This window comes from Oncorhynchus mykiss, chromosome 24, assembly GCF_057628025.1.
Source record: "Oncorhynchus mykiss isolate SJ-2025 chromosome 24, ASM5762802v1, whole genome shotgun sequence".
Classification (NCBI taxonomy): domain Eukaryota; kingdom Metazoa; phylum Chordata; class Actinopteri; order Salmoniformes; family Salmonidae; genus Oncorhynchus; species Oncorhynchus mykiss.
The window spans coordinates 4568388-4712566 of NC_143045.1; the positions used below are offsets into that span (position 1 = coordinate 4568388).

Sequence of the window (144179 nt, forward strand, 5' to 3'; positions counted from 1 at the left end):
GATAAGATTGGTCAAAAGACCAATTGGTGAAAAAATATCAGAATTGGGCTGCCTTTGTAAACACAGCCATAGCCTTTAAAATGTGTTTGCAATGTATTCCACATATTTGGCACCCTCTGAAGTTGACAATGTCGTCAGAACAAATTATTACTATACAATTTATTATTTTAAGACTTTTCAAAAGCATTTTGATACAGCCTTTTAAAAAACCATTTCTTGACTCCTCCCTGGCACACATTACCATTTGTGCGCAACAGAAGCGATGGCTAAATAGTTCCCATTTCTGCCTAGTTATCCTCCCCTGTAATCCAGTCCTAGCCTCTCTCACTCTGCCCAATGTCCCAGACCACAGGCCCTAGGAGGAGTAGCTGCCAGACTCAAACAGTTGGATGACATGGAGCCCCAGTGTTTCCAGGGAGGTGGTGCCAAGGCGGTCGATCCCTGTGCTGGTCACAAACACCCCGGTATTGGGAAGGCTGGGAGCCCAGGCTGGGACCAGGGCTTGGGCCTCGGGCCCCAGGTTGAGTAGCACCCCAACGTGGAAACAGCCCAAGGAGCGCAGGAAGGCTAGCACAGGGGTCGACGAGGGGAGCAGGGTGGAGTTGGAGGAGTAGGGGGGGAGGGAGGTGGTGTTGAAGGGGAGGAAGGTGAAGCTTCCATAAATGAGAGATTCTTCTCTGAGGCGACAGCGACTGAGGGAGTTGAACAGAGCCAAGGCAGAGCGTTTGAGCATCCTCTGTTCCTGAAGGAAAGAAGGGAGGAACAGAGGAGGTTTCAAACGGAGGAACAGATCAAAGGGAAAATAGACCTGTCATTCTGAGAGACTTTCTGTGGTATAAACATAAACCACGTGCCAGAGGTCGTAGAACCACGGAGCTCAGATGTGGTAATACTGTAGGTATGTGAAGACCAACAAGCTTGATATTATTTTAGACTAAAATAGCCCATTTGGACTACAAACCCCAACTGAGTCGTTCAGTCCATTGGTCTTATCTGCCTCATGTTCCCAGCTCATTTCTGCAGACACATTCTTCACCACAGAAAGGAAGCGATTCACTGGTGTTGCATTGTACTAAAGTAGGAGCACATCAGACGCAGTTAGTCTGTATTGCATCCCTAGAACCCAGGTCTCTTACTGGTGAACGGGCTATTTCTTATCCGTACTTGACAACAGGTGATCCAGGTAGTGTCATCATCTGAACCAGGAGTATTCTGTGCAACACAGGTGATGCTTCACCGCCCACCTGGCATCACACACACACACACACACACACACACACACAGACACACACACACACACACACACACACACACACACCCTATTGATGTCATTTTGCCAATAAGGAGTTGGACACCATCCTCGCTAGCCTGTGAAAGAACAAACAGAAAGAATGTCGGGTCATTACCGTCCAACTGGGCCAAATTTTGCCGTGGGATGTTGACAGGTGTCGCTCCACAGCAATGGCCACTTCCTGTCAGGACAGGAGGTGATGCGCGTGCGGCAGCAGTGACATCATAACTAGCTCCACCAATGAGATGTTGGCTGATGGGCTAGAGGTATTCAGGGCAGGTAGAGACTGTTTCACCACTACAATCCTACACAGATGACACACACAGGTTACATTCCAACTTCAATCACAACTACTTTGCTATAAAACATTAACTACATATTCCTCAATCCTAACAGATTCCTTACATATATCAGGTTATATTAGTAACTAAAACAAAAATATAATTTTGCTTAACACAGGTATAACAGTACATGTGAGTTGTGTATCATTTGTTCTGTATGTTAAGTGTTAGCAGTGCCACAGCACCTCTCATCATCTGATGTGCTGGAGATCAAATCAAATCAAATATTATTGGTCACATACACATGGTTAGCAGATGTTAATGCGACCGCCACTCGGTCAGGGTCTAAAACGAACAGACAACACGAACAGACAACATAACGTTCAGTTAAAAATCTGTGCTTACATGAACTCGAAATAAATTGGTCTGGCTTTGATTGTTTGGCAACCAATTTTGAGCACTGTTCAACAGTCTGACCTTTTCTGAATATGCAGCGTCTGCCACAGATTCAAAATCCTGCCACACCCTGTTCCAACCAAAATCTGAGTGAATACTGAGGTAACATAAGTATTATTAAAACTCATTCAGTTTACATAACAATTGAAACCAAGATCTAACAATTATACTCATCAGTGGTGTAAAGTACTTAAGAAAGAATACTTTAAGTCGTTTTTTGGGGTATCTGTACTTTACTATTTATATTTGTGACTACTTTTACTTTACATCACTCCTTAAGAAAATATTGTTGTCACGACTTCCTCTGAAGTCGGTCCCTCTCCTTGTTCGGGCGACGGTCGACGTCACCGGTCTTCTAGCCATCGCCGATCCACCTTTAATTTTCCATTTGTTTTGTCTTGTCTTCCCACACACCTGGTTTCATTTCCATCAATTACATGTTGTGTGTTTAACCCACTGTTCCCCCCATGTCCTTGTCCGGTGTGTGCGTCGGATTTTGTACTCATTTATTGATTGTTCTGGTTTCCGGTGGGTTTTTATTATTAAACTGCGCCGTTGGAAACACAGTTTTTGCTCTCCTGCGTCTGACTTCTCTGCCGCCAGTACGCACCCCTTACAATTGTACTTTTTACTCCATACATTTTTCTTGACACCCAAAAGTACTCATTACATTTTGAATGCTTAGCAGGACAGGAAAATGGTCAAATTCACGCACTCATCAACTCTACTGCCTCTGATCTGGCGGACTCACTAAAGACATTTGTTACTCGTTTGTAAATTATGTCTGAATGTTGGAGTGTGCCCGTGGCTTACCGTAAATAAAAAAAAAAAAGAAAATGGTGCCATCTGGTTTGCTTAATATAAGGAATTTGAAATTATTTAATAATTTTACAATTGATACTGAAGTATATTTTAAACCAAATACTTTTATGCTTTTACTCAAGTAGAATTTTACTGGGTGACTTTTACTTTTACTTGAGTCATTTTCTATTAAGGTATCTTTACTTTGATAGTTGGGTACTTTTTCTACCACTGCTACTCATGCAAGACCCATCCTCCCTGAATTGAGCCAGAGAGGTCAGAGGGCACAGCAGAGTCGTTGCCTACTGAGTCTTGGGGTCCGAACAGGTCCAGCCCACAGAAATCAATAGAAGTTTGAATAGTGGATCAGAACATACGATGTTAAGTGCATCTTTCAAGGGCTCTGGAAATGTCCTTGTGAGAATACAGGCTAGCTGGCCTCAGCTTAGATCTGCCATTAGCTGTCTTGTCATAAGGGCAATGATGTTTTGGGTACACCCCTGCTTTGAGGCTCTCCATTAGCAGTTGTTGGATCTGAGGCACTGTACCCACTCGCTCATTGATCTCTTTAAGGTCCAGAGGGGACACGCCCCGATGAAACAGCCCCTCCAGAAAAAGAGCCCCCCACACCCAGGTAGCAGCTCACACATCACAAAACAACTCAGAAACTAGCTTTACAAACAGAGGTTCCCCACACACTAAAATGGAGTAATGTCAATTACTTGACTCAAGTCCATAAAACAGAGGTTGAGATAATTGCAACAGGACTGAGGCAGTGTGACTGGTTTAAACATACATGAAACAGGAGAATGAATGAAATAAGGGAAGGTATGCAAGAGTCTACAGAGTGGAAATATAATATTTGACTCAGTGACCAGTGGGAGACAGTAGTGGTCTACAGCTGACAGAAGTAGCGGTATTGAATAGTGTATCAAACAGGGAGTGTTCTCGATGTAGTTCTGAAAAAAAAACAGCAGAGGGCACCCTACTTTCCTTACATGGTTGAACTGCATGTCCATTTTGCAAATGTCAAAGCTATTTGGTGTTTTGACAGTGGTTAAAAGGAAGGACTTTAGTTATGATGGTTAGAAGAGTAGAGCAAGGAAGACCCATTTAATTATTATTGTGTTTTGCAACTAGTTAGTGTTAGTGAGTTCGCATCCTGAGACTGTCTTGTGTAGGCTTATCGGCCTTTAACCAGCGTTTTCTGTGGATTAGGCCTATGGTCATTTGTGATTAATAAGTAATTAGTGGGAGGGGTTATTAATCCTACACTGGGAAAGTGGTGCCAACACTTCCATACTTCCGTATCCTGCCGCATACCACGAGATTCCTTAAAAACATGACACTTCGATACAGCTACAACCAGTGACGTTTGGGACTTTATAGTAGCAGGTTAGGATAATTTACACAGCAGCATTGTCTCGGGATGTGTGGGTGCTGCAGCACTCCCTGAATTTTCACAACAGCAGTACACTGGGCCTTTACAAGTCCTGTATTAGCTGACAGATATAACCGGCTGTAGCACAGGAAAACAAGTTCAGCAACCCCACCCCATAACTACCTCCCGTGTCTATGTGCAGCAGGTTGGAAGAATTCATGTACAAGGTTAGGATAATTAGGTTAACATTAGGGCTCTGGCTGGACCACTTAAGGACATTGAGACTTGTCCCGAACCTTTGCCCCCGGTCTGAGGTCCTGAGCGTCCGGAGCAGGTTTTCATAAAGGATCACTCGGTACTTTGCTCCGTTCATCTTTCCCTCGATCCTGACTAGTCTCCCAGTCCCTGCCGCTGAAAATCATCCCCACAGCATGATGCTGCCACCACCATGCTTCAACGTAGGGATGGTGCCAGGTTTCCTCCAGATGTGACCCTTGGCATTCAGGCCAAATAGTTCAATCTTGGTTTCATCAGACCAGAGAATCTTGTTTCTCATGGTCTGAGAGTCCTTTAGGTTTTGACAGCGGGCTGTCATTTGCCTTTTACTGAGGAGTGGTTTCCGTATGGGACTCTACCATAAAAGCCTGATTGGTGGAAGGTGCAGAGATGGTTGTCCTTCTGGAAGGTTCTCCCATCTCCACAGAGAAATTCTGGAGCTCTGTCAGAGTGACCATTGGGTTCTTGGTCACCTTTCTGACCAATGCCCTTCTCCCCCGATTGCTCAGTTTGGCCGGGCGGCCACCTCTTGGAAGAGTCTTGGTGGCTCCAAACTTCTTCCATTTAAGAATGATGGAGGCCACTGTGTTCTTGGGGAACTTCAATGCTGCAGACATTTTTTGGTACCCTTCCCCAGATCTGAGCCTCAACACGATCCTGTCTCAGAGCTGTACAGACATTATCTTTCACCGTATGGCTTGTTTTTTTGCTCTGACATGCACTGTCAACTGTGGGACCTTATATAGACAGGTGTGTGCATTTCCAAACCATGTCCAATCAATTGCATTTACCACAGGTGGACTCCAATCATGTTGTAGAACCATCTAAAGGATGATCAATGGAAACAGGATGCACCTCAGTTCAATTTCAAGTCTCATTGCAAAGGGTCTGAATACTTATGTAAATAAGGTATTTCATTTTTTTATTGTGAACACATTCTGCAAAAATGGCAAAAACATGAGGGGAAAGATGAGGGTAAAAAGTAATTTAATACATGTTTTAATTAGGCTGTAACGTAACAAAATGTGGAAAAGATAACAGTCTGAAAACTTTCTAAATACACACTACATGATCAAAAGTATGTGGACAACTGCTCATCGAACATCTCATTCCAAAATCATGGGCATTAATATGGAGTTGGTCTCCCCTTTGCTGCAATAACAGCCTCCACTCTTCTGGGAAGGCTTTCAAAAAGTTGGAACATTGCTGCAGGGACTTGCTTCCATTCAGCCACAAGAGCGTTACTTAGGTCGGGCACTGATGTTGGGCGATTAGGCCTAATTGTTCCAATTCATCCCAAAGGTGTTCGATTGGGTTGAGGTCAGGGCTCTGTTCAGGCCAGTCAAGTTCTTCCACAACGATCTCAAACCATTTCTGTATGGACCTCGCTTTGTGCACGGGGGCATTGTCATGCTGAAACAGGAAAGGGCCTTCCCCAAACTGTTGCCACAAAGGTGGAAGCACAGAATCTTCTAGAATGTAATTGTATGCTGTAACGTTAAGATGTCCCTTCACTGGAACTAAGGGGCCTACCCTGAACCATGAAAAAACAGCCCCAGACCATCAACCCTCCTCCACCAAACTTTACAGTTTGCACTATGCACTGGGGCAGGTAGCGTTCTCCTGGCATCCGCCAAACCCAGATTCGTCTGTCGGTCAGCCAGATGGTGAACCATGATTAATCACTCCACTGCTCCAGAGTCCAATGGTGACGAGCTTCACACCACTCCAGCCGATGCTTGGCATTGCGCATGGTGATTTTACACAGTACCCAAATCGGCCACGTACGTGCGCCATCGTGCGCAAATTGATTTTGTCCCGCCACACCAAACGCGATCAGGTTGAAATATCAAAACAAACTCTGAACCAGTAATAGGTTGAACCAATTATAGGTCGAAAGCATTAAACATTTATGGCAATTTAGCTAGCTAGCTTCCAGTTGCTAGCTAATGTGTCCTGGGATATAAATGTTGAGGTATTTTACCTGAAATGCACAAGGTCTTCTAGTCCGACAATTAATCCACACAGAAAACGGTCAACCATATTGTTTCTAGTCATCTCTCCTCCTTCCAGGCTTTCTCTTCTTTGGACTTTATATGGCGATTGGCATCTAACTTTCATAGTTACCATGACGACCGACCAAACTCAGTTAATCTTTCAATCACCCACGCGAGCAGTGTGGGTGCAATAATTGAATAACATATGTTTACATTTATTTTGCAACCCGAGCGGTGTGGTCAGCAGGCTTGTGTGCGGCTGCTCGGCCATGGAAACACACTTCATGGAGCTCCCGACGAACAGTTCTTGTGCCGACGTTGCTTCAAGGCTGTACTCAGTACATCCTCGAAGCAACAGAGGAAAGACGATTTCTTATTTATTTTTGTATTATTTCTCCCCAATTTCGATCTTGTCTTGTCGCTGAAAATCCCCAACTGGCTCGGGAGGCGAAGGTCGAGTCATGTGTCCTCCGGAACATGACCCACCAAACCACGCTTCTTAACACCCGCCCGCTTAACACAGAAGCCAGCCGCACCAATGTATCGGAGGAAACACTGTTCAACTGATGACAAGATCAGCCTGCAGGCGCCCGGCCCGCCACAAGGAGTCGACAGAGCGCGATTTGCCAACTAAAGTCCCCCCCGACCAAAGCCTTCACTGACCCGGACGATGGTGGGCCTATTGTGCACTGCCCTATGGAACTCCCAATCACGGCCGGTTGTGATACAGCCCGAGATTGAACATGGGTCTGTAGTGACGCCTCTAGCACTGCGATGTAGTGCCTTAGACCTTTAGACCACTCGGGAGGCCCGGACAGACAATGTTTACACGCAATGCGCTTCAGCATTCAGTGGTCCCGCTCTGTGAGCTTGTGTGGCCTACCACTTCGCGGCCGAGCCGTTGTTGCACCTAGACGTTTCCACTTCACAATAACAGAACTTACAGTTGACTGAAGCAGCTCTAGCAGGGCAGAAATCTGACGAACTGACATGTTGGAAAGGTGGCATCCTATGACGGTGCCACGTTTAAGGTCACTGAGCTCTTCAGTAAGGCCATTCTACTGCCAATGTTTGTCTATGGAGATTGCAAGGCTGTGTGCTCGAATTTATAAACCTGTCAGCAATGGGTGTGGCTGAAATAGCCAAATACACTCATTTGAAGGGGTGTCCACATACTTTGTATATATAGTGTATATCTAAGTAGGCCTTATCATGGATTCATTTACTTAACTTAATTAAGTTTGCTTTGTCATTTTTCGTGCGTTTTGTGCTTAACGACAATAACAATAAATGACTTAATGAACGACTATGAACGTTAGGTGCCACTTTCCCTGCGCATGCACACTTTACATTGTAAAGACAGTCTATATAGTGCAGCTACTGTATGCTTGACTCCAATTTAACTCATCATCGATACCACCTGGCACCTCGTTCTGGGCGTCCATGAACAGTGAGTGCTGCAGGCGTTAGAACATCCCCCTCTGCCACCACAGTAGCCGCAGAGCGACCGGCCGGAGGCTCTGCACTTCGATGGCGATAGAGGCGCCCAGCAAGGCCAGCCAACCCAACCAGAAGACCAGCACTCAGCGGGAATGTATTTTCCTCCACACCAAGCCCGCCGCTTTGAGCTCCATCTACTCCTTAGACATGGACTGCCCTTTAGGCGTCTCTGGTTTGGGGTCCGTGATCAGCTGCGGGACCATCGCAGAGCAACCCAGACTGCCTGACATCTCAGGGCCCACTGCCACGCTGCCGTAGCCCTGGTCACCATCCATGTTCAATGGAATTCTGACTTAGGCTCCTGATGTTTCAATGATAAAAAGGATGACAAGATTCCATAATTGAATATTATTGACATAAAACGAAATGATCAATTAATTGTTGATAGGCCTACAACTAGGCTACAATTCATTACACTTTCAAACGTTTAACGACTTCAATGGAGGTGTTACCAACGTGCGCCATCTACAAACATATATATATCTTTTTTTTTAATATTTGGGTAAAATAGGCTACACACTTTTCAATGTTTGTGAATACTTTTTATAAAATATTGTTTTCATTTTACTTTACCGGACAGGTGAAAACTGTTACCACTAGGATACCGTGGGGACGGGAGGACTGGAATGCCCTGACCGTGACCAGTCGACACGTGAATGATACTCTTGCCTGTCAAAGTGCAACATTCATACCATGCGTTTTAAAATCGTCCAATTAGCCCATTTACCTTCTCAGTTTATTTGAATTCTAACTCCACCCGTTTGCTAGATTTACCCACGTTTAATTTAACCACTATTGATCAGATGAAACAAATGAAGAAGACCTAGGCTACTGTCAATATTAATTACTGGAAAAAGCAATATTCTGGCCTGACACCAGTGTTGATTTTAGCATGTAAATCTTGGTGGGGCAAAAAAAAAGAAGTGGACTGGAATGCATGTATTGCATGTCAGCAACGCAACAACACAATACTAAACAATACATTAATTGCACTATATCGGTGACAAACGGTGCCCACAAACTGTTAGGGCCTACAACGTATTCAACGAATATTCCCGCTTTCAAACCACTTGAACCACAGACTCCAAATAAGTGTCATGATGTTGGAAAGATTTTGCACAACATTGCAACTTATTTTCACGATTTGGACATTAATTCGCTTTCCAAAGCTAATAAACATGTGGAATGTGAACAGCGTTTTGTACTCTTAGTTGAATTAGTTAGGGAGTGTAAACAAAGTACAAACGTTTTTTACATTCGAATTTCAATAGCTCCTTGGTCATGTGACCTACTTGACTCAAACAAGGTTCAGAATGTCCACTGACTACCCTTATGCATTGCACACACTTTAGTTTGTCCATTGTCATCTCACATGATTTTACATGAATTTTTCAAACGTTCTAATTTCAATAGCTCCTTGGTCATGTGACCTACTGACTTCAAACAAAGTGCAGAATATCCACAGACTAACCTTATGTATTGCACATCCTTTAGTGTGTACATTTTCATCCCACTCAATTTTACATTAATTTTTCAGAATTTAAAACTTCAATAGCTCCTTGGTCATGTGACCTACTGGACTCAAACAAACTTCAGAAGGTCCATGGACTAGCATTATATATTGCACACTCTTGTTCGTGTACTGTAAAATCACGCGGTGTAACATACGTTTTTCATAGTTTTACATTTGAATAGCTCCTTGGTCATGTCGATTACACACCTAAGAAGCGTGCAGTGGATATACACCCATATTGCATAACCTCTAGTCATGTATCTTCTATATTGTTGTACATTAATATTAGTTTGACAATTAGGGGGTTCAGTCCAGTGTTGTGTTTACCCTTTTCTTTAATATTTATCTATAATAATTGGTAGTTCTAAGTACTTATTTTCCCTGTTTTTTATTTTGCCACAGTATTTAACAGCGGTACACAATAGGAGAGAGACAGATAATATCTCCTTTCATCGTTAATATCAACAATAAAGGAAAAGGTCAAAGTATAAGAGTCATGTTATTCATTGTCCAAAGCAGGGATGGAGAGTGAGCTGGTGAGCTAGGCTGTAGTGGGTTTGCTGGTCAATACATATACTGAACATGTAACCACAGTAACGGTGGCCAGAAAATCAATGAATAAAAATGGAATATTGACAAATTAAACAGAAATTGTAGACCTTTAATTTTTTCCAACATGTCAGACACTTTACTTAAAATAATACAAACATTTCACAGTGTTAACTTTCTCTTTATCCCTGGTTGATGTACATTTCAGAGCCTGTTTGGTGTGGATGGGGTATAGCATACATTTTCAACAACAAAGACAGCACTTCCAGTTTGTGTTCTTCACTCTGAACTCTCTTCATTCCTAGGTACAGCACATGGAACCACCATTGGCAAGCAAAACATGCAATCGGAAACAAAACGTAACATGTTATAAATAATATCAAATATCAATGCAGTATGACGAATTAGCCATCCATAAAAATTAAGAATTTACATTTACTTTGAATTAAATATCAGACATTTTTAGTACATCCTCAGCCATTTATTTTTGCAGTTGCTCCATGTGGTTTTGTGAAGGTTCTATATCAATTTGGGAAGGGATGTTGGGAAAGTTCTGTGCAACTTCCTTGGCCATCTACACCAAAAAATTAAATAGAATCTTTGACCTAATTGTCACATTACAGCTAACCATTCATTTATGAAATTATAGCTATCAAACCTGCATTACAAAGACCCCACAGCTGAAGGTGTCCTGCTGCATGGTGTGAGTTAATTCCCCTCCTTTCCACTTTATGTCATCTTTTCCAAGGCAGGATCTTCTCATTTTGAAGTATTCTCTTTTTTATGTAAACATAATGGAATTCTGATTAGTTATAGGCAAATTAATACACAGGCCAAAACTATCAGGTCACAAGGCGAGACCCAGATGCAGACACAGGAGGCAGATGGTTAGAGTCTTTGATATTTATTAACAATCCAAAAGTGGTAGGCAAGAGAATGGTTGTGGACAGGCAGAAGGTCAAAACCAGTTCAGAGTCCAGGAGGTACAGAGTGGCAGGCAGGCTCGAGGTCAGGGCAGGCAGAATGGTCAGGCAGGCGGGAATGGAGTCCAGAAAACAGGCAAGGGTCAAAACCGGGAGGACTAGCAAAAGAGAAATAGAAACCTTTAGGTACCCTAATACGTAAATAAACGTTATTGTCTTTACCGGAGATAAACAAAAAGAGCTCGCTCTCGTCCATGCGCATGGGAAACACTACAGCCAAAATGGGAGCCACTTAGAAAAACTACAACTTCTACCTCATTTTTGCAAAAACCAGCCTGAAACTCTTTCTAAAGACTGTTGACCTCTAGTGGAAGCCCTAGGAACTGCAATCGGGGAGGATTTCGCCTTATAATAAAAGTGACAGCCATTGAAAACAGTGGTAGGATGAATTTATTTTTGGGGGGGATGGTTTGTCCTCGGGGTTTCACCTGCCATTTCAGTTCTGTTATACTCACAGACATTATTTTAACAGTTTTAGAAACTTTAGAGTGTTTTCTATACAACTCTACCAACTATATGCATATCCATATCCTATGCATATCCTATCTGGGCCTGAGTAACAGGCAGTTTACTTTGGGCACGCTTTTCATCCAGACGTGAAAATGCTGCCCCCTAGCCCAAAGAGGATAATCTAGTAGAGGTAATTTCCATCATGCCCCATTCTACACACAGTCTAAATTATAGGCACTGAACCATTTACATGAGAATAATAAAAGTAGCAGATAGGATCCAACCCTATCACAGAGTGAATAAATGTAGAGTGTTTGTAGAGCGTTTGAAAGTGACAGAGCCAGCAGCCAAGATAGTTTTTCACAGTATGTCAGAAAAAATTATTACACGTATGAATGTATGTAAAATGCTAATATGTATTAGATATACTATAACTATAGTCCACTGACTATATAAGGGTAGTCAGCGGACATTCTGAACTTTGTTTGAAGTCAGTAGGTCACATGACCAAAGAGCTATTGAAATTCACAAATGTAAATAAATAATTTTAAAAGGTGTGAAATGTAAATCGACAAATAAAAGTGTGTGCAATGCCATCAGGTTAGCTACAACCAGTTTTGAAAGTTTTAGGAGTAATGGTTAAAGAGCTATTGACATTTGAAAAAATAGATTTGTCAATATGTTGACGGTCCCTAACTGCTGTTGGTGGACATAAGGAAAGCTACAGGCGAATATCTGTCGAATATTCACCTCGGTGGGCCTACAGCAGTCCCAACACCTTAACACTGCTACAGTTCATTCAGCCTCATTTCCTGCCTTTTAAAAAAAACATAGCTGATATGGCTGACTTGCTTCTGTAACCGATGTGAAATGGCTGGCTAGTTAGCGGTGGTGCGCGCTAATAGCGTTTCAATCGGTGACATCACTTGCTCTGAGACCTTGAAGTAGTGGTTCCCCTTGCTCTGCAAGGGCCGTGGCTTTTGTGGAGCGATGGGTCACGATGCTTCGTGGGTGTCAGTTGTTGAGGGGTGCAGAGGGTCCCTGATTCGAGCCCGGGTAGGGGCGGGGGGACGGACTAAAGTTATACTGTTACATTGATGCTGTTGACCCGGATCACTGGTTGCTGTCGAAAAGGAGGAGGGCGCTAATAGCATTTCAATTGGTGACATCACTTGCTCTGAGACCTTGAAGTAGAGGTTCCCCTTGCTCTGCAAGGGCCGCGGCTTTTGTGGAGCGATTGGTAACGATGCTTCAGAACGTTCTTACATACAAGCAGACAATGAAAGCTCTTACAATATTCAATGATTACATTTCTCTAAAACAGGTTATAAGCAAACAAGCACACACCTTCCATGAATGATGTGTTTACAATACTGTGTTGGTGAAAATAGACCAAATTATTAGGATGAGGCACATGGGCTAGCAACAGCTTACTTCACAACACACACTTAGTATTACTTTAGCTACAGTATACATCTCTCTGACATCCTATATAATTTATGAAGCAGCATAAGACATTGTTGGACTCACTTTGTGATGTGCTTGAACAGGAAAGTGGCACGGCGGTCCTTCGTGGGCAAATTTTATCATCAAAGAGAAAGATGCCGGATTTACTGTTACGTTTTGAACAGTCATTCAACTTGTATTTTCCCAGTCTTAGCTCGTTTTTACCCGAGTTCTCAGTTGTCTTAAACTTACAGTTAGCCACTGATTCCTTCCCAAACCACTCATTGTTGAATTGGCTATTTCGAACTTGTTGTGTAATGTTTATGTCCAATTGCCAATGAGCACCGAGACCTTTTATCTCTAATTTCTCTTCATATGACAACGATTGAAAAGGATTTGATTGTCGACTTTATTTTTAAAGTATGATGTTGACATGATCAGTCCAATCAAAGCTACTGTAGCTATAACGTGATTTGATGTCATTCTATCTGTGACCAATGATCTTGAGCCTTCTTGGATGGGCACCTCTAATATAAATATATGGCAGAACCCAAAGGGGCAACATTTTTTGAGCTCTAACCTTAGAATTGGGGATGACATTCTATCCCATGAGTGACAGAAAACTGAGCCAATCATGATAGAAAACTGAGCCAATCAGGCGCAACGCTCTGTATTTTCTGCTAGCTAGCCCCACCACCACAGAAAAAGCACTGAGCTAGGCTGAAACACGTATTAATACCAAAATGACCTGCCCTGAATGACGGGTCGCCACTGCCTAACCCACATAAATGCAATTTTCCTATATCAGTGAAACATAAACCACCGTCAACAGAACAGAACAATACATGAAATGGGTCGAACAAAACCTGGTAATCACCAGCATACCGTGCACAAGCACTACAATAAACAATTCCGGACAAGGATATGGGGTGGAACAGAGGGTTAAATACACAACATGTAATTGATGGAATTGGAACCAGGTGTGATGGAAGACAAGACAAAACCACTGGAAAAAATGAAAAGTGGATCGGCGATGGCTAGAAGGTCAGTGACGTCACCGGCGAACGCTGCCTGAACAAGGAGAGGGACCAACTTCGGAGGAAGTCGTGACAACCCTTCCTAGCCTCTCTCACATTTGTCACACCCACACATACATGTGCAAACAATTTACTAAAAGTCATATGTTAATCTCACGGCATAAAATGCTGAATTTTGATTGTCATAGAAAAAGCTTGACCATTATTTAAGACTAACCTACATTGCTTAATTTCTTGTTACCAAAAGGAATTAAACTACTACCAAACATTGTAACAACCAACACCATACTGGGTGACATCCAACCCTGCGCGTGTGTTAGATGGCTAATAACTCCATGTTGCAATAAGATGATCAAATGGTCCCAAATTCAACCCAATACCTTGATCTTTCTATTACTGTTGAAAAGAGTATTGTAAGATATACTGGTGCTAGGAAATACACACCAGCTCCCTGCTTGTTGGTTTAGATCACGTGTCAAAATCGTTCCATAGAGGCCCGAGTGTCAGTGGGTTTTTGTTCCTCCCTTGTATCTGATCGATGAATTAAGGCCACTGATCAGTAAGGAAATCCCCTCACCTGGTTGTCTAGGTCTTAATTGAAAGGAAAAAACAAAAAACAGCATACACTAGGCTCTCCATGGAATGAGTTTGACACCCCTGGTTTCGATGCATACAACTGGCAAAAGACAGTTGTGGAACATTATCAATGGTTGGTTATGGAACTGTGTTGTCTTCTTCACCCTTGGTCCTTAGTCTAACCCTGTAGTGCTGTATCTATCCGTCTGAAGGCTGTAATTGGATGGTAATTAAACATTTCAGGAGTAAGAGCTCACTCCGCTCCATCAAAAACAACAGGACAAAATTGTTCACAGAATGTCATTCTATTTCATAAATTTATTGCCCCAATTGACATACAATTGTGAAAGATCTCATAGTAACCTGTTGTGCTGTCGAATGGTCTTGGATCCTATTTCCTCCTGATTTCATAGAATTCAAACAGACATGCTGCAGCGGTGTTTGATCTATAGTCTAGCTCATTTTGACCTCTGTCATGGAATACAGTTACTATGTTCATCCGTTTGGTATGATCCAAAGGAGGAATCAATTAACCGTACAACTACAGAGAGCTTTGCAAAGCAGCACAATGACATGTATTGAAACGAAAACATGCAAACAGCAAAGCGATTTACCTACAGCTGTACTACTTTACGCATCACACTGGTCTAAATCATGTCTAGCTGTGAGCATCTGTGCTTTAAACTGCAAAAAGGTTACATTTTATGGGGTACAGTATGTGTGCCAATAATCCCACACCCTATGTTATCCTCTGCTGGTTCTCTCTCACACACACACACACACACACACACACACACACACACACACACACACACACACACACACACACACACACACACACACACACACATCTATTCATGTCACCTATGTTCCCTCACAGGATTCTGCAGATTATTTAGTGTAGGCCATGCCATCACAGGACACATCAAAATCGGAGCCTTCGCAGGTCGGCGATGGTTGAAGGGGTGTTTGGTCAACTTGATTTACAGCTGTAGTATGGAGTTGCGCACCGCTTAAACATATCAATTAGCTTTTAAATGACATAACATGATCAGCCTTATTCACAAGCTTCTAGTCTTCAAGAAAAGTAACCAGATCTACTCAGGCACTGTAAAGGGTTGTTAGAAAGTTAGAAAATATTATATCTAATTGTCATGCATTTTAAAGAATAGTTTTGGAATATGTAATTCTTCCCTTCCTGGAAAATGCCAACTATTTGATATTTTCTAAAGATACAGTAGACTTGTTGATAGACAGTGTACATTTTGAACAGAGAAGAGATGATTGGCTAAGGGCAGGCCCAGGTCAAACCCCCTCCCACCATATTTCTTTATTTAGCCATTGGCTGATTCCTAAGCTGAAAAGAGTCCCCAGTTGGAATTGGTCACCATGGATACGTGAGGCTAAAGAATACATTTACATGGAAACGACTAGTTGGCCTCTTCAGATCCTCCGATGTCCTGGAATGTGACAAGTCAATGATGTGTCAGTGAAAAACAGTAACTTAGTTACTTTGTAGTCCAGTTTGCACTGCTGTGTTTAGCGAGACATGGTGCAAGAGTGTGTGACCTATGTTTGGTCGTCTCCTACCATTGGTTCCAGAGATCTGGAGGGCGTTACAAACTTCTGATACGCAGAGATGACACAGTCTCTTCTGCAAAGGAAAAAGAGAACGAGTTATGCCAAATTATGAACATTTAATATTACAAATTACTCCAATTCATTCACACACATGTAGGCCCCTGTGTCGCTTTTTGAACTCTGAATGATGAGTTGCGAGTGAGTGACTTACTTGCTGGTGACTCCTCCCCCAGGTGGTAGGCCAGGTATGTCCTCAGAGACCAGAAACTTCATCACATACAGCAGGTCAGGGTCCTTGTCCTGCGACCTTAGCAAATTTACTATCTCTACACACACAGATAGAGAGAAAGGGAGTGAGTTATGTAATGATCGGTCACTATCCTCAGAGGAGAGAATTAAGCTGCCATTGTCTCAGTGTTTTTGTTATTGTTATCAATTTTTATTTTGATGTGATGTCATATTAATATGAAAGCCTATTGTGAGTGAGATAAAGCCAAGATCTGGTTTACAGGTGCATAGTAAGCTTAATCGCAAATCAAAAGCCCATCGAAATACCTACCTTCCACTTTGGCCTCGAGGAGTGTCTCTAGCTCGGCCTCTTGTTGTAGGGCCTCTTGTGAAACCTGGGGAGCGCCAGGGAAGGTCACGATGATGATGCTCATGTTGTCCAAACTACCCTGTAGGAGGCGACAAAGAGGGAGTGCAGGAATGATGCATTTGCTTGAATGAGGCACAATTCTATGAGCTCTTATAACAGAAGTGTCAGTCAATATTTTATATGAATAGGAAACAATGTTTTTTGGCATATGATTCATTTCAACAATGTCCTTTGTTACCCCAAACATTCAGAAGCTAAATGAAATGCCATGAAAGAAAGCTAACATAAAGCTGCCATTATTGATATAGAAGTTTACTTGAGGAATAACGTGGTGAGGAGGAATATTCTTTGCTTGCTTAATGATAATGAAAACAGCGAAGAAAAAAAAGTGTCATTATGACATCACAATGGAGAGCAGGACTATGAAGTCTCAGAGTGTCTTCTGGGAAGATTTTCACATGACACTACAGGTGGAAGGATATTATGATGTCATAACTGTGTACTGACAGAAAGCAGAAATGTGAATTTTGGAAACAGGTCACAGTGGAACAATGGGAAGTAGAATTAGGAATTAGTATACCAGAATGGACATGGATCTTCATATGAAGCTTCTCCTGTAAGTCACTAGGCTTACTAAACGGCTAAAAATGTAATGATGGTCTGAAAATTCAGCCATGGTTTGCCAGTGCTGTGATAAGATATTGTGTAAAACAATGAATGTGAATAATTTATCTGCACTGTATTTGTGTTAGCTAGCTAGCCAGCCAGTTTTACAGGAGTGATTCCGTTAATTAATATGCCAAACTTCCATTCAAACAATGCAGTCAATCCACAGCCACTGGCTCAGTTACTCATCAGTTGATGAGTAAATGCAACAAGTACTGATATGGTATCATATAATAGCACTTACAGATTTCCCCAAAACCTACATCTGGGACATTTGTCTGTTTACATGTATTTTAGAGGCTATTAATAAACCTGTACAAACTGTATTCATTATTATATGACAATATTTTAGGTTGACTATAATTCTATGACACAATTTCTGTTACATCACATACCTTACTTGTATATTCCTGCATAAGTAAAAGCAGGAAATGCATCACCTTTGCCTCTACTGCCATTCATTCCAATTAGACTGGTTCTGGATTTCTCCCTGACCAAGATGGCTGCCATTTTCGCCCCATTCTGAAACTTGGAGGGATCATGACATAGGCCTCCTAGTAACTTAATAAGATCTCTATGGGGACTAATTGGTTATTGTGATCTCATGTCACATAGCTGAGAAGTTAGGTTCACTCTGTGCTACAACATAACCCATCTAATTTAAGTACCGATTCAATGGAGGTAAGCCTGTTCTGTTGCCATTTGGTAAAGTGACGCTCTTCTTGGACCAGGTTAAATAGGCCTAGCTATCAGCTGGTGTGACCCTAAGACCCTGACAGTCTAACACACACACACTCACCCATAATCCTTCACTGTGTTGCCCTCACCTCTGTCCTTCTCTCCCTCTCTATATAGATCCCTCTCATAATCCTGCTATTTAGAGGACAGGTACAGGTCGTGCCAGTGTTAAGACGTACCATTGTAAGTCCTAACCAGCATAAGCGGACCTGAAAAGATAACTGCTTACATGATGCTTGGTACATTAGGTATGTAATTATGTAGGCCCTTCAACACACACCCTGTCCAGTGCTGACTGCCATCATGTACAACCCCCTTCACGGGGTGGCAGGGTAGCCTAGTGGTTAAAGTGTTGGACTAGTAATCGAAAGGTTGCAAGTTCAAATCTCCAAACTGACACGGTACAAATCTGGTGTTCTGCTCCTGAACAGGCAGTTTAACCCACTGTTCCTAGGCTGTCGTTGAAAATAAAGATTTGTTCTTAACTGACTTGCCTAGTTAAATATAGGTACAATAAATAAACAAAGGTGGTGACTTAAATAATTCTGGCCCTATTTCTAAACTTTCTTGCCTAGCTAACACATTGGAATCCTTGATTCATTCTCTGCTATGCTCTTTCTTATCTTTGAAATATATTCTATTATGTGCATTAGTTGGCTTTTAGACCAGGTCATAGCACTATCTCCGCTGCATTTCTAGTTATAAATGATGTGGTTAACTGTATGGATAAAAGGCAACATTGTGCTGCCCTCTTCATTGACCTGTCAAAGGTTTTTGATACTGTTGATCACTCACTGCTAACTCTGAGGTTTTCCTCAATTGGCCTAGACCAGGCTGCACGTAACTGGTTTAAAAATTACTTGACAGATGGAACTTGACAGATGGTGTTAAATCGAAAGGTGTCCCGCAGGGGTAGGTTCTGGGTCCTGTACTTTTGACTGTGTACGTTAACAATATCGACTTGTCTGTAACAAAAGTTTAACACGTACTGTATTCCGTCCCCATAGGAGAACCCTTTGAAAACCCCTTTTGGTTCCTGGCCTTAGTTCATTTTTTATGTCTCTATTTTGGTTTGGTCAGGGCGTGAGTTGGGGTGGGCATTCTATGTTTTGTTCTATGTTTTGTATTTCTGTGTTGGCCTGGTATGGTTCCCAATCAGAGGCAGCTGTCTATCGTTGTCTCTGATTGAGAACCATACTTAGGTAGCCTGTTCCCACCTGTGTTTGTGGGTAGTTGTTTCCTGTTTTGTGTTGTGTCACCTGATAGGACTGTTTCGATTTTCGTTGTTTCACTTTTGATATTTTATATTCAGTGTTCAGTTGTAATAAATTTAACATGGACATGTACCACGCTGCAGTTTGGTCCGATCTTTCATATTCCTGTTCCTCAGATGAAGAAGATAGTTACAACTTTTGAGTTCTATGTAGAACCTTTTACACAGAGGGTTCTACATGAAACCCAAAAGAGTTCTACCTAGGGCTGTGGCGGTCACAAAATGTTGTCAAGTGGTGATTGCCAAGCAAATAACTTTCGGTGTCACGGTAATTGACCGTTAATGAACATAAACACATTTAGCATCTCCTGGCTTCCACAAGCCACTAATGCAGACCTTTGGAACATCTACATTTTAAAAAGTCTAATAAATCCATTTAACATAGTCTACGCCTTCACAATAAATCCATTATTTATTTTAGACAGGTCTAAAGAAACATGATATAAAGGAAATGTAGTCTATTTCAGAAGAACAGAATAGCATACTCTGAGTTGTCCTTATGTTAGGGTCCTGATCTGACTATGCCAAACGGCTGTGGGCTACACTAGTTCATTCAGCAGACAAGATTTTCTTAGAATTCCGTGGCATTATTTTATATTATTTTATAGTATGAAGAATACAATTGAACAAAGCTGTATTAAATAGACAGTATATTTTCTCCAAACAATTTGAGGGAGTGAGCATATTCTGCGGTTAACCTAATAAATAGGCACTCCTACAGTACCGGTCAAAAGGTTTAGAACACCTACTCATTCAAGGGTTTTTCTTTAGTTTTACTATTTTTTACATTGTAGAATAATAGTGAAGACATCAAGACTACGAAATAAAACATATGGAATCATGTAGTAACCAAAAAAGTGTTAAACAAATCAAAATATATTTTATATTTGCGATTCTTCAAATAGCCACCCTTTGCCTTGATGATAGCTTTGCACACTCTAGCTAAGCAATGAACCATAATCACAAGTCATTATGTTACTAACCAACCAGGTTCAATGTTAGCTAGCTAACATAAGGCAAAAACTAGACAAGCAAATGTCTCTGAGATACAAATGATAAGGTCATACACGTAACATTAGCTAGCGAGCAAGCCAGCTAACATTAACTAGCTAACAGTACACTTTAACTTGAAATTAAATCACTTTCTGTCAAAATTAGAAACGTGTAATATCTGGAAATGTAGCTAGCTAGACTAGCTTACCCGTATATATCATGGATGGACGAGTCTCATATTACCGTTGCCATGGTTTCTCTTCATTTGAAGATGTAATTAGCTTAGCGATCATACTCAAATTCCACTGATTTCAAAACTCGGTCCTCCAGAAAGTGGAGAGCAACACTTATGCCGTTTTACTACGCAAAACTCTTTTTTTTTTAAAGCTGCGTTACCTACACATACTGACCAGCTCAAATAGACAGAAGAGTGCTATATGGCAGAACAATCCAAACTCATCTCTCGGCATGTCCAGCCCACTCATTATCTCAGCCCATCATGGTTATCGGGATGGTTGCTATCCTTTTCTGTGGCTAAAACAACTAGGCTCATAATTTAATCATTTTGTTCCTATTTACAGATGGCATACAAGTCTGTTATTAAGGCACATGAAAGTTCACATGTTCCATGTTCCATTTCTGCCAAAAAAAAACACATTTTGATAAAAAAAATGTTTATGTTCAAAGGGCTCTCCTGTGAAGTAGTGACATACGCCTAGTTTTCTGATAAAGATCACAAATTAATATAACCACTAGCATCCCAAAATATTTTGGTCGTGACCCTGCTTATAAATATTTGGGCATCTGGATAGATGAAAGGCTGTCATTTAAAAAGAATATTGATGAGTTGAACCTGTTAAGTCTACCCCCTCCTTTTTCGAACATTCTGTTAAAAATCACGCAACATTTCAGCGTCCTGCTACTCATGCCAGGAATATAGTATATGCATATGATTAGTATGTGTGGATAGAAAACACTCTGAAGTTTCTAAAACTGGTTAAATCATGGCTGTGACTATAACAGAGCGTGTGTTTCATCGAAAAGCGCAAGAAAAACTGGTCACTGAAAGCTGAAAATAATATCCATGCTCCCCTTGCATGTATTGTTTAAAGGACACCAAATTAAATATTCCTACAGATTCCACACGATGTCGCCATTGTCGTCATTTTCCTGAGAGTTATTTCTTAGTCAAACAAAGGAAAGACATTCCATTTCTTCCGGTCTCCGACAGGATGTTTTGGAGTCGAGATTTTCGACCATGATTTGAAGACGTGGAGCTATTGAATACACATCGCCCCGTGATCATTTTGATAGATTATAAACGTTTACTAATACCTAAAGTTGGATTACAAAAGTATTTCGAAGTGTTTTGTGAAAGTTTATCGTCGACTTTTTTAATTTGAAAAAATGACGCAGCGTTTTGAAACGATGTTTTTTCTGAATTACACAGTTTCCATAGATGGCTATTTTGGGTATATATGGACCGATTTAATCGAAAAAAAGACCCAATAGTGATGTTTATGGGGCATATAGGAGTGCCAAGAAAGAAGCTCGTCAAAAGTAATGAATGTTTTATATTTTATTTCTGCTTCTTTGTGTAGCGCCGGCTACGCTAATTCTTTTGTTTACGTCGCCTTCAGGCATTTTGGGGTGTTGCATGCTATCAGATAATAGCTTCTCATGCTTTCGCCAAAAAGCATTTTAAAAATCTGACTTGTTGGCTAGATTCACAACAAGTGTAGCTTTAATTCAATACCCTGTATGTGTGTTTTAATGAACGTTTGAGTTTTAACGAGTACATTTAGCATTTAGCGTAGCGCATTTGCATTTCCAGGTGCCTACTTGAGACGTCTGCGTCTCAAGTAGGATCAACAGGTTAAGAAGCTGAGAATGAAAATGGGCCTCTTCTCTCTCGCTAAATAGTAGAAGGTAGATTATTCAGTCGACGTTCCTATCGGTCCTAGACTATGGCGACATCATCTATGAATGCAGCTGCCACTTCGTTAGAGCTGTTAGATGCAGTTTCCCATAGTGCACTGCACTTTATTACGGGCAACAATTTTAGTACTCATCACTGCATTCTCTACCAGAAAGTTGGTTGGACCTCTTTGATGTCACGTTGGTTGATACATTGCTATGTTTTCATTTATAAAGCCTTTTTTATAAAAAAGTCCCACTGTACCGAACATCTTTACTAAACTTTAGACATACAAGTTATTATCACACCTGGTCTCAGGGATGGCTAACTGGAAATTATTTTGGTCTCTACAGAGTTAGGTAAATCAGCTTTTAGTTTTCTTGCACCTTGTTTGTGGAAGAATCTTCCTAAAATTCCTTAAATTAGAATTTTGGGAGCCTCGGGGCAAATTCATAAAGCTGATTTAGTGTCTTATTACTGATGAATGTGTTTGTTTTTTATGACCGTGTTTCTCTTTCTTCATGCATTTTGCATTTATATTTGGATGTGTGTATTTTCGGTAATGTATGTAATTCAGGGCTCATCTGTAAAATAGACCTTGGTCTCAGTGTGACTCCCTGATAAAAAATGTATTTAGAAAATGGCCATTGGCTATGGAGCAGACACCTTGCAGTGCAGTGTAAGTCACCTGGCTGTTCCGACCTGGCTGTGTCCTGCTGTTAAATCCTCTGACTCATCCGAACATTGAGTATTAGTCTCCAAGACTCCAGGCGGGGAGAGGGCAGACAAGACCTTGAGATGATGTCATTGCCTGAAGATACTGTCAAAGTCCTCTAAACCCTCTCAGCCCCGGCACCTTCTGACTTTCCATACAATGTCCAGTTATCATTGCAATTTACTCACATTGGCAATTAGTGAGTGTGATTGTACCCCTTTTCAAGTTTATACTCTGGTCCTGCATATGTACCCATAGAGAGGAGGCAGAGGTTTAGGATCATTGTGATTCTGCATGTAGTGTGATCTGATCATTTACACACTGACCTTATAGAGGCAGAGGTCAATGACCTGGTTGCAGATCTCCCTCAGGTCATTGCACACCTGCAGGCGGCTGCGGACGAATGCACACAGATCCTCGTTGCCGATGGCGTCCCACACGCCGTCACAAGCCACTATGAGAAACTCGTCTTGCGGGGACCTCTCCAGCTCATACACTTCTGGCTCCGGGGAAACCAGCTGCTCAGTCTGGGACCTCCACTCCACCTCCTTAAAGTCAAAGTCTCCCAGGGACCTGGACATGGCCAGGGAGCCGTTCACCCTATGCTGGGTCACCGAGCCGCCTGCGTTCTGTATTCGCTCCTTCTCCCTGGGGTTGACGGGCTTGTGGTCCTCCGTGTAGAAGATGACGTGGCCGTCACGGCAGAGGAGTGTCCGCGAGTCGCCGCAGTTGACAAAGTAGACGTACTTCGGGGAGAGCATGACGACGGCCGCCGTGGAGCCGCTGCGCTCCCAGCATTCCTGGCGCGTCAGCGTGTGCATGTGGCTGTCAATGGCCAGGAAGCCCTCGATGATCCCCTCCTTCACGTCATCAGGATTCTCCTCTGCCTTTACGCGCCCTGGAGGCAGGAGAGATCAATACGGGTTAACGACATGGTCTATAGCTGACAAATACACATCATTTGGTTCTAATTCATATCAGGTCGCTCTGCCTAAAATCGACACACAGAAGTTAACTACAGTGGGGCCAACTACAGGATAACTACAAATAGTTACAATACAATTCTTTGACCCCCAGCCTTGCTAGCTTGGTTCCAAGGGACAAATGCCCACTGTCGGTGCCATGCCAGAGCACAAATCTCAGAGCTCAGGTCACGTTGTTGTATTCCTCTGAGGTCACTGTCTGTCTGTCTTGCTTGTGGTATTAATTGATTAATTAATGCATTGTAGGTTAGGATTAAAGTTTGTCTTGAGTTAAGTAGCTGACACTGTAAGCACAAGTGTCAGATTTAGTATCTCATACTTCGGGCCAAGAACAAGGATCAAGAGGTTTTCAACAACAACAGCTGTCAGCCATGTTGTGCTACCATGTTAATGTTTAGGAATGATACATAAAACCAAGGGTGATATTGTCTTTGGTGTTCAAGTTACAACTTTAGATCAAGAACACCATACACAAAAGCCTACTGCACAACGGCACCTTGTCATTGCTCCAATGGAAGACACCCATGCCCAAGACAAAGAAGTTCTTCATTGATCTATCAAACAACATCTGTCTGTAGCTATGTCTGTGGAAACACACACCGGAAACAGGTGTTGTAAAATGCTTCCTTACTGGCCCACGTATTCCCTCCAAGTGAAAATAAACTAGACCGCCTACAGTGATTATAAATCAGTTAGTCAAAGTGTGCGGCCCAATTTGGTACCTGTAGCGAGGATGTGTTGCAGCAGATTGCGGGAGCAGTACCGTGCCACCGTGTTGCCAGCGTGTCCATCAAACACTGCATAGTAGCCCCACTCCGCCAGCTCCCCTCCCATCTCCGGCATGCAGGCGTGGGCGTCCTCCATCTGCGCCCTCCAGCCCTGCATGCTGGCCGTTGCATAGTTCAACCCCCACTGAGACCCTCCCTCGGTCGTGTGTTTCTCCAGGATGGGCCGGTCCAGGTAGACACTTGGCCCGTTATCCTCATCACTGGAGTCCTCTTCGCTCCCCTCCTGGCCATCTCTCTGTCCCCCCTTAAAGAAGAAGGTGACCATCTTCTCTGTCTCCTTGGCCAGCTGGCGGAGGAAGGAGGGCACCTCCACGGTGCTGGCCCGCCTGGCCGTCCTCATGGCTCCTCGGAGGCGCCGCTCAAGTCTCTTTCCTGACCTGCCGCTGGTCTTCCTCTTCCCCTCTCTCCTCCTTCTCCCAGTCTGTGTCCCACGCAGCAGGTCTAGGGGAGTGGGTTTAGCTGGACACGCTGAGCAGGTGGAAAATGTGTCGACTCCGGTCTGTAGAGTTGTGTTTAGGTGGGCTTTAGAGGTTAGGTGGGCTTCACTAGATACGGGCAGAAATCGCTGCGGCCATCCTTGTCTTTGTAAACCTGGCTCGTTGGCGTTGTTTCTGGATTCCTAGCATTTGTCTCAATGTCTTTATGTGGAGTGTATGTGGTTGTATGGTGCCCACTCTATCTCCTTCTCTGTCTTTCTCCCCCTCTTTCTCTCCTGTCCCTGGGCAGTGTTTGCATTGTGATGCTATTGGCCTGTATCTATTTCTGTTGACTTATCCCTCAGCATGATCATCTCTCTCTCTCTCTCTCTCTCTCTCTCTCTCTCTCTCTCTCTCTCTCTCTCTCTCTCTCTCTCTCTCTCTCTCTCTCTCTCTCTCTCTCTCTCTCTCGCTCTCTCTCTCTCTATGCTACTAGTTCATCTCCAACCTGCGAGGGATCTTAGATTAGTACTGAATGAGCGAGTGTACCATATGGATTATGAGCCTGTCAGCGTTTCATAGCAGCACGGTGGACAGACGGAATGAGCTCTCCAACTCTGTGTAACTGGACCTCTGTAGTTTATCTTCAGAACACTTTAAGACCTGTTAGCAATGATTCACTGAATGTAGCCCACCTTTGCGCGCCCACTCTCTTTCCCTTTTTCTCTCGTTCTCCTTTTCTCTTTAGCACAGTGCCACACACATTCTCACACACAACACACGCACACATTAGTACGTATTAGCCAATCTGTGTCACATCTAACTGATACGGCGCACCCAGGTTGTTATACATGCGTGTCATGGTTGAACCAGTTAAACAGTTCAACCAGTTTAACACGTGTGAGACGGTGTACCTCATTACTGATATAACGGAAGCATAAGAGGGAAATCCTGGCTCAACCACGTGGGATCCTCATCATCAGAGGTCCCCTAGCTACAGTATAGGCCTAGGTGTTCCTTTTCCGTCTCTACTGTTTCTCTTAAGCAAATTACCTGGTGTGTATTTGCAGCCCTTGGCCTATTTTAGATTCAGTCATTCTGGGGTGGTCTAGTAGATTGCTGGACTTAAAATGGTGTATACATGAGGTTGGGAGCTGATCCAGATATCTATAGAGCCTGTTATAGGTTGAGTTATGGGTTTAGGTTGGGGATGGGACCCACTATATGGTGGTCAGATAAGGAAGTGATAAGTAACCTACACATACACTCCTCTCTGTATTTATTTGGACAGTGAAGCTAAAATGTGTGCATTTGGATTTGAGATCAAATGTTTCAGATGAGGTGACAGTACATAATGTCACCTTTATTTGAGGGTATTTTCATAAATATATTAAATTAGAAATGAAAGCACCTTATGTATGCCTACTCTTGCTTCGGCTCTAGACGTTACAGGTTGACTAACCACCAGACCCATCATTACATGCACCTGGCAACCCTCATTACTGTCACACCCTGATCTGTTTCCCCTGTCCTTGTTATTGTCTCCACCGCCCTCCAGGTGTCGCCCATGTTCCCCGGTATCCCCTGTGTATTTATACCTGTGTTCTCTGTCTGTCTGTTGCCAGTTCTTCTTGTTTGTTCGAGTCAACCAGCTTTTTGTTTCTCGGCTCCTGCTTTTTCTAGTCTCTCTTTTCTTGGCCTCCCGGTATTGACCCTTGCCTGTCCTGACTCTGAGCCAGCCTGCCTGACCACTCTGCCTGCCCTTGAGCCTGCCTGCCGACCTGTAACTCTGCCCTGCCTGCCTTGACCTGTCTACTGCTTGCGTATGTTGGAACATTAAAGCATTATTTATTCAACGTGGTCTGGGTCTTCCCTTCATTCCTGATAATTACACACATCTGTGCGCCATCATGAGGCACACCTGGACTTCATCACTATCCTGATTACTCCCCCTTTATCTAGCACTCCCTAGCATCACTCTTCAGGCATTATTAGTTCTGTGGTCATGTCCAGACGTTGCTCTTGTTTTGTATCGCACTGTTTTTATTATTAAACTCACCACCCGCTTCCTGACTCCCAGTGTCATCTTTACAGAATACTGCCTCAATATGGAAGCAGCAGACGAGAAAGACATCTTCCAGGCGATCGACGAACAGAGACACCTACTCAGCCAACACCACAATCAGTTGGAGTGCGACTATGGATGAGGTCCTCCGTGTCCTCCACCGCCTCGACACTACCCGAGAGGATTCACCTTCAAATAGCGGAGGACCTTCTACCACGAGTTGTCCCAGCGAGACAGTCCCCCATCCTACCCAGCAGTCCGCCCAGGTCAGCGATGCCTAACTATGCCCAAGTATGACGGGACTCCTTCCAAATGCCGTGGCTTCCTACTCCAGTGCTCCCCCTATTTCACCCCACCACCGAGAGGTCGAAGGTTGCCATGGTCATTTCCCTGCTGACCTGGGCAGGCGTTGGAGTGGATCACAGCCGTCTGGAAAAGAGGAGAGGAAGAGCTGGGTTCCAAAGAGGGGTTCATGGCTCTATTCATGGGCCGTCTTCGACCATTCAACGCAGGGCAGTGCGGGAGGTGAGCAACTACTCCAACTCTGGCAGGGGGCCCAGACTGCTTTGGAGTACACCCTCGCCTTCCAGACTGTGGCAGGCTCCAGTGGATGGAATGATCCGGTGCTCCTGCATGCTCCAGAAGGGAAACTCCTTCCCCTGCCTCAGCGGCCTTGGTTGCATCTGTCCATAGATTTTGTGACTGATCTCCCTCCGTCTGATGGTTTCACCACTATTATGGTTGTAGTGGACAGATTCTCAAAATCCTGCCGTTTTATCCCTCTCTCTGGTCTCCCTACCGCTCTCCAGGATGATGAGGCACTGTTCCAGCAGGTCTTCCGACACTATGGCCTTACGGAGGACATCGTCTCCAACCGTGGCCCCCAATTTATGTCACAGGTATGAAAAGCTTTCATGGAGAAGCTGGGGGTCACGGTCAGCTTCACTTCCAGGTACCGGCCTTAGTCTAACAGGCAGGTGGAGAGGATGAACCAGGAGCTGGGGAGGTTCCTGAGGAGTCACTGTCAGGACCGGCAGGGGGAGTGGCCAGATTCCTTCCATGGGCAGAGTACACCCAGAATATATTTTGTTACTCTTCCACCGGGCTGACTCCCTTCCAATGTGTTCTAAGTTATCAATCAGCCCTGGCTCTGTGGACCCCGAGCCAGACCTAAGCTCCTGTGGTGGATGATTCGTTCAGGTGTGCAGAAGAGGTTTGGAACTATGCCCACGTGAGGCTCCAGTGTGCCATCCGCCGGCAGAAGGAGCAGGCGGATCGCCACTGCACCTGGTAACCCTCATTACGCACACTTGCGTACCATCATGAGGCACACCTGAACTTCATCACTATCCTGATTACTCCCCCTTTATCTAGCACTCCCTAGCCTCACTCTTCATGCAGTATTAGTTCTGTGTTCATGTCCAGATGTTTCTCTTGTTTAGTATTGCTCTATGTTCTTTATATAGTATATAGTCCCGTCATTTGAATCCATTTTTTTTATTTTATAAAGTATTTGGACAAATTCACTTTGGGCTGAGATCCCGCTAACGGGATCGATATGACAACAGCCAGTGAAAGTGCAGGATGCCAAATTCAAAACAACAGAAATCCCATAATTAAAATTCCTCAAACATACAAGTATTTTACACCATTTTCAATTTCAAAAAGGCTTTACGACGAAAGCAAACCAAACGATTATGTTAGGTGAGTGCCTAGTCACAGAAAACACAGCCATTTTTTCCAGCCAAAGAGAGGAGTCACAAAAAGCAGAAATAGAGATAAATTAATCACTAACCTTTGATGATCTTCATCAGATGACACTCATAGGACTTCATGTTACACAATACATGTATGTTTTGTTCGATAAAGTTCACATTTATATAAAAAAATCTCAGTATACATTGGCACGTTATGTTCAGTAGTTCCAAAACATCCAGTGATTTTGCAGAGCCACATCAATTTACAGAAATACTCATAACAAACATTGATAAAAGATACAACTATTATGCAAGGAATTATAGATACACTTCTCCTTAATGCAACCGCTGTGTGTCACGCCCTGACCTTAGAGCTTTTTATGCCTCTGTTTTGGTTTGGTCAGGGTGTGATTTGGGTGGGCATTCTATGTTCCTTTTTCTATGTTTTTGTATTTCTTTGTTTTGGACGGGTATGGATGGGTAGGGTTCTTTTGTGTTTCTGCACCTGACAGGACTGTTCCGGTTTTCGTTCATTCTCTTTGTTATTGAGTGTTCAGTTGAAATAAGAGTATGAACACTTACCACGCTGCGCTTTGGTCCACACCTTCTTCAACAGACGATCGTTACAGAACTACCCACCACAAGCGGACCGAGCAGAGACTTCAGACTCCTGGACATGGGAGGAGATATTGGACGGACAGGGACCCTGGAGACAGGCTGGGGAATATCGCCGCCCGCAAGAAGAACTGGAGGCAGCTAAAGCTGAGAGGCGGCGATATGAGGCAAGGCAGCACAGCAGGCACGAGAGGCAGCCCCCCCAAAAAATTGGGAGGGGGCACACGGAGACATTGGCAGAGTCAGGCAATAGACCTGAGCCAACTCCCCGTGCTTAACGGAAGCAGCGTGGTACTGGTCAGGCACCGTGTTATGCGGTGGGTTATCCCACAGGGTTTTTGTGGGAAGTTATTTTCTGTTTTGTGTTTCTGCACCTGACAGGACTGTTCCGGTTTTCGTTCATTCTCTTTGTTACTTTTGTTATTTAGTGTTCAATTGAAAGAAAATATGAACACTTACCATGCGGTGCTTTGGTCCCCACCTTCTTCAACAGACGATCTTTACACTGTGTCAGATTTCAAAAAAGCTTTACCGAAAAAGCACTCAGAGACCAAAACAACCCAAACAGATATCCGCCATGTTCTGTAGTCAACAGAAGTCAGAAATAGCATTATAAATATTCACTTACCTTTGATGATCTTCATTAGAATGCACTCTCAGGAATCCCAGTTCCACAATAAATGTTTGTTTTGTTCAATAATGTCCATAATTTGTCCAAATACCTCCTTTTTGTTCACGTGTTTAGCCCAGTAACATGTCAAACGATGTATAGAATCAATCTTTAGGATGTTTTTAACATAAATCTTTTGCAATGTTCCAACCGGAGAATTCCTTTGTCTGTAGAATTGCAATGGAACTCAAGTTAACTATCATGTGAACGCGCGTGGTCAGCTCATGCCTCTCTGGCAGACCTCTGACTCATTCCCCTCTCATTCGCCCCCACTTCACAGGAGAAGCATCAAACAAGGTTCTAAAGACTGTTGACATCTAGTGGAAGCCTCGGGAAGTGTAATTTGACCCCATAGACACTGTGCGTTCGATAGGGAAGGAGTTGAAAAACTACAAACCTCAGATTTCCCACTTCCTGGTTGGATTTTTTTCTCAGGTTTTTGCCTGCCATATGAGTTCTGTTATACTCACAGACATCGTTCAAACAGTTTTAGAAACTTCAGAGTGGTTCCCATCCAAATATACTAATAATATGCATATATTCGCAACTGGGCCTGAGTAGCAGACAGTTTACTCTGGGCACCTTATTCATCCAAGCTACTCAATACTGCCCCCAGCCATAACAAGTTATTAATGTAGTCAAAGCTTTAGTATTTGGTCCCATATTCATAGCACACAATGACCACGTCAAGCTTGTGACTCTACAAACTTGTTGGATGCATTTGGAGTTTCGGTTGTTTCGGTTGTCAAGATCAGCGTGTCTGCATGTGTTGGTATCACACCCGCAGAGCTTTTGTAATGCCGCTCCACTAGATGAGTGATCCCCCAGCTTTTAATTAACAGGATACACAGGTAAGGCGAGTGGCGAAAACTACAGTAGCCTCTTATTGTAATCCCAATGTGTCCATTGCAACTTCCCTTTATGAGCAGTTCTTGGAAATCCGTTGAATATTTAGCAATTGAACTGAGAAAATTGTGAGAATTGTTTTGGCCAAATGTGTGAGTAAATTTATCCATGAGGAATCCAATGCATTCTGTTTTTAATATCCCATTTATATGAGCATGCTATAATTGCAGTAGTTGGCCAGATGTCATTTTACATTGCTGAATGTATTTCCGAAAACCTCTTTGAACCTCTTTCCGAAAACCTCCCTTCAATATTTCATATAATTCCCCCTTATATATTGTCGAAGTCTGAACTGTGAGTCAGTGCAGTCAGTGACGTACATGAGCAGGATGATTTAGCTGACACATTATGTGATCACATTATGAGAGGAAGGCCCAGAAACTTGTCCAGGACTCCAGTCACCCAAGTCATAGACTGTTCTCTCAGCTACTGCACAGTAAGCGGTACCGGAGCGCAAAGTCTAGGTCCAAAAGGCTCCTTAACAGCTTCTACCCCGAAGCCATAAGACAGTCTATAACCCCCCCCCCCCCCCCCCCGTTGTTTTTACACTGCTGCTACTCTCTGTTTATTAGCCAAGCATAGTCACTTTACCCCTACCTACATGTACAAATTACCTCGACTAACCTGTACCTCCGCACATTGACTCGGTACCAGTACCATCTGTTCATAGCCTCGTTATTGCTATTTGATTTTAATATATATATATATATATATTTACTTTAGTTTATTTATGCCTGGTTAAATAAAATACATTTAGTAAATATTTTCTTAACTATGCATTGTTGGGCTTGTAAGTAAGCATTTCACGGTAAGGTTATATTCACGGTCCTGTTATATTCGGCTCATGTGACAAATAAAATGGGATTTGATTTGATTGGCAGAAGTAGCTTCAGGCAGCACACCAGAGCTACAACGGGCTGGACTACAGTCTGTGCTGCTGCTGCTACTCCTGCTTACCGCCGCCAGACAATCTACAAATGCACCCTTCTGCTGTGTCTAGCAGTCTCACACGTGGGTTAAACGAAACACCTAGTACGTCTGTCTGTGTGTGGGAGGGTGCAAAAGGACATGCATTTTTAATGAGCTCGATTATTTCCCTTTGTTATGTGCATGCAACAAGGCAAAGCCCCGTAAGGTGCTTATGTGAATTTACAAAAGCAGAGATATGCTCCGCTCGGCTGGATGCACACACTAATGATTAGACATGAATGGAAAGAGGGAAACACACACGCACACACACACACACACTCTTTCTCTGGCTCTGCCTGTGCTGCCCCCCTGCTGTCATGGTGACGTGAGAGCAAGAGAGGGAGGGAGGGAGGGGAAAAGAGCGAGCAGGAGAGGGAGGTAGGGAGGGGCCCGTGAGCGAGAGGAGGAAGCAGACGGTAAATAGAGGGAGAGCCAGAGACAACAGCAGTGCTGCATCGGTGGAACAAGAAAGAGAGGGAGGGAGGTGGAAGAGGGATAAAGCACGAGGGAGCAGAGAGAGAGAGAGAGAGAGAGAGAGAGAGAGAGAGAGAGAGAGAGAGAGAGAGAGAGAGAGAGAGAGAGAGAGAGAGAGAGAGAGAGAGAGAGAGAGAGAGAGAGAGAGAGAGAGAGAGAGATCCAGGGGAAGAGAGGGGGGCTTCCAGACTGGATGGGCCCAGCGGTGCCTTGATGGAGCATGGGCCAGGTTCTAGGATTCTCCCGCTGCAGTGAGTGTGTCGGTTTTTGTCTGTCTGTCTGTCTGTCTGTCTGTCTTTCGCATCCCAATCTATCTGTATAGCATCTGTACTAGCCATGTGCATGGCCATCACTCTCCCCTCTCTTTCTCTCCCTCCCTCTCTTTCTCTAGCTTCCTCCCTTGATAAACACATGGTTGAAAGGATGGATGGATGTATGGATGCAGTGCAGTGGCAGACACACCTCTTTCTTCTCTTTTGTAGAGACCCTTGCAGTTCTGTATGTGTGTTCTCAGGATGTGTCGGCTATGTGTGTGTGTTCTCATTAGCTGAGCACTGGTTATGTGTGTGTGTTTGTGTCTGGTATTATGTGTGTTTGTGTGTGTTTGAGATAGATGAGGATGAAAAAAAGCTGTGTGTTGTTTTGCTGTCTTCATTATAGCCAGGGCTGCCTGATCTATTGGGTGATCTGAGGCAGGAGGCTTGCTATTGTAGTGAAGGCCTCTCCCCTGCCTGCTCTGCCAGAGCTGATCTGTGCTGTCGGAGGGGGAACATACTGCAGTTAGCTTTTAGCATTATATATGCAAACACTAATGACATTTCTTTTAAATACTGGGTATTGGAAAAAGGCTACTCAAATGCCTGGATTTGAGCCATGGATTCTCCTAAAAAAAACATAGAAATGAAAACCTGTCATTTGCTCTCTCAGTCTCATCTCAATGTATCGAGACACTATTGAAATATAGCAGGTCATCTGAGAATAGGCTACGTGTGGTATAATGCTTTTCTGCGCAATGTACTGCTTTTGAACGGGATACAATGCTTTAGTAGGTGATATTGAATGCTTTAGTAGGTGATATTGAATGCTTTAGTAGGTGATATTGAATGCTTTAGTAGGTGATGTTGAGAGGAAAACTGTTATCTTGATAGGGTCCTCTCTCTAGGCTTACATGCAAATAGGCCTTGGCTAAAAGTTGCAGACATCGAAATAGAAGGAAGAGAGGAGTTGTAGACATAGACGGTATAGAACAGTCTCTAGTTTGGCCAAGCGGCCATTCTTAATCAGTTGTAAATCAGTAGTTATTTAAGATAAAAATGGTCTGTTTGATACTGTACATTTCATGACTGTGGTTACGATAGTTCCCCAGCCAATGGTAATAAACACGTCTCTGATGAATCTGGTTCTTTTTCTTCCAGAGGAATATGGTTCTGTCTCCTCCACACCTGATTCAACATCTCCCTGCACTGAAGGTAACATCACACAAGGCTTACACACTGTACACGTTTAGAAATGGACTGTGTGAATGATTGAACTTCAATATGTGAGAATCATAATATGGGAGAAAAGAAAATCATACTATGACATGTCCACAAAGTCTATAGGTGTAGCCTGAGATTGATTGTGTCGATTTGTTCGTTTGAATCTGGAAACATGACTCCCCATCAAATGTGTTTTGCATCTTCGGATGTTGCCCTTTCATTCAGACAAAGCATGTTGCGCTTCACCGGGCTGTCCCAACTCAGCGCTCAAAAACATCAGAGGACATGTCGATGAGTAAGCAACGTCAAGCGGCTGCTCCATAGACATTAACGTCACAGAACATGGGATATGGTTTTGGAATAATATTGCGTGCTTGCATGGCTTTACCTCCGAGGATGAAAGTTTCCAATGTAATGGTTGAAGTTTAAAGCTAAGTTTATAGCTTTAAAAATTTTTTTTTAAACGTATACAATTTCAATGTATAACATGGATACAGGACAGAATAACAAATATAGAAAATACAAAAATAATTAAAGCAATATAGGTTTTGCTTTTTGGCTTTTCCTGTGCCTGTTCTCTCCAGGTGGGAATGAGGAGTCTGAGCTGTACGACCTGCAGACGGCCAGGGAGTGGTCTGACGAAGAAGACGGGGGTCCGGAGGATGATGACGGTGGAGCTTCATCCCCCTCCATTTGGGGGACCCCGAGACAGAACTCCTTCGAGCCCACCTTCTCCTACATCGCCATCGCTGAGGCCGAGGCAGGCGGATCCTCACGACATCATCGTGACTCATCGTCAGGGAGCCGGCGGAGGAGCGGGGCCAGGGGAGGCCGCACCTCCCTGAGCCGCACGGACACCGTGGAAATGCTCCTCCCCCTGGACTCCCCCGACGTGGAGTGGGACCCCCACGCCTTCCTCGCCCGAGAGGAGGAGGAGGAGAGGGAGCAGGAGGAAAGGGAGAGGGAGGTCCACAGACAGACTGAGACAGTCCATGCATCTCTCCTAGATACTGAGATTGAACCTCAGGAGAGGGACACAGAGACCCAGAGAGGGGAGACAGAGCCCCTGGAGCCCCGGCACTACAGTCCCTCAGAGAGCCCCCAGGGTGAGCTCACTATGGGGCAGTGGGGATGGGATGGGATGGGGCAATCTAGATGGAGGGTAGATGGGATCAGGGTAGATAGACCTGCATGGAGCTACATGGAGCTACAGATAAAAGCAGAAGCCACTGCATCTTTTCAGGCTTTCTAGCAGTGGGCGAGGATACTGCTCGAGGGTAAATGGGTGTAAACCCTATGTTTGAAAATGGGTGGCGTGTCCCATTTGATGGTAACATGGCATACACACAACACAACCTTGTGGAGCTAACTACTGTGTGTGTGTGTGTGTGTGTGTGTGTGTGTGTGTGTGTGTGTGTGTGTGTGTGTGTGTGTGTGTGTGTGTGTGTGTGTGTGTGTGTGTGTGTGTGTGTGTGTGTGTGTCTCTGTCTGTCTGTCTGTCTGTCTGTCTTTCTGTCTGTCATACCATGACCACAGACGAAGTCAGATACCACTGTGCTTTAGACTCCCTAAACATCATGCTCTCTCCTGTTCTGTAGGGTCAAAATGAACGCGTTTGGTTATAAGATTTCTAAATCACTATTCATTGTAAAGTAGGTGAGGCTAAATAATGACATTGTTTGATAAATTACACTTCTAGTTAATCTAATGCAACCTGGTTGTAGAATAACGTGATGCTTAGTGATGACATCATCACAATGACCTTGTGTTCTGTTTCTCAGCGGCATCACCGCCCCCTGAATCTGAGTCCCTCGTAACCATGGAAACCACCGTCACAACGCTCACGGCCGCGCGACCAAGAGGCGGCCTCACCGATGACGTGCCATCCGCTTCCTCCACCTCCATTGGTCGAAACACTCAGGAAGAGCTGGTCAGCGAACAGTGGTTTTCAGCGTTCAGCCTATCAGGCCCCGCGATATGCATCCACGTAGCAGGTAACGTTTGTAGCACATCTTGTCTATTTCTATGTGACTTTCCTATCTTGGATCTACCTTTTACATTTTGAACATCTACCATCCCCTTGCCTTTGCCCAAATCAATCTATTTTGGCTTCTACTACATTATCTACGTCACATAGCAAGTCTGGCAACGCGGTTGTGTTAGAATGACGCCATCTGTCAGAAGACAATGACCCCTACCCTGATACCTCACTCCCAACCCCTTCCTCGATACGTTGCTGAGAGCACAAAGCCTTCCTCAATCAATCCTTTTCAAACCATACTGGAAATAAAGATAACCCTCTCACTGCTTGAGCAACACGGACCCTGGAATGTAATTCCGCTGTGAGCCCTGAGTGTTCCATTGTGTCTCCATGGCAACATTCCCTTGGGATTCCCGAGAGCTAATGGGCTACTTGCGCAACAAACAAACAAAAAATCTGTCTGTTTTCCTGGTTTGTCTGTTTGTATGTCTGCTCGTACATGCACGCTGACACCCCAATCTTTCCTCATCCCTTGGATCACTGTACACATGATAAAGCGAATGTGAGACAGGTCAGTGAAGGAGAGAGAGAGAGAGAGAAAATGTCTATTCTTTTGGAACTTTGATGAGTCATGTTTACTGTTCATTTTTTATTGTTTATTTCAATTTGGTTTAGTATTTATTTCACGTGCTTTGGCAATGTAAACATATGTTTCCCATGCCAATAAGGCCCCTTAAATTGAAATTGAGAGAGAGTGAGAGAGAGAGAGAGAGAGAGAGCAGGGGTGAGACAGATGAAACCTGTCTTCTCCGGACTCCATGGTCGATATGGATCACTCTTCAAGGGGGGGCGCCACTCAATATGGACCTCTGGCATGTCTTCCTATCTTATTATAGTGGGTGTACTGGGGGGTGGCTGGCCCGGGGGCTGGGTGGACTGGGGGCTGGGTGTACTGTACTGTCCACTCCCCCTCACACTGACCCTGGGTGATTAATGGCGGGTCAAGCTGTTGACAGGCTTGAAGGGTTTGTAGATATCATGTAAAGCAAACCATCTGGTTTCTGTATCAGAATGGGGCTGAATGTGTCAGAACGTGTTTTACTCCCCATGTCTATTGTGAGGTTGGACTAGCCGGTTACAGGTTAGATTACCCCTATGTGCATCTGAAAAATGTGAGGCTATTTGAGCTATTGTCTGCACTCTTACAAAAAAAGGTGCTATCTAGAACCTGAAAGGGTTCTTTGGCTGTCCAAAGAGAACCCTTTGAACAACCCTTTTTTGTTCAAGGTAGAACCCTTTCCATAGAGGGTTCTACTTGGAGCCAAAAAGGGTTCTCCCATGCGGACAGTCATAGAACCCTTTCTAAGAGCGTGTACTTACGGGTAGCACGGTACCGTATGTATGTCACAATAATGTGCATTTACTTCCATGCCTGCTCCTTTGTTAGCTGTTGCCTGTTCGGTCTCTGCTTACGTAAGTGTTTTGTGTCATTCTCTGTCTGTGTCTATGTCCATTTCCATGTGAGTGTTTCTCTCTGAATGTCTGTGGTTATGTCTCTTTGGGTCTCTAGTGGTTTTGTATGTCCTCTATGTTATCCAGCTGTGGCTATCTATGTGTATACCAACACGTTTCTCTGTCTCAAGGTTTGTCTCTGTCTGTGCATGTACTAAATGTGTGAATAAGTGAGTGTACTGGGTATCTATCTTACAGTATCTCTATATCTATCTGTCTATCTACATTGGAGTCTCCATGAGTCTTAAGGGGGCGGGCCCTGTTGGGCAGATTATTTTTGGCTGAAAGGTCTCTGTACTGCTGACGGGGCAGGGGAGGCCAAAAACAGCTCAGAGTGGCAGAGAGAGAGCAGGGGGACTGCGTGAGAGTCAAAGCGAGAGAAGGGGGATCGCCTGAGCAGCAACCAAAATGGCCAACATTAATGGTAAGACCCTGGCCTCAGAGAGACAAGATGGAGACAATATGAGACGGTGGCAGTTGGCACACTTAGATCTATCAGTGAGTTGACTAGGCGGGGAGGCATGGGACCTATTGAATGGGCAAAGCAGTGTCTCTTTTCAGACATCGGCAAGATCAGGGCACAGTTAGAGTTTCAGTGCCTGTCGTCCTCAGCCGTCGGGGCGTTTCCACATGTAGGGACTGACTGTCTGTCCACTGCAGAGCCATGCATTTAGTGACCGTGAGTTTGGAGAGGAGTCTGAACGTCAGGAGACCAGCTACAGCCATGGGTCTTTGTTGGGATTTTGACCACTCACTGACCAGGAGTGTTTGAGACCGTACCAACTGTGCAGAGTTGTGTGGGTCTGCCTGCTTAGCAATGGGACCAGTATCGCAATGTTTTTTTCCCCATGGCATAAACAACACTTTTTGGTCCATTAAAAATCTGCTCATCCCATCCCTAGAGGTGACCATCCGGAGTTGTGTTATAGCTTTGTTACAGCATGTAGGGGCCATCTGTGTGGTTGTTTCTGTATGTAAGAGGCTAGTAGCGTGATCAGCTGATCTGTGCCCCCATTTGACAGGGTTACCTCTTTGGGCAGCAGGGTTGGCAGAGCCAAGGTGTTTCACAGGGTCACTCTGGGACTTCCCGCACGCACCATAGTGTTACAATGGCTGGGTGGTGGTTATAGTTGTGGTGGTAAGTAATGCCAGGTCAGGCTGCCAATTGGTTGACTGTTAATGTCTCATGTTGATGTAACGATTGAGTCATTCACGGTCAGGCAGTCAGTGCTCAGCTCTGTGTTGGTTAGTTCAGTCAGAGGAGTGCTGCGTTGGCACAGATAGAGAGGTTTCACTAAGATTATGGCAAATGCAGCTTTCATTTTGATCTGTGTGTGTGTGCGTGTGTGCGTGCGTGTGTGCGTGTGCGTGTGTGCGTGTGTGTATTCCCCCCTCCCCCTTCCCCGCTTCATGTTGTCTGTACTCTTCTCAGAGAGTTCATTATATCACTATATTAACATCAACCAATATAGTCATGGCTTAGTGTAGAGTCAACCTATTGGACCGTCACACGAGGGGTTTGTTTTGCCCCGGCGTTAGTCTAACTTGCTGTGGTATGTCTTCCTTTTCTTAGTGCACTTAGTCTGTGCATTGAATGGTCTTACCACGTGCTGGTCAATGTCGCAAAGTGCCAACACATCAAATAAGGCTGTTTGCTACAGTTCCACCTGTTGGGACAATGGACAAGTGTGTGTGTGCTGGAGGCTTTGTGGGTATTAAAAGTCTGTGGTAATGTTTATAAATAGTCCTCCTGCTGGTCAGATATATCAGTGCACTCTATTCTAATTCCCAGGCTCACTCATACACTAATAGCCATGGAGTAATGACCACATGCCTTTGTCACTGCAGTTTACCACGTCCGAGGGTTAGCGAGCTGCTGGTGTTCAGCTTTATTACACTGTGCTATCAGTGTTTTGGTTGTAATGTTTGTTTTGTTTGTAGCTACTTTGAACTATTCCATGGAGGGGTTAGGCCAGGGGAGCCTCCATTTTGACACTGAGAGGGCCCAGTCGCAGCGGCTCCAGTTGCTGGGTGACTGATCGAGGGAGACGGACAGGGTGCAGAGAGGGGGTGGTAGCGGGCTTGAAGACTGTCAGCAGGTGCTCTCCGAGTCAACATTTAAATTCAGGGTTCCTGCAAAGTCCCTCTCTCCTCTCCTCTTTTCTTTACTCTTCTCTCGCCTTTCCTCTATACCAGGGGTGGGCAACTCCAGTCCTCTGGAGCCTGATTGGTGTCACAGTTTTGCCCCAGCTAACACACCTGACTCCAACAATCAACTAATCATGATCTTCAGTTTAGAACGCAATTTGATTAATCAGGTGTGTTTGCTAGGGATGGAGAAAAAGTGTGACACCACTCAGGCCCTGGAGGACTGGAGTTGCCCACCCCTGCTCTATACAGAGTGCAGGCTATATTAAGCCCAGGTTAGGCTTAACGTCTCCCCCTGCCCCTGTGTGTGTTTTCTCTCTGCCTGGTGACCACTGTCCCTCTGCTCTGCCTACGCACGGCTGAAAGGCCTTCTGGCCCACCGAACACTGGAGAGTCAGAGCCAAACAGGGACTGACTGGCTGGTGATGCTGTGGGGTTTTTGTTAAAAGCACATAGGCAGGAACAGTGAGGAGGAGAGACTTGCAGCTGTGACTGTCCTTGCTGCCTTTCGCAAACCAACTAAAATAGAGGACGTGTCAAATGCATGGGCTTGTCCCCTCCCCCACCCTGCTTCAATGAAGACTCCTGAGTCCATGTTAGCTTCCACTCTGTTCCTCATTGGTTTATATGTGAAGAGAACATGTAGACTATGAAGCTTTCTTATTTCTCCCTTTTTCCCTCTCTTGTCAATTCCCGTCCCCATCCCTCTGTTACCATCTATTCTCCTCTGTTCTCCCGTCCTCTCCCCTCCTCCTCTCCTTAGTGATGGATCTGATCTACTGGAAGGACACAGAGCGTACAGGCATGGTATTCACAGGGCTGGTGGTTGGCCTGCTGTCCTTGTTCCAGCTCAGCATCATCACAGTCATCTCCACCATCTCCCTGGGCGTCCTGTGCTTCACCGTCTCAGTCAGCCTCTACTATAAAATCCTGCAAGTGCTCAACATGGGAGACGGAGTGCACCCTTTCAAGTGAGTGACTCGCCAGTCCTCTCCTCTTTTCTCTCATCCCCCACTCCCTTCCACTCTTGTTTATTTCCTCTCTTCTCTAATGATGCAGTGGGAGTGGAATTCAGGAATAGTTTCTTAATTGGCTGGATTCCCCTCACCTCCCAACATAAATCCTGCCAGAGCTCACAGTCCAGTGGGCTTGCCTTTAAAAAAAAACGACAGTGTGTTTTAGGATTTGTTTAGGCTAACCACTGCTGTTTGATGAAAAACAGGCGATAGACTTCATCCATCAGGATCTGAAAGGAACGTTTTACTTTAGTATCTGTGCTGCTGGAAATAACCGAGGCATGAGACAACAAACTGTGCATGCATCCGGGTGTGTTGGTGGCGACGACCACTCGTTTTCTAATCAACACCCTCTTCCCTGCTTCCTCAACCCTGCACTCTATCTCCATCACTCCACCTCTACACTGAGCCCTCCTTTTCTACCCCCCTCTCTTTCTCTCCTCAGAGCGTATCTGGACCTGGACTCTATCTCCATCACTCCACCTCTACACTGAGCCCTCCTTTTCTAACCCCCTCTCTTTCTCTCCTCAGAGCGTATCTGGACCTGGACTCTATCTCCATCACTCCACCTCTACACTGAGCCCTCCTTTTCTAACCCCCTCTCTTTCTCTCCTCAGAGCGTATCTGGACCTGGACATCAGTTTCAGTGGGGAGCTGGCGGACCAATACACGCAGAAGACCATCGTCACAGTCGTCTCTGCTGCTAACTCACTCAAGAATCTCTTCCTGGTTGGAAACCTCTTTGACTCTCTCAAGGTGAGACTGCCTGGGTGTTGGATCTCATCGATCTTCATCTGGAATTGGCCAGAATATGACCGTGTAACTTTTTTATATGCTCCCCTTTCGACGGCTCCTCTCGATCTCTAGTTCGTTCACTTAAGGTTCAAGTAACTTTTTACACAAGGAAGTCCTTCAGAATGGCATAGACCTTTAGTCCCTAAAAATATGCCCTGTCTCTCTCTCTCTCTTTCTCTCTCTCTCTGTCTTGCTCTCTCTCTCTCTTTCTCCCTCTCTTTGTCTGTCTTTTAATCTCCTTCCCTTCTCCTTGTCTTTTGAACCCTGTCCACTATCGTGTTTACAGGAGGCCATCTTGTCATTGCGGATTTACTACACCATTACTACATCTAGCTGTCTGACCTCTGCTCTCTTTCATTCGAGCAGGCTTCCCTCCCTCCCCTCTCTATCCATCTTTTTCTCTTTCTCTGTTCTGTTCTGTACTGGCATCAGCCTGCCTCACCGTTCACTGGAGATTACGACGTTGTTATGCCTTCCGTCGCCAAATGGCGACTGTGTTTCCGAACAGCGCCGCTATCAGAGACAGCTGCTGTCATACCCACAACTCACTGTGACTCATATGATTGTGATAATCATGTACATACAGTCCCGCAGCATGAAATGTGTCCTTGTTTTTGGTCGCATCAGAGTGGCATCCATTTGATGATTTGATTTGATTTGATTTGATTTATTTAGTACAGCCTTTTCTTACCCAAAGTCACTACAGGTAAACTTTTATTGGGTTTGCAATGCAGTAGCGGGCCTGGAGAGCCATCACACTGCTGAAGTGTTATGAAGGAACTGATAACTGGAGTGCCTGTACAGATACACTACTGCCCTACATGTTTACATTAAGAATCACAGAAAACATCCTATCAAAAAAGGATTTTGCTTTTGCCAGCAAACTGGCAGCAAAAGCACAATTGTGAGTTTGTAGAACTTCGGGTTTGTATTAAATTTTACATTGCGAACGATACACAACAAAAAAAACAGGTCGTATTGTAAGGGTAACAATAAGAAACATCTTCCCTTTACAAGTGTCAGTGAGTGCTCTCCAAGCATTGCAGTGGTGTCATTTTTTTATGAAGGCTAAAACAACATAGAGTGCTCATGCGAAGGTTACTTTTAACAGTTTGCCGAGGCCATACAAAGGCTCTTGTCCTTTCCTTCTCCCCATCCTATGTATGCGTTTCATACAGAACATGAAAAAAAAAGGTGCTATCTAGAACCTGAAAGGGTTCTTCGGCTGTCCCCATAGGATAACCCTTTGAAGAACCCTTTTTGGTTGCAGGTAGAACCTTTTCTACAGAGGGTCAGTCCTGACATATCGGTGAAGCATGTTCCCTTGTCACAGTAAGGCAAAACATACAGCAGATGTTGTATGCTTACAATCTTCCGGCTAATGACAAAATCTAAAGCTCAATTCGTTGTCAAATGATAAAGTGTTTCTGCTAGAAACCTTCCTTTTAGACTTCATTCATTTTGTCTCCGGTTTACCAGGAAAGTAGAACTAAAACATTTGGCACGTTGAATCAACAACAGTCATTTTGGTAGCACCATAATGCTTCAAGGGTTGAATGTAAATTAGCAGCAGGAGTACTTAGTGTGACTTATCTCGGTTTAGTGAGAGCCAGTGTGACTGTGCCACGTAGCCTTGAGCCTGAGCCCCAGAAGCCCCTAAGTCCCTCGGTCTCAACCCTGACCTGGCCGGTATGTGACATGGGACACAGGTGGCTGTTCACCCAGTTACAGGGTACGAGAGGAGTTTTGTCCTCTCCGAGGGGGGGGGGGGGGGGTCACATTTCAGGATGGGGGTACGGGCCCTAAGTGACAACCCACTGAGCACTGAGCTGTATTACACCAACTCCAGCAGGGTTGTGGCGGATGATCTGGGAAACATGTACTCATTCATTTGTCAGGGACCATGTGCAATTTTAACATATGATGCATGCATTCATTTACATATTACATTTGAGTCATTTGGCAGACGCGCTTATCCAGAGCGACTTACAGTTCAGTGCTTTCATCTTAAGATAGCTAGGTGGAACAACCACCCACACTTAAAATGTACGCACGCATGACTAAGTTGCAATGGCTAAAGTCGTCCGCTAAATATGTTTACATTTTGATGGAATTTGCCATGCTTCATGCAAAGAGTACATTCAATTGTGTATGTGGAGCTCACTGTGTGTTTCCTCCCGTTCTTCCCAGCTCCTGGCTCTGATGTACCTGGTGACTTTCCTGGGAGTCCTGTGTAACGGCCTTACAGTGCTCATCATTGGTGAGAATCACAGACACCGTTAGAATCAGCATTTGAATAACTTTATTGTATTGCCATTCAATAATCACGATGTCCCGTTTGTCCTGTAGAGACGGACACCATTGGTTGACGAATGCTGACGTTGTCGCAGATTGTACTTCTAGTATTTCAGTTGAAGACGGCGCTCACTGTATATTGTTTGATTTTAATAAAAGGGCGCGGGCCACGTTGTTAGCCTGAAGGAGCTGTGTACTCAATCAGAAGGCTCGACACATGCTCACTCCTCCCTTTCTGTCTTCTTCTCCAGCTGTGATCACTCTCTTCTCTCTACCACTGTTCTACAGGCAGCACCAGGTAAAATCTCACTCACGCTGCGGACAACTGCTCTCCTGATTAATTCAGCAAAAGGAGGTACTTCTGTCAATCAAATGACGTGTGTTTCTCACCAATACCTCTTTTGATGTTCCAGGCAAAAGTGGACGGCTTCTTTGCAGGAATTCAGGCAAAGATTGACAACGTCAAGGACATGTGAGTATGGCGCCATCTTGTGGCACGACAGTGGAATGAAACATTCCTCTTTCCTTCCTGTAGTTTTCCATTGCAGCTCTGCAGACCCTGAACTGAATTCTGAATCACTGTGACATGTACTCAATTTGTAATAGCTGGCAGTATTGGAGAAATGGTATGGAAAAAGCATATGACCTTTGTCAATGACCAATGTAAATGAGATCATGTGACATTGACCCCTCTCTTTAATAATACAGTCTCCACAGAATTGCCCAAGGTGGTGGCCCCACCCCTGACCCAACCCCTGGCGGTGCGAAACCCAAAACACAATGAAGAGTAACGGCGGACAGGAGAGAAGGATGAGGAGCAGAGAAGAGGAGGAGTTACAGGCTGTCACTCAGATGTCTTACTCGGCAGTCTGCTCAGAGCTCCAGAAGGCCGGAGCTTCTGAGATTGGGCAGGTTGTGTGGGGAGTCAAAGCATGGGGTTGGGACATGGGGTTGGGACAAGGATGAGGGAACGGAAGTGATATCTGGACGAGAGTTGTTGCTGTTTCAAAGGGAGATTTAAGGCATGGCCTACATGGGGGATTGTGGCTTGAATGGTACAGACAGCTGCAGTCCAGTAAAATAATAAGACTGATTGGAACCTCCGATTCTATGAGAACAGTGGGTTCCTTATTGACAGCTGTATATCTGAACAGAGGGAAGTAAAAACTTCAGTATAGAGTCCAGCAGGACTGGAGTTCACCAGGAGCTAGGACGGGGTCAGAAATTGGAGTTCACCAAACCGGAGTTCACCATTATTCATAGCAGCCTAACACTTGGAATCAGGATGTGTGTGTGGTAGAGTCTGTGTGAGGGAATGATGGCACTTTTGTGCGCATGACGAGTGAGAGTGTGTGTGTGTGTGTGTGTGTGTGTGTGTGTGTGTGTGTGTGTGTGTGTGTGTACACAGTATGTGTGAGTTGACATGCAGCTCGCTGATCTGAACCTGTTACCTGAGAACTATTAAAACCACAACTGTTCTTTTCATTTCAAATGTTCTGTTTCTTTTTGCCCACGAGATCACCCCCACAACATTTTGTGTTCACCGACGTTGAGCGTCTTCCGTTCTCATTTCAACAGACTGTACAACCAGTGAGGTTTCTAAAATGGCCTTCAGCTGCAGGATGCAACAGCACAGTCAGAACCAGGCCTCGAAATGCATTTTCTGAATTCACAGTCGAGAAGACAATGATCAAAAGTGTACACCGTATGACTTTTAAAGATACAAATATCCGTGAGAATGGAATTATGGGAAATGCAGTTAATTAGGATTTCATCTGAGATTGAGGTCAAATGAATCTGGGTAATACAGTACTGAGTATTGACGGTTAAACCAGACTTCTGATGTTGGAGCACTGAAACAGTTCTATTAATCTCCTTCATTGCCAGCCAGAATATGGTTTGATAATGACAGGACAATTGTTATGGAAACAGAGGCACGCACATGTCCTTCTGGTAATGCATCGGAGGTGTTCATGCAAAGGAGTTGAAAAAATAAAAAGGGCTAGATGGACAATTTGAAGATCTATGGAGGGGTACTGTTACCCAAACATTGAACCCCAATCACCCACACAGAGGGTACCCTCGAGCCAAATCTCTCGTGGACAGATGCACGCAAACGTAGGACGGCATGGTTGAGTCTGCCAACTGACTTTGGAATGCGACGACAAACGAGGAACTTTGCTCCAGTGTGCCGATTTTAATTTTTTTTTAAATATCACCTGACAAATCAAGATTTCAGAAGGGGAGGGAACATTTGGCCCATGTTTGGGCTGAGAGTTTCGGTTTAGGGGGGGTGGAGACTTATCTTGTTAGTATCTTTTTCTCATACATCTCACCTCATCTCACCCAAGAACCTAAATGAGCATCTGACGCAATTCCGTGAGATTTTAGTTTTGGGGTTTCTGAGATTACGTCTAGCCTGAAAGGGTGTTCTGAGAGCGATGACTCAATGGGTGCCTTTCTATCAACAGTCCCATTAGTGCATGAACTGAATGACTTTGCTGGCTAACCAAACGTTAAACGACTTAAACGACGGCAGTCTCAGAGCGAAGTATGTGGCGGACATAGAGCAGTGGAACAATTCCGTTGGAGTCGTCCGGGAATGAATGACTAGCTAGATAACTGCTCCTAGACGTCTTCTGGAACAGGCCATTCACGTCGGACTGAAACTAAGGCTTTTTTTTTATTTTTTAGAGTCATTTCACAATCATTTACAATCATCATCGTCATCACTACCATTTCAGTACAAAGAAACACTTCAGATTATGCTGCCACAGAAATTCCCACCTCCTTACATCTATTGCCTTCGGGTTCTCACCACAGCCTGTCAGTGTGCTTTAGTAATAACCCGAGACCTGCTTTTGAATGGTACATTTCCCCCTGCCTTATTATTATTGTATGTTTTGACTGTGTGCCACAGCTCTTAATTGTAAGAGTTAGAATTAACTTTATCCCAGGACATGGTTCGATGATCTGGCCTGTTCGCCAACACTTGATGTCTCCCACCCTCCTATAGTATGTTGCACTGATCTCACTAGACGGGACTAGGGATGCCGGAAGCCCACGACAGACCTGAACCCTTGGTAGATTGGTAGATGGTGAATTGGAAGATGAGTGGTGAGATGGGTTATGGTTCGCAGGAAGACTTTATTGCACGACCCCTTAGAAGAGGCAAGGACACGAGAGCAAGTCTTAACAAACCTCAAATGAAATGTCATTACTTGTATTATGCATAGACCAACATGAATCATTTTGTATGATCAAAAAACAAATGGGTACCCAAACGTTGAATCTTGCAATAATATATATGTATATTAGGCAAAATCTTGAAAAATAAATCAACATTTTGACGGGAGTCTAGTGTTTGATTCCTTTCTGCGTTTCACACCACCGTGTGTGTGTGTGTGTGTGTGTGTGCGTGTGCGTGTGCGTGTGCGTGAGAGAGAGAAGACCGAGTTTTTTTAATGTAAACATTTTAAAGCTCAACTAAAAGGAAAGAAAAAGAGGTAGAGCATTTTGATGACTGGCTTTTTTACCACAGGGAGGCGACAAAAGCTAACGCATGTACTGCAACAGTCATACTGTGTCACAGATTCATCGTGAAGGTGTCACTCCATTTTGATTGATGTTTTGAACACGACACTTACACTTGATGGACAGCCAGTTGGGATACTGTGAAGTCGCCTTGATTGGCGCCTTGACAGTGACTCTGCAGAATTGAATATGCAGATATCCACGAGGCTGAGATATCTTTAGAATTGGTAAAGGGAAACCCCAATGGTAAAGTTAAACAGAAATGACGGAATCGACGGCAAATGCAGTACTGCCTGCTCAAGGCTCAAATATAGCGTTGTAGGCGACATAATTTATGGGCCTAGTCCAAACTCGACCATGGGCCTCACTGGAGTTTCAGTTTGTACTTTATTTAAAGGTCGGCACGTGACAGAAGGATATTGGGCCTTTTAAACTGGGCTTACCTTGACAAGTCTCGACATGCCCTGACCTCAAACGAGGTGTTATTAATGTGTATTAGGCCTAGTTTGTAGGCACATAGGCGTTTGTCTTTCTGTTGAATCTGTTCTCAATGTCGGCCATTTAAATAATATTGTATCAGCCTAAATCTGTCAAAGGTGTGCCACACTCCCTGTCAAACATGTTGAGTAGGTAGGGTGTCAAAGAAATGTCTCCTTTCACAACTAACTGCTTGACAACGCCAATTAGCCATGGGTAGGGCCAACATTTTTTTGTAGAATTATGTTTTGAGTTACTGGCCCTCCTTTGAAAGAGTTAGCAGGTAAATTCCCAAAGGGGCAATGCATGTCAAAGCTCTCCAAAGGTTGCCTTTCAAGTTTTTCTCTTCGTGTATAGGAACAGGGAATGGTGGGCTACACAAATGCATGTCTATTAATTATGTGAGGTGTTCAATATACTACATTTGAAGACAGAACACCAGGGTTCTCAAATTCTGAGCAGAAAAACACACATATATATACATACATATGATCATTTTCGCTGTTGGACATAAAAGACTAAAATCCTCATTAAATCAGCACAAAGTTATTTTAATTTAGGAAATCTGTTCCCAATTTATTTATAACTATGTTCAGGTCCCGACCATCCGCTCAAGGAAAAATCTGCCCAGGGCTGAATGTAATTGGGGACCCCTGCAGTACATAAACCTACAGGAACATGAATATGTTCATTTTGCCACTGACAGAAGGCGTGCCCATCAACTCACTTCCTTTCAAAGCGCAGTGGTGGAAGAGGGGAGGGAATAGTCAAATCATGCTTGAACTTATAAAGCAGACCCTCCTCCAACGTGTAACAGATTGGAGTATTCAAAACCTGAGAGAAGTGCCTGTTTTCAACTTTTTACACATACTGAGTGTTAGTTATTTGGAGAGCACAAGACTACTGCTTTGAATTCTAACAACAACAACAAAAAAACGACTATAGACCAACCTGTCTAATTGACAAATATATTATAGGCTACAGAACACATTTTCATGGTGCTCTCTTTATTTGCTCCTACTGGAGTAAGGAAAAGGTGTTCGTAACCAGTGCTGGATGTCACCTCCAGTTCTAATGGATTATAACCAGGCCATGGCTCCTCCAGTGCCGCCGCACAAACCCAAAACTACCCGGCCACTCGAGGCTCAGGAGCGGGTGTTGAAGTGCGTACTGCTCGGTGATGGAGCGGTTGGGAAGACCAGCCTAGTTGTCAGCTACACAACGAATGGCTATCCAACGAAGTACGTCCCCACTGCGTTTGATGACTTTTCAGGTGAGCCAGTTAAAACCATTTATTGTGGCACTATTCTTGGAAAAATAAATAATGATAGATTAGTCTCCTACAGACATCAAATCTGCAACTTCCCAGCCAGATAAAATAAACATAACATGTTTTCTGTTGCACATTGCTACGTTTTGATTTTGACTATGGGCCAACACCCATATATTGCACATTGCTACATTGTAAAAAAGCCTTAATTGACCATAGTGGACATCTGTTACATTGTAACGGGGAAATGTGCTGGCTCTGTCTTGCAGCCACCCATTCTGCGGAACGAATCACCTAACTTTTCTTGTGTCATTTTGCTGCCCTCGAGGCTAACAGCAGCGACCGTCTGTCTGCAGATATTTGTATTATTGCACACAAATTATGGGCCCTGGTCATTTTATACGCCCGGGCCTGTTGTAATTTCCAGTTGGCAGAATTCCATTTTCCAAAACGTAGCCACCAGCAAATGTTTGTCTAACGTACCGAATGGTTGAAAACTTAAACGGCATACTTGTTGAAACTAACCTCAGTTGGCAAGTGATGACAACGCCCGCCCGCACACACTGACGTTAGCGCGTCATTATCTCAGGAGAGGCCTATTCTTCCTTTTGAAGTTGTCGCTATAAACTTTGATCTCAGGAAACCTCCACCAAAACGCAATGTCTGAATGAATCTAAACTTACATGACATGATAACTTTAGGAGTCTAGGGAAGGCTTGATTAGGAAAATGTGACACCGTCTTTATGGCCCTTCAAAATGATAGATACAGCTGCCCTTACCTATCCGTTCATCAGGAATATACATCTATTATAACCATTCCATCATTCTAAACACCTAATTATACTTATGCCAAACACTATGGAAGGTTTTGAATTAGACTATTACATATTTTAATAGGCGTATACACACGAATACCCTTAGTATTCATCCCTCTCTCACTGCCCCCAGAAATCCAAGTAATAAGGCCTAAAATGAACAGAACATTCTTGTTGAACATGCTTCTCAGCAGGCAAGCATGGTTTTGGATTGCACAACTCTGGCCATTGTTGTCAGCCTTGACCTGAAAGCCGTCTCTCTGCTATGATGGAATGGACACATCTGTTGCAATGGCTCTGAGCAGAGATTGTCTTTCTCCCTCATGACAGAGAGGGATTGTGCAGTTTGGGGCCCCATTTGATGATGTCATTTATCCGTCCCTGGAATCAGAGCCCTCTTTTGAAAGCTGTTTTCTGGGCAGTTATGCAATTCCACAGGTGACACTTGGGGTAGAGGAAAGAGAGGGAGGAAGGGATGGAGAAAGAGAGAGGGAGGGCAGAGAGTTTGGGGCCCAAGTAGAATACGAGGCAGATCATATGTCAGGGATTGGGGAATGATTGCACAATAGGCGCTGGGTTTAATGAGGAGTAGTCCGATGCTGCTGCGGACTAGTCCCCACAGCTCTTTGATCAGGTGATGTGACCGTATATCCTGGGCGCCTTGTAAACACTTCCATAAGCTTCACCACATTGGGCTCTTTTGAAACATGGCCTATAATGAAACTGCTAGTGACATGACTCATAGCACTCTTCCAATCTGGAGAGAGCTATTGGGAGAGTCACTAAACAAACAAATCCGCTTAGGTTTCCTCTGTAGACAGCTTGGCAGGGCTTTCAAAGCTTGAAAGAACAGAATATGGTATGAAAGAGAGAAGTTATTGCCTTTACTTTAACTGGGCGAGTGGGTGGGCGAGACAAGACCGCCACTCTGAGTTAGGGGGATGGGTGAGCTTGCTGTTCACTGTGTCCAGGGGGTATGAAGTACGTCAAACCGGCTTGCCTTTGTTTTTCCCAGAGGATATTTTTGGTGGGCTGGCCTCTCATCTGTCAGGGGTCTCTTCCTTTCTGTGTGTGTGTATGTTTGTTTAAAGTGTCAGGTGGAGTAATGTGGAGGCAGATGGGACTATAGCCCCGCGCTGATTATTTTTTCTCTCTACCTCTCTCTCTACCTCTCTCTCTCTCGCTCTCTCTCACCCCCCCCCCCCCCCCCCCCCAACAGCGGTGGTGCAGGTGGATGGACACCCTGTGAGGCTACAGCTCTGTGACACTGCTGGACAGGTGAGAACCCTAGCAACACTCCACATACTACACACAGTATGCTTCGACCTATTGGTGCTGCGTTCACCCCTCTCTGTCACAGGCATGTATGCCCAGAGGAAAAATTATGCTGAGCACCACTGAACTTCCTCAACGGCCATTCTCCTTCTTCTGCTTGGTTCTCTGCTTGGTACATGTTACATGATTTTAGAGTCAGAGACGGTGTTGGCTTTTGTCTTGCATGTCGTCTTTGCTGGTGGGTATTGCTCAAGGCAGCATTCTGGGGCACCGTCTTATTTCCCAGGCTCTACCACTACTCTGTGGCAGCTGTGGGGCCCGCTGGTTCTCCTGAGAATGTCTCTCTAACACCCCCCCTAGAGAGAAATGAATTCCTGGGCTTTGCTGCCACTCTACATCTGAAGTGAGATCCAGGCAAATCCATTGGCATGGGGGTTGGGAGGGGGGATTTGGGAATGGTTAGAGGCGTTAGAACGGCGGGAACTCATTAGAACAGAACAGATCTGGGTTGAAGCCACATTGTGTGGCAACCGCTAGGAGGGAGGGAGACGACGCAATCGCAGAAAGTAGCTGTTAATGCATGTTTGTTTTTTTAATCTCGTTCTGCTCTCTTCCTCTTTTCCTCCCGCCCCCTTTCTCTGTAGTTCTGCAGGCATAGGCAGGCGCGGTTGGTGTAACTGAGAGTTGTGCGCCTGAGCTCTGAGCGTCATGCTAAGCCTTTTTAACATGGTGAGATTGTTCTAGAAAGACAACAGGTTGTGAAAGCCCTGGTGTTTTCTCTCTGGGCATGGGTGGTGTCGTAATTTCACTTCTATAGCTACAACCCAGCCCAGAGAGCATAGTTTAGTTTATTAGGATCCCCGTTAGCTACTGCACATGCAGCAGCTACTCTTCCTGGGGTCCACATATAACATATGAATACATGTCTTTTACTGTTCTGTACTTTGTCAAGAACTACATAACATATTACATTAAAACATTTTTATAGGAGAGACACCAAGAGACAACAAATATACTATTTACACACTTAATATATGCATATTCTTACATACAGTACAGTTAAATATGATCTTTATAAAGAGGAGAGGCACTGTGATATATAGTTTTTTATCTGTTTTTTTTAAAGCTAAATTTGCTTTTTGCCTGAGTAACCTCTTGTGGCAGAGCATTCCACGATGACATGAGTGACGCATTAAATCTGGTTTTGGTTTGGGTACCGTGAAGAATCACATATTGGCGTGTCTCGTGGGGTATCTATGTCTGTTTGAAGTGTATGCAAATAGATTTTACAAGTGGTTAGGCATTTTCAACACACAAATGTTTCTTAAAAAGACTAGCAGAGAATTAGTACATTTCTCCTCAACCCTCAACCATGAAAGACTATCATGCATGTTGTTCATGTACAGTTGAAGTCAGAAGTTTACATATACCATACATAGCCAAATACATTTCAATTCAGTTTTTCAAAATTCCTGACGTTTAATCCTAGTAAAAATTCCCTGTCTTAGGTCAGTTAGGGTCACCACTTTATTTTAAGAATGTGAAATGTCAAAATAATAGTAGAGAGAATGATTTCTTTCAGCTTGTATTTCTTTCATCACATTCCCAGTGGGTCAGAAGTTTACATACACTCAATTAGTATTTGGCTTTAAATTGTTTAACTTGGGTCAAACATTTTGGGTAGCCTTCCACAAGCTTCCTATAATAAGTTGAGTGAATTTTGGCCCATTCATCCTGACAGAGCTGGTGTAACTGAGTCAGGTTTGTAGACCTCCTCGCTCGCACACGCTTTTTCAGTTTTGCCCACAAATTTTCTATAGAATTGAGGTCAGGGCTTTGTGATGGCCACTCCAATACCTTGACTTTGTTGTCCTTAAGCCATTTTGCCACAACTTTAGAAGTATGCTTGGGGTCATTGTGCATTTGGAAGACCCATTTGCGACCAAGCTTTAACTTCCTGACTGATGTCTTGAGATGTTGCTTCTATATATCCACATACTTTTCCTCCCTCATGATGCAATCTATGTTGTGAAGTGCACCATCCCCTCCTGCAGCAAACCCCCACAACATGATGTTGCCACCCCCATGCTTCATGGTTGGGATGGTGTTCTTCGGCATGCAAGCCTCTCCTTTTTTCCTCCAAACATAACGATGGTCATTATGGCCAAACAGTTCTATTTTTGTTTCATCAGACCAGAGGACATTTCTCCAAAATGTACGATCTTTGTCCCCATGTGCAGTTGCAAACTGTAGTCTGGCTTTTTTATGGCGTGGCTTCTTCCTTGCTCAGCGGCCTTTCAGGTTATGTCGATATAGGACTTGTTTTACTGTGGATATAGATGATTTTGTACCTGTTTCCTCCAGCATCTTCACAAGGTCCTTTGCTGTTGTTCTGTGATTGATTTGCACTTTTCGGCACCAATGTACTTTTATCTCTAGGAGACGGAACGCGTCTCCTTCCTGAGCGGTATGACAGCTGTGTGGTCCCATGGTGTTTATACTTGCATACTATTGTTTGTACAGATGAACGTGGTACCTTCAGGCATTTGGAAATTGCTCTCAAGGATGAACCAAGCTTATGGAGGTCTACAAAAAAATTCTAAGGTCTTGGCTGATTTCTTTTGATTTTTCCTTGATGTCAAGCAAAGTGGCACTGAGTTTGAAGGTAGGACTTGAAATACATCCACAGGTACACCTCCAATTGACTCAAATTATGTCGATTAGCCTATCAGAAGCTTCTAAAGCCATGACATCATTCTCGGGAATGTTCCAAGCTGTTTAAAGGAACAGTCAACTTATTGTATGTAAACTTCTGACCCACTGGAATTGTGATACAGTGAATTATAAATGAAATAATCTGTCTGTAAACAATTGTTGGAAAAATGACTTGTGTCATGCACAAAGTAGATGTCCTAACCAACTTGCCAAAAGTATAGTTTGTTAACAAGACATTTGTGGAGTGGTTGAAAAACAAGTTTTAATGATTCCAACCTAAGTGTATGTAAACTTCCAACTTCAACTGTTAGTTCTGTGTGTGCAGTTAAGGGCAAGGCGTGCTGCTTTGTTTTGAGACAGCTGCAGCTTCTTTGCATCACCTAACCATATTAACGGACAGTAATCAAGATGGGACAAGAATCAAAGCCTGAACAACTAGTATAGTTGAAATGTGTCAAAAACGCAGAACATCTTTTTATAAGAGACATTCCTCTTCCCATCTTCACTACAATTTTGTCAATATGACTTGACCATGACAACTGATCATCCAATGTTACTCCTAGGAGTTCAGGTTTATGCACCACCACAGTTGAGGTTTAGGTCTAAGAGAATGCTTTTAATCAAATGCGTTACTTTTGGTTTTAGATGTATTTAAGACCAGTTTATTGTTAATCGCCCATTCTGACAATAAGGTAAGTCCTTATTAAGAGTCTCAGTGAGCTCACTGGCTGTAGGTGCTGATGTGTAGAGGGTGCAATCATCAGCAGACATAGTCATTTTAACTTCTTGTAAGACAAGTGGCAAATCATTTGTAGAAATAGAGAAGAGCAGTGGCCCAAGTCAACTGCCCTGAGGGATACCGCACGGTACATATCTGATGTTAGAGAATCTTCCATTGAAGAATACTCGCTAAGTTCTATTTGATAAGTAACTCTCCAACCATGTGACAGCAGGTGATGTAAAGCTATAACAAGTGAGTTTTTTTCAATAACAAATTATGATCAATAACACCAAAGACTGCACTGAAATCTAACAATACAGCTCCAACTATCATCTTATTAGCCGCTTATTTTAGCCAATCATCAGTCATCTGAGTCAGTGCAGTACAAGTTGAGTGCCCTTCCCTATATATATATAAAGTATAAAGTGAAGTTCACTAGCACCGCAGGGCACTGCCAGTACTGTAAACACAATCACAACATCCAAGTTGTTTTTCCTAAGAAGACTTGACTGTGTTTGGTTAAGTGTAGAGTTCACAACCATTGGAATGAACACAAGGCCCAAACACTTCCCAGCGTACATGCACTGTAGTGAACTCCTCACAGTCGTCTTAGGGCTGAATGGATCTGTTTACTTTGTACACAACTTCTAAATCCTCCACTCTCACAGCTACAGAAAGCTGGGGCAAACACATGCAAAGTCAACAAACACTTACTGTACATATATGCACTATCATAGCAGGAGAACAAATACCGCACCCTGAGAATGCCTGAGATAGCAACTGCTGCTATGGCTGTTAGGTCATTCTCATAAAACTGTAAAAAATTTAAAATTATAAACATTTTTCACAAAATGCCTTCTTGAATCACTGAGATTAGGATCTGTACTTATCTATTGCATAATTATTATGTTTTTTTGATCAGAAATGCCTTTTACCAACAAATTCACAAAATTCACCGTAACAGTTTTCGAAGTTCCTAAAAGTAATAAACAAATCTATATTTCGAATAATTCTTTTTTTAACATTGCTCCCCCCTAATGAAAATAAAGTTAGTTAAACATAACACTGAAAATAAAAATGTCTAATGAAATTATACAATTTGAGCTCTTTAACCATTTCGATAAAGAGAAAGCCAAGTGGGGTAAAGGGGGTGTTTGAGAATAATAACCTTTAATGAAAGCATATAAGCGAATACATTAACTTAACTTGTGCCCAGCTCAGGACCACTCCTCTAAATGATCCACCATGGGTGAATAAAACGTTATTTATTAAAAACGGATTGTAGTTTTTACAGGAACTTGAAAAAGTGGTGCGGTAATGAGACACTGTTTGTATGTAATAAATATTATACTTTTAATGTCAACTTCAACTAGTAAACCATTTTTATGATTTATTGACAAACTACAACAAACAAATTTTGTTTTATTCAAATAAGTTAAGATTTAACATTACCCCCAAAAAATTCCTCTGGATGCATTTCGGTAATGTGGAATTGGGGTGAATTAAAAAATATAAAAAAATCCGGCAGAAATTAAAAATGTATTTTATAATAAGACATGTTTCCAAAAACGAAACATCTTAGTCCTCAGAATGATAGTTGATTTTTGCAGAATGATAGTTGATTTCTGCAGATGCATCATGGTTATGTAACTCAATTTGCTACAGACATTTTATAACTGGTTTCCTGAGAATTGCCTTGTTAATTAAAAAAAGTCACTCCCCGCTCAGCAAGATTGATGCATTTTGTATGTTAGCCAATATCTCTGCGCCGTCACCTCAGTTTGCAAACACTAAATTTGAAAGTATGATTTGGAAAAGAAAAGTGTGGGAAAAGACTATTCCACTCAGAGGCTACTGAAAATAAAAAAAATACCTTTCCCTGTCAGGCTTCTGAAAAGGGTTAAAGAGAGAGGGATTTGTGTCAAGTTTCTGCCAGCCTTAATCTGTGTAATCAAGGATGTGAGAGGCCCTTGTTACCCAAGGCTCTGTGGCTCCACGGTGTTCATTTGGGAGATCAGTGTGATATGAAAGAGGAGGTTACTGCTCAATATAAACAGACTTCTCTCACACGGTTTGTTATGGAGAGATTATCACCACCCTTTATTTCCACTGACATTCTGCCTGCTTGTTTTGCATTGACCTATAAAGTGATTACTGCAATGTGTTGGTGTGAAACTGGTTTGTTTGTGTGTGAACCTTGAAGTGAAATACATCAGACAGTGGAGTTGGTAAAACTCTGCTACCTAGGGATTAGACCTTGATGGATTTTATATAACATCATCTTTCTCTCTCTTTCTCTCTCTCTCTCCTCAGGATGAATTCGATAAGCTCCGTCACTTCTGCTACTCGCGCACCGACGCCCTCCTCCTCTGCTTCAGCGTGGTCAGCCCTGCCTCCTTCCAGAACGTCTGGGAGAAGTGGGTCCCAGAGATCCGCCGGCGCTGCCCTCTCACGCCCATGCTGCTGGTGGGAACCCAGTGTGACCTGCGCGAGGACGTCAAGGTGCTGATCGAGCTGGCCCGGCGGAGGGAGAGGCCCGTGGCCGAGGTGGACGCCCGCGCCCTGGCGGACAAAGTGGGCGCCGTGGCGTACGTGGAGTGCTCGGCGCTAACCCAGAAGAACCTGAAGGAGGTGTTTGACGCGGCCATCGCCGTGGGGATGAAGCACGCCGATAGGAGGGCGCGGCGGGAGAGGAAGGTGCGCAGCACGGCCGATAAGATGAAGACACTGTCCAAGTCGTGGTGGAAGAAGTACGTCTGTATCCAGTAGAGAGAGAAAGAGGAGAGGGGTATCGACTAGGACTATGAAACTGGGACTGGAAACGTGTTCAGATGAGCCTATGTTGTTCATATAGATTGAAGGACTTCTGCTCCTCTCAGATGACCCCACGTTTTCAAAATTAGGGTTGCAAAATACCGGGAACTTTCAATAAATCCCCTGGTTTTCCCAAAATCCCATTTGGAGGATTCCCGAAATCAGAAGGGAATAAGCAGGGAATCCAGAATCTTCCAATTAGGATTTCTGGAAAACCAGGGAATTTATTAAAAGTTCAGGGAATTCTGCAACCCTAGTCAAAATGAATGGAGTGAGGGGATGGACTAGGGAGTGAGAGTGTCTCAAGTTGGAGGAGATCCACTGATTGGTTGTTTGCAAAGAGACTGACAGGACTGTGCTCCAACCACTCCCTGTCTTTTTGAGCTGGTCTGAACTCCTTTGAGCAGAGTGCTATCACAGAAGATCAAGGAGTAAAACCATCAACATGATTGACAATGCAATGGAGCAAAGAGCGAGTTGAACTCGGAGCAATAAGGACTTTTATATGAACTGATGGGTGGGGAGGGGAAAAGACTGGGATGTACTCTAATACACCACCCTTTAAAAAAAGATTTAAATACTATATCATGATGTGCTGCATAAAGTAGGTATCCCCCCATCATCATACCTGATATATGTTCACATCTTTTATGCGATCCACATGACTCTGTAATCAAACAGCCGATAGATCTCATTGGTAGAGCTAGACGGAAACAAACTGAGGGACTAACATGGCATTCAACTCAAACTCAAACCAAACGGCACTACGATATGAATACAGCTACAATACATTCATATCTACAATCGTACCAATTGAATTTACAGACAAGACTTTAGGGGCATTGATAAGGGACTTTTGCACCGATTCCACCTGGCCCTGGTCATCACTGTCAGCAGCATGACCTGGCCCCATGGTCCTCTGGTGGTGGTCACTCTGTCATTGCCAGTAAAAAGCCAGGAGTTGGAGGGTTAAGCCTGGTGTGTGTGCGTGTGTTTAGGGGGTGCATATTTATGTGTGTATGTGTTTAACCACATGACCGTCTGAGGTCCTTAGCCCAGGTTGTGTCTGTCTGTCTGCTGCAGCGCTACATTGTAAGTGTCTGTTGATACAGCTGCTGCCACTGTCAGCAGACCACACAGTGAGGGACTGGGCTCCCCAGACAGAAAAGAGCTCCTCATCAATACACATTAATGGTCAGACCTTAAAGAGCGCTCTCAACAATACACCCCCCCCCCCCCCCCCATTGATCTCCACTCAACCTACTTTAACTGGAGAACTCGGCGGTTTCCATCCAATAGCCACTCCTCAACTGATGGGAGTCTGTAAGCCGTTGAGAGCGTTGTCTCACTCTGCCGGAGTGAGGAGATTAGATTGAGGAACACAAGGTCATCGAGTGGTGCCACTGTAAATTGCACTTATCACGCTTAACCCAAATACTTTGTTGGAGTCGTGCCAATGATGCCATGCAATGGCCTTTGGACTGCACAGGGTCTGGTGCCTCTCTTTGTCATTCGAAACGTTTGATTTTCACCCTTCAGTGAGAGTCGCAAGGTCACTCCGCTGTTGATCACTACATTTTTGTAATTACAGAACTATATTGAGTTCACTGGCGCTCGTTCTCCTCTCCAGCAACCTCATGATAAACGGAGCGAATCGCCAACGAACCCAATCGTATTTGCTTCTTATTTTTCAGAAGCCTGTCTGTACGCTCTCTGTGTGTATCCCTTTATTTGGGGCATCAACTATAAAATGCACAGCCACTGATCAACCCTACAAGCAAATGTATGATAAATTAAATGTATATTTTGTCTAACAATATTGTTTTTTTTGCAAGGTAATTTTGTGTACATTTTGTTCTGTTTCCATCACCAACTATCCCTAAACACCCTAAATGGTGCCGAATGAGACAGAAGTGTTTCACTTGCAGTCTGATTACTGTCAAGGACTGTTTATAAAAGCAACAGAGATCTAAATAAATGTGAAATCTTAACAAAAAACATGCCGTGTATCTGTGTTTCTATACGTTTGCAGAGAGATATGCTATCTTTTACCCCGCGTGGAGTGTGTGAGGGATTGAATGAATCCTATCTCCCGTTGAGTCTAAAATGAATGCTGGTGACGCTCCGTGTGAGGTCAAAGGTAAAAACACTATGTAAATGTGTGTTGAGGAGCATTGTGTTCGTCAACATCAATCGCACCCTCACTGTTTCAAGAATGTGCTCGAGTTGTGGTGGATGATCATTGACAATCGTGTCTCTTACAGGAATGGCTCTTTTGGTTCTCCTGAAGGAAAAAAAACAACTCGCCTAAAAACTCTACAATATTATCCATGACAATCCATCAATACAACTGAACAGTTAGTAGTCATGTCAGTGTTTTTGTTGCGGCGTCTATTATAAAACGGAGGAGAATTGCGGTAGAATTGCAAGAAGAGAACGTCTTCCTCCACGTCGCCACGGTGGAGATAATGGGTCGACAATTACAGCTGGTTAGAGTCTGTTGTTAAGCTGTAATGATATCTTGAGAGTTGTTGTGTGTGGGCGGCAGTTGGGTGTGCGTACAGAGTCTGGTGACGGTGCGGGTGAAACGGAGGTAGGCGTTGGGCCAGTGGTTTAATTATAATGGTTACAATGGTTTCCTGGGAGCTGCACTGGTAGTTTGACACAAAGCTGTTGTTTTTTGTCTCTCTCAGAAGGAGCCATTGCATTGTGTCCTGCCTTTGGTAATGGTGATAAGCAGTATGGTAGAAACAAGGCAGTACTTATACTTAGCTGTCAAAATCTACCTTTGGGATATACTGTATAGCTAGACCTTTTCAGATAGGAATCCTGAATCCAAGTGTCGGTCACAGCGAAGAAAGAAAAAGGAAAAAGATTTACAGCGCAAGATGAAACACCCTTTCTGTTTTCAGATTTGACTGTTGTTGATTGATGGTGAGCAACTGTCCGATTTAGAAGACCTCTGAAGTATTGTGAGAGGAGAAAACATGTTCGGTGCCATCTGGAATGTCAATAAGTCAGACGTCATAAAAGGCCATGTACAGTGCCTTCGGAAAGTATTCAGACCCCTTGACTTTTTCCACATTTTGTTACGTTACGGCCTTATTCTAAAATGGATGAAATATAACAATTATCAGCAAATTACACACAATACCCCATAATGACAAAACATTTTTGCAATGTATGTATAACAAAACTAAAACAGAAATGCATTATTTACGTAATATTCAGACCCTTTGCAATGAGACTCTAAATTGAGCTCAGGTGCATCCTGTTTCCATTGATCCTCCTTGAGATGTTTCTGAAACTTGATTGGAGTCCACCTGTGGTAAATTCAGTTGATTGGACATTCATGTACATACAACCTCAATTGGGCCGACCAACCAGTGCTCCCGCACATTGGCTAACCGGGCTATCTGCATTGTGTCCCACCACCCGCCTACCCCTCTTTTACGTTACTGCTACTCTCTGTTCCATCATATATGCACAGTCACTTTAACCATATCTACAACCTCAATCTGTTATGGTGAGTGAATGAGGACCCAAAAGCGAACTAACTTAAACAGAGCTTCTTTAATAACCAAACATAGGTAGGCTCAGATAGACCGGCAGATTCCGACAGGACAGGACAAGGTTACAGCAAACATGACGATAGTCTGGCTCAGGCATGAAACACAACAAACAAGAATCCGACAAGGACAGGAACAGAAACAGAGAGAGATATAGGGACCTAATCAGAGGGAAAAAAGGAACAGGTGGGAAACGGGGTGAATGGGTAGTTAGAGGAGACAAGGAACAGCTGGGGGAAAGCGGGGGAGAAAAGGTAACCTAATAACGAGAGGGAGACAGGGTGAAGGGAAAGGACAGAGACAAGACACAACATGACAGTACATGACAGTACCCCCCCACTCACCGAGCGCCTCCTGGCGCACTCGAGGAGGAAACCTGGCGGCAACGGAGGAAATCCTCGATCAGCGCACGGTCCAGCACGTCCCGAGAGGGAACCCAACTCCTCTCCTCAGGACCGTACCCCTCCCAATCTACGAGGTACTGGTGACCACGGCCCCGAGGACGCATGTCCAAAATTCTACGGACCCTGTAGATGGGTGCGCCCTCGACAAGGATGGGGGGGGGGGGGGGAAGACGAGCGGGGGCGTGAAGGACGGGCTTGATGCAGGAGACAAGGAGACATGGAAGACCGGGTGGACGCGACGAAGGTATCGCGGAAGAAGAAGTCGAACTGCGACAGGATTAATGACCCGAGAAATACGGAACGGACCAATGAACCGCGGGGTCAACTTGCGAGAAGCCGTCTTAAGGGGAAGGTTCTGAGTGGAGAGCCAAACTCTCTGACCGCGACAATATCTAGGACTCTTAGTTCTACGCTTATTAGCAGCCCTCACAGTCTGCGTCCTATAACGGCAAAGTGCAGACCTGACCCTCTTCCAGGTGCGCTCGCAACGTTGGACAAAAGCCTGAGCGGAGGGGACGCTGGACTCGGCGAACTGAGATGAGAACAGCGGAGGCTGGTACCCGAGGCTACTCTGAAAAGGAGATAGCCCGGTCGCAGACGAAGGAAGCGAGTTGTGGGCGTATTCTGCCCAGGTTAGCTGTTCTGACCAAGACGCAGGGTTACGAAAAGAAAGACTGCGTAAGATGCGACCAATAGTCTGATTGGCCCGTTCTGCTTGACCGTTAGACTGGGGGTGAAAGCCGGAAGAGAGACTGACGGAAGCCCCAATCAAACGGCAAAACTCCCTCCAAAATTGAGACGTGAATTGCGGACCTCTGTCCGAAACGACGTCTGACGGAAGGCCATGAATTCTGAAAACATTCTCGATGATGATTTGTGCCGTCTCTTTAGCAGAAGGAAGCTTAGCAAGGGGAATGAAATGAGCCGCCTTAGAGAACCTATCGACAACCGTAAGAATAACAGTCTTCCCCGCTGACGAAGGCAGTCCGGTGACAAAATCTAAGGCGATGTGAGACCACGGTCGAGAGGGAATAGGAAGCGGCCTGAGACGGCCGGCAGGAGGAGAGTTACCGGACTTAGTCTGCGCGCAGACCGAACAAGCAGCCACGAAACGACGAGTGTCATGCTCCCGGGTGGGCCACCAAAAACGCTGGCGAATGGAAGCAAGCGTACCCCGAACGCCAGGGTGGCCGGCTAACTTGGCAGAGTGAGCCCACTGAAGAACGGCCAGACGAGTAGGAACGGGAACGAAAAGAAGGTTCCTAGGACAAGCGCGCGGCGACGGAGTGTGAGTGAGCGCTTGTTTTACCTGCCTCTCAATTCCCCAGACAGTCAACCCGACAACACGCCCCTCAGGGAGAATCCCCTCGGGGTCAGTGGAGGCTACTGAAGAACTGAAGAGACGAGACAAAGCATCAGGCTTGGTGTTCTTAGAGCCCGGACGATAAGAAATCACGAACTCGAAACGAGCGAAAAACAGCGCCCAACGCGCCTGACGCGCATTAAGTCGTTTGGCAGAACGGATGTACTCAAGGTTCCTATGGTCAGTCCAAACGACAAAAGGAACGGTCGCCCCCTCCAACCACTGTCGCCATTCGCCTAGGGCTAACCGGATGGCGAGCAGTTCGCGGTTACCCACATCATAGTTACGTTCCGACGGCGACAGGCGATGAGAAAAATACGCGCATGGGTGGACCTTGTCGTCAGAGAGGGAGCGCTGAGAAAGGATGGCTCCCACGCCCACCTCTGACGCGTCAACCTCGACAACGAACTGTCTAGAGACGTCAGGTGTAACAAGGATAGGAGCGGATGTAAAACGATTCTTGAGGAGATCAAAAGCTCCCTGGGCGGAAACGGACCACTTAAAGCACGTCTTGACAGAAGTAAGGGCTGTGAGAGGAGCTGCCACCTGACCGAAATTACGGATGAAACGACGATAGAAGTTCGCGAAGCCGAGAAAGCGCTGCAGCTCGACGCGTGACTTAGGGACGGGCCAATCAATGACAGCTTGGACCTTAGCGGGATCCATCTTAATGCCTTCAGCGGAAATAACAGAACCGAGAAATGTGACGGAGGAGGCATGAAAAGTGCACTTCTCAGCCTTCACAAAAAGACAATTCTCTAAAAGGCGCTGGAGGACACGTCGAACGTGCTGAACATGAATCTGGAGTGACGGTGAAAAAATCAGGATATCGTCAAGGTAAACGAAAACAAAGATGTTCAGCATGTCTCTCAGGACATCATTGACTAATGCCTGAAAGACAGCTGGAGCGTTAGCGAGGCCGAAAGGAAGAACCCGGTATTCAAAGTGCCCTAACGGAGTGTTAAACGCCGTCTTCCACTCGTCCCCCTCCCTGATGCGCACGAGATGGTAAGCGTTACGAAGGTCCAACTTAGTGAAAAACCTGGCTCCCTGCAGGATCTCGAAGGCTGAAGACATAAGAGGAAGCGGATAACGATTCTTCACTGTTATGTCATTCAGCCCTCGATAATCTATGCAGGGGCGCAGAGACCCGTCCTTCTTCTTGACAAAAAAAAACCCCGCTCCGGCGGGAGAGGAGGAGGGGACTATGGTACCGGCGTCAAGAGCTACAGACAAATAATCTTCGAGAGCCTTACGTTCGGGAGCCGACAGAGAGTATAGTCTACCCCGGGGGGGGGTGGTTCCCGGAAGGAGATCAATACTACAATCATACGACCGGTGTGGAGGAAGAGAGGTGGCCCTGGACCGACTGAACACCGTGCGCAGATCGTGATATTCCTCCGGCACCCCTGTCAAATCACCAGGCTCCTCCTGTGAAGAAGAGACAGAGGAAACAGGAGGGATAGCAGACATTAAACATTTCACATGACAAGAGACGTTCCAGGAGAGGATAGAATTACTAGACCAATTAATGGAAGGATTATGACAAACTAGCCAGGGATGGCCCAAAACAACAGGTGTAAAAGGTGAACGAAAAATTAAAAAAGAAATGGTTTCACTATGATTACCAGAAACAGTGAGGGTTAAAGGTAGCGTCTCACGCTGAATCCTGGGGAGAGGACTACCATCCAGGGCGAACAAGGCCGTGGGCTCCTTTAACTGTCTGAGAGGAATGTCATGTTCCCGAGCCCAGGTCTCGTCCATAAAACAGCCCTCCGCCCCAGAGTCTATTAAGGCACTGCAGGAAACTGACGAACCGGTCCAGCGTAGATGGACCGACAAGGTAGTGCAGGATCTTGAAGGAGAGACAGGAGTAGTAGCGCTCACCAGTAGCCCTCCGCTTACTGACGAGCTCTGGCCTTTTACTGGACATGAAGTGACAAAATGACCAGCGGAACCGCAATAGAGACAGAGGCGGTTGGTGATTCTCCGTTCCCTCTCCTTAGTCGAGATGCGGATACCTCCCAGCTGCATGGGCTCAGCACCCGAGCCGGCAGAGGAAGATGGTAGTGATGCGGAGAGGGAGGCGACGGAGAGCGCGAGCTCCTTTCCACGAGCTCGGTGACGAAGATCAACCCGTCGCTCAATGCGAATAGCGAGTTCAATCAAGGAATCCACGCTGGAAGGAACCTCCCGGGAGAGAATCTCATCCTTTACCTCTGCGCGGAAACCCTCCAGAAGACGAGCGAGCAAGGCCGGCTCGTTCCAGCCACTGGAGACAGCAAGAGTGCGAAACTCAATAGAGTAGTCTGTTATGGATCGATTGCCTTGACATAGGGAAGACAGGGCCCTGGAAGCCTCCTCCCCAAAAACAGATCGATCAAAAACCCGTATCATCTCCTCCTTAAAGTCTTGATACTGGTTAGTACACTCAGCCCTTGCCTCCCAGATTGCCGTGCCCCACTCACGAGCCCGTCCAATAAGGAGAGATATGACGTAGGCGACACGAGCAGTGCTCCTGGAGTAAGTGTTGGGCTGGAGAGAAAACACAATATCACACTGGGTGAGGAACGAGCGGCATTCAGTGGGCTCCCCAGAGTAACACGGCGGGTTATTGATTCTGGGCTCCGGAGATTCGAAAGCCCTGGAAGTGGCCGGTGGATCGAGGCGGAGATGGTGAACCTGTTCTGTGAGGTTGGAGACTTGGGTGGCCAGGGTCTCAACGGCATGTCGAGCAGCAGACACTTCCTGCTCGTGTCTGCCTAGCATCGCTCCCTGGATCCCGACGGCTGAGTGGAGAGGATCCGAAGTCGCTGGGTCCATTCTTGGTCGGATTCTTCTGTTATGGTGAGTGAATGAGGACCCAAAAGCGAACTAACTTAAACAGAGCTTCTTTAATAACCAAACATAGGTAGGCTCAGATAGACCGGCAGATTCCGACAGGACAGGACAAGGTTACAGCAAACATGACGATAGTCTGGCTCAGGCATGAAACACAACAAACAAGAATCCGACAAGGACAGGAACAGAAACAGAGAGAGATATAGGGACCTAATCAGAGGGAAAAAAGGAACAGGTGGGAAACGGGGTGAATGGGTAGTTAGAGGAGACAAGGAACAGCTGGGGGAAAGCGGGGGAGAAAAGGTAACCTAACAACGACCAGCAGAGGGAGACAGGGTGAAGGGAAAGGACAGAGACAAGACACAACTCTTGTCATGTGAAATGTTTAATGTCTGCTATCCCTCCTGTTTCCTCTGTCTCTTCTTCACAGGAGGAGCCTGGTGATTTGACAGGGGTGCCGGAGGAATATCACGATCTGCGCACGGTGTTCAGTCGGTCCAGGGCCACCTCTCTTCCCCCACACCGGTCGTATGATTGTAGTATTGATCTCCTTCCGGGAACCACTCCCCCCCGGGGTAGACTATACTCTCTGTCGGCTCCCGAACGTAAGGCTCTCGAAGATTATTTGTCTGTAGCTCTTGCCGCCGGTACCATAGTCCCCTCCTCCTCTCCCGCCGGAGCGGGGTTTTTTTTTGTTAAGAAGAAGGACGGGTCCCTGCGCCCCTGCATAGATTATCGAGGGCTGAATGACATAACAGTGAAGAATCGTTATCCGCTTCCTCTTATGTCTTCAGCCTTCGAGATCCTGCAGGGAGCCAGGTTTTTCACTAAGTTGGACCTTCGTAACGCTTACCATCTCGTGCGCATCAAGGAGGGGGACGAGTGGAAGACGGCGTTTAACACTCCGTTAGGGCACTTTGAATACCGGGTTCTTCCTTTCGGCCTCGCTAACGCTCCAGCTGTCTTTCAGGCATTAGTCAATGATGTCCTGAGAGACATGCTGAACATCTTTGTTTTCGTTTACCTTGACGATATCCTGATTTTTTCACCGTCACTCCAGATTCATGTTCAGCACGTTCGACGTGTCCTCCAGCGCCTTTTAGAGAATTGTCTTTTTGTGAAGGCTGAGAAGTGCTCTTTTCATGCCTCCTCCGTCACATTTCTCGGTTCTGTTATTTCCGCTGAAGGCATTAAGATGGATCCCGCTAAGGTCCAAGCTGTCATTGATTGGCCCGTCCCTAAGTCACGCGTCGAGCTGCAGCGCTTTCTCGGCTTCGCGAACTTCTATCGTCGTTTCATCCGTAATTTCGGTCAGGTGGCAGCTCCTCTCACAGCCCTTACTTCTGTCAAGACGTGCTTTAAGTGGTCCGTTTCCGCCCAGGGAGCTTTTGATCTCCTCAAGAATCGTTTTACATCCGCACCTATCCTTGTTACACCTGACGTCACTAGACAGTTCGTTGTCGAGGTTGACGCGTCAGAGGTGGGCGTGGGAGCCATTCTTTCTCAGCGCTCCCTCTCTGATGACAAGGTCCACCCTTGCGCGTATTTTTCTCATCGCCTGTCGCCGTCGGAACGTAACTATGATGTGGGAAACCGCGAACTGCTCGCCATCCGCTTAGCCCTAGGCGAATGGCGACAGTGGTTGGAGGGGGCGACCGTTCCTTTTGTCGTTTGGACTGACCATAGGAACCTTGAGTACATCCGTTCTGCCAAACGACTTAATGCGCGTCAGGCGCGCTGGGCGCTGTTTTTCGCTCGTTTCGAGTTCGTGATTTCTTATCGTCCGGGCTCTAAGAACACCAAGCCTGATGCTTTATCTCGTCTCTTCAGTTCTTCAGTAGCCTCCACTGACCCCGAGGGGATTCTCCCTGAGGGGCGTGTTGTCGGGTTGACTGTCTGGGGAATTGAGAGGCAGGTAAAGCAAGCACTCACTCAAACTCCGTCGCCGCGCGCTTGTCCTAGGAACCTTCTTTTCGTTCCCGTTCCTACTCGTCTGGCCGTTCTTCAGTGGGCTCACTCTGCCAAGTTAGCCGGCCATCCTGGCGTTCGGGGTACGCTTGCTTCCATTCGCCAGCGTTTTTGGTGGCCCACCCGGGAGCATGACACGCGTCGCTTCGTGGCTGCTTGTTCGGTCTGCGCGCAGACTAAGTCCGGTAACTCCCCTCCTGCCGGCCGTCTCAGGCCGCTTCCCATTCCCTCTCGACCGTGGTCTCACATCGCCTTAGATTTTGTCACCGGACTGCCTTCGTCAGCGGGGAAGACTGTTATTCTTACGGTTGTCGACAGGTTCTCTAAGGCGGCTCATTTTATTCCCCTTGCTAAGCTTCCTTCTGCTAAAGAGACGGCACAAATCATCATCGAGAATGTTTTCACAATTCATGGCCTTCCGTCAGACGTCGTTTCGGACAGAGGTCCGCAATTCACGTCTCCATTTTGGAGGGAGTTTTGCCGTTTGATTGGGGCTTCCGTCAGTCTCTCTTCCGGCTTTCACCCCCAGTCTAACGGTCAAGCAGAACGGGCCAATCAGACTATTGGTCGCATCTTACGCAGTCTTTCTTTTCGCAACCCTGCGTCTTGGTCAGAACAGCTCCCCTGGGCAGAATACGCCCACAACTCGCTTCCTTCGTCTGCGACCGGGCTATCTCCTTTTCAGAGTAGCCTCGGGTACCAGCCTCCGCTGTTCTCATCTCAGTTCGCCGAGTCCAGCGTCCCCTCCGCTCAGGCTTTTGTCCAACGTTGCGAGCGCACCTGGAAGAGGGTCAGGTCTGCACTTTGCCGTTATAGGGCGCAGACTGTGAGAGCTGCTAATAAGCGTAGAACTAAGAGTCCTAGATATTGTCGCGGTCAGAGAGTTTGGCTCTCCACTCAGAACCTTCCCCTTAAGACCGCTTCTCGCAAGTTGACCCCGCGGTTCATTGGTCCGTTCCGTATTTCTCGGATCATTAATCCTGTCGCAGTGCGACTTCTTCTTCCGCGATATCTGCGTCGCGTCCACCCGGTCTTCCATGTCTCCTGTGTCAAGCCCGTTCTTCGCGCCCCCGCTCGTCTTCCCCCCCCCCCCATCCTTGTCGAGGGCGCACCCATCTACAGGGTCCGTAGGATTTTGGACATGCGTCCTCGGGGCCGTGGTCATCAGTACCTAGTAGATTGGGAGGGGTACGGTCCTGAGGAGAGGAGTTGGGTTCCCTCTCGGGACGTGCTGGACCGTGCGCTGATCGATGATTTCCTCCGTTGCCGCCAGGTTTCCTCCTCGAGTGAGTGGGGGGGTACTGTCATGTATTGTCATGTTGTGTCTTGTTTCTGTCCTCTCCCTTCACCCTGTCTCCCTCTGCTGGTCGTTATTAGGTTACCTTTTCTCCCCCTCTTTCCCCCAGCTGTTCCTTGTCTCCTCCTAACTACCTCGTCACCCCTTTTCCCACCTGTTCCCTTTTTCCCTCTGATTAGTCCTCTATATCTCTCTCTGTTTTTGTTCCTGTCTTTGTCGGATTCTTGTTTGTGTTTTTCATGCCTGAACCAGACTATCGTCATGTTTGCTGCAACCTTGTCCTGTCCTGTCGGAATCCGCCGGTCCATCTGAGCCTACCTATGTTTTGTTATTAAAGAAGTTCTGTTTACGTTAATTCGCTTTTGGGTCCTCATTCACGCACCGTAACAGTTGTTTTATTTCTTTACTTACCTATTGTTCACCTAATACCTTTTTTGCACTATTGGTTAGAGCCTGTAAGTAAGCATTTCACTGTAAGGTCTACCTACACCTGTTGTATTCGGCGCACGTGACAAATAAACTTTGATTTGATTTGGAAAGGTACACACCTGTCTACATAAGGTCCCACAGTTGACAGTGCACGTCAGAGCAAAAACCAAGCCATGAGGTTGAAGGAATTGTCCGTAGAGCTCTGAGGCAGGATTGTGTCGAGACACAGATCTGGGGAAGGGTACCAAAACATTTCTCCAGCATTGAAGGTCCACCAAGAACACAGTGAACTCCGTCATTCTTAAATGGAAGATGTTTATAACCACCAAGACTCTTCCTAGAGCTGGCCGCCCAGCCAAACTGAGCAATCGGGGGAGAAGGGCCTTGGTCAAGGTGGTGACCAAGAACCTGATGTTCACTCTGATCGAGTTCCTCTGTGGAGATGGGAGAACCTTCCAGAAGGACAACCATCTCTGCAGCACTCCGCCAATCAGGCCATTATGGTAGAGTGGCCAGAATGAAGCCAATCCTCAGTAAAAGGCACATGACAGCCCGCTTGGAGTTTTCCAAAAGGCACCTAAAGACTCTCAGACCATGAGAAAGATGAAGAACAGAGAGATCCTTGATGAAAACCTGCTCCGGAGCACTCAGGACCTCCGACTTGGGTGAAGGTTCACCTTCCAACAGGACAACGACCCTAAGCACACAGCCAAGACCATACAGGAGTGACTTCGGGACAAGCCTCTGAATGCCCTTGAGTGGCCCAGCCAGAGCCCGGACTTGAACCCGATCAAACATCTGTGGAGAAACCTGAAAATAGCTGTGCAGCAATGCTCTCCATCCAACATCACAGAGCTTGAGAGGATCTGCAGAGAAGAATGGGGTGCCAAAGATGTAGTGTCATACCCAAGAAGACTTATTGCTGTAATGGCTGCCAAAGGTGCTTCAACAAAGTACAAAGTAAAGGGTCTGAATACTTATGTAAATGTGCTATTTCAGGTTTGACATTTTTATATATTAGCAAAAATAATAAAAAACAGTTTCTGTTTTGTCATTATGGGGAATTGTGTGTAGATTGATGAGGGAAAAAAACTGTTTTATCAATTTTAGAATAAGGCTGTAACATGACAAAATGTGGAAAAAGTCAAGAGGTCTGAATACTTTCCGAAGGCACTGTATATCTTCTGGACTACGGGCCTACACTGAAATAGTTTCATAAGCAGACTGTGGTCTAAAAGAACGAAAAGTAGAGTAAAGCAATCAGCATATGTGACCTTGTGGTACAGTAGCCTGTGTTCTGTGAGCAATCACACAAAGTGGATAGCCTGCCCAGTTCAAGTCTACAGCAGCTTTGCAGCACGGTTAGGTTCAGAAAAGGAACCTTCAACCTTCTCCCTACTCCTTCTGTGACGTTCTGGGAAACGTTTAGGTAACAGATGAACTCTGACTCCACATGAAAGAGTTGTTCCATGATAAGTTTGGATGGCTTAAAGTTGGTGAAGGATTTATCTTGCCCTCCTTACATGACTATGACCAGAATCATTAGACATGAGTCTATGGGAACAGGATTACAGTTGAACAGAGACTTTGTCATGAACGTCGGGACTCAGGGGCCGGGCTGATCTCAGGCGGTCTCGCCCCACTGTGGTCCGCTTAGTCAGGCGTTGTCTTTGGGATTAGCATTACCCTAGCACTTGTAATGTGATGCAATGTGTCTGGGTCTAATGGAAAGCCTTGGCTGCAGGATTTCACAGCGCCGCGGTCTGATTCAACTTTGGTACATTGTTCCTGACACAAAACTGCTCTCAAAGTATGTTGAAGGCCTAGGGGTCTTGCAGCTCTCGCTCCTCTCTCGCTAGAAAGCCTTACTACGTGCATGAAGGGAGGGGTTCTCACACAATCGAATGGCCTTGAGCTAGTGAGTGTACGGTGAGGTTGATGGGCCCAGACGGCTTGGTTTCTCTCACAGAGAGCTAAGCCGTCTTTATGACCACCGTGTCTCCGTCCCCGTGGACGGCGTCATACAGCCGACGTGAAGCAACACCGTTGTGCTCCTGGTCAGGTCAGCTCCGGGCTCGTTGGTTGTTTGACGACCTTTCATAGATGTCCCCCTCTGTCTGGTTAGAGAGGGCTAAATGAGCTCTTCTCACTTTCCCAGGTCCCAGGTCAGTGGCTCAGTCTTTGAACAGCCTCTGAGCCTCTGGTTGATAGGCCATCAAAAGAGCTATCTCTGACTCGGGACCAGCTGGTCTGCGTACCATCTGTCGCTGTTTGTGTGCACGTGTGTGTGTGTGTGTGTGTTCGTGCATGTTTGTCTGTACACGTTTGCGTGTGTGTATGCAGGCGTACATGCATGTCTGTATGTGTTTGTATGGAAACTCAGCTGGGACCGTCTGTTGTCATACCGGTGGTTCTTCGAATTTGCGCGCAAACAGTATGCTATCATGTGAATGCTGGTCACGTGTGGCCTTTATATTGTTGTCCATCACTTTTGAATGGGAGGAGACGTAATCCCAGTGTGTAAGCTACAGCTCACCGGGCTGAAAAGGCCATTCATGCTGTGCTGTTTAAAATAGACCATCTGACGGAAGTGGGCCAATATCTCAGCCTTATCCTGGCTGTTATTGACAGTAGAAACGTCCCTGCATTGTGGATCTAAGTTAATGATTGTCTGCTTATCACCTGGAGGTGAGAACTCTTCTGATGTTGCCCAACTGGCCCTCAAAGTTGAGTAATAAACATGAGCGTTTAGATACAATGCTGTTGTGTGTTTCGAGTTCCACATGTGCTTCCTGATGAGAACAGTTTGAGCCTCTTCTCGAATTGCCTGAACTATAGTTAGTTTCGGTCCATGGTGCCAAATTGTATCTGGGGCATGAAAAGTTCTCTCTCTCTCTCTCTCGCTCTCGTCTCATTTCTGGTTAGCAAAATGGCTGGTGAAACCGGAGCCAGAGAGTAGAGGCTCCGGGGCCTAATTCAATAAGGTTGTGATTTCCAAGAGGAACTCTTTGGATCGTTTTGCTCTCCAACATATTTATTGCTCTGAATCCAGCTGTGCCTCTTAAGTCACAACCGGAATGTATGATTGGCTGACGGCAGCCGCCCACTTGGATATGGTTATCTGATTGGCCTTTTGGGACATACATCGTTTTTTTTGTGTGCGTTGACTGGGTGGGTGGGGTGACCTCATCTCTTTTTAGCCATGCCGTCAAGTTTTTTCTCTCTCTCTCTTGCTCTCTCTCCACTCTCTCTCTCTCTCTCTCTCCACTCTCTCAATCTCCACTCTCTCTCCACTCTCTCTCCACTCTCTCTCTCTCCACTCTCTCTCTCTCCACTCTCTCTCTCTTCACTCTCTCTCTCTCTCGCCACTCTCCCTCTCTCTCCACTCTCTCTCTCTCCTCTCTCTCTCTCCTCTCTCTCTCTCTCTCTCTCTCCACTCTCTACTCTCTCTCTCTACTCTCTCTCTCTACTCTCTCTACTCTCTCTCCACTCTCTCTCCCTCTCTCCACTGTCTACTCTCTCTACTCTCTCTCTCCACTCTCTCTCTCTCTCTCTCTCTCTCTCTTTCTCTCACTCAGTTTCTCTCTCCCTCCTTCTCTACCTGTATCTCTACAGCAGTTTGTTTTGTTGGCGTTCCCCCTTCTTTGTTTGATGGTCTTGCTCTTTGATCTCTCACATGGGACAGATACGTTCTGTCTGTCTGTCTGTCTGTCTGTCTGTCTGTCTGTCTGTCTGTCTGTCTGACTGAGTGACACACCATGATCACAGACGAAGTCAGACACCACTGTGCTTTAGACTCCCTGGACAGCATGCTCTCTCCTGTTCTATAGGGTCAAAATGAGCGCGTTTGGCTATAAGATTTCTAAATCACTGTTCATTGTAAAGTAGGTGAGGCTAAATAATGACATTGTTTGATAAATTTCACTTCTAGTTAATCTAATGCAACCTGGTTGTAGAATAACTTGATGCTGGGTAATGACATCATCACAATGACCTTGTGTTCTGTTTCTCAGCGGCATCACTGACCCCTGAACCTGAGTCCCTCGTAACCATGGAAACCACCATCACAACGCTCACGGCCAAGAGGCGGCCTCACCGATGACGTGCCATCCACTTCCTCCACCTCCATTGGTCGAAACACTCAGGAAGAGCTGGTCAGCGAACAGTGGTTTTCAGCGTTCAACCTATCAGGCCTGGGTGGGTGGGGTGACCTCATCTCTTTTTAGCCATGCCGTCAAGTTTTTTTTTCTCTCTCTCTCTCTCTCTCTACTCTCTCCACTCTCTCTCCACTGTCTCTCTCTCTCTCTCACTCAGTTTCTCTCTCCCTCCTTCTCTACCTGTATCTCTACAGCAGTTTGTTTTGTTGGCGTTCCCCCTTCTTTGTATGATGGTCTTGCTCTTTGATCTCTCACATGGGACAGATAAGTTCTCCCTGTGTGTGTGTGTGTGTGTGTGTGTGTGTGTGTGTGTGTGTGTGTGCGCACGTGGGTGTGAATAACCCGACCTAACGACCCTCCCTCCCTCCCAAGCCTTAGTATTGATCCTCCGTTGCCATGGCTGTCTGTTTGGACTAAAGCAACCCAAACATTTACCAACCGCCCAGCTAATCTGTCCCCTGCTCAAGGGAAAAGATTATCTCACGGCTGTTTGTGCCAGAAGTGCAGTTTCATTCACAAAGAAAACACATATTGATGAAATCAGTAAACATAGTTGTTGGTCGGCGATAACGTCACTGTTAGAAGGTATGTATTCACTCTTATGATAAGGTGTTGCTTGCTCAGGGACCAGATAGGTCGGAATCAATCTCAGTGCAAACAAAACATACAGTATTTCTCGTAAACCCCTTCACAGTTGTTTGGGTTCCAACGGTCAGCTGTACGTGTGTGTATTGTGGAAACATCATCAATAGATGTCTGTGTTAGGGATAGATGCTCCAAAACAGTCCTTGTTTCAGACAGCGTGCTCATTCCCTGTGTGTTTTCAAATACACCGTATAATCAACAGGTGGACTAATGTTTGTTGAGAGGTGAGTTTCTACGCCTGTACGACTTCATTCTCCCAACCACTTTCCTTTGTCTCAGTTACCTCTATAGCAGTGTCCCAACGTTTGTCTTTGCCAGCATAAAGACCAAGAACATGCAGGGACTGTCTGTTCTCAGCCCAGTTTCTTAATAAACACGCACATCTGGCCAGGGGACCCATGGAGGTTTAAAGCAAGCCCAGACTCAGGTGTTGACAGTAGGCCGGTAACCGAAAGGTTGCTGGATCGAATCCCTGAGCTGACAAGGTCAATATCTGTCGTTCTGCCCCCGAGCAAGGCAGTTAACCCGCTGTTTCCCGGGATTTTCTGCTCTTCTTTCCGCTGCTTCTGTCTATCTCCCTTTCTGCTCCCACTATTTTTCTCTTCCCCCTCCCTCTTTCTTTTACTGACTTAATTTACTTTGCTTACTTTTGCTTCTTTGCGCGTCCTTATTCTCTCACTCCCTTTCTCTTCCTTTTACCCTCCTTCTCTCCCGCTCACTCTCTCTGCATCTCTCTTTCTGTCTCTCGCTGGCTCGCTCTCTGGTTTGACCTTTATCCCACTTCTGAATATGTGCCCTCAGTTTCTCAATTGAAACAGAGAAACCAGGAGTTATTTCTTTCAGTGTTTGCAGACCAGTGACCTCCAAAACCAAACCATGCCTACCCCTCTCACTCGCTTTCTCTCTGCCTTCTCTTTCTCTATTTAATTTTGTTCATCCTCCGTTCACCCCCCCCCCCCCCCTCAGATTGATCTGTTCCTTAAAGTATTTTACCAGTCTTCCAACAATAACAATTCTCCTTCTCTCCCAAACAATGCCCCTCCACCTCTCTCTCTCTCTCTCTAAGCTAACAGTGTCATTACTCTTTAGCCCCCTTTGAAACACGTCCCATACGTAGTAGTCCTTTCTCCCCGGTCAGTGGGCTCACACAGTGACTTTGTTTATATACTGGGGTCAATAGGAGAGGTGCCCTGGTCCTGAGTGATTGATTTCTGGGTGACCAACTTCAATCACAGTTAAGCCCCGCTGCATGCACTGCATGCTGGGTAACGAGCTCTCGGGGACAGACGAGGTGATTGGGTCCATGCGGCCGTCGTCAAGGCACTCGTTGCCTCTTTAAGCGGACGAGCTAATCGCTTCCACTTTTAGTGTTTCATTGCGGAAGCCATTAGTGTGTCCGGCTGCCTTGCCTCGCTCCACAAAGACACAGCAGCCTTAACTAGAGCTGCCCCCCCCCCAAACACACACACCCCAATATGAACCCCCTTCTTCTCACCTCTGACCCCCCAGCCCCCAGCCAGCTTTGAAACCTGAGAGAGTAGCCCTGACCCCTGACCTGACCCCTCCCTCCTCCCGGGGTTGGGGATGCTCCCCGTGGTCCCCCCTCGGACAGGATGTGCCCTCTCTGGAGGCTCTGTTGGAGGGCCTTGACCCCAGACACTGTCCAGGCCTGGCGTCTGTACCTGGACAACATGACAAGTCAGAGATGGAGGGTTCGGTCTCAGGCTGTTTTCAGAGAGTTGTTTATGTTTTCAGAAAGGCAGTTGTTGGTGAACTCTACCATGAGAACGTTGCAGACTCTCAATCCTGTAAGGTGATGAGGTGCTCATAACTTTAGTTTCAGGGAACTACCGGCCCCATGAGCCCTGTGTATCTGAATAGCCCCTGAGATGAATACAATTGTATTGACCTGAACTATTATTTGTACTAAGAACCATATTTAATCTAAACCGATCTGAAAGCTCCCTGTGTGTCCTTGTTAGAGCTGCACCGTGTCCCTGCAGTCTGCTAATAATCTACTTGTTGCATTCTCTTGGTGAGAATCGATGGGGGTTGTAGGCTATTGTCAGAATGATGAGAACAGTACAGAACAGCCGATGCTGAACAGCCTCTTGCAAGGGTGGGTTGGTCTTCCTTTGAGGAACAGACAACGAGATTTTACAACTCTGTGTGGCTGTCATCAACTCCACAGGTTTCCAAGAAAATGGCCACCTTAAATACATTTTAGACAGAGGTTCAATCTTAAAGTAGTTTAGACACCGACATTTGTCGTGTCCCTTTTCACTCCCTGTCATTCCTTTTCCATTTCTCCTCTTCCCCCCCAGCTTTCCTTTATGAATGCGTCATTGCCAGCAAAGTATGGAAGAACAAACTCCCTCTGTTAAGCCACTGGTCAATGCAAATCCATATCCATTTGCTTTCAATGGCCCATTGAAAAGCAGGTTCTCTCTCTCTATCTCTCTCTATATATCTCTCTCTCTATATATATATATATATAGCAGGAAAAAGGTTTTGATGCCTTTGACTTATTTTCTTCATTTGTTCCCATTGTGTGACTGATAAAGCATCAGGGCCTGTGAAGTTGTTGTTAGTAAGGTTTGGGGTCAGGATTATGTGTGTCAGCAAAGTTCATTTTTTTGACCCCAAGTCACACGAAGCAGTAGAGCAAGCAGGTCCACATTTTCACCCAGTCTAAATCAGTAAGTCACCCTGACGCGTTTTAGTGTGTTACAACGGTATTTTCTCCACTTCGGGTTTGCATTGGGCCTCTCTTGGTGAGCAATTGTTGAATGTTGATCCCCTAAGAGGATTACCATGGGGATGTTTTTTTTCTTTCCAGAAACCAGTAAAGAATGGCCAGTGAGCGATGGACTAATGGCAAGGTTTCCCTGAATCAGGTCAGAACAAGGGTCAGGGGAGGATGAGACAGAGAGGCAGGGCGATAAAGGGAGTGAGAGACTGAGAGGGAGTTAGAGAAGAATCGTGTGAGATAACGAGGTGCTGGGAAAGATAAAGTGAGGCAGAGGAGAGATGGAGTAGCCCGGCTGCGAGGGCCCTTACAGGAAAACCACATGATTTCCCGTGTGGAAAATCACGTGTCGTTTCATGTTATCACGTTGCATTACATGTTGCCACGCGACAACATGAACTTCACAGAAGGTCACATGTGATTTTGCAACAATTTACATGCGATGACGTGAAGTTTGTGTGGTTTTAACCGGAAGGGCAAGTAAGATGGAAACAAAGAGAGTGTGAGAATTTACAGGGAAAGTTTGAACGGAGCAAAATATTTTTTTCTGTCACGTTTCGTTCAAAACATGAACATGCTGGATGAGAGAACAGACAAAGACTAAATCAATTATTTGGATTGTTTTGATCATTGCAGCACACAGCGTACAGTGCAGGTGAAAACGTATTTTCCCCCTTTCTAATTTTCTTTACTTTGCATATTTGTTGATACTGAATGCAATCAGATCTTCAACCAAATTCAATATTAGATAAAATGAACCTGAGTGAACAAATAACACAACAATTACATACCTATTTCATTTATTTCGGAAATGAAGTTATGCAACACCCAATGCCCCCGTGTGAACAAGTAATTGCCCCCTTACACTCAATAACTGCTTGTGCCACCTTTAGCTGCAACGATTCCAACTAATCGCTTCCTGTAGTTGTTGATCAGTCTTTGTTGTTGATCCACCACTGCTCACACCTTGTCAGGGTCCATCTGAATATTCCTTGCAGCGATGACGTATCCTAGGAAGGAGATGGTGGAGCGATGGAACTCACATTTCTCTGCCTTCATGAAAAGCTGGTTCTCCAGGAGACGCTGGAGGGCCTGTCGGACATGGAGGACGTGCTCTTGAGCTGACTGGGAATAAATGAGGATGTTGTTGAGGTAGACAAACACAAATCGGTTCAACATGTCACGGAGCACATCATTGACCAGGGCTTGGAACACTGCAGTAGCGTTGGGCAGCTGAACGGCATCACCAGGTACTCGTAGTGCCCGCTAGCCGTGTTAAAGGCTGTCTTCCAATCGTCCCCTTCCGGTGTCCGAACCAGATGGTAGGTGTTCTGAAGGTCCAACTTGGAGAAGATTACCACCCCTTGGAGAGGCTTGAAAGCTGAGGAGATGAGTGGTAGCAAGGTAAAAAAAAATAATCGTCAGGTCATTAAAACCCTGGACCCTCGATACACATCTTCTCCACAAAGAAGAACCCTGCGCCGGCAGGGGAAGCAGATGGATGCATAATCCCTGCAGCGAGAGTCCTCAATGTACTGAATGTGCTCGTCCATATACTGCATGTACACTACCGTTCAAACGTTTGGGGTCACTTAGAAATGTCTTTGTTTTTGAAAGAAAAGCACATTTTTCTGTCCATTAAAATAACATCAAATTGATTAGAAATACAGCGTAGACATTGTTAATGTTTTAAATGACTATTGTAGCTGGAAACGGCAGAATTTTTATGAAATATCTACATAGCAGTACAGAGGCCCATTATCCGCAACCATCACTCCTGTGTTCCATTGGCACGTTGTGTTAGCTAATTCAAGTTGATCATTTTAAAAGGCTAATTGATCATTAGAAAACCATTTTCAATTATGTTAGCACAACTGAACACTGTTGTTCTGATTAAAGAAGCAATAAAACAAGCCTTCTTTAGACCAGTTGAGTATCTGGAGCATCAGCATTTGTGGGTTTGATTACAGGCTCAAAATGGCCAGAAAGAAAGAACCCTTTTCTGAAACTCGTCAGTCTATTCTTGTTCTGAGAAATGAAGACTATTCCATGCGAGAAATTGTCAAGAAACTGAAGATCTTGTACAACACTGTGTACTTCTCCCTTCACAGAACAGAGCAAACTGGCTCTAACCAGAATAGAAAGAGGAGTGGGAGGCCCCGGTGCACAACTGAGCAAGAAGACAAGTACATTAGTGTCTATTTTAAGAAACGGACACCACACAAGTCCTCAACTGGCAGCTTCATTAAATAGTTCCTGCAAAACCCCAGTCTCAATGTCAACAGTGCAGAGTTGACTCCGGAATGCTGGCCTTCTAGGCGGAGATGCAAAGAAAAAGCCATATCTCAGAATGGCCAATAAAAAGAAAATATTAAGATGGCCAAAGAACACAGACACTGGACAGAGGAAGATTTTGAAAAAGTGTTATGGACAGACGAATCTAAGATTGAGTTGTTCAGGATCACAAAGAAGAACATTCGTAAGATCCAGAAAAAAATGAAAAGATGTTGGAGGAGTGCTTGACGCCATCTGTCAAGCATGGTGGAGGCAATGTGATGGGCTGGGGGTGCTTTGGTGGTGGTAAAGTGGGAAACTTGTACAGGTTAAAAAGGGATCTTGAAGAAGGAAGGCTATCACTCCATTTTGCAACGCCATGCCATACCCTGTGGACGGCAAATAATTGGAGCCAATTTCCTCCTACAACAGGACAATGACCCAATGCACAGCTCCAAACTATGCAAAAACTATTTAGGGAAGAAGCAGTCAGCTTGTATTCTGTCTATAATGGAGTGGCCAGCACAGTCACCGGATCTCAACCCTATTGAGCTGTTGTGGGAGCAGCTAGACGAGCTTGTTTTCGTGGAAAACAAGGACATTTCTAAGTGACCCCAAACTTTTGAGCGGAAGTGTATATAGTCTTAATTCATTCCTACTTAGATTTGTGTTTATTGGGTATGTGTTGTGTGATTCGTTACAGTGCCTTGCGAAAGTATTCGGCCCCCTTGAACTTTGCGACCTTTTGCCACATTTCAGGCTTCAAACATAAAGATATAAAACTGTATTTTTTTGTGAAGAATCAAAGTGGGACACAATCATGAAGTGGAACGACATTTATTGGATATTTCAAACTTTTTTAACAAATCAAAAACTGAAAAATTGGGCTTGCAAAATTACTAATAAAATTTGATTGGATTTGTACCCTTCCATCACTTTGGTCTCCGAACCCAAAAGGGAATAAAGTTGCCCCGGGAGAAGGTCGATAAGAAGTCATAGGGCCAATGCGGAGGAAGAGATGTTGCGCGGGCAGAGTTGAAAACCTCCCAAAAGTCCTGATACTCCGCGTGAACGGTGGAGAGATCTGAGGCTTTACCCAAGCCCCCAGGGAGATGTCCCGGGGCAGGCTGCACCGACCACAAACAATGTGCATGGCAAAATAGACTCCAGCCCATGATGGAACCCGCAGCCCAGTCGATTAGGGGGTTGTGCCTCTGGAGCCATGAAAACCCCAAAACTATGGGTACATGAGGTGAGTCCAGGAGCAGAAACTGCATAGACTCACTGTGGTTGCCTGACCCTCGCAGCTTGATATGAACCGTATTGTGGGTGACTCTGCCAATAGAGGCCCCATCCAGCGCTCTGACATCCATCAGAATGGAAAGGGGTTGAGTGGAGATGCCCAGCTCCAACACCAAGGTAGTTTCCATAAAGCTCTCATTGGCCCAGAGTCAATGAGCACCCCAATGGATTTGGACTGGTCTCCCCACAGCAGGGTAGCATAGAGGAGGTTACGTGTAGTGAGAGATTGGAAACTCCCCGTACGGCTCACCAGTGTAGTCGTACATACTGATGAGCCTGGTCTTTAATGGGAAGGTAGATAAGAAATGTCCCGTAGCTCCACAATACAGACAGCTCTTGGTGTTCAGTCTGCGTAAGCACTCAGCAGGAGACAACCTAGTCCTGCCCAGTTGCATGGGCTCCGGAGAGGGCGAGTCGACAGCCCTCAGTGATTTACAAGGGAACTCAGGTGACACCGGATTATCTCGGAAATTTAGACTTCTGGGGTTTCCTGGATTCCTCTGAAGTTTAAGTGGAATTAGAGGACGAGCGAGTGCAATTGGGGACAGACTCCATCTCCCTCCTATGTTCCTGTAACTGCCCATCAATCCGGATGGTCAAGGCTATGAGGGAGTCAAAGTCCATGGGCAGCTCCCAGGCTGCAAGCTTGTCTTTAATCACCTCCAATAATCTGTGAAGAAAATGGTCAAACAGGGCTTCTTGGTTCCAGGCACTCTCAGCCGCCAATGTGCAAAAATCTACCATGTAGTCTGCCACACGACGGGAGTCTTGACATAGTTGGAGCAGCTTATGAACAGTCTCCCGGCCGGACTACGGGAAGTCAAACACTTTTCGTTCCTCCGCCACAAACTCCTCCAGACTGAGGCAAATGGTGGATTGTTGTTCATGCACCACCGTCGCCCAGGCGAGTGCCCTCCCGGACGTCAGCGTAATCAGGCATGCTATCTTCAAGCAGTCCGAGGGGAACGAAGAAGGCTGCAGCTCGAAGATGAGGGAGCACTGGGAGAGAAACGCCCGGCAGGTTCCAGAATCTGAAACTCGCTCTGGAGGAGGTAAGCGAGGTTCTCGGGACACCGAGGTATGCTGGGAAGAAACGCCACTGGTGGCGGGGTTGCTGAGAGTCTGGGGGATTACTATTGTGGCTTGCTGCCTATTTGGGAATCCGCAGAATTGCTCCAGAAATGTATTGAACACATAGTCATGGCATTCTGCCAGGGTATGGTGTCCCTCCATAAGGCTTTACAGTAACTCCTTGTGTTTTCCACTCCTTGGGAGGAGACAGCGCTGTGGAGCTGGTCTGAGTCTGCTGGGTCAGTCATGGCCAGTTCGTTCTATCGCGGCTCAGGCTAAGACCCAGATGCAGACACAGGAGGCGGATAGTACGAGTCTCAGAGTATATTACAGTACAAGGGGCAGTCAATCTGTAGGTCAAGGCAGGCAAAATGTCGTAATCCAAATCAGAGTCAGGTAGGTACAGGATGGCAGGCAGGATCAGGGTCAGGACAGGTAGAAAGGTCAGAACTGGGAAGACTGGGAAAAGCTAAAACTAGAGCACAGGAAACACAGGAACACGCTGGTATAAGACGGGATAAGACGAACTGGCAACAGGCAAACAGAAAACGCAGGTGTAAAAACACACGAGGTAATGGGAGAAACGTGCTGGGGGTTGGAGACAGTCACAAGACAGGTGAAATAGATCACCTGTAGAATTCTCTAATACAGAGTAGAATTCATGGTTCCTTCTATTAAGGTAAGTCTTCCAGGTCCTGAGCGGCAAAGCATCCCCAAACCATCGAAATACCACCACCATGCTTGACCGTTGGTATCAGGTTCTTACTGTGGAAAGCAGTGTTTGGTTTTTGCCAGGCATAATGGGACCCATGCCCCCTAATTGCTCTCAATTAGGGGGCACGGGTCCCATTGTGGTCCCATTATGGCCTGGCGTCTGACTTCCTGGTGTACACATGCAGGCCACCGTGACCTTGGCCGTTGAAATGTAAACCTGCAGCGTCTCGTTTGAGGACGAAGAAGAGGAACTGGGGAACAACTGGGCTCTCTGTCAAGCCAGCTGTGTACGTCTGAGACTGTGTGTGTGTGCGCACAGGAGCGTGCCTGTGTGTGTGTATATGGGTCCGTGTGTGCGCTTGTATGTGGGTTCATGGTAACCCCTCTGACGTAAATCTGATACATTGAAACATACCCTATTTTCAAGCTCGCTCGATACTACTCTGATGGTTTGAGCCAATGATGAAGACATCTTGGAGCAACAGTCTATGTCCTTCACTACTCATTCTACCTCGGTGCTTCTATTCTATTTCGTTTGCTGGACTCTGAGGTACATTGGGTGCATATGGCATGAAGTTGTAGGTTCGTGTCTGGCTTCGTAAGCATGAAAGGGAAGAAGAGCAGCTGAGAGAGAAATCGGTCCCCTTTGCCCTGTGATGAGACGACCAGCTGTCAAGAGACATCTGTGATCCTTTCCTTGTGTTTCAGCCCAGCCCGAACACGGTCTCAGCACCGGAGGTTCCCCATAGTACACAACATCCATCTCTCGCTCTCTCTTTCTGTCACTCTCTGTCTCTCTCTCTCTCTCTCTCTCTCTCTCTCTCTCTCCACAGTGTGTTTACTCAGTGACTATATTCACCAGCTGGTCCTACTATCACTCAGGGCCTGTACATACCCTGCCTCCTTATAACTGTCAGTACAGTCTCCATTCCCAAAACAGCTGATCTAACAATACACACACACACACAGTATACAGTACATTGACTCCAATAAAACACACACCCTCGACTTGTCAGCTAATGATTTTATTTTATTACATTAATACAGTACAGTAAAACCAGTTTTATGTTGGCTACCTTGACAACCTTTTGCTGTTCTAATGCCACGTGCTGATTTTGACCAGAGAAGGTACACCTGTCTGCTCCATCCAGGCCCTGAGTTGAGTAGAGGGGTTTTGAATATACATGCTGCCACATGCAAACTTGCCCAAATATCTACAACATTTGTTACCAATCATGTAGAACATTTTAATAGGTACATTTAAAGTCGAAAATGTACATACACTTAGGTTGGAGTCATTGAAACTCGTTTTTCAACCACTCCACATTAAAACCTGTTATGGCTGCAATCCCGATACCGGGATTGATATGACAACTACCAGTGAAAATAGAGGGCGCCATATTCAAACCACACAAATCTCATAATTACAATTCCTAAAACATACGTGTGTCTTATATCCTTTTAAAGCTATTCTCGTTGTTAATCCCACCAAAGTGTCCAATTTAAAATAGGCTTTTCAGTGAAAGCACTACAAACGATTATGTTAGGTCTCCACCAAAACACAATGAGCACAGCCATTTTCCAGCAAAATATAGCATTCACAAAAAACAGAAATTAAGATACAATTAATCACCAACCTTGAATTATCTTCATCAGATGACTCATAGGACTTCATGTTAGACTATACATGCATGTTTTGCTTGATAAAGTTCATATTTATATAAAAAAATCTGAGTTTACATTGGCGCGTTAGATTCACTTGTTCCAAAAACATCAAGTGATTTTGCATAGCCACATCATTCAACAGAAATACTCGTCATAAATGTAGATGATAATACAAGTTATACACATGGAATTATAGATATACCTCTCTTTAATGCAACCACTGTGTCAGATTTCAAAAAAACTTTACGGAAAAAGAAACGCATGCAATGATCTGAGACGGCGCTCAAAAGTAAAAACACCACAGCCGCAAAGATGGCGTCAACATAAACAAGAAATTACATGATAAATATTCCCTTACCTTTGATGATCTACATCAGAAAGCACTCCAGGAATCCCAGGTCCACAATAAATGTATGTTTTGTTCGAAAATGTCCTTTGTTTATGTCCAAATACCTTCTTTTGTCAGCGCGTTTGGTATACATATCCAAACGCTAATTCTGGTCAGCGTTATATCGGACAAAAACTTCAAAAAGTGATATTACCGGTCGAAGAAACATTTCAAACTAAGTACAGAATCAATCATTAGGATGTTTTTAACATATAGCTTCAATAAAGTTCCAACCGGAGTATTCTTTCTTGTCTACGTGAGCAATGGAACGCAAGTGACTACCATAAGGAAAAAGCGCGATCACAAAATGGCTGCTTGATGGACATCTGATATATTCTGCTCTCATTCACTCCCACAACAACATAGAAGCCTCATTATAATTTATATTGATGGTAGACATCTAGTGGAACCCCTAGGCAGTGCAACATTATTCATATCTCAAGGGGATTTCATTGGGGACTCTGGCGAATACATACAAGCTCAGATTTCTGACTTCCTGCTTTGATTTCAACTCAGGATTTTGCCTGCCAATATGAGTTATGTTATACTCACAGACATCATTCAAACAGTTTTAGAAACTTCAGAGTGGTTTCTATCCAATACTAATAATAATATGCAAATATTAGCAACTATGACTGAGGAGTAGGCCGTTTGATATGGGCACCTTTCATCCAAGCTACTCAATACTGCCCCTGCAGCCATAAAAAGTTAACAAACTATAGTTTTGGCAAGTCGGTTAGGACATCAACATTGTGCATGACACAAGTAATTTTTCCAACAATTCTTTACAGACGGATTATTTCACTTACAATTCACTGTATCACAATTCCAGTGGGTCAGAAGTTTACATACACTAAGCTGACTGTGCCCTTAAACAGCTTGGAAAATTCCAGAAAATGATGTCATGGCTTTAGAAGCTTCTGATAGGCTAATTTACATAATTTGAGTCAATTGGAAGTATGGATGTATTTCAAGGCCTGCCTTCAACCTCAGTGCCTCTTTGCTTGACATCATGGGAAAAGTCTGGTTCATCCTAGGGAGCAATTTCCAAATGCCTGAAGGTACCACGTTCATCTGCACAATCAATAGTATGCAAGTATAAACACCATGGGACCACACAGCCGTGATACCGCTCAGGAAGGAAACGCGTTCTGTCTCCTAGAGATGAACGTACTTTGGTGCGAAAAGTGCAAATCACTCCCAGTACAACAGCAAAGGACCTTGTGAAGATGCTGGAGGAAACTGGTACAAAATAATCTATATCCACAGTAAAACGAGTCCTATATCGACATAACCTGAAAGGCTGCTCAGCAAGGGAGAAGCCACTGCTCCAAAACCACCATAAAAATGCCATACTACGGTTTGCAACTGCACATGGGGACAAAGATCGTACTTTTTGGAGAAATGTACTCTAGTCTGATGAAACAAAAATAAAACTGTTTGGCCATAATGACCATCGTTATGTTTGGAGGAAAAAGGGGGAGGCTTGCAAGCCAAAGAACACCATCCCAACCATGAAGCACGGGGGTGGCAGCATCATGTTGTGGGGGTGCTTTGCTGCAGGAGGGGCTGGTCCGCTTCACAAAAATAATGGCATCATGAGGTAGGAAAATTTTGTGGATATATTGAAGCAACATCTCAAGACATCAGTCAGGAGGTTAAAGCTTGGTTGCAAATGGGTCTTACAAATGGGCAATGACCCCGAGCAAACTTCCAAAGTTGTGGCAAAATGGCTTAAGGACAACAAAGTCAAGGTATTGGAGTGGCCATCACAAAGCCCTGACCTCAATCCCATAGAAAATTTGTGGGCAGAACTGAAAAAGCTTGTGCAAGCAAGGAAGTCTACAAACCTGACTCAGTTACACCAGCTCTGTCAGGAGGAATGGGCCAAAATTCACCCAATTTACTGTGGGAGGAATGTGGAAGGCTACGTTTGACCTAAGTTAAACAATTTAAAGGCAATGCTACCAAATACTAATTGGAAACTACTATATGTAAACGTCTGACCCACTGTGAATGTGATGAAAGAAATACAAGCTGAAATAAATCATTCTCTCTACTATTATTCTGACATTTTACATTCTTAAAATAAAGTGGTGATCCAAACCGACCTAAGATAGGGAATTTTGACTCAGGAATTGTGAAAAACTGAGTTTAAATGTAGTTGGCTAAGGTGTATGTAAACTTCCGGCTTCAACTGTATGTAACGCACCTCATGCATTAGAGTCACACGGCCTTGTCTGAAATCGGTCTTGCCTACTACTTACTCAAACAACATACTGTGCACTAATCATACTGCATACTATTGATAATGTACTGTTTAGTGAAAACGATTTCAGTGAGCAACAAATATCAACATACTAGGTCTCACCAATCCTGAGAGTGATTCATCTAATGCACAATTGAGATGATTCCAGCCATTGGTATCTCGTTATCAGCTGCTGTCAAACATACGTGGGTCTAGAAAGAACAGCAGGTTATTTTGTTCCAAAAACGTTTTAACCACGCTGACGATCGCTCCTCTCCTCCGTTACGCCAACAGAACAAAAACAATAATAAAGGTGCTGGGGGCGGTCAGTGGCGCTGTTTCACCAAATACAGATTCTAGCTTAAAACGTATTCACTCAGTGTGTGTGTTGAGTGACGAGGCAGGTGATGAGACCAATGCACCAGTGACCAGAGGGCAGGTCTGCTGTGTGTGTGTGTGTGTGTGTGTGTGTACTTGTTTTTCTGCTTGTGTGTATCCGTCTCTCTGTTGCTTGTCTGTGTGTCTGTAGGCCGGTATGAATAGGCTGGGTGAGGTTGTTGGGTGGGCGGTGTCTTGGGGTGGGCTATGGAACTAGCTACAGAGTGGAGGGGATGAGGCGGGGACAGGGATGGCGTTGGATGCGCAGTGTGTCTCCATGCAGCAACATGTCAGACGGAGCAAGGCCCCTTGTTAATTTGCATCCATGATTCCTCCCGTCAATAGGGCTCTTTCAGAGAGACAGAAGGACACTGTGTGCCATTCGTCAACCTACTGCCCACTCCCTTCCCCTGACCTCTCCCTTCTCACTGCCCCACTCAGTGTCTGTTAAGCGCATAGCACATAACGATGCCCAATGCACCCAACCCAACCCCCACACACAAAAAAACACAAAAAAAGACATTTAAATATTCGGTACACATGTCCAATTCACTACACATTAAAACCCATATTGTTTCCAGTTTTCTCAATTTTCTAAACAGATGGCTCTAGGGTAAAGCACACTACACCCATTCAACATTTAAAGCTCGTCATGCAGTGGGTACACTATTCATGCCCTAACAGGTATAATGAGAGCACTCTCAGCTGCCCCTCACACACACACATACACACGCGCGCGCCCACGCACAGTCAGAAAGCAGAAATACACACTCATATCGTTTATAAATACACAAAGATAAACAAACGAGACACCCCCAGAGACGGCGACAGACACTCACACACTGTGTCCTAATTTAAACACAGACGATGAACCCAACACATTTGTATGCATTACACTGTGAGTCTGGTTGTCAGTTCTGGGTGGAAATAAACCCCCCAGGGGAGGTGGAAAGTGGGATATGCGTGCATTTCAGGTTGACTTCTCAGGTGAACTCTGTTCGTGTGTCTCCAATACAAAGACAGGATTTTTTTCAAGAGCCTGTTTGTAGAGGGAGACCTGCATGCTGCACCATGTTGACAGTGTCATTACTCAGCCATTTGCTTGGATGGAACCCAAATGGCCACTTAACCCATCCTGGCTCTGTACTGGTCTGTGTAGGGAGGTCTCTGTGTAGGGAGGACTCTGTGCGGGGAGGTTTCTGTGTAGGGAGGTCTTTGTGTGGACGTTTGTCATTGTGGCAGTGGGGGAATGTTTCATACACCTCAGGCTTGGTTATAACAAACCAAAATGACTGCTGTACATAGGAGATATTCAGTAATGCACTGAGTTAGAAGCACTCTCTGTCAAAACGAATACTTGTCAAAGCTTTAACTAGGCTGTCTGGGTGTTTGTCTGTACGGAAAAGTAGAGGCAGCACAAACCCTGTTTCATGGGCATTGGGCCAGTAACCGAAAGGTTGCAATTAAACCAAATTGCTCCTGCAAGTTGCTTTGGATAAGAGCGTCTGCTAAATTACTTTCAATGTTTTAAAAAAATGACTGGTTGATTGACATGCCCCTGGGGCTGTGGTCTGAGGGCTCAGGGATGACATCATAACGGGATGCAGGATGACCCGCTGACGGACTCCCAGGACAGCTCTCCTTACGGGGAGGGCAGGATGCTCTCCTTACGGGGAGAGGGATGAAAAGAGAGGAGGTGGGTGAGAGGGGACAGGGAGGACATTATTGTAAATCTCCCGACAACCTTCATGCCATGGATCAACACTGGAGGCTTCTTGCCATGGATCATCACTGGAGGCTTCTTGCCATGGATCATCACTGGAGGCTTCTTGCCATGGATCATCACTGGAGGCTTCTTGCCATGGATCATCACTGGAGGCTTCTTGCCATCGATCATCACTGGAGGCTTCTTGCCATGGATCATCACTGGAGGCTTCATGCCATGGATCATCACTGGAGGCTTCGTGCCATGGATCATCACTGGAGTGGAGAGACACACAGGAGGCCTGGCTCTGGGAGCAGGCACAGGCCTCACCAGGCTGGGGAGACATACAGGAGGATTAGTTCTTGGCCGAGGCACAGGTCTCACCAGGCTGGGGAGACATACAGGAGGCCTTGTCCTTGGCCAAGGCACCGGATACACTGGGCCATGGAGGCGCACTGGAGGTCTCGAGCTAAGAGCCTGCACAACTCGTCCTGGTTGGATGGTGACTTTGGCCCGGCACGTGCGGGTGCAGGCACAGGACGCACTGGGCTGTGCAGACGCGCTGGAGACACAGTGCGCAGAGCCGGTGCAGGATATCCTAGCCCGAGGAAACACACTGGAGGTCTGGAGAGCAGGGCTGGCACAATCAGTCTTGGCTGGATGCTCACCCTAGCCCGGCAGATGCGGGGAGCTGGGATGTAGCGCACCGGTCTAAGAACGCGTACTGGAGACACCGTGCGCTCTACTGCATAACACGGTGCCTGACCCATACGACGCCCGCCAAGGTAAGCTCAGGTCTCCTACCTGACTCTGGCACACTCCCCGTGTGCCCCCACCCCAAAAACTGTTTTGGGGCTGCCTCTCGGGCTTCCTTGCCAGCCGTGTTCCCTCATAACGTTGCCGCTCCGCTTTAGCTACTGCCTTCACCTTCCTCTCTGCTTCTACCTGCTCCCAGGGCAGGCGATCCTTCCCGGCCAGGATCTCCTCCCAAGTCCAGGATCCCTTGCCATTTAAAATGTCCTCCCAAGTCCAGTCCTCCTTCTTACCACGCTGCTTGGTCCTTTGGTGGTGGGAAGATCTGTCACAGCTGTTGAAAGGAGAGGACCAAGGTGCAGCGTGGTGAGCGTACATTTTTTTTATTAATCAAAATGACCCCGAACAAAACAATAAACACTACAAAAACAAACTGTGAAGCTCAAAGCCTATATGCCCTAAACAAAGTCAACTTCCCACAAAAAAAGGAGGGAAAAAGAGCTTCCTAAGTATGGTTCCCAATCAGAGACAACGATAGACAGCTGTCCCTGATTGAGAACCATACCCGGCCAAAACATAGAAACACCAAATCATAGAAAACGAAACATAGAATGCCCACCCCAAATCACACCCTGACCAAACCAAATAGAGACATTAAAAGGCTCTCTACGGTCAGGGCGTGACACTGCCCTTGGGCTTTGGTACATTGAGGGGAGAAGCAGTATGCTTCCCAGCAGTATGCTTTATATTAGCCAAATAAGGGTAATCCACTTGCAGAGTAGGGGAAAGCTCCTGGATATTTCCACCAGTCTCTCAGTAGGGTGGAGCCCTCTGTCTCTGAGTGTGGCTTGGTGCTGAACATTCTATGGATTGGTCAACGCAGAGAAGTTTCAAGTTTTATTAGTCGTATGTACGGGATATACATGGAATACATCGTCCCATGAAATGCTTACTTGCAGGTTCCTTCTATACAATGCCAACAACAGTAATAAATAAGAAAATATAAGAATACGAACATAGAGTAAATGGCAGTAGAGTACAAAGCTTTTTTTTGCATAATTATAATACAGGAAGGCACAACATATAGTCCAATATTTACATGTGTATTGGGGAAGGGGGGGTGTATAAACTGAGCAGTATAATAAGAGTCTGGTGGCAACAGTGGTTATGTGTGTGTGTAGCATGAATGTACACGTGTGTGTGTGTGTGCGTGCGTGTGTGTGCACATGAGTGAGTGCATGTGTGCTAAGGTGCGGAGAATCAGAGTAGGTGGTCAGTCCAGTTCAAATGTCCGGTAAGGAAGAGAACGGCTTGTGGCTAGGGTGTGTGGGGTCCTTGGTGGTGCTGCGTGCCTTCCTCAGGCACCGTTTTCGAGTAGTTCTGGATAGGTGGAAGCACGGTCTCAGTGATGTACTGGGTCGTCTTCATCACCCACTGGAGGGCCTTGCGGTTGTGGATGGAGCAATTTACCTTACCAGGCCATGATGCAACCGGTCAGGATGCTCTCGATGGTGCAGTGGTAGTATTTGGAGAGGATCCGGGGCGACATGCTGAATTTCTTCAGCCACCTTAGGAAGTAGAGACGTTGTTGCGCCCGCTTGACAAGAGTGGCGGTGTTGTTGGTCCATGACAAGTCCTCTGTGTTGTGGACGTCGATTAACTTAAAACCTATGACTGCGGTCCCGTTTATGTGGATCGGGGCATGTTCCCTCTTCTGCTTCCTGAAGTCAACAGTCAACTCTTTTGTTTTGCTGACGTTGAATGTTCAAAAGATTCATCCACCCAGGACTCATCCATCAACATTGAGGAATTGACGTCGTCAGTCACAGGCTTCATTAGGAAATGTGTTGATGATGTTGTACCCACAATAACAATCCAAACATACCCTACATACCGTGCCGCTGAGAGCCTGATGACTCGATGACGCACGGTGCTTACAAAGCAAGCCGAAACGAGCTCCTCATATCCATTAGGGACGGAAAAAAAGACTCAAAGCTGAATTGCTGTTCGATAACTCAGACTCGGGTCGCATGTGGCAATGACTACAGACTATCACAGACCACAAAGGCAAATCCGGCTGAGAATGAGCCTATCACCAGAAGCTATGGGTGGTACGGTATCGAATGTCCACCATGTGACATGTGGCCCACAGGCAATCCCAGGTCATGACTTGTGCTAATGCAAAAGGTGTGGAGTGTGTCTGCGTGCCTGATAGGCTGTGAGGCTGGAAGGGAGGAGGTGAGAGGTGGTCAGATAAAATGGGGTGAACGTTTTGGGGGAGATGGCACCCTCACATTTGCCCTCTCCATAGGAGGTAGATTGAAGGATCTGGGCGAACATCCCCCTGCTGGGACAGTGGAGGGCAGAGAGAGGACACCCCAGACCCTGCTAAGGGCACCTAGGCCAAATCTCAAGACTTTACAGTATACATGAGGCCTTTAAAAAAAATATATATATACCGTTGGACAGGGCTAAAGTAGTGCTATTTCTGTTACACTCTCTCTTTCTGTCTCTTCACTCTCTCCCTCATCCCTCTCCTCTCCCTCTCCCTGTCTCTCCAAGTCATTTTTCTGATGTCTCTCTCAACCCTCCCTTATAACAAGTTCTATTTTGCGCAACAGTCAGCGTGTCGGTCTGTTGTGAACATAAACGTTTCTCTAGGTCTCCCCCGTCTTGCGACCTGACCTCGCAGGACACACAGGTGTGTGCGTGTGTTCTCGTGTTTGTGTGGCCGGGCCAGTATGTCGCTCACGTGTGATCTGGCGTTTGTGCTCAGCCAGCATACACAGGGGAGGGTAAATGAGTGATGTTGTGGTTCTGTTGTGGTTTTTTAGGGGGGGGGGGGGGTGAAGCACGTGCTTTCACTATCACACTACAGTGTTTTTAAATAACGTTTGAGTGGCATGAATAAAAGGGAGGACGACAGCCGTGTCACTTTGTTGCCACTTTGTTTTAATTAACATCATCATCATCATCATCATTTTCATTATTTGCCCGTATCTTTGAAAGTGTATTGTTTCACAAAATCTGTAACGTAAAGCTCATTGAAGAACACAAGGAATTCAACAACATTGGCTGAGCTGGTCCTTATTTAAAGAATTGGCGTGAGAATCCCCTGACAACTGGGCATGTCTCAATCAGACATCTGGCTAATCGCCTATCAAGTGTCATACACGCCAGGCGCACACACGCACGCACACACATACACACACACACACACACAGCCCAGTCCCACTATGTGACTTGTTGTCACTTTGACCCACGTCTCTGCAACCCTGGGAGAAAAGCAGGGCTCCTCTCATATTACACTCCAACATCTGCCACGTTAGACACAGATCGTAAGAGGACGGGTGATCTTTACACACATGCATATACGCACGTGCACACACACACACACACACACACACACACACACACACACACACACACACACACACACACACACACACACACACACACACACACACACACACACATTCCTCTCACCCCTGCTGTCTCTGGTCCTCTCTTGGTTTGGAAAGAGATGTTGCACCTCCTCATGCCCTCATAGCAACCCTGTCTATATATCAGGAGAGACAGAAGGTTGGGCTGGGGGAGTGAGGTCTCGTCTGCTACTCTTTACGGTCCTTATTCGACCCACTTCCTCACAATTTCGGTCAATTCAGGGAGATTGAATTATTCCCTTCATACGTGTTGATTATTATTTGCCCTATTCACCATTTCTTCCCTACATACACTGGAACTGGGAAGTATTAGACTGGGAAGTATTAGACTGGGAAGTATTAGACTGGGAAGTATTAGACTGGGAAGTATTAGACTGGGAAGTATTAGAATAATTCATGTGAAATGGTGGTCCCATGGTGAATGAAGCAAGGTTTTATTCTCTCTGTATCTGGGTCAACATTTCAACATGAATTCAGTCTGCCACTTACATGCTGACCACACGAGCGTCGCAAAAGAAATGTACGCATACATGTTATTCAAGCGTTGCGCCCACGCCGCTCGCCCGCGCCAATGAGTGTCTACGTTGCCAGATGCTAAAATAGAACTTGGTTCCATTTGTGATGCTTGACACTCTGCAAGTCACGCCTCTCCCATCACCTCATTGGGTTTTGAGGAGCATATTCCCACGTGGGTGATTGAAAGAGGAACTGAGGTCCACTGTAACATCTGCTTCCAACTCACACTCTCAAACACGTAGATCCCCCTGAACGCAGCTCACTTTCCAGCCCACTTTCTAGCTCACACTCTCAAACACGTAGATCCCCTGAACGCAGCTCACTCTCCAGATCCCAATCACCTGAATTCTGATCACCTGTTCACACACCAGTAGGTCATTTATACACACTATTTCGTTCAGTTCCTTGCACCCCATCACTGCGAGGTATTGTTTGTTTTTGTTACACGTTCTATTCGGAGCTCTGTTTATTTCCATATTAGTCCTCCTGTGTATCATAGATTTTGTCCATCCTCACCTACAACTCCTTTTTGACTATTCCCTGTGTGTATATTTTTACCTATTTGATTTCCTGTCATCAACCTCTTGCCTGATCTCCCGGACTACGTCATTAGCCTTTCCCCTGCCTGTACCGTTACCTGTTTGGACTCCCTGTGTATGACCTTCTGCCTGTCCCTGGACCCAGCTACCTTCCTCCTCCTGTGGTCCTTTCCTAATAAAAACTTGCTGCGCCCTGCGCTTGAAACCAGTGTCTGTCTCCCATCATATTCATTATATCCACACTCCTGTCCAGTTGGTAGTGGTAATGCACCTTAAAATTGGTTGCCACCGGCAATACAAATTCCAAGGAGAAAAAGAAGCCTGAAGGAGGAGAGATTACTAGAAACAAATTTGGTTTACTCATTTATATGTGGATTAGTTGTCGGAGTAGAGGACCTTGTGCATTTCAGGTAAAATAACAACCCAATGTTTATATCCCAGGAAAAATAAGCTAGCAACAGCAAGCTAGCTAGCTAAATTGCATTAAATATTAAACGCTTTTCGACCTGTCCTCAAATTAATATAGTTGGTTCAGAGTTCGTTTTGATATTTCAACCTACGTGTCCTGATTGCGTCTGGCGCGGGTGGACAAAATCCGTCTGGTCAGCATGTTAGTGTAATTAAAGTGCATGTGAGCTCATTTGAAAGGAGTTATTATGCTGAGGAAATTAGACTTCTGTTTCTGTACCACAAGCTCGTAGAAAGACCACAGGGGTTTGTTTTAGGCTATAATTGACTCAAGCCTGAAAGATTTCCTCCTCCTCTCTTCCCTACATCAATTAATCAACGGGCCCCTCTATGCCAAACACACGCGCACACACGCAAGTGTGCACTTGAAAAGAAACAGACACAGACTCAACCACGTATACACACACACACATTCCTGGGCTGATATGAATGGCGGACATTGATTTTTCTCCCTTTGAGGCCTGTTCCCAGTGTGAGTATTGTATTGAACAGGTAAGTGGTAGTAGGTAAGCTGATCTGCCCCCTGGGCTCTCTCCCTTCCCTTACAAACACACCGCTGCTATTGTTCCCACTCCATGTTTTCCCATGTCTACCTGCTTCCTGGGCCCCTCTGCTACCTGCCGGTACATTCCAGCCTGTCCTTTTCAGCCCTTTGTGTGTGTGTTCTCTCTCCCCCCCCCCCCCCCCCCCCCATCACAAACGCGGCATCGGGCAGCTTCCCGCCAACGCACACGGTCATTAAGACCAGTAGTCAGATAAAAACAAGGCCACTTTCTTTGGATGTTTCGTCATATTATTTCAAAGTATGAACAGATTCAGAATGATTTGTGCAGCAGTGATATGAGACATCCGGGAGAGGGGGTTGAATCTGAGAGTCTGTAGCCAGTCGTTATGGTTTGCCCTGCAGGGTTGGATGAAGTGGCTTTACTGCCTGATGATGTGTTGGGGGAAATCTGGCAGCTTTATTGCGGCTCTATGCAGCCTGTAAGAAAGCCCTGGGAGCATTAATGGGCAGGTGAAGAGAGAGATTTATAGCCTGGGATAGAGACACCTCTGTCTATCTCACTCTATCCATACCACCTCATCACCCCCTCCCCTCCATAACCCACATAACTCCATCCCACTTCAATACACCCACAACAACCTTTCCCAAATGACCTTACCCTGATGAAATTCCATAACTTTAAGCTTGTGGAAAATGTTGATCAATATCAGCTAGTGAATTTAGCGTGACACCAAATGAAGTTGACGTTAAAAAGTCAAAACCACTTTGAAGGCACTTACTTCCGTCATCTTTAAAATCTGCTTTGATTCCTTTACTCTGAGAGGCAGATCATAAGAGATGTGGGGGAGGGGAGTAGGACAGATATAGAGAAAGACAAAGTGAGGAGGCAATTTGGAAATAAAGAGAGAAATAAAGAGAGAAAGAGAGAAAGAAAGAAAGAAAGAAGGAAGGAAAGAAGGAAAGAAAGAAGAACTGGGACAGATGTCAGTATTTAGGATCGGCCTGCCTTTCCTGTAGTCCTTAATGAAGTACTTAGTGACCCCCCACTCAATAGTTTGAAAGTATAAAGCCCTTTTCACCCCTACCCCAATAACCCTCCACCCATCCACCCTGAGGCTCCTCCCCCCTCCCTGCTCTAATCTCCTCTCCCCTGCCCCAGTGCCGGTGATGGGACTCCCCCACTCTGGGATGGGACTGTCCCCTGACGTCCCTCACCCTCCCTTCTCATCCCCCTGGGGGCCCCTCTAAGAGCCTGGATGGGTGGTCCTCTTTAAGGGTCAGGGGTTAGAGGTGAGCCCCAGTGGTGTGTGGGAAATGTGCTGTGGTGCTATGAGGAAGGGGTTCAGGCAGCCCGATTTCCTCCCTGAACCTTCAGAGTTTGTTTAATTGGGCTCTCAGGGTCAGTGGAACACGGGCTGGTGTCTGTTACAGTTGTGATTTATTGTACCAATTTCTTCTCCAAACGTGCGATTGTTTGGTTAGGGCCGAGTCAGAGCAGACTGTCTTAGGCTGGGGGATCAACGGTGCCGCCACAGGATGATATGAGCACACGTGTATGTGAGTTTGTATGAGTGTGTGTTTGTGTGTGAGATAGATAGAGTGTATGTGTGGATGTGTGTGTGGGGGGGAGGGGGGGGGGGGGGGGGGAGGGGGAGGGGGGGGGGGGGGGGGAGGGGGAGGGGGGGGGGGGATCCCATACTGTGTGCTAACTCAAAGCATTTATTAGGACTGTCTAGCCAGTGTTGTGTCAAGGGGATCTTTAGTGTGATTTATTTGAGTGACTAGTAACTTGTATTTAACTGGCAAATTGCTGTGTGTTTTGTAAATTACGGACTCAGTTCATTCTACTGGGGAATAAAAGTGACAGGGAGGGAATACCTGGGGGATGATGAACAAGCTGTGATAGTAGGTAATGACTGACAGGTGGGCTGACACACGTACACACACACACACACACACACACACACACACACACACACACACACACACACACACACACACACACACACACACACACACAGAGACAGAGACAGACAGACGCACACCTTTTACCATTGCCTAACACAAGCCACTGTCTCCTATGAAGGCCCCGTCTTCTTAGGCCCGATGTTGAAAGGTGCATGCATCGATACACAGATGGCACACACGCATTGGGGAGCGTTTGTTACAGTCCACTTGGATTTGATGACATCTTATTTGTGGAGTGTATGAGACTCAACATGTAGTGGGATGCATAATCAGACACTGGAGTGATGACTTGGTTCATACCGGCCTCTAGTCAATGTATGGCTCTTCACCTCTCCCTTTGGTAAACTCAAATTAAGCATGTCTGTGTTATGTGTGTTATTCGTTACGTCAGTTTTCCATTGGAAACATGAGATGGAATGTTGTTTGTGCACTTACGCTTTGTTTCTTTTAGACCTGCGAGGCATAAATGGAAAATGTACCAATGGAAAACTTTGCGGGGCCCTCTCATTCCAAAGCGAACAGTCTGATAACATATGTCAAATAGGATGTGCTTATAATTGTCCTGTTTCACTCCATGTACAAGTGGGTAACCTTTGCGTGTGTGAGACTCCGCCTGAGAGTGGGGTCACAGCGGCTGATCAGCCATTATTGACCGCGACCCTGGAGCAATTAGGGTTAAGTGCCTGGTGCATGGGGCAGATCGGCATATTTTTCACCTTGTCAGCTCAGGGATTCAAACTAGCAACCTTTTGGTTACTGGCCCAACCCTTTCAACACTAAGGTACCTGCCGCCCATATGTAGGGTTCTTAAATTACAATTTTGGTAGAGTTCTAGGAACGTTCTCCAACTGGTTTGACATTGGGAATGTTCTCAAATTGTTCCGAGAACGTTAAGAAGCAACGTTCTTCTGTGGGAATTTCAGAACTTCAGCATAATGTTTTCACCAGCATGGTTCTATTTAAAATCATAATCTCAAAATGTTCTGAGAATGTTAAGAAAACTTTCCATAGAAGAAATAGAAGAAATAGAAGAAAACATTATTAACATTCAGAGAACGCTCCAAAAATGTTATATCAACAACCTGATCTCATACTTTTACTTTGGAATTTGACGTAATTGGATGAACGTCAATTTTTTTGACCCATTCATTCTGCATGGTTACAGAGTTAATTCTGCATGGTTACAGAGTTAATTCTGCATGGTTACAGAGTTAATTCTGCATGGTTACAGAGTTAATTCTGCATGGTTACAGAGTTCATTCTGCATGGTTACAGAGTTCATTCTGCATGGTTACAGAGTTAATTCTGCATGGTTACAGAGTTCATTCTGCATGGTTACAGAGTTAATTCTGCATGGTTACAGAGTTAATTCTGCATGGTTACAGAGTTCATTCTGCATGGTTACAGAGTTAATTCTGCATGGTTACAGAGTTAATTCTGCATGGTTACAGAGTTAATTCTGCATGGTTACAGAGTTCATTCTGCATGGTTACAGAGTTCATTCTGCATGGTTACAGAGTTAATTCTGCATGGTTACAGAGTTAATTCTGCATGGTTACAGAGTTAATTCTGCATGGTTACAGAGTTAATTCTGCATGGTTACAGAGTTAATTCTGCATGGTTACAGAGTTAATTCTGCATGGTTACAGGGTAAATACAGAAACAACTCAAAGGGTTAAGTTAAGTATTAATTACGAGTGGTTAAGGTTAGGGCAATGGCTTGGGGAAGGCTTAAAACAAAGTAATTAAAAACAATGCGCTTTTCCGTGAAGCATCATCAAGTACTTTCCCTGCTTGCTAGAGAATTGTGAACTTCCATGGTGCAGTGGACTAAGCAGTGTGCTCTGCCTCTGAGCCTCATGAGTTTGAGCCCAGTACTGTGCCATTGTTTTTTTGCAGGGGCAGGTGAGCATTGACGAAGTCATATAACAACGTCCTCCAGGACCTTTTCAAATAACTTTATTGAAAATGATCTGTTCTCAGCATCAACAAAACTCTCTTTTTTAAAAATGTGTTCAGGTGTTTCGGCCGCACCCCCTAATTGGCCAAACCTGATCTTAATGCGTCAATCTAAGTAACAAAATCAAATAAAAACATTGAAATCCATCAGTTTCAGCAGTTTAAGCTGAATCCGTTTTTTTGCGTGGGCTGCGTCTCAATCCAACGCATACATACGCCTATGTCAGCCTTGTGCATCTGCAGTGGAAGGTGGCCGAGCTACAGCGGTGTTTGTCAGACCATTAGACATCCTGAAAATGGGTCTTCTCATGAAAACGTCTGTGGCGTCTAAGTGTTTAGGCCTACTATTATGACCACTCTATGGAAAGGGGAGACTCTCATGAACACAATGGCATTCTCAGTGTCATGGAACTAGTCTGAAGGTAACCCTGACAAAGAAATGGAAGTATGGAGGTAGTTATGTGCCAATAAAAGTAAAGGGTTAAAAACATTGTGTCCAAAAAACAAAAAGATTTCCTGAGCTTTCTTATATCTCCTAGATATGGGACAGACACTTCAAAACCGTATTCCTTATTAGTTTAACTTTTTTTTTTAAATGCCATTTATGAATGTATTATTCAATGCGTTTCTATGGGCTATAGCAGTAAAGTCCAAATTCAATATTTATCAAATAAATTGTACGTATTTTTTTGATACCTAAAGGGGTCCTAAAATTCCAAATCAAATTGTTAAATGATTCAAAGTATGACCATCTTAAAGCAAGTACATATGTTCCTTTGAAATGGGGTCTGTTTGAATAGACAAAAAGGTACTGTTTTGTATAATAAAATGTAAAAAACATAGCATGCTAGCTCCATCCTGGTGGCGCAGTGGACTAATTCCATGGATAGGGAACAGAAAATTGAAGGTTTGAATTTCACTGACGATGTGCCACAATAGAAAATAAATGTGTTTGCCTGATTAATATCTAAGAAAATGTAATTCCATGTTTCATATCTGTGCTTAGAGTTCAAAACAGTTAACCTAAGCCAGCAGTGTTACTAAAAGTCTTATTAAAACATGTTCTCAGGAAGTTATTTCATTATCTTCAAATAACCTGTCACTTCCGTTCTCAGAACGTTAATAAAACCTCTTACGAAAATGTTCAGGGAACCATTGTATATCATTTCCAGAACCTCCCTGCAACCTAGAATTAACATTCACAGAACAGGCAAAACGTATGTCTTCGTTCCCAGAACAATGGGAAACCAAAATCCTACGTTCCCACAACTTCCAAGGAACCAAATGTGTTACCTGGGCATTCTAGTGATTAGTTATTTTAGCACCACATTGTATTTTTGGATTGGATTTTGATAATAAACTATGGATTACACTCTGCCGAGTTTACAACGTAAATCTTAGAAAACGAGGCTATGTCCCAAATGCCCCCCTATTCCCCATAAAGTCCCATCTGGGACTTTTCTAAACCCCAGGCAAAGTAAATGATTTCCTGAATCTCACTGTTTTATTTTCCAGAATGTAGAGACCAACACAGAGAAATCTTATTATCTCCAAAAACCCAAACAACAATGTAGAAGAGATCTTATCTGGACAATGTGACAGCTCTCAGTAGCATTTCTCCCGTTATTTGTTTTTTCCATAGCACAAGGATGAATTCTCTCTCTCTCTCTCTCTCTCTCACTTCATTTGCAGTAAAGTAGCAGGATTCAGAGGCTAAACTGAGCTTATAAAGAGGTGGGAGGTTGGAGGGACTTCTGGTCTCAGAGGTGAAATTGTGACCTCATGGAAAAGTGAAGTCTGTGTGACTGTAGAACCCAGGTGAGCGCTTTGATTAAGAGATTACAGAGGAAATGTTTCACACAGACACACACACAGTACATGGCCAGATATGATTGGGTCCTGACACCGAGTGTGTGTGTGTGCGTGCGTGTGCCCATGGTGGAGCTGTAGAGGGGAAGGCAGGTCATTGGGGCTGCTTGCCCTGACCTCCTGCCAGTCTCTGCTCTGTTTCATATATAAGGAAGGCTGATTCAGCACAGCTACCGGTAAACCAATCCAAAATAAGCCCCCTCCTACCTGCGTAACACAATGACACACACATGCGCATGCACACAAAAAAGCACGCACGCACACACACAGACACACACACAGAAATATCCTGGTCCTCAGGCTTGACAGCCAGCAATGGAAGCAGTGATACATTTGCCCTCTACTGAGATTTCACCTCAGAACTCAGATGTTTTCCAGCTGAGTTGGATTTTCCATCATGTAAAGATTAGATTTTGACATCCTGTGGTATCCTAGGATCCTATTGTGTCCCAGGATATGGGGATGACTGGAGGGTCTATCTCCCTCGGTATGAGGGCGGTAAAACCACTTCAACAGCGCTATTGTCTCCAGGGTCGAGAAATGATCGATACAATGGAGCCTTTCTCCCTCAAGTGTGTGACTACTGAACTGACACACAGAGGAAAAGGTGGTGACAGATAAGAAGGGGGAAGAAATTGAGAGTATGTATTGGAAATATTTATGTATGTGTGTGTGTGGGGGGGGGGGGGCACTGTTGTCATGGTAACATAAAGAGAAGAGGTCAGCGAAAAAATTACTTGAGATTAAAAGGACTCCCCCTCCCCTCCACCAGTTTCTAAACTGGTCACTTCCACAATACCTAATGCTTCTGTCCCATCGTGTCCATTCAACTCCTCTCCCACCCCCTGGAGCCTCTCGGAGTGCTGTGCTGTGCTAATCTCATCCCAAGCTCTCAGGGCCTACTGTTTGGTGTGGGATTTACCTTATTAATTGAGGGTCTTTCAAGGCAATGTGTCAGTCAACGCCACTCTGGCCCTTCAAACAATCCCTAACTGTCATTCCAGTAAGGATAATAGTGATGGAGAGGGAGAGGAAGACAATGGGGGCTGGATGGGGTTTTGACTTTTAATTGAACCTAGAGGACATGACTGTGCCTTGTTTGCTGAGTGAGAGAGAATGAAGCTAAACAAAGGGGAGGGGATAGAGTCAGCCAACTGACACACAGTGTCACTCCCACAGAGTGGGACTCAGATAAAGGCCCTTTTTAAACTGCAAAACATTCACAAGAGTTATCAAAAAAATACCCATGGATATGCATAAAGATATAGAAGGAGCAAAATTGCCATGTTGAATAGACAGCCATAAAGCTACTGTAATTATGGTATTTCTATGGGGACAGACATGTGGGCAGGGAGCACAGAGTAGGCACAGTCTCTGTGTGTGGAGATTAGGACTGGACCAAGGCTCTTCCCCAAACAGACAGGCTGACAAGGTCCCGTTCAAATAATGCCTCATTCACTCCCTGCCTACGAGTTTCAGCATGCTCCCCCACCTGTGTGTGTGTGTGTGTGTGTGTGTGTGTGTGTGTGTGTGTGTGTGTGTGTGTGTGTGTGTGTGTGTGTGTGTGTGTGTGTGTGTGTGTGTGTGTGTGTGTGTGTATATACAGGCACATTAATGGGTGGGACAGACATTAGAAACAGTAATTGGACAACAAAAAAAAGCCAGGCGTGCTGATGAGAGACAAGGCGAGGACACCAAGGCAGGGATGCATGGAAAACACCCGTGCACGTGAGCGCGCGCACACACACACACACACACACACACACACACACACACACACACACCACACACACACACACACCTGCACATCTTTGTGTCTAGAATAACAGTGGAAAGACCATGATGCATCTGTTGGTGCTATTATTACTAATAACTGTAAAATATATATATATATATGTAAAAAAAAAAAACACACAAACACTGTACTCATCCGCTGGAGAAGAAATGGAAGACAGAAAATAAATTAGGAGGGGCAGAACAGTGGGGAGCTGAAAAGTGTATGAAGAGAGCCTTCATTGGAGGGGGATGGACCACACACTTCCCTTTGTCCAAGCAGGCAGAGGGGAGCACAGGTGTGGAGGTGGTGCACCTGGGGGACTGTGTCATAGCTCGCCCGAGACTGACCTGTGACCTGTGGCTGTCATAGAAGGGTCACTAATGTAGAATCGGCAGTAAAAGGCAGCATAAGGAAACATTTGATCCCGTCGGCAGTTACCTTTAAGGATCCGTCCACAGCCTCATGTCACTGGGAGATTAGCTTTGTATGGCTATGAGAAAAGTGGTATCGGCTTGTTGGAGATGACGTCTTGGCATCTGTCGAGTTGTCAAGCTCTCTTTAGCATTCTTTAGATCAAGGCTCTCTGACCATGTTCCTGGAGAGCTACCGTCATGTTGGTCCCGTGCCGCTCAGTTGGTAGAGCAGCGGCCTGTTTACCACCAGGGTTGTGGGTTTGATTCCCATTGGGGGCCAGTACAAAAAAAAGGAGGAAAATATATGAATGCTCTGGATAAGAGTGTCTACTAAAATGTAAATGTACGTTTTTGCTTTCAACCAAGTTGGGCCCCCCAAGTGGCGCAGCAATCTAAGGCACTGCATCTCAGTGCTAAAGGCATCCGTACAGACACCCTGTTTCGAACCCAGAGCAGGTGTCTTCATGGTGAGGTAGGTAATTCCTCAGAGCAGATTTCTTCATGGTGAGGTAGGTAATTCCCCAGAGCAGGTGTCTTCATGGTGAGGTAGGTAATTCCCCAGAGCAGGTGTCTTCATGGTGAGGTAGGTCAATTCCCCATAGCGGGTATCTTCATGGTGAGGTAGGTAACTCCTCAGAGCGGGTGTCTTCATGGCGAGTGAGTGTGCAGATGCATGACCTGCTTGTGGACACATGGACTCTGTGAAGTCATCCCTCATGGCACTGACATCATACTTAGGGTATGACTGTTGTCTCTCACAGACACTGCTCTAGGTTTCTAGGACATGCGCGCACACACCGGAGCACATACTTTCACACATGCACTCTAGACATACAAAGTCAGAAACGTCCCTTTTTCAGGACTCTGTCTTTCAAAGATCATTTGTAAAAATCCAAATAACTTCACAGATCTTCATTGTAAAGGGTTTAAACACTGTTTCCCATGCTTGTTCAATGAACCATAAACAATTAATGAACATGCACTTGTGGAACGGTCGTTAAGACACTAACAGCTTAAAGATGGTAGGCAATTAAGGTCACAGTTATGAAAACTTAGGACACTAGAGAAGCCTTTCTACTGACTCTGAAAAACACCAAAAGAAAGATGCCCAGGGTCCCTGCTCATCTGCGTGAACGTGCGTTAGGCATGCTGCAAGGAGGCATGAGCACTGCAGATGTGGCCTGTGCAGATGTACTGTGAAATGCCTAAGACAGCGCTACAGGGAGACAGGACGGACAGCTGATCGTCCTCGCAGTGGCAGACCACGTGTAACAACACCTGCACAGGATCGGTACATCCGAACATCACACCTGCGGGACAGATACAGGATGGCAACAACAACTGACCAAGTTACACCAGGAACGCACAATCCCTCCATCAGTGCTCAGACAGGCTGAGAGAGGCTGGACTGAGGGTTTGTAGGCCTGTTGTAAGGCAGGTCCTCACCAGACATCACCGGCAACAACATCGCCTGTGGGCACAGGACTGGCAAAAAGTGTTGTGGTTTTGTCTCACCAGGGGTGATGGTCGGAGTCGCGTTTATCGTCAAAGGAATGAGCGTTACACCGAGGCCTGTACTCTGGAGCGGGATCGATTTGGAGGTGGAAGGTCCGTCATGGTCTGGGGCGGTGTGTCACAGCATCATCGGACTGAGCTTGTTGTCATTCCTTGCAATGTCAGTGCTGTGCGTTACAGGAAAGACATCCTCCTCCCTCATGTGGTACCCTTCCTGCAGGCTCATCCTGACATGACCCTCCAGCTTGACTATGCCACCAGCCATACTGCTCTTTCTGTGTGTGATTTCCTGCAAGACAGGATGTCAGTGTTCTGCCATGGCCAGAGAAGAGCCCGGATCTCAATCCCATTGAGCACGTCTGGGACATGTTGGATCGGAGAGTGAGGGCTAGGGCCATTTCCCCCAGAAATGTCCGGGAACTTGCAGGTGCCTTGGTGGGAGAGTGGGGTAACATCTCACAGCAAGAACCGGCAAATGTGGTGCAATCCATGAGGAGGAGATGCACTGCAGTACTTAATGCAGCTGGTTGCCACACCAGACACTGACTGTTACTTTTGATTTTGACGCACTCTTTGTTCAGGGACACATTAATCAATTTATGTTAGTCACATGTCTGTGGAACTTGTTCAGTTTATGTCTCAGTTGTTGAATCATACAAATATTGACAAAATAAACGCAGTTGACAGTGAGAGTTGACGTTTCTTTTTTTGCTGAGTTTAGATGCACCATCAGGCAAATGTGCACACCCATCCCTAGACTCATACACACTGAATTATCTAGACTGTTTCATTGACCTAGATTACCTCCTGGTCTGCATTACCCTCTGAGTGCTACTGTACGTCTGGAAAATTGATAACTTGGACATTATTCCATCATTCATGGGGAAGACAATACAATGACATTAAAACACTTGGAAAACAACTACAGTTGAAATCAGGGCTTTGTTTAACATCACACTTTTCTATTTCTTCATATTACGCAAATATAGATGATTGATTCTATACCGCAAAGTCAGAAATGGTTACGCAAGTTGCCTTTACAAAAAACGGTGCTGTAATCAGGCAATTATGGGATTAAGATTGCTGTGTGGAGAAGAGGACTTCTCAGGTGTACCGACAAGTGAGGGAGAAGATAGAGGGTGGGGGACAGAGGGTTAAGTGTATACTGTGCCTGGGGGGGCACCTGAAACTCCCCTGTGCCTCTCTCAGAGCGTGAGAGGTGACCGCTTGAGCTGCATGTGTTAGTGTGGCAAATAGAGGATCAGAGGTGATCCCTAAGAGAGAGAGAGAGAGAGAGAGAGGAAGAGAGAGAGGAAGAGAGAGAGAGATAATAACAAAGCTTTAGAGAATTAAACCCCCCCCCCCCCAAAAAAAGCAAAGGGTGAGATTGTTTTTCCACGTGCCGTTTGGTGCATGAGTGAGAACATAAGTGTGGGGAGGGGGGGTTCTAGAACTGAAAGTGCTGAAAGATGGAGTGACATTTATGCTTGCATAATATTCCATGACAAATATGAGCATTTCTGAATGTTTACTACGATGGAGTGGGTAAAAATCAAGCAATGCCTGGACACGAAACAAACAGTCTGCGTTCCATGTGGGGTGCCTTGGCCCTTGGGCCACCATTCCCCTCAATGCCCCAGGAACCTGCCAGCTGAGATAAGTTACATCCAGCATAGGCCTTTATGCATTCAGGGCATCCAGCCACTCATAAGGCTTCCCATACGTTGATTGTGTCATAGGGCTGAGGCAAGAATATGATTAATGGTTTTAATTTTCTTTTTTTTAAACATTTTGCTATTCGTGGTGCTTTTTATGGTGCTTATCGTTCTCGATCCCTACTGTATGATTGGCTTGCAATGTGCAATGACTTACGCAGTGGTGCTTCATGCCAACCCTATCTTGTGGAAATATGAACTGAGAAATAAAGTGCTTCAGCTATCCTGCAGCTTCTTAAAGGTCCTTTAAGGTTAGACAAATTAGCACACAGACCATTGATGCTAACTATGGTGGTGGCTAATGGCAGTGGCTATGCTCATTCTGTGGAGTCTCCAGATAATTATACCACTGTGTTCTCTGTATTGCCTATTGCGTAACACTATAGTAGGCAATGCAGATTGTGCAAACCTAACAACTGGAACATAAAGCAATTACAACCAACATTGTATTTTATTTCAGGATGTAGCTGTCATCTCTTTTTCCTCATTGTTCCTTTTCCTGTCTCTAAGAATTCTCTATTCCTCCTTCCTCTCTCTTTATGTTGACTGCAAAGCATGTTATTTTACAGACTTAGCACAAACATACTCAGCGTATACATTAGTGTGCATACCATGTCTGCCAAGGCACCCCAAGCAAGGATTATTCCATGCACCCCAAACACAAACACATTGCAATCAATGTAAAGTTGGTGTTACCAAAACACTTTAACAGCAAAAATGACTGGTTCCCCACCCCCCTCACTCCCTATCCTTTCCCCAGGGTGTGATGTGACAGTGTGAAAATAGGAAAAAGAGAAGGAGGAGGGGGTGAGTTTACAGGCTGTAACTCATCCCTGGTCAGATAGGAGGATACTGACGATCAGATAGCAATCTGGGACTGAAGGGGCCAGTGGATTCCTTCCACTAGACATGGCCTGGCCTGTCCATATTCTTAACCCGCTCACCTCAGCCTCCCTAGGGGGTCGGGGCTGTTTCCCCCTAGGTTTCAATAGATCCATATGGGATCAGCAATTACTGAAACCCACTGCAGAACCTATTAATGTCCCAAAGCTGCCATATTGTATACATTTACACGTTTCTTGAATATGTCAATACACTGATAATTGTTGAAGAGCGACTGCCCCTAAAAAGCAACTAATCCCTTTGAAAATGGTCTATGTGGCATCGATATGAGTCAGAAACATTTATTATAGTATCAAAATTGACTACAAAGTGTAAATGGGAGAATTTTAGTCATAAAGTCAGTCTTGTCTAAAACTGAGTTTGCAACCTCAGTGCCTCACAACAAGTAAATGAAGGTTGGGTTTGGATTAAGCTCCACGTGCAAATCGCACCTCCGCCTACTTCGTTTCCCTTCATTGAATGGGGCTCCGTTGTTTCATCGCCTCCCACCAACGCATTCAAAGGATCACGGCTGTTTGAGACTGATAGCCATACACTCTACGGACTGACCATGCAATGCATGCTTCCAGCAGGATGCACAGTCAAGAACTATGGTTTGCATGCCCTGCTGAAGGACCCTATATCATGTGCAATAGGTGGTTGGAGTTTGTTGGTCCCCAGCTGTGGTGAGTATCCCGGTAACTACACCATAGACTGGGAAAAGGGGGGATACCTAGTCAGTTGTACAACTGAATGCCTTTAACTGAAATGTGTCTTCCGCATTTAACCCAACCCAAAACACCAGTCTCAACGTCAACAGTGAAGAGGCAACACCGGGATGCTGGCCTTCTAGGCATAATATTTTCTTATTATTGGCCGGTCTGAGATATGACTTTTTCTTTGTAACTCTGCCTAGAAGGCCAGCACCTCTTCACTGTTGACATTGAGTTGAGACTGGTGTTTTGCGGGTACTATTTAACGAAACTGCCAGTTGAGGAATCTGTTTCTCAAACTAGACACACTAATGTACTTGTCCTCTTGCTCAATTGTGCACCGGGGCCTCCCACTCCTCTTTCTATTCTGGTTAGAGCCAGTTTGCACTGTTCTGTGAAGGGAGTAATACACAGCGTTGTATAAGATCTTCAGTTTCTTGGCAATTTCTCACATGGAATAGCCTTCATTTCTCAGAACAAGAATAGACTGACGAGTTTCAGAAGAAAGTTCTTTGTTTCTGGCCACTTATGGCCCGTAATCAAACCCACAAATGCTGATGCTCCAGATACTCCAGATACTCAACTAGTCTAAAGAAGGCAAGTTTTATTGCTTCTTTAATCAGAACAACAGTTTTCAGCTGTGCTAACATAATTGCAAAATGATTTTCTAATGATCTATTAGCCTTTTAAAATTATAAACTTGGATTAGCTAACACAACGTGCCAATGGAACACAGGAGTGATGGTTGCTGATAATGGGCTTCTGTACGCCTATGTAGATATTCCATTAAAAATCAGCCATTTCCAGCTACAATAGTCATTTACAACATTAACAATTATTTTAATGGACAAAATTCTTTGCTTTCTTTCAAAAACAAATACATTTCTAAGTGACCCAAAACTTTTCAACAGTAGTTTATACATATATACATATATTTGCAAAAAATATATAGGGGATTGGAAGGGATGCAGACAATTACATTGATGGAAGCTACAATATATCTGCAATATTAAAGCTGATCTACTTAAAAAAAAATATATATATATATATACATCGATATAATTAAAATAAAAAAACATTGCCAAATTTTTACGATATCCTAATATGGTAAAGTTGTTTCCTACTATACTGAACAAAAATATAAACGTAACACGTAAAGTGTTGGTCCCGTTTTTCATGAGCTGAAACAAAAGATCCTCGAAATGTTCCATATGCACAAACATATTATTTCTCTCAATACTTATGCACAAATATTTGTTACATCCCTGTTAGTGAGCATTTCTCGTTTGCCAAGATAATCTATCCACCTGGACAGGTGTGGCATGTCAAGAAACTGATTAAACAGTATGATCATTACACAGCTGCACCTTGTGCAGGGGACAATTAAAGACCACTCTAAAATATGCAGTTTTGTCACACAACACAATGCCACAGATGTCTCAAGTTTTGAGGGAGTGTGCAATTGGAATGTTGACTGCAGGAATGTCCAACAGAGCTGTTGCCAGAGAATTGTATGTTCATTTCTCTACCATAAGCCACCTCCAATGTCTTTTTTGCGAATTTGGCAGTACATCCAACCAGCCTCACAACCGCAGACCATGTGTAACCCCGCCAGCCCAGGACCTCCACATCTGGCTTCTTCACCTGCAGGATCATCTGGGGAGGGGGAGTGCTGAGGAGTATTTCTTTCTGTAAAAAGCCCTTTTGTGGGGAAAAACCTCATTCTGATTGGCTGGGCCTGGCTCCCCAGTGGGTGGACCTGGCTTCCAAGTGGGTGGGCTCATGTCCTCTCAGGCCCTCCCCTGTCCAGTCATGTGAAATACATCAATATTGAATGTATTGCAAATTACTGATTTCCTTCTATGAAGTGTAACTCAGTAAAATCTTTGAAATTGTTGCATGTTGCATTGATATTTTTGTTCAGTATAATTATTTGCCTACTCTAGCAATGTCATCGTATTTCCATGTCACTCTAAATTAGAGTCATTTAGACGAAACAGTCACATTAGCCACATTAGCCATGTCTAGGGCACAAATTAATATTGGATGCAGCTATGGTGGTACTAGTTAACTCATGTCTGACTACACCAGTGTTCTAACTAGCAGCAACAAACTCAAACCAACCCAGGTCCATAGCAAAACATGTCACAGTTGGTTGCAGAGTGTAAGGGCGTCACCGGCCTGAATCTAATCCAATCTGGAGGCAGTCAGTCTACATTTATAAAGCATAGAATTACCTTCCAAACAAGATTACATTCTTCCTCGAGCTATGTTTATAAGTGAGGTATGATGATAGTTGTTGACCGTGTTTTTTATTTTAGACAAAGTGCACAGTTGGGTGCCAGAGTGATCCCCTGGTCATGAATGGATGCCGGGAACTACCAGAAGGAGCAAAGGTGGGCATCATAACATATCCAGCGATGTGATTGCAATGGTTTAGCGACCTCCAAAAAATCATTTTATTCACTGTTCACTTGCTATTTTCACAGCTTGCCAGGCAAGACCTCAGAATCAAACTGCGCAATGCGACATAACTACCCTCGTGACACCTCCTCCATTGTCGCCAGTCTCCCTCGAATCCTATGTCAAGGACAGGCCCTCATGATGACACAGACGGCTTCATCAACAATGACAGGTGTTTTGTGAAAAGTTGTATTTAGAAAAAACCTGCTTGATAAACTAGCAGGCTAATTCCCCAGCCAAGCAGATACAACTAGTAGAGTCCTTTTGGTTGTGAAGTGCAATAGAAAAACACTTTGGCTGTTTATTATATCACCCTGTCACAGACTCTCCCGGCCGACGCCGCCTCATAAGATTGCCTGCTGCAGTTGTTCGAGAGCTGTCCAGTTTGAATCCGAACATGCAGCATAGAAAAGACCAGTAAGGAGGGTTCCTTATTAGCATCATGCAGACAAGCCCTCGCTGTGAGCATTCCTATGAATGGAACAGTCAGCCATGTGTCGGCAAGTATCCGGCCAACAACCTTCCCCTGTCAACAGCAACAGTTTTCACAAGCTCATCATTTGTACAAACACGGAAGGTAAACCACTTTGTTACTTTGATACCTTTGAGAACCCAATTGTGAAACAATTTATGCAAACTGACATTATTTGTTGCTTATTCTTTCTACTTCTTAGATGCATATAATGTCTAGAGCATAACCTAGCCTGGTGGAACCTGCCTGATCGAAGTGAATTAGAAAGGTGAATGCGGCGTTCAGCTTGGTTCCACCAGGCTAATGTTAACCACCACTGATAACGTAATCAGTGTTGTGCGTGTGCGACGGCCCAGTATCTTTGATGAGTGGCCAGGAGCTGACCTACGCTGCTATGTACATCAACGGGGCTCTGGAAAAGACCTCACCTCCAGCCTCGCCTCTTGCCTGCTCCCCAAAGGTGGCCGACGGCGAGAACACAATTAGGTAGGTTTTTAGGTAGCCCTGTTCAAACGTCAACATAGCGTATGTTTGTGTCAGATGTCACCGATCCTGAACTTCCACTGGTAATAGAACAGTGTGTACGTCTTCACAGATGCATGAGATGCGGAGAGACCCAGCACTCAACACATCCACTCAACCCATCCACTCAACCCATCCACTCAACACATCCACTCAACACATCCACTCAACCCATCCACTCAACCCATCCACTCAACACATCCACTCAACCCATCCACTCAACACATCCACTCAACACATCCACTCAACCCATCCCCTCAACCCATCCACTCAACACATCCACTCAACCCATCCACTCAACACATCCACTCAACACATCCACAATGAAGTGAATACTAATAATACAGTACAGCGTCCAGTAATAGCAAACACCCTTTTCACTACATATGTCACTGATGAACTCTGCTTCAACTCTGCCTATTTCCACAGACGGACTGGAGACCATAATTGGGTAGGCTTTATCTGACCTGTTCAATCTAGTACCTGTTTGTGTGTCGGATATGACCTATCCCAACCGCCATTGGTAATAGAACAGTGACTATGTGTGTACGTGTTCACAGTTACAAATCCAGACAGAGAGACCTGGCACTCTGCATTCAAATTTTACGAGACACAACGTTTACCTTGAATTGTTGAATTGTATGGTATAAGTCAATATTGGGAGAGAAAACCCCTGTGTATTCTGCACCAGGATCAGGGAACTCCTGTTGTATACGGGACATAACACAGGAAGGTATGACCACGCTGAGATGTTTGCCAAGGTAGTCCCATTAGCACCAGACAAAATGTCGATAGTCACAGTGTCTGTATCAGCTGTGAATGACAATGAAAGACGAAAGGTTCACATTACTATATTAGCAAAACACTGCTTCTATGGCATTATGTAAAGGGGTGATTATTCTTCATGGACCAGTTACTACATTTGAAAGTTATCGAAACACGTACTTTAGAAAATCTACATAAATGCTGCAATTGCATTCTTCTCATAACTCTGTAGGCTACTGACCTATTCAAAGCTTCGTCCGGCATCTCACCATACCTCTGCCTGTAGTTATTGAACTCAACCTGCAAGATTTTTTTTTGTTGTTGTCGTGATTGAGTTTGGGGAAGCAGCTGCTGGCAAGGTCAGTTTGTCTTGGTGGTGGCTAAGAACTCTTCAAGAAACACCCTCATTAAACCACACCCCCAAAACCAACTCATGTTTGGCTTCTGTCATGGCCGCCAGCATTTCTTGAGGAGCAAGGCAAAAAACGAAACCAGCGGATGCAGTTCCACTTTAAAATGTCTTGAATTGTTGGTTAGCAATAGAGAACAACAACTTTTTGAGATATTACTAACATATACTGCAGTACTTCCTTGTAAGAAAAGTGGAGATAAAATGGAAGACGAATCTCTCGTGATGTTTTTTTTTAAATTGTAAGACATCCAAACATTTGATAAAATATGTGAAAAGTCCAGACTAGGCTTAACGGGTACTGAATGTGTACTTGAACGGCCCATGGGTGTTCCAAATAAGCCCACCTCTTAAACAGTCCATTAATTAATTTCCAAATGTTAAAACGTACAAATGATTTTAACAATCTCCCTTAAAGTTCTTAAAATAAACTGACGATTACTATTCATCATGAAAGTAGCACTCTGCCAACCAGTAAACACCTGATTCAACTTATCAACTAAACAGAGACTTCAATCAAGACAAGATTAGGTTCAATCAGGTGTGTTGTTACTTGGTCAGAACGTAAACCTACACCCACACCGGCCTTCTGTCGATAAGATGCCACGCACAAAGACCATAACACACACAACTTTCAACGATTTATCTGAAAGCTGATTCACATTTTATGTACTGCTACTCTTGTTAATTAGTTCAACTTGTCTTCCTAAAGCCTGTCTGAAGACAGTTTCAAATCTCCCTCTCTACTGTTGGATTATAAAAGGCACAGGTAGTGGACAATATATATATTTTTAATGTCCTGCATGAATAAAGGACAACAATATGACAAATCCCCGACCCAAAATGCATGAGAAGTCAGTCGTCCAATAGTCATCTACTTTTCTCTCGTTTGTTTACATTTTTTGTCCACCACTTGAAGGTCTTCTATCCCTGATATCCTTCATCCCTGATCTAATTATTCTCGATCTGCATCAATGACTACCTGTCCACTCCAAACGTCTTGGCGAGAGTTCAGAAGTTTCTAATTGTTCCAAATGGTTTCTAATCTTGTTAGTGGCATCATGGCTACCTGCCTAATATGCACAACTGTAGTTTTCGTGTGTTTTAATCAACTTAAAAGCAACAAAAAAAAAACATTTATGCTCAGGTTCTTTGAATATTAGGGATATCGACACACTATCCCATGAGTTTCAATGCAAACCGGGCTTAATAGGAGCATACAGTGCCTTCAAAAAGTATTCACAACCCTTGACTTTGTCTACATTTTGTTGTGTTCCAGCCTGAATTTAAAATGGATATATATTGGGAATGTGTGTCACTGGCCTACACACACACACACACACACCCCATCATGTCAAAGTGGAATTATGTTTTTATTAAAAATGAAAAGCTGAAATGTATTGAAAAAAGACTCACAGCTGGAATCGCTGCAAAAGGTCATTCTAACAGATATTGACTCAGGGGGTATGTAAATGAGATATTATTTCTGTTTCATTTTTTCATAAAATGTACACAAATGTGGGATATAAGTATACACTATAGACTACAATATTATTGATCATATTGAACCATATTTATTTATTGACATTTACATTTTGCTTTTTGTGCTACTGTACCCTTTAATTTAAGCCGACCTGAGAAAAATGTCAAATTTACAAAAATGACATCTACGTTTAACAATTTAACAGGAAAATAAGACAAAATGCAGTCAAAGATGTAAGCCGTGAATGCCTGAAATACTGTATGTTATCTTGTTGTAGTTCACAAAGTTATGTTGCCACTGTGTGACTTTGACATGCAGGCATGACTCCTAGCATGAAAAACCCATATTTTCAATTGGCAAGAAATAGTAATGAATTAATGCCCGTGAAATATGCTATCATGTACATATATTAGCACATTCATCTCTTAATTTTACATAAAGTATGATCACTTATCCGAGAAGGTACTAAAACTATTTGAAATATGTGTTTAGCGGAGGATCGCCTCAACACCGGAAAATGTTTGTTCTTGTTATTTTTGTTTGAATCCAAAAGATGGACGTGAGCATCATGGTTACGTGGGCTATTAAGGTACACTTACCCTATCAAATTTGCCATTTGGTTTGTGTGTTGTCTTTACCCCTTTGTACCCTTCCCACTACTGTCCTATGGTGCCACCTTAACCCTCACATCAATGCCCCCTTGGACCCATTGCCGGCCATGGCCTAGGATCACTGGGCTTACTGAACCAGAAGGGAAAGCAGGAACTCCGGGTGAGACCCGAGAGACCGCAACAACACCTGTTGTTTACATTGTAAATTACGATGCCTCATGTTGTCACAGTCGTCATAGTGAGGAGACCAAGGCACAGCGTGATAAGAGTACATAACTCTATTAATGAGAAGAACGAGCACTGAACATAACTATACAAAACAACAAACCGAACCGTGAAGCTATATGACTAGTGCAAACAGGCAACTAAACATAGAATAACAACCCACAAACTACCCAAGGAATATGGCTACCTAAATGTGGTCCCCAATCAGAGACAACGATAAACAGCTGCCTCTGATTGAGAACCAATCTAGACAACCATAGACATAAAAACACCTAGACTAGAAAACCCCATAAACATACAACAACAAAAAACTAGAAAATACAAAAACTACACAAACCACCCTCGTCACACCCTGACCTAACCAAATAATAAAGAAAACAAAGATAACTAAGTTCAGGGCGTGACACATTTATCCTTTCTTCTTGTAGTATTATTATTTTCCACTTAAACACAAGTCTACATATTCAGTGGATTATCATCTATAAAGAAGTGCTCTTCAGTGGACCATTAACAGCCCCCCAAAACACATAAAAGGATCCAATGGAAAAATTGAAGGAATAGATTAAAGTCCAGACATTCAAAGGTGGCCAAATAAACATGGCTTTTCCTGTTTAAATACAATAGATCTCCGGGTAGGTTCCGGTGCCTCGCTCCTATTTTGGAGCCCTTGCATCAACAGCATAGTTTCTCCCTGTTGCGACTCTACCGAAATTCTACTTTTAGAAGGTGACCTTCTCTCCAAAAGTCAGATTCTCAAAGTAGAAGCTAGTTTCTCAAACCAGCTTCTCCAATCAGATGCCAGATAGCAGCGTGTCCAACCAAAAACAACCTTCTCAAACCAGGTGCCAGGCCCTCTAATCAAAAGCCAGACTCTCTTGTGCGAACTCTCTTGGGGCGGCAGGGTAGCCTAGTGGTTCGAGCGTTGGACTAGTAACCGAAAGGTTGCAAGTTGAAATCCCAGAGATGACAAGGTCTGTCGTTCTGCCCCTGAACAAGGCAGTTAACCCACTGTTCCTAGTCCGTCATTGAAAATAAGAATTTGTTCTTAACTGACTTGCCTAGTTAAATAAAGGTGAAATAAAAAATGTATGCATCAATGGAGGGTATCAGTATGGAGACATAACCAGAACCCTACCTATTCTGATCCTGTTGTTCCAGCAGGGTCCCACGTGCAGCTCTGGCAGTGCAGAGCTTCCTGCCACAGACTTCAAGCATAAACCACCTCTAATCTTTTATTACACCTTTATTTAAACAGGAAGTCTTATTGAGATAAAGGCGATAAGGAATCTATTTTCTAAAGGAGACCTTTATAAAGCGGTGATAAGCTCTGTACATAAGAAAGAGAGGTGACGTGGACGCTAAGGCCCAAGGCCTTTCAAGTTGTAACCCCTCAGTGGTGAAATGGAAGGCTTATAGAAAAATGGAACTAGAAATGGATGACAGCAGATTCACAGTATATTCCAAATACGGGCTTTAAGTTTGAACGCTCTAATTTACAGTGACCCACGGAATGCACGCTCTTCATTTTGCGACATTTCTTCTTCAAAGATGTTTGTCTCTGCCAAGGTGTGCTTTTCCTCTCCCCGCATTTCTATGCTCCTCCGTGGCCTCCTCCGTGGATGAAGCTAGTGGAGGAGATAGGCGCCACACTGACCCGCAGTGTTACACAAGCAGAAGGCTTGGTAAATACACGCTATCAGAGCAACTCAGAGCAGCTCTATTCTCTCACCCCTAATGGTGTCTCCACTCACTACTCCGACAGAAAATGGGTTTGATTTGAGTCCTTCTGTTCCTTTCCACACTGCCTCCAGAGCTCAGAGATTTGACAATGCTTTCAACATAGAGTACACACAATATGTACAATGTGTGTACATATACAAAGCACATATCACAGCTATTTATTCCACCACCACTTTGTCTCTCTATAAACAGCAGGTGTTTCACTGTGTTGCTGGGATGACTAATGAAATGTATACCTTGTTGTTTATAACCATGTCTGCCAAGTACTCTGTGAAGCTCACCTGGGGTGATTCACTGTGGTTCTACAGTGGAAAATGACTCATTGTTGTTAACACCATGGATCTTGTGTGATTGTCTGAGCCTGAAGAGGGCCTTTCAGCTAGCACATAATGTTCTGAGAACCATACTCAGCTAGCACATAATGTTCTGAGAACTATACCCTGCTAGCACACAATGTTCTGAGAACCATACCCAGCTAGCACACAATGTTCTGAGAACCACACCCAGCTAGCACATAATGTTCTGAGAACTATACCCAGCTATCACATAATGTTCTGAAAACCATATGTTTCTTAGAGCTTGGTGAGAGCGTTGTCGTCCTATGGTTATTTTGCATACAGCCTTCCCACAACATTCTGGGAATGGTGCAGGATAGTTGCTTGGCTTTGGAACATTCTCAGCACATTTAAGGAACTTCACAAAATAACATTATTTTGGTATTTCATTACTTTAACAGAACGTTTCCTAAAATTTCAAACATGGTTAAATTTTATGTCATTTTTGGTAATGTTCTATGAATGTTCTCCAACTGGTTTGACAATTGGGAATGTTCTCATAGTTCAGAGAACATTAAGAAACAACGTTCTCCTGTAGGAATTTACATACTTTAGCAAAACATTTCCACCAGGTTTCCTCGTGTTTCTATTTAAAGTAATGTTCTCCAATTTTTCTTCGAATGTCAAGAAACAATGTTCTTCTGTGAGAATTTCAATACTTCAGCATAATGCTTCCTACAGGTTTCCTCATGGTTCTATTTAAAGTCATGTTTTCACAGTGGCGTGTATTCATGGATGCCAAGGGAAGCCAGGCTTCCCCAAATGTTTGACCAATAAAATAAACAATTATAAAATCATTCATCTTTCGCCTCTCTGTGTTTTCATAATTTTACATCAATTCGCAAGTGGCTGAATCTCACTGGAGAAATCATCTGAGCGAGGGAAACAGTGCACCGCTGTCTCAGTATGTGTAGCCCATGTGTCTGATGCTGTCTGGAACAGAAGAGAATGACATGTTGCCGCTGTAGAATTTAAATGATTGATGCCAGCAAGCATTTGGCCTCCCAATAAATAGATAATCAGTGTTGAGCTGAGCTCAACTGTGGGTTGTCCTGGCGCTCAAAACACCCCCTGAAGGAGGCCAGTTTGGATTTGGCTTCACACAATCAAATCACATCCTACGTAAAACATCATCATTGTCAGACACACGTGTCTGTTTCTGATGTACTTGTGTTGATGTCCTGCAGTAGCTAGCTTGCTAAACTATCCCTTTCCTAAACCATGGATGGAGATGGGGATTTGGACTTATAGTTTTGACTTAATTCTCCGTACTGGCCAATGATTATGACGGTGATTCTGATCTAACCATAAATTATTATATTGTGCTACTGGCCTGAGACGATTGAAGTTTAACGCACACACACACACTCACACACGCAAAGACAGAAATCAGTATCATGGACAGCCACATGATATTTAGCAACACTGATTGGACTAAATTGTTTTTGTTATCTGTAGGTTTGTTTTCAGAGTATTAAACTAAGCATATTCTGCCACTGTGTGACTGTTGCCTTTTTGTTGTCATGGCCTTACTGTATATCACGGGGGCGTATGAACGAATGGGTTATAGAGCAAACAAAGCAAATATCACAAGGTTGTAATATGGCTTTCTTATTGGCTTAGCTTGGCTTTCACTGTGATTTTACCCAAGCACCGGTACTCTGTTCTCAGAACGTTCAGAGAACATGAAGGAACAACGTATTTCTGTGGGAATTTCAGTACCTCAGCATAACGTTTTCTGCAAGTTTCCTCGTGGTTCTATTCTCGAAACATTAAGATGACTTTCCATTTTTTTTTAAACACAAGAAAACATGAGTAATGTTCAAAGAACGTTCTAAGAATGTTATTGAAAAACATATAAAAAAATATTTAAAAAACACATTCTGTTCTCAGCGGCAACAAAACTCTTGCTATTCTCTATCTTGTAAAGTGTGTTCAGGTGTATTGGACCCACCTGATCTTAATGAGTGCTTGTTTACTTTGAAATGGTGTCTGAATAGATCAACAGTTTGTATGAGTACAAAAAAACCTGGCATGCTAGCTCCATCCTGGTGGCGCAGTGGACTAATTCCATGGATAGAGGACAGAAGAGCAAAGGTTTGAATCTCACTAATGCCGTGCCACAATAAATAAAAAAAAACGTGTGTTTGCGTGATTAATGCTTCAGCAAATTAATGTAAATGTGTTGTACCTGTGCTTGGAGTTACAAAACAGTTAACCTAAGCTAGCCATGTTATTCAAAGTCTTATTGAAATGTGTTCTCAGAACATTATTTAATTACCTCCAAACAATCTATGATCAAATAAATGACTTTCTCAGAACGTTAATAAAACCTCCCAGGTTTAAAGTCAAATGTTCTCAAAACATTCCTGCAACCTAACCATTTAAATTCCCAGAACATGCTACATTTTCACTTTCATTCTCAGAATTTTTTTTTTTTAAAAACACTGTTTTAAATGATCAGGAAACCTGTGATTTCTTAATCCGGGCCCTGGAGACAGCACTGAGATAGGAGAACAGGGAGAGGGGGAGAGAAGATAAGAGACAGGGTGTGCAGTAGAGCTCCAGAGGTTTTTCCACAGAAGAAAAAAACATTTTTTTCCCTCCCCCCCACACCTCAGAAAGTGTGTGGTCGAGTAGAGACCACCTTAAGAAAACATCCGTGCCCCCACATGACGTTGTGCCTTGAGCTTCCTTCTCTCTTTAATGTCAGTGAAGTGGTCTTTTAAACAGGGCTGGGGAGGCTGAGGGGGAATCTGACAGCACAGAACAAAGGCAGGGAGGAACCAGGGGAAATAGTGGTTGTGGAGGGCTCTGTCATTTATCACCTGTTGTCCTTGGGCGGTCCTCCCCTCCATTCTGTGCTTTGAATGTGTGTGTGTGTGTGTGTGTGTGTGTGTGTGTGTGTGTGTGTGTGTGTGTGTGTGTGTGTGTGTGTGTGTGTGTGTGTGTGTGTGTGTATGGACGTGTTTAACTATTCTTGTGGGGACCACAATACTTATTTTCCACCGTAATTTGCAAATAAATTCATTAAAAATCCTACAATGTGATTTTCTGGATTTTTTTTCTTCTCATTTTGTCTGTCATAGTTGAAGTGTACCTAGGATGAAAATTACAGGCCTCTCTCATATTTTTAAGTGGGAGAACTTGCACAATTGGTGGCTGACTAAATACTTTTTTTGCCCCACTGTATAAATGTATACATATTTTTTCAACTTTATTTAACCAGGTAGGCTAGTTGAGAACAACTTCTCATTTTCAACTGTGACATGGCCAAGATAAAGCGACACAAGTGCGACACAAACAACAACACAGAGTTACACATGGAATAAACAAACATGCAGTCAATAATACAATAGAGAAAGACTACACAATGTGTGCAAATGAGGTAGGATAAGGGGGGCAATGAATAGGCCATAGTGGCGAAATTATTACAGTATGGCAAATTAAACACTGGGGTGATAGATGTGCAGAAGATGAGTGTGCCAGTAGCGGTACTGGGGTGCAAAGTAGCGAAATGGGGCGGCAGGGTAGCCTAGTGGTTAGAGTGTTGGACTAGTAACTGTTCGTTCCAGTCATTGGCAGCAGAGAACTGGAAGGAAAGGCGGCCGAGGGAGGAATTGGCTTTGGGGCTGACCAATGAAATATACCTGCTGGAGCGTGTGCTGCGGATGGGTGCTGCTATGGTGACCAGTGAGCTGAGATAAGGCGGAGCTTTACCTAGCAATGACTTATAGATGACCTGGAGCTAGTGGGTTTGGCGACGGATATGAAGCGAGGGCCAGCCAATGAGAGCATATAGGTCGCAGTGGTGGGTAGTACATGGGGTTTTGGTGACAAAACGGATGGCATTGTATTAGACTGCATCCAATTTGCTGAGTAGAGTGTTGGAGGCAATTTTGTAAATTACATCGCCGAAGTCAAGGGTCTGTAGGAGAGTCAGTTTTACGAGGGTATGCAGCATGAGTGAAGAATGCTTTGTTGTGAAATAGGAAGCCAATTCTAGATTTAATCTTGGATTGGAGATGCTTAATGTGAGTCTGGAAGGAGAGTTTACAATCTAACCAGACACCTAGATATTTGTAGTAGTCCACATATTCTAAGTCAGAACCGTCCAGAGTAGTGATGCTGGACGGGTGGGTAGGTGTGGGCAGCGATCGGTTGAAGAGCATGCATTTAGTTTTGCTTGCATTTAAGAGTAGTTGGAGGCCATGGAAGAGGAGTTGTATGGCATTGAAGCTCGTCTGGAGGTTAGTTAACACAGTGTACAAAGAAGGGCCAGAGGTATACAGAATGGTGTCGTCTGCGTAGAGATAGATCAGAGAATCACCAGCAGCAAGAGCGACATCATTGATGTATACAGAGAAAAGAGTCGGCCCAAGGATTGAACCCTGTGGCACCCCCATAGAGACTGCCAGAGGTCCGGACAACAGGCCCTCCGATTTGACACACTGAACCTAAAGGTTAGGGTTAGGAGCTAAGGTCAGGTTTAGGGTTAGGTTTTTGAGTTAAGGTTAGCATTAGGGTTAGGGTAAGTGTAACAGTATAACTTTAGACCATCCCCTCGCCCATACCCGGGCGCGAACCAGGGACCCTCTGCATACATCAACAACAGTCACCCACGAAGCATCGTTACCCATCGCTCCACAAAAGCCGCAGCCCTTGCAGAGCAAGGGGAACTACTACTTCAAGGTCTCGGAGCAAGTGACGTCACGGGTTGAAACGCTATTTAGTGCTCACCACCGCTAACTAAGCTAGCCGTTTCACATCCGTTACATAAGGGTACAGGTTATAGGGTTAGGTTTAGGGTTAGGGATTAGGGAATTAAGGATTTTGAATGGGACTGAATTGTGTCCCCCCACAAGGTTAGCTGTACAAGACTGTGTGTGCGCGCTATACAATATGGCAAGGTGATGAATGAGAATGCAGGCATTCTTCAACAAACGCTCAAAAGACACTGCTTTGTTCAACTTTTTCAAAAGGGAGGAATAGTCAACTTGTTGCCAGCCCCTGCAAGTCCACGCACCCAACCCCCCTCCTAACACACAACCAGACTTCCTGGCAAAATAAAGGCAACAGAAAGACTAAAAGACAGCACACAAACAGACTTAACCACAAACCTATGGAACACTATACAGACTGATCATATAATGACAATACTAGAGAATATCTTCTCAGCTAGATATAGATATCTAACCAAATGGTTAGAGTGTTTGACTAGTAACTGAAAGGTTGCTAGATCAAATCCCTGAGCTGACAAGGTAAAAATCTGTTGTTCTGCCCCTGAACAAGGCAGTTATTAGGCTGTCATTGAAAGTAAGAATTTGTTCTTAACTGACCTGCCTAGTTAAATAAAGCTAAACTAAAGAAAACATGGAGCAGTTATATTCTATGACAAAAGTATTATCATTAATTCAGGTTTCATGTCTTGTCGTAGGCCTGTCAATGTTTGGTCTAATAATTCTCTGATCTAGCTCCATATACTTCAGGCACAAACCCTTACCTGTGCCTGCCATCGCGTGGCCAGCTATTGCAACTAAATGCAGAGCTGCCAACGCTCACGCATTGGCCGTGAGACACACGCATTTAACTGTCTTCTAACCCTCACACGGCACACCTCATATTTCACGCATTAAAAAGTACTGCTTTTATTTTGTATAAGTCCATTGTATAGTGCGTGAACTTTTCAACTGTAAGCTACTTCAAATCGTTATGAAATCGGAGCATCTGCGACTGGAACCTGTGTCACTGTTTTGTCCTTCCATAGCGGTGTGAACCGCGGCACATTGAAGGGACCAAGAGGTTTGAATGCGCATTTTAATGAAACGCCCCTCAAGATTAGAGTGGCGCTGAATGGAGAGATAAAACGTTCTCCGCTGAGTTTATAAAACTGTGAAAAGAGTAGCACGGTAGCGCTGTTTTATGTACAATTTTGTCAAAAAAATTAGGTGGCTTTTACTTCCGCCCAAATTGCAGAATGTAGACATTTGACAGCATGTAGTAAAGTAGATTCAATCCACACTTGCGTTTGCCCCCATTGATAATATCACCAATGTCTCTATTAAATTTGTTTTTATATTTCTGTGTGCGTTGATTGGGGAAAAACATATTGCAATCAAAAGAAAATGTTGGCCTGAAAATGTCTCAAAAGAAAGGTGGATAATTAAATAGTTTCAGGAAAGAATGGACAGAGAAATAGGCATTCTTACCATATTTCTTCAATGTCAAACCAGTGTCTTGTTTGCAACAGCGGTTTGCAAATAATAACATCTTGGACATCCTTATGAATTTAAGCATGGCACTTTCAAAAGTGACCTTTCCACCCAGACAGACGCCTACCGAAGCAGACAAATGTGACAGTATTGGACGATTTGGCTATACCAACATCTATGGATGGAATAACTGGGTTTGTCAAACAGGTAGGCCAACCACGTTTTTGAATAGGAAGAAATAGGCTCCAATTCTATATGTAATTTCATGATTAGGCCCATAACATTTTTTAGTACGTGCATCCACATATAGGAGGTCCCGCACCAGCGATTTATTTTTATTATTTTACTTTAACCCCTGCATTTGAGAGTTACAATGTTGCAATCACTATGCAGCCAACTGCCTACAGTAGGATACCAAGTGTCCTACTAATAATATGACACCTGTTATCACACATGGCACGACCCCACAGTTGTTTAAAAAACACATTTATTTAACCAGCCAAGTCAGTTATGAACAAATTCTTATTTACAATGACAGCCAGACCCGGACGACACTGCGCCACCCTATGGGACTCTGGATTTAAACCAGTGACTGCAGTGACACCTCTATGCACTGAGACGCAGTGCGTTAGACCACTGCGCCAGTCGGGAGCCCGATGACCCAGCCTGAACGAATTTTGTTGATTTGCATGTCGAATTTGATTGTCGAACATCAGTTTCAGCATTTCCTCATTTTGTGGCCCGCCTAGAGTGGTCTATTTTGCTGCTGTGGTGCTGCATTGCAGTCAGCGATGTTTTACCTCAGTAGCAGCCCATGATCCTGAAATCAAATAATGAGAGAGAGAGATTAGGATGTAGCCTATTTAAGTCTAAACATTATATAACAAACAGGCGATAGATAATTAAGTAATTTACAAATTACTCAGTGATAGAATTATTGCGAGTTTATGATCACCGCTTACATTTTCAAAGACAAGTTGACTCGTCTGGCCTTCCTGGAAGCAAAAGCATGCACTGCTTCTTGAAGTGTCACGCCCTGATCTACTTCACCTGTTCCTGTGATTGTCTCCACCCCCTCCAGATGTCCCTTATTTTCCCCAGTGTATTTATCTCTGTGTTTCCTGTCTCTCTGTGCCAGTTCGTCTTGTATGTTTCCAAGTCAACCAGCGTGTTTTTCCCTGTTCTCCTTTTGCTATTCTCTTTTTGATAGTCTTCCCGGTGATGACCCCTGCCTGACTCTGGACTACTTTCCTGCCTGCCCTGACCTTGAATCTGCCTGCTATTTGGTACCTTTTGAACTCTGAACTGGATTTGACCTTTTTCCTGTCCATGACCATTCTCTTGCCTTACAAAATGGTATAATCCAATAGGGTAAGACTCCAACCATCTGCCTCTTGTGTCTGCATCTGGGTCTTGCCTTGTGTCATGATAGTACGAACTGGCCATGACAGACCCAGCAGACTTGGATCAGGTCCGCCACGCTGTCTCCCTGCAGGGAGCCACAATTAGGAGGCATGAGGAGTTGGTTCAGGGCCTTTTGGAAGGGCTCAGTTCCTTGATGGAATGCCACAACCATAGGTTAAAGGCTATTATGGAGCAAATCAGGGAGATAGCTCAGAGGCTGCCTGCTACCTCTGGAAAAACTCCAATCACGCAGTAATTTTTCTCCTATCTGTGGTGAGGTTATACAGCTTATCTTGACTCCCCGAGAACCCCGCTTTCTGAGGAGGTAAAGGATGAGCTAGCTGCTTCTGAGCCTATGCAGTTGGGAAGAACTAGGCTGTCAGTTTTGGAGCGCTCACGGAGGATGAATAATAACTGTTGTCAATACTGTGGAGGGGCAGGACATTTTATAGCTACCTGCCCTATTAGGAAACCCTTGTCTCTAGTGGGTACCAGTACTATGGTGAGTCAGACCGGGAGTTCCCTAATTCCCATCACCCGCACACCCCTTTTTGTGCTTGTGCTGTGGGGAGACCAATCGAAGTCTCTCTGAGTTCTCACTGACTCTGGGGCTGATGAGAATCTTATGGATGCCACAATTGTTTCGGAGCTTGGTATCCCCCCCTCAGCCTCTCTGTCCCCATGGATGCTAGGGCACTGGATGGCCGCTCTATAGGGGAAATCACCCATACTACTGTGCTTGTTCAATTACGGGTTTCTGGTAACCACAGTGAGACCATACAGTTCCTGGACCACAAGCTCCATCCTGGGTTGGAGCCCACTGCCTTCAAGCAGCACAGCCTTTCCCTTAGTCGTCTTCCTCAGGAGGTTAGCAAGACTGTGGATGTCTCTGTTATCCCCACGGAATACCATGACCTCCTGGAAGTGTTTAGCAAGGCACGTGCTCCCTCCCTTCCCCCGCACCGTCCTTATGATTGTGCCATTGATCTTCTCCCAGGCACGACACCACCTCGGGGTCAGTTGTACTCTCTGTCCGGACCAGAGACCATTGCTATGGAGGAGTACACTGGGACCGTCCATCTGTCTGCATCTCCTGCCGGCGCAGGGTTTTTCTTTGTGGAGAAGGACAAGACCCCTCGCCCGTGCATTGACTACTGGGGACTTAACGATATCACTGTCAAAAATCGTTACCCCCCTACCTCTCCTCTGTGTTTTAACTTCTCCAGGGGGCTACCATGTTTCCCAAGTTGGACCTTCGGAATGCCTACCACCTGGTTTGGATACATGAGGGGGGATGAGTGGAAGACAGCCTTCAACACAGCCAGTGGACAGTATGAGTACCAGGTCATGCCATTTGGACTCACCAACGCCGCCGCTGTCTTCCAGGCTTAGGTCAATGATGTGCTTTGGGACATGCTAAATTGGTTTGTGTTCGTCTACCTGGACGACATTCTGTTGTTTTCCCCGATCTGCCCAATAACATGTACTCCATGTCAGACAGGTCACCTCCCCCAAGGTACCTTTCAAATGGTCTCCAGCTGTCGACAAAGTCTTTGTGGACCTGAAGCATCGGTTCACAACAGCACCCATCCTCATCTATCTGTACCCCTCGCATCAATTTGTGATGGAAGTGGGTGCTTCGGATGTTGGAGTGGGGGCCATCCTGTCCCAGCGACCGGCCCAGGACCAGAAGCTTCATCCCTGTGCCTTCCTGTCCCATCCTCTCAATCCTGCTGAGAGAAACGATGATGTTGGCAATGGAGAACTACTGGCGTTTGAAGGAGTGGAGGCACTGGCTGGAAGGAGCCGAACAGCCATTCCTGGTCTGGACCGACCATAAAATCTTGGAATATCTCCATTCAGCCAAGCGCCTCAACTCAAGGCAGGCCCAATGGGCCCTCATGTTTACCAGATTCAACTTCACCATTTCCTACCATCCTGGGTCTAAAAATGTGAAGCCTGATGCTCTCTCCTGCCTATACAGTTCCTCTGCCACACCCTTGACTTCCGAAACCATTCTCTCTACCTCATGCCTTGCTGCCACTGCCCAGATGTTTGTCCGCCGCTGTCGACGTACCTGGAGAAGAGCCAGGGTGGCTAATCTGAGTCCAGGTCCCAGATATTAGGGTGCCTGCTGGCATTGTTTGGAGGTGTGGCTAGGCCACACCTGTTATTGTCCACCCAGAGAGCTGTCATCATCGGTGGAAGGGGATTGCTCGGACTCCTCTGCTTCACCCACTTTGCTGCTAGAACCATTGAACGGGGGGCTCGTCCGCCTCTACGACTGAACGGCCTGTCTTAGGAGGCATGTTGTTCTCCACGCTGGCTGATGAACATTGCACATTGCTGCATGCAGCAAATCTCCTTGGTTTAGAGATTGTGCCTCTTTTCTCATTTGTTTAAAAAAAAAAGAAGATTTGCTTCCGGGTAGTTTTTGTCTCTTAGACATGGTAGCAAATATAGGCAGAAATGATTTCCTCTAGTGGCTTGCTAACGTTAACAGGCTAGGTTCGGCTACAGCCTTTATTACTCATCTAAACAGGTTAGGCTACTGCCTTAATCACTAATCGCCTTCATCACGCACAAACATTAAAAAACAATACAATAGTTTAATTGGCACATTTTATTTGTATTAATGTTTCATAGTTGAATAATCCCATAAAAATACACACATAGCTACCAAGGATAGTGGGAATGAACTTTGGGAGAATCTGGAATGGGGGGGAAACTGCAGCAACGGCTATGAGCTGGCGGCTGGGGCGCCACCGACAGTGTATTAGCTAATAAGGGGCGCCGGAGGGTGGCAGCCAATTTCCAAAATGTCGCCATAGACGACCTCCTAATATTGCCTAATGGGAGGGCCCGGCTCTGGTCCCCTTGTTTTGTGATTGGCATTTAGGATATGACAATCAAAAGGGAGCAGACAGACCTACTGTCTGTTTTAGCAGGGAAGTTTGGTAGGGTGACCTGATTTGTAACTATTAAAATAATTAGAAAAACAGATTGTGAACCCAGAAGTGTACATTTGATTCTAGAGGGGGGGGGGGGGGGGGGGGGGGGGGGTAAATATAGCAATAAATATAACAACTATTTGGTTAGGGTGTAGGGGCAAATTTGTCATCAGGATATTTTATTATCAATTTACTTTATTTAGTCTGATCAGTTGAACAATTCTCATTCTCAACAAAGAGCTAAAATAAAGGGTCATTTGTGTGGTGAGTCAGCAAGAACACCTACAGTATTTTATTATTCCACATCTTCACAATTTTACCAATGTCTGATATGCCTACTTGTGTCTTTGGAATGAAATATATGAGGCTATTTATTTTTTTGGACAGTTTTGAATAAGTCCTACAAATAACCTTTAGATATTCATTGCTCTGGGCCATTTTAGTATGGTGCACACGCTAGGCAGAGATGGTAGGGGGACTCAACTCATGAACACATCATATATTGTGTCTATGTAGAGTAAGATGATGGAAAGGATCTTCAACAAGTTGGCATATACCTCCTGAATACTGATATTCATTTGATTTTTTTTTTTTTTAAGGCTGGGGGATTGAGAAATGAATTGTTATTTCAAGAACATTTTCAAACACACATTGGGAAACATAGATCAGGGGTGGACAACCCTCCTGGAGAGCAAGCGGGATTTTCTTCCAGTCCTATTTTAATGAGAAAGTTCACCAAAATTACTAAATGTTTGTGTCCTTACCTCGAAAGTAGTCTATGGACAAGGAAATGCAATCTATGATTTGTTTACCCACTTGACATCAACCTTTAATATGAGTATTTCCTGTGCAGAGCAGTCCCACTGGCCTTCCCATTGTTTTTCCCATTTCCCCGACTCCCCATCTAATTAACTGACTGTCTGAATAAAGTGTCAAACCACCTAAAAAAATATGTAAAAAAAAAATATTAGCATTCTTTACATTTTATCCCCAAAAATCACAAAGTAACAAAGTTGTCGAATTTTGAGTTTTTATTTAATGTTCAAAGCATTCTGAATCACTAATAATAATTGCTGTCCATAGACAAAATTCTTGACCCATTTGTTATGAGACTGGATTCAATATACTTTCGTTACTCACCAAAATAAAGAAACTGTTTACCAGGACAAGGAGTGGAATGATAACTCAAACAGACTGGTACCCCGGCTAAAGTTGTCTATGCTCTCTCATTATAGTCTCCGGTTTACGAGACGACTCCGATTATGCTATCGAGATCCTATTAAATTAAGTATTCTAATTCCCAAATATTTGGATTATGTCTTTAAAAATCACGTAATGACGTGTACATTTACACGTCATAACGTACGTGCGTGGATCTGTTGTTGGAGGAGGAAAGGGAAACGGTGTGGCGAAGTCAGAAATCTAAAGGGAGGTGTAATTGCTACTTTAGAAAACACGAAAAAACAACACAACATCCTTCGCATACGGTACGAAGACACCAACTAAGAAAATCCGTCTAAGTCCATCGTTTTTAAAGCGGGGGCCGACATGTCTGAAACATACGGTACGTTTAGTTAGCTTGCTAGCTAGCCAAAGATGGTGGATAAATGAAGATAAACAGCCTGGGCGAACTATCAAAAATGATCAGTTCCGGTTTACTTAACGGGGTGGGTCTCCCATAGACACAAATGGAATAGCAGCTGGAGCTCGTCTACTTAGTTCGTTGACTTTCATTAAACCAGAAAAAAACTGCGAGTGGGCTGTCTCGCTTCCTCTTCCGTCTCTGAGCTAGCTAACTTGGGTCATGACGCTTGTTTGTGTTTGCAGATGCATTCAAACACCGTCATTTCCACTAGGCGTCTTGAAATCAACACTGATTCTTGTAGAGTCTACACTGTAGACAGAAGGAGTGGGTAGAGAGAAGCGTGGTATGCTTCCTAAAAGGGCCAAGAAGTAGCTTTGGGACACAACATCTGGAGTCTTTGTATTAGTTGGGACTCGCAGAGGAAGCTGGTCAAGTAATTTATATTGAAATGTTGCCATCAAAAAATTGGGTGTCTAGTTTACGGTAATACGCGTAGCTTTATTTGCAGTCGTTTGGCTTAATTTAACCGACCCCCCCCCCCCCCCCCCCCCCCCCCCTTCAGATTTAGCTAGCTAGCCATGTGTTCTTGCGATTTAAAAGTTGGAAGTGGTGGGGTTAACTAAGATAGCAAAAAGGCAACACTGCATAACTTGACAACGATCTGGCATGTATCTATCACAGGGCTCGCCAACCATATTTCTGGAGAGTTAACATCCTGTAGGTTTTCACTCCAAACCTTTAATCTAGCGTACCTGGTTCTAATACTTAGCTGGTTGATAAACGTAATCAGGTTAGTTACGACTGGGGTTGAAGTGAAAACTTACTGGAGGGTAGCTCTCCAGGAACAGGGTTGTAAGAGCCTGATCTAATGCAGTTGCATTGACACCACAGCCCCAGGGGCCAGATAACAACATTGCCATCAACTAGCTTGTAACATTTTTCTTCAGTTCCGATGAGATCTTATCTGGAATTACATGATTGGTCAAATTCATATAGTAGTTAGTTCGATTAAAACGTTTACTTGCTTTGCAAGAAGAACGAACGATTTCCCTCATATTCTGTTTTACATGGAAACATCTGAAGTCACTCTGATAAATGCAGAAAAATCGGAAATTAAAAATAAATGTTCTACCGCGTTATTTTTAGGAAGCATACTTGATTCTGAGTTTGGACGTATGTTTGTGTGAAAACTACTTCTAAGACGCCTACATTAAGTTGTTCCGAACACACTTCACTTGCGCTAAAGAGGGAGGCTCGCTCAGCTGGTGCTAGCAGATGCTCAGATCAAATACACATGTATGTATGCTAGCTTGACTCTTAAGGTAGAATGGGGATTCTGTTAGTTCTATACCACATTAATCCAATCTCCTGAATGTAAAACTCTTCTCATGTCATTTTTTAAAAAACTACAATGTAACCTACATCTTTTAAAATCAAAACAAGCTAGGTGTTTGTTGGTCCATTACATACACACTTCCATGGGGGCCAATCCAAGACATTTACATTGGTTTGTTACTAACAAGCCTATCTTTTTATTCTCACCAATGGAAAAATTGCAGTTTTATCTTCCTTTGACCACTCTCTTGGAACCTTTATACTTAATTATTCATTTGAACTTTGTGAACATGCTTTGGACATGGTGTCCAGTGGCAGCTGAGTGTTTTACTGTAGCCAGGCCTATTCATTTTCTTAAGGTGTGGCTGTGGTGAATGGATTGGTTTTTGCTACAGCACACCATGCGTACTCTCCTCTTTCCTGTTGCAGCTTGCTCGACCCCCTGCTGACACGTCTCGCTCCATCTGTCCTCCCTCACTCGATAATTATCTAGTCTTTCCTTGCTCTCTTCTGTTTCTGTCTCTCTGAAATGCTACACCAGCAGGTCAACATTAGAAATGGAGTGCTCTACACTAATGTTATATAGATGACAGCTGTAATAGTCTTCATTGATTTCCTGATTGGCTTTTTTTCCCCATAAGTACTAGAAGGGGTAAAGGAGGGCAGAACAACAGTGACACAGGGGAGCCACGTGACTACACTAAACAGACTGCAGCATAAGCTGCATTCACTAATTCACTTTGGCATGTAAAATACAGTAGGAATGGGCCTACTGTACTTGACACATCACACAGTCTCTCGGTTAGGGGAGAGGCTGATTTAGTTCGTACACACACACAGATGAAGCCCAGCACTGTAAGAGATTATATGGCTTGGCTCCAGAGGTAACACAGGGGTCTGATTCAGAGCAGGTGGACTGAAGGGCAGACTGTAGAAGAGCTGTGTGTGAGGTCATGCTCTTATTCCTGCCAAAACCTACCCATGGTTCACTATCGCTTGTACACAACAAAATACTTGTTGTTATTATGGTGTAAATGCAATATGCCTCAACTACTCCTAGACAGGCTTTTTCCATCCTGTACATTCGCAGACAGGTTGTCATTGATAAGTGTGCCTGCTGAGAGAGACAGAAAACAAGGTGTGATAAGGCCTCTAGTGGGTACCTACCTATGAATGTGGCCTCAAGGTTATGTTGGTTGAGTAAACACAACACACACACACTAGTGTACATAGGCCGTGGTTGATTTATGGGTTGGAGAAGAGCTGGCTGCAGGAGAACTGTGTTTTAAATGTCACAGAAGAACAAACGATCAATCTCATCCCCTGCTCTTTCCTTTCATCAGTAATTTACTCCAGTTGCCGTATTGACTCTGTATTTGACTGGACTGCTTTGGTACAGCGGCACATGTAGCCTAGCTGATTAGCATACTAGCAGCAGAGTGGTCAATAGCATCCAATCTGCAAATCAGTCAGAAAGTTGAGGAGAAAAGTTTGGCACTGACAAGAGTTGGAAATGTAATTGAAATAACTAGGCTTGAAACTCCGTGCCCCCTGGGTGTTTCCCCTGCAGCTTGACTCACTCCAGTGTGTGTGTGTGTGTGTGAGAGAGAGAGAGAGACTTGTGGATGCTGCACTCTATACCACTGCTGCCCCTTTCCACACACAGCCAGCCTCTCCCGCTTCAATTCCCCATTGTTCCTTGTATGGCCTGGTGGAACCCTGGGCTGCGCATGCAAATGGCCATTGCTCTATCTGTGGTCACAGCACAAAGACCGTCTTTGGACCGCTCTCTGTCCCACACATCAGGGCCTCAGCCAGATGGTTGTGTGTGTGTGTAGGACGGGTCAAGTACCAGACCCGGTCCAACACATCACCAGAACTTTGCAGCTGCCCAGTGTAACCCATCTATATTGTGCAGATGTACTCGGGCCGGTCGGTATGCATAGAGTGTTTGTGAATAGACTGCCTCCATTCCTATACACTTGTTGTCATGTAGCCAGCTCAGCGTTTCCCCTAGGATCTTTTTCAGCAGCGGTGGCAAAGTTAGAGGAGGGGTAGTGGGCGTGGCCAATTGCCGCAGGCCAAATGTGGCTTCTTTTTTTAAAGCAAATTTCCTACAGTTCTACACACTTTGTTATGGGGCTAAGAGAAAATGTGCAGTTATAGCTAATGTCCTGCAATTCTACATATTTTGCCACCCATGGCTTATGTTGTGTTCTTATGCTATCACTTGGCCAAGATATTTGAGGAATTTTAGATTCTCCCTGACTAGTTATTTCGGTGGTTGTTAGTTCTCAAAAGTCATAAAATATATACAGTGCCAGTCAAAAGTTTGGACACGCCTACTCCTTCCAGGGTTTTTCTTTTCTTTTTATTGTTTTCTACTTTGTAGAATTATAGTAAAGACATCAAAACTATGAAATAACACATGGGATCATGTAGTAACCAAAAAAGTGTTAAACAAATCACAATATATTTTAGGTTCTTCAAAGTAACCACCCTTTATCTTGATGACAGCTTTGCACAGTCTTGGCATTCTCTCAACCAGCTTCACCTGGAATGCTTTTCTTGAAGGAGTTCAGACATGCTGAGCACATATAGGCTGCTTTTTCTTCACTCTGCGGTCCAACTCATCCCAAACCATCTCATTTGGGTTCAGGTTGGGTGATTGTGGAGGCCAGGTCATCTGATGCAGCACTCCACCACTCTCCTTCTTGGTTAAAAAATAGCCCTTACACAGCCTGGAGGTATATTGGGTCATTGTCCTGTTGAAAAATAAATGATAGTCCCACTAAGTGCAAACCAGATGGGATGGCGTATCGCTGCAGAATACTGGGATACAGTAGCCATGCTGGTGAGCTGTGCCTTGAATTAAAACAAAATTATCACTGACAGTGTCACCAGCAAAGCACCATCACGCCTCCTCCTCGTGTGTGCGTATGTATGTTGCTTTTCTTTCAAAAACAAGGACATTTCTAAGTGATTCCAAAGTTTGGGGTCATTGATCAGAAATGCAGTGAAGGTGTTGTAAATTACTATTGTAGCTGGAAACGTCTGATTTAAAATAAAAATATTTTAAAAAAATGGTACAGTTGAAGTCGGAAGTTTACATACACCTTAGCCAAATACATTTAAACTCAGTTTTTCACAATTCCTGACATTTAGTCCTAGTAAAAATTGTCTTAGGTCAGTTAGGATCACCACTTTATTTTAAGAATGTGAAATATCAGAATAATAGTAGAGTGATTTCTTTCATCACATTCCCAGTGGGTCAGAAGTTTACATGCACTCAATTAATATTTGGTAGCATTGCCTTTAAATTGTTTAACTTGAGTCAAACGTTGCAGGTAGCCTTCCACAAGCTTCCCACAATAAGTTGGGTGAATCTTAGCCCATTCCTCCTGACGTTGCAGGTAGCCTTCCACAAGCTTCCCACAATAAGTTGGGTGAATCTTAGCCCATTCCTGTGTAATTGAGTCGGGTTTGTAGACCTCCTTGCTCGCACACACTTTTTCAGTTCTGCCCACAGATTTTCTACAGGATTGAGGTCAGGGCTTTGTGATGGCCACTCCAATACCTTGACTTTGTTGTCATTTTGCCACAACTTTGGAAGTATGCTTGGGGTCATTGTCCATTTGAAAGACCGACAAAGCTTTAACTTCCTGACTGATGTCTTGAGATGTTGCTTCAATATATCCACATCATTTTCTCTCCTCATGATGCCATCTATTTTGTGAAGTGCACTAGTCCCTCCTGCAGCAAAACACCCCACAACATGGTGCTGCCACCCCGTGCTTCATGGTTGGGATGGTGTTCTTCAGCTTGCAAGCGTCCCCCTTTTTCCTCCAAACATAATGATGGTCATTATGGCTAAACAGTTTTATTTTTGTTTCATCAGACCAGAGGACATTTCTCCAAAAAGTACGATCTTTGTCCCCATGTGCAGTTGCAAACCGTATTCTGGCTTTTTTATGGCGGTTTTGGAGCAGTGGCTTTCTTGCTGAGGGGCCTTTCAGGTTATGTCGCTATAGGACTCGTCTTATTGTGGATATAGATACTTTTGTACCTGTTTCCTCCAACATCTTCACATGGTCCTTTGCTGTTGTACTGGGATTGATTTGCACTTTTCGCACCAAGCTACGTTCATCTCTAGGAGGCAGAACACTTATCCTTCCTGAGCGGTATGATGGCTGCGTGGTTCCATGGTGTTTACACTTGCGTACTATTGTTTGTACAGAGGAACGTGGTACCTTCGGGCGTTTGGAAATTGCTCCCAAGGATTAACCAGACTTGTGGAGGTCTACAATTTTGTTTTCTGGGGTTTTGTCGGATTTCTTTTGATTTTCCCATGATGTCAAGCAAAGAGGCACTGAGTTTGAAGGTAGGCCTTGAAATATATCCACAGGTACACCTCCAATTGACTCAAATGATGTCAATTAGCCTATCAGAAGCTTCTAAAGCCATGACACCATTTTCTGGAATTTTCCAAGCTGTTTAAAGGCACAGTCAACTTAGTGTATGTAAACTTCTGACCCACTGGAATTGTGATACAGTGAAATAATCTGTAAACAATTGTTGGAAAAAGTACTTGTGTCATGCACAAAGTAGATGTCCTAACCAACTTTCCAAAACTACAGTTTAACTAGAAATTTGTGGTTGGGGTTGAAAAATGAGTTTAAATGACTCCAACCTAAGTGTATGTAATCTTCTGACTTCAACTGTATATCTACATAGGCGTACAGAGGCCAATTATCAGCAACCATCACTCCTGTGTTCCAATGGCACCTTGTGTTAGCTAATCCAAGTTTGTTATTTTGAAAGGCTAATTGATCATTAGAAAACCCTTTTACAATTATGTTAGCACAGCTGAAAACTGTTGTGCTGATTAAAGAAGCAATAAAACTGTCCTTTAGACTAGTTGAGTATCTGGAGCATCAGCATTTGTGGGTTCGATTACAGTCTTAAAATGGCCAGAAAATAAGACATTTCTTCTGAAACTCGATCAGTCTATTCTTGTTCTGAGAAATGAAGGCTATTCCATGTGAGAAACTACCAAGAAACTGAAGATCTCGTACAACTCTGTGTGCTACTCCCATCATAGAACAAAGCAAACGGGCTCGAACCAGAATAGAAAGAGAAGTGGGAGGCCCCGGTGCACAACTGATCAAGAGGACAAGTACATTTAGAATATCGAGTTTGAGAAATAGATGCCTCACAGGTCCTCAGCTGGCAGCTTCATTAAATAGTACCCGCAAAACACCAGTCTCAATGTTAACAGTTAAGAGGTGACTACGGGATGCTGGCCTTCTAGGCAGAGTTGCAAAGAAAAAGCCATATCTCAGAGTGGCCAATAAAAGATTAAGATGTGCAAAATAACACAGACACTGGACAGAGGAACTCTGCCTAGAAGGCCAGCATCTCGGAGTCGCCTCTTAACTGTTAACATTGAGACTATCACTGTGGCTATGTATTGCGTACACCCTGAGACAAGCCACACTAAACAGATAAGCTTGGTTAAGCTTTCATTGAGATAAATCGGGGTTAGACCGACAGGATGATACAACTCAATCTCTGGGTCACACCTGTCAGTGGTTGACAACACAACCTCTCTCATTGTTAATTTTAGAATTATTTTACCCCGTCCTCCTTTAGCTCGTCGCTTAGCAAATTAGCATAAATGTTAACATGCGGTCACACTCACATGAAGGTAGTGATTAGCCGGGTAATTTGGGACCGTTGGCAGCTCTGTTGACAGGGAGCAGCTCACAGTCACGGAGAGACTTAAGGATGAGTCTCAGCAGTTTGAGCTGCTGGTGTTTTGATTTCTGTACCCGCTCTCTCTCATTTCAGACTTCCTGTTTAAGTTCCTGGTGATTGGCAGTGCTGGAACAGGGAAATCTTGCCTCCTGCACCAGTTCATTGAGACCAAGTGTAAGTAGTGCCAATGCTGGTCTCCCCCTTGTCCTGCAAATAAACAACACCCACATGCATTGTTTATGCACAATAATATAGAAACGTGACGTGCATCTCTGCACACTGACCCGCACATACATACAGTCCATTTGGAAAGTATTCAAACCCCTTGACTTCACATTTTGTTACGTTACAGCCTTATTCTAAAATGGGTTAAATCGTTTTTTCCCCTCAACAAAATGTGGAAAAGGTCTAACTCTAACTCCCAGTGCTGTCAGTAGTGTGGGAGAAGGGCTTTGACTGTGTTAATCTCTGGACCTGGGAGAGGCCGTAGCTCCCCAACCCTCTGATATGCTGATGAGGCTTCTGAAGAGGCTTCTGAAGCCAACTGTTCTGGTCTTTAAACAAGCACAACGCACCAGCACAATATAGATCAGCATTGTGACTCTGGGAATTAGCCAGGAAATGTTTCTGTGAAGTCTTGGCAACTTAGGCCTAATAACTAGGCAGTCACACTATTAGGTGTTTTACCTTTCGGTCAAGGTTGTCTTTCACAAACCAGCCATCTGGAAAAACCCACATATTTGAATAAAATATATAGGAGACAAACAGTACAGTGACGGTTGTGGCTTCTCTCCTGGTCTGTCTCTGGCTGTGCAGTCAAGCAGGACTCCAACCACACCATCGGGGTTGAGTTTGGTTCCAGGGTGGTCAACGTCGGGGGTAAGACGGTTAAACTACAGATCTGGGACACAGCTGGACAGGAGCGCTTCAGGTAATGACCTCCCATTGGTTACCCAGAGGTGCCGTTACCTCTAACCCGTGCCCTCATTGGTTGACAGATTGTATTCTGGTTCTGTGATTGGTTAACGGTGCTGTCTGTCTGCCCTCCCCCAGGTCTGTGACTCGCAGCTACTACCGTGGAGCGGCAGGGGCGCTGCTTGTCTATGACATTACAAGGTAGGTGAACCAATGATAGACCCATGAGAAAAGCACGTTGGTTTCACTGGTCGCTCGTACACATGCAGAGGACGTGGGAGTCGGCATAGACAACAGAGCACAGAGAGACCGACTAGAGATGTTGAATTTCAACAGGCCCATGGAGATTCGGTCAGGAGCGCGGAGTCCGAGATAGACGAGGTGTATGGCAGCACCAAGCCAAGAGTTTTTATTTAGTCAGCCCAGAGTTGCCATGTCACTCACTGCCTGTTGCATCATCAAGATGGAGTGAATGGTGTAATGTTAGGTGACAGAGCTTTAATAAAGTGTGTGATGCAGAGTGACAGGGCTGTAATAAAGTAATGTCTCCAGGCAGACGGCAGCAGCCCGGAAAGCAAAACTCCATTAGACAGTGTCAACTGAGCGAGAGCGGGAGAAGGACAGGAGTGTGGAATAGAGAGAGCGGCGGGGGGGGGGGGGGGGGGGGGGAAGAGAAGAGGGAACCGTGTATCAACATGGGTTCATGTTAAAGGAATAGAAAGAGAGGAGACCGAAAAGCATGTGGTGTGGTGTGAGAGCTACACCGAGGCAGAGGGGTCGTCATCGCTTAGCTCTATGCTGACGTCATGGGTCAGCCGCCTCACTGCAGCTGCGGGACATTACTCTAACCCCTTCTGCTCACTGTTCTCACGTTGCCATGGACACCAGCATGCGGTCACCATGGTGACAGGTGATTTCACCCCCCCCAAAAAAAGTTTCTAGGAGGTGGGAGCTGGTAATCAGGCTCCATCTGTCCTTGAAGAGGGGAAAGGCAGGGATGATTTTCTGTACCTCTTTTCTCATTTGGAGCAGAAAGAACATTAGCCCATAGAGGTATATATTGAAAAGTGTACGTTTTGAAAACTGCTAATATTCTCAACGTCTATCATCTCTACCTCCCTAAGTGCTTCTTGTATTTCACCTCTTATGTTGTATGGAACACACAATTCAATACACTGATTTTTCCAAAGTACCATCCCATCCTACTGAACATCCCTGTCCTAATGAAACGCTTCGTGTGATTTAAATCCATTTTCCCCTCGTCTGTATCTTGTCTGTCGTCGTCGTTCTGGCGTGTCTCCGTCCTCTAGCCGGGAGACGTACAACGCCCTGACCAACTGGCTGACAGACGCGCGGACGCTGGCCAGCCCCAACATCGTCATCATCCTGTGCGGGAATAAGAAGGACCTGGACGCGGACCGAGAGGTCACCTTCCTCGAGGCGTCCCGCTTCGCACAGGAGAACGGTAACTGTCTCGTCTCTCACTCCTCACCCCTACTCAGGCCGCCCCCCCCCCCCCTCTCATTTCACAACTGTCTCTCGCCCTTCATGTCCTCACTCCATCGCTCCCCTTTTCCCTTCTCCCCTTTTAGCCAACTCTCTATTCTAAGATGGTAGTTTCCACCGGCTTTTAGGCCTGTATTGGTTTTCCTAGGGCGGGAGTATCGATTTTTACTGACTGTGTTGACCGCTACAGAGCTGATGTTCCTGGAGACCAGTGCTCTGACAGGGGAGAATGTGGAGGAGGCCTTCCTCAAAACTGCCCGCACCATCCTCAACAAGATGGAGTCAGGTAAACAAACAGTACACGTGTTTACTTATGAGATATGTGTGTCTGTTTGATTTTGTTCATACAATCATATGTTGTGTGTATGTGGATGTCTGTGTGTTTGCTCATGTTGTTTACACCTGTGTGTGTGTGTGTGTGTGTGTTGTGTCCTTGTCTTTCTTCGTATATGTGTGTCAGGTGAGTTGGACCCAGAGCGGATGGGTTCAGGTATCCAGTATGGAGATTCTTCTCTGAGGCAGCTGAGACAGCCCAGAGGTTCCGCCGCACAGATCAAGCAGCAGTGTAACTGCTAGGGGCCGGACCCCCACCCTTCAACCCCACACTCACAGGACGCCCCCTAAAGGTCAGTAGACTGCCATGCTATGCTTCGATTAAATGTGGCTTTAGAGAATAATTGATAAAAAAAAATATATATACATACAGTGGGGCAAAAAAGTATTTAGTCAGTCACCAATTGTGCAAGTTCTCCTACTTAAAAAGATGAGAGGCCTGTAATTTTCATCATAGGTACACTTCAACTATGACAGACAAAATGAGAAAGAAAAAGCCAGAAAATCACATTGTAGGATTTTTTAATGAATTTATTTGCAAATGATGGTGGAAAATAAGTATTTGGTCAATAACAAAAGTTTATCTCAATACTTTGTTATATACCCTTTGTTGGCAGAGGTCAAACGTTTTCTGTAAGTCTTCACAAAGTTTTCACACACTTGCTGGTATTTTGGCCCATTCCTCCATGCAGATCTCCTCTAGAGCAGTGATGTTTTGGGGCTGTTGCTGGGCAACATGGACTTTCAACTCTCTCCAAAGATTTTCTATGGGGTTGAGATCTGGAGACTGGCTAGGCCACTCTAGGACCTTGAAATGCTTCTTACGAAGCCACTCCTTCGTTGCCCGGGCGGTGTGTTTGGGATCATTGTCATGCTGAAAGACCCAGCCACGTTTCATCTTCAATGCCCTTGCTGATGGAAGGAGGTTTTCACTCAAAATCTCACGATACATGGCCCCATTCATTCTTTCCTTTACACGGATCAGTCGTCCTGGTCCCTTTGCAGAAAAACAGCCCCAAAGAATGTTGTTTCCACCCCCATGCTTCAGTAGGTATGGTGTTCTTTGGATGCAACTCAGCATTCTTTGTCCTCCAAACACAACGAGTTGAGTTTTTACCAAAAAGTTATATTTTGGTTTCATCTGACCATATGACATTCTCCCAATCTTCTTCTGGATCATCCAAATGCTCTCTAGCAAACTTCAGACGGGCCTGGACATGTACTGGCTTAAGCAGGGGGACACGTTTTGCACTGCGGGATTTGAGTCCCTGGTGGCGTAGTGTGTTACTGATGGTAGGCTTTGTTACTTAGGTCCCAGCTCTCTGCAGGTCATTCACTAGGTCCCCCCGTGTGGTTCTGAGATTTTTGCTCACCGTTCTTGTGATCATTTTGACCCCACGTGGTGAGATCTTGCGTGCAGCCCCAGATCGAGGGAGATTATCAATGGTCTTGTATGTCTTCCATTTCCTAATAATTGCTCCCACAGTTGATTTCTTCAAACCAAGCTGCTTACCTATTGCAGATTCAGTCTTCCCAGCCTGGTGCAGGTCTACAATTTTGTTTCTGGTGTCCTTTGACAGCTCTTTGGTCTTGGCCATAGTGGAGTTTGGAGTGTGACTGTTTGAGGATGTGGACAGGTGTCTTTTATACTGATAACAAGTTCAAACAGGTAACGAGTGGAGGACAGAGGAGCCTCTTAAAGAAGAAGTTACTGGTCTGTGAGAGCCAGAAATCTTGCTTGTTTGTAAGTGACCAAATACTTATTTTCCACCATAATATGCAAATAAATTCATAAAAAATCCTACAATGTGATTTTGATTTTCAGAAGAAAAAAAATCTAATTTTGTCTGTCATAGTTGAAGTGTACCTATGATGACAATTACAGGCTTCTCATCTTTTTAAGTAGGAGAACTTGCACAATTGATGGTTGACTAAATACTTTTTTGCCCCACTGTATATATATGTAACATTTCTATCCCTCTCAGCTCTAGGTGTTTTGGGATGTGCAGGACTCCTCCCCCCCTCCCTTCTGCAACCCCTTACAAACTTACAGCATACCTGGACCAGTCGCCATGAAGATGACCTGCAACCCCTGACCATTGGTAAGAGTCTATACTTCCTGCCAAGGGAGGTTACCCGGGCTCCTGGGTCCTAGGCCGGGAGACCCTGTGGCGTGAACTGTGCTGGGAACACAAGACAGTCAATATCTGGGATGACTGTCAGGGTCAGGGGTTGTGGGTAGGGGATGTCCCGTTTTTACCCTTTCGTTGTTTTTATCAACACACGCTTGCATGCACACGCGCACACACAGTACACACACCACCTGTAACTGAAAGTTCATGAAGGATGAATTGCAAAACAACTTCCTCATTCATACGCAGCCTGTTAGACTGCACTGTCAGGTTGTTTGACAAGTTCTTGTGTTTTACACATCACTCACTATTATTATTATATTTCTGTTTTTTATAAGCTGAATTTAACCTTTGTTTGCACTGAACAGTACTTCTTATCAAGCCTGCTATTCACCTTCTGATAACCAGGCAAACCTAAGTCTCCCAAACCCAAACTTGACTACTCTGCAACCCTGAAAAGAGCCATTTACCACCAACACCCAAGCATGAGCAGGTTGTTGGGTCAGTTGTGAATGCTTCCTCAATTATTGTCCAACCTTTTCCCCTGATTGTTCTCCTGGCTTCAGATGTACATGTCACTGATTCCACCAGTCTAAATGTTACCACATGTAACTTGACTTCGGGTATAAATGGCATTCGTTCTAATCTAACAGACAACTTGTCCAAGGTTTGATTTCAATTAAACAAGAACAATTGTCACTACTAGCACCTCCCAAAGGGAAATCGATTCACTCCATAAGGTACTCAAAGGCCTGCGGGTCATGTCCATAGCACAAGGATAAGTAAGGTTTCAGTTCAGTCTTATGGTTTTCCAAAGGACCCCAATGACCACTTGTTTTTCTCCATTTATCAGCTGCATATCTAATGTCACTGCTTGCCTTTGCCATGTAAGGGTTACACTCTGTCTCAATCTCAGGCTCTATCCCGCCCTGGGGGTGGGGAGGTTATCTCTGAGAATGTAACCCCATCTCTGCCCTCTTCATTTCTCTGCTTGCAATGAGTTCACATGTAAAGACCGGTCACAGGAAGCTAGACTGGTTTCAGTGTCACTAGTGGGAAATATTCGGGTTACAGGGCCAGGCTGCAGTCTGTTGCATTCAACTGCACTTCTTGTTTTTACATGTCTTACATTTTGCCTCTTCCACCTATCATTTCCTGACTGTCATATAGAATCCGGTTATGAAAGACAAAAACATTTAGAATTTCGGGCCCTTACCTAATTGCAGGCCCTTATGCACCCTTACTTAATTCCTAAGCAATGCTACTGTTTGGACTCCACTAAGAGCAGTTTATCTGTTACACTGAATCAGCCTTGAGAAGATGGCTATCAAAATGCCGCTGTGACATCATCAACCCAAGAAAGACTGGTCCCATTTTGTGGAAATGTTTTTTTTAGTCTGCTTTGTTACTTTTCTTTCTTTCTCCTCTGCAAGTGCACTTTTACGTGAGATTGTTTTGTTTATATACTGTATCTATAGAATTGTACAAATTGTATTAATTGAAATATATACTGTAATAAAAAAAAGAGCAATTGGAGAGGTAATCATTCCTTACTAAAGAACAACTGAGATTTTGTCCTTTCTCTCCCGATATCGACTGACCCAAGCCTCCTGTTCTATTCTCCCTCTCCAGGGTTGTGGTAAAATGACTCACTCTGTCAATTCTTTTTGACTCGTTGTTTGTAGCTTCCTGTTTTGAAGGGCCGATGTAACACTTGGCAATTACTGTGACTTCCTGAGCCCCTGTGAGTGTGCAGACCGACGGCAATCAGTCAGTCATGTCTCACGACGGTAGTGATGCACTCCATGCTGCTTGACCCCTAAGACCATTGAACCTTGGCCTCAATAATGTATTGTGTATTCTATTGAATGCACCGTAAGCACTTAATCACATGGCCATTAGCCTATTACTAACTTCCTTCAGTCTCCTGTCATTTCGAAACGGAGCAGACTCAGTTGTTGCTTAGTAACCAATGTGAGGGAATCATTTTAGGAACTACTGTACATCTGAATAATCTGCTGTAAATACACTTTCAGTTTGTGTATTGGATTGTTTTTGGGCAGGGAAGGGTTGCTTGTTCGTTTTAAGATGTATTCTAAATAAATATAGCTTTTTAACTCTGTGGCGAATTAGATTTATTACAGATTGTCTTGACGTGTGTGTGTCATTGTCAACCTGGTTGCTTATCCACCACAGAAGTCCGAGTAGGGTTAATGTATCGGGAGACTTCATATGGTAAAAGCTTTGTCTAATTGTCTAAATTTCTGTCTGTGGGTCGATGGCGTAACAGGCAGAGTGCGTTAATGTAGCTGAAGTGGATATATTGATTTTTATAGATCACTGGGAGGCTGCAAGAATGACCTCGGAGGGTGGATTCCAAAATGTGAAAGCTAGGCTGGATTAATACCACTAGATGGCACTAATCACAAATTATACGCTTCCCAACTTCAGTACTTAAATTGATGTTCTTCACAAACATTCACAGTATAAAAAACACAGGTTAACATTTTATTTAGTACTTTGATTTGTTTTTTTATATACACTGACTGGGTAGTTTAGCAACAGGAGACCCCAACACATCTTTCAACAATCTCACACAGGACAGACAGGTGGACAGGAGAGGGGAAGTAGTACATTGCACTAAATCCAAAATAAGACAAAGAAAAACTTAAACCATAATAGTAGCATGTGAAACCTGTGACATGTTGGGGAGGTGCAAGACTGGACATGGTTACAATGAGGTGTTGTCACAGACCTACTCGACAACTGCCTCGGGTTTTGGTCATATCATTTGGCCTCTGGTTGTTTGGAAACCCTATTTATGTGACCAGGGAATATTAATGAATTTTCCCCCAATTCAGATCGGTGTATTAAAACACTGTGACAACGAGACAGGCAGGAGAAGCTGGGGAAAGGCCTGGAATAGACAATGGTTTCACACAAGATACACTATATATGTACACCATACAAAACAAACTTCACAGTACTGCTTTACTTAAAATATATCACTGTATAATTTCCCTTAAAGTATTTGTGTGTGTTTAAAGTTGAACATATCTGGTTGGGACTAACGAGCACCATTATGTGGAGTGGAGACGCATTGTCTGATATACAACCTGACATGATACTGACAGTTATTTAAGACTGGAGGACCACCTATGTAATATCACAGAGAGTTGATGAAACCCTGCACAGGTTGCCATTGCCAGACCTCTCAACAGCACACTTAAAGTGCACTCCATTGAACTGTGAACCACCACGAGAGGTCAACGGCTTCAATGGGCATTTGTAGCGGTGGTTTAGTCACTCCTCAGCTCAAACTGATTCTCCCAGACAAGACATACGGTGCAGAGAAGACAGGGATATCACAGGC

At 44.7% G+C, this 144179-nt stretch overlaps 5 protein-coding genes and 1 pseudogene across 9 annotated transcripts in view; 3 read left to right on the forward strand and 3 right to left on the reverse strand.

The window, feature by feature from the left end:
- Positions 1-355: 355 nt before the first annotated feature.
- LOC149972341 (uncharacterized) lies at positions 356-6283 on the reverse strand (annotated as a pseudogene).
- A 3857-nt stretch (positions 6284-10140) lies between these two features.
- Positions 10141-25550, reverse strand: LOC110503502 (protein phosphatase 1A). 2 transcript variants are annotated; one of them, XM_090218144.1, is made up of 6 exons: positions 24725-25528; positions 23346-23917; positions 16678-16795; positions 16330-16444; positions 16128-16191; positions 10141-11126 (listed from the first exon to the last, which is right to left on the reverse strand). In XM_090218144.1, the coding sequence occupies exons 1-6, from the start codon at positions 25128-25130 to the stop codon at positions 11112-11114; spliced, it is 1290 nt and encodes a 429-aa protein (XP_090074270.1). In that variant the 5' UTR covers positions 25131-25528; the 3' UTR covers positions 10141-11111. The 2 variants fall into 2 exon arrangements, with proteins under 2 accessions (XP_090074270.1, XP_021437517.2); XM_021581842.3 differs by lacking the exon at positions 10141-11126 and adding an exon at positions 14827-15997 and having other exon boundaries at positions 24725-25550.
- LOC110503501 (reticulon-2) lies at positions 21928-45319 on the forward strand. 3 transcript variants are annotated; one of them, XM_090218143.1, is made up of 10 exons: positions 21928-21946; positions 34018-34071; positions 34665-35186; positions 35862-36074; positions 40485-40692; positions 41355-41493; positions 43723-43792; positions 44079-44125; positions 44241-44299; positions 44536-45319. In XM_090218143.1, exons 3-10 carry the CDS (start codon positions 34946-34948, stop codon positions 44609-44611), a joined length of 1053 nt encoding a protein of 350 aa, XP_090074269.1. In that variant the 5' UTR covers positions 21928-21946; positions 34018-34071; positions 34665-34945; the 3' UTR covers positions 44612-45319. The 3 variants fall into 3 exon arrangements, with proteins under 3 accessions (XP_090074269.1, XP_036817497.1, XP_036817498.1); XM_036961602.2 differs by lacking the exon at positions 21928-21946 and adding an exon at positions 32540-32853; XM_036961603.2 differs by lacking the exons at positions 21928-21946; positions 34018-34071; positions 34665-35186; positions 35862-36074 and adding an exon at positions 37770-37997.
- Positions 45320-48636: 3317 nt separating this feature from the next.
- Positions 48637-59447, forward strand: LOC110503500 (rho-related GTP-binding protein RhoU). Its single transcript, XM_021581838.3, has 3 exons — positions 48637-49111; positions 51144-51202; positions 56949-59447. Exons 1-3 carry the CDS (start codon positions 48895-48897, stop codon positions 57402-57404), a joined length of 732 nt encoding a protein of 243 aa, XP_021437513.2. The 5' UTR covers positions 48637-48894; the 3' UTR covers positions 57405-59447.
- A 69136-nt stretch (positions 59448-128583) lies between these two features.
- On the forward strand, positions 128584-142923 carry LOC110503498 (ras-related protein Rab-4B). Its single transcript, XM_036962195.2, has 8 exons — positions 128584-128807; positions 136014-136094; positions 136737-136851; positions 136974-137036; positions 138146-138300; positions 138532-138627; positions 138802-138967; positions 140660-142923. The coding sequence occupies exons 1-7, from the start codon at positions 128792-128794 to the stop codon at positions 138915-138917; spliced, it is 642 nt and encodes a 213-aa protein (XP_036818090.1). The 5' UTR covers positions 128584-128791; the 3' UTR covers positions 138918-138967; positions 140660-142923.
- Positions 142924-143300: 377 nt separating this feature from the next.
- Positions 143301-144179, reverse strand: part of LOC110503499 (AP-2 complex subunit sigma) — a 6038-nt gene continuing 5159 nt past the window's right edge. For both annotated transcript variants that reach the window (XM_021581835.3, XM_021581836.3), the window contains exon 5: positions 143301-144179. This exon is cut by the window's right edge and continues 663 nt beyond it. The gene's annotated coding sequence lies outside the window, so the exon portion shown is untranslated.

Excerpts from the sequence above, each read along its gene's own strand:
- LOC110503500 (XM_021581838.3), top strand. The coding sequence starts at position 48,895 with ATGTCACCTCCAGTTCTAATGGATTATAACCAGGCCATGGCTCCTCCA. Across the intron at positions 49,112-51,143 it reads TGCGTTTGATGACTTTTCAG|CGGTGGTGCAGGTGGATGGA; the intron begins GTGAGCCAGTTA and ends CCCCCCCAACAG. Across the intron at positions 51,203-56,948 it reads TCTGTGACACTGCTGGACAG|GATGAATTCGATAAGCTCCG; the intron begins GTGAGAACCCTA and ends CTCTCTCCTCAG.
- LOC110503501 (XM_036961602.2), top strand. The coding sequence starts at position 32,823 with ATGGGCCAGGTTCTAGGATTCTCCCGCTGCA. Across the intron at positions 35,187-35,861 it reads TCCCTCAGAGAGCCCCCAGG|CGGCATCACCGCCCCCTGAA; the intron begins GTGAGCTCACTA and ends TCTGTTTCTCAG. Across the intron at positions 43,793-44,078 it reads CCTTACAGTGCTCATCATTG|CTGTGATCACTCTCTTCTCT; the intron begins GTGAGAATCACA and ends CTTCTTCTCCAG.
- LOC110503502 (XM_021581842.3), bottom strand. The coding sequence starts at position 25,130 with ATGAGGACGGCCAGGCGGGCCAGCACCGTGGAGGTGCCCTCCTTCCTC. Across the intron at positions 16,445-16,677 it reads CCTCGAGGCCAAAGTGGAAG|AGATAGTAAATTTGCTAAGG; the intron begins GTAGGTATTTCG and ends CTGTGTGTGTAG. Across the intron at positions 16,192-16,329 it reads GGGGGAGGAGTCACCAGCAA|AAGAGACTGTGTCATCTCTG; the intron begins GTAAGTCACTCA and ends TTTCCTTTGCAG.
- LOC110503498 (XM_036962195.2), top strand. Across the intron at positions 136,095-136,736 it reads CCAGTTCATTGAGACCAAGT|TCAAGCAGGACTCCAACCAC; the intron begins GTAAGTAGTGCC and ends CTGGCTGTGCAG. Across the intron at positions 138,301-138,531 it reads CCGCTTCGCACAGGAGAACG|AGCTGATGTTCCTGGAGACC; the intron begins GTAACTGTCTCG and ends TGACCGCTACAG.